This window comes from Vigna umbellata, chromosome 1, assembly GCF_029865625.1.
Source record: "Vigna umbellata cultivar VRB3 chromosome 1, Vumbellata_1.0, whole genome shotgun sequence".
Lineage (NCBI taxonomy): Eukaryota > Viridiplantae > Streptophyta > Magnoliopsida > Fabales > Fabaceae > Vigna > Vigna umbellata.
In genome coordinates, this window is record NC_142165.1 from 95,916,926 (window position 1) to 96,058,166 (window position 141,241).

The window sequence follows — 141,241 nt, forward strand, 5'->3', positions numbered from 1 at the left end:
ATAAACTAAGCATAGATATAAATACAATAAATATAAATGTACACTAAATAGATTACTCTAAACTCAATTATCCAGATACATCACCAGAATTCACGTCAAGTGTGCGCTTGATAGTCTCTATGCTCTACAGAGTCATATCCAAAGTGGCTATTACCACACACAAGATTAACCCCCTTCACATTTAAGGCTAAACAAGTTCATTGATTAGGACTTCATGTGACTTTTACCACATAACACATTTTACTCTACATGAGTCTAAATGATTATTAAAGTTCAGGATACCCCCTTACTGAATCCATACATAGATGCATACACTAAAGCAATACCAAACCCTCTTCAAACTCACATAATGTTTTATCTATACCTATAAACAATACAAACACAATCAGGATACATCATTAGAATCACTCATCAACGGAGAATCATATTGTGTACTTAAACAACACATGAAACCAAAAGAAAGACCGCATGCAAAGACAAAATAGATTGGATAAAGAGAAAAATGGTAGAAAATTAACTTACACAAATGAAGAAACTGATCAGTTTAAATTGAAGAGCTCATAGGGAGAAATTGGTCAATCCAAATTGAAGAGTTCGTCGTGAGAATAAATTATACGGTCTCAGTTATTCAATTAGACAAAAAGAAAGAACCTTAAAAAAGAAGTTAGAGAATTCTAAAAGTGGTTTTTACATCTATGATGTGTTTTAAAATAATGAAACTCCTTTATAAAAAAAATTATTCTAAATTTTTTAATATTAAAATAATTGAATGTTACTATTTTTAAATTACTATGAATTCTAAAATATCATTTTTTTTCAATATTTACATTATTAATATCAATATTTTATTTTTATATGTACGTCGTATTCAAGCTTGTCTTGAGCGATCAATACTTGCTAGCCAATTCTATGAATAAAATATCATTGTAGTACTGTATCAACTCTAAGATCACCATAGGTGGCTGTGAAAAAAAAAACATGTATTAGTATATAATCTAAAAGAATGAAATAAATTCATTAATGATTTCAAGGGAGAAAAATGGTAAAATTTAAAAAAGGAGCGTTGAATGTTAGAAATTAAAAAAAGTTAACAACGTGAGTAGTTAATGAAAGCACTCAATGCAATGTCAATTTGTTGAAAATAATTAGTTTTATTAATAAATTATATGTTTTTCAATAAAACATTATTGTTTTTATTAAACTCTTATCTTTCTTGTGTCCAAGATTATGTAGATTGGTGGTGTCTTAAGTTTCAAATGATTTAACATCTCATGAAACACTTTTGTACTCTTTTTAAAATTATTTACAATAGATTGATAATTTAATTTTTTTTTTTAAATATTTAAATAAATTAAATTTGGCTTGATCTAATTTTAAATTATTTTATTTTTAAAATATTTTACTTAATATGGTAATTCAAATTTACTATTTTTGGATAAATTTCAATCACATTTTCGTATATATCCATCCCTTTATACCCCCATTCCAAAAATTGTATCGAGTATCGTTTTATTTATTTGTTGTATTTTATTTTGGGGAACGGTTTTATTGAAATACCTGAGGCAATAGCCCAACGGAAGAAGGGACAAGAAATAGGGGAAAGCCCAAACCTGTTACTCATTTCGATCCAACAATATGGGCCAACATAATATGGTACCATTATATTGTGCACTCCCATGTTTTATCATTTACTTTAAATTTGTTGTTGTTCTTGTTCCGTACTTGAGATCAGAGTTTTACTTTCATAACTCCAACAGTAAATTTAAAGTTCTCATCGAAGCTTCAATTTTGTTTTGAAAACAATGCCAAAAATTTCTATTGTCTATAGAGAACCATATTTGGATTTATATTATTTTAGATGTTTTTGTATGTCTAAAATCGATGTTGAATACCAAGGTCTCGAAAAACAATTAAAAATTGTGCCGCAGATTCGTCCCACAGTAAAAGACATTATTTAATTGTATTTTTGAATTCTCAAATTAAAAATAGAACATCACCTTAATTACTCAAGATAAAGAACATCACTTAAATAGGCATTGAATACAAAGGGCATTTCATCTTGCACCTCCAAGTCACCAAAAGTACTCTCAAATTCAATATTCTTCTTCCTTTTATATACTCAACACCTCCAAAGCGTTGTAGATTGAGTTTGAGAGGTGTTGGTGTTGTTTGCTCGAGGTTATCCAAGAAAGAGGTGGTGCGGGTGGTGATTCTCTGAAGTTGGCCGCGGGAGCAGATATATAAAAACATTCATCGTTGTAAGACTTTCAAGAGCGCATATATATATATATATATATATATATATATATATATATATATATATATATATATATATATATATATATATATATATATATATATATTCATCGTTATAAGACTTTCAAGTTTTTATCAAATTTCAAAAAATCTGATGAAGATTCAATCGAATTATAAAATCCGTTAGGTGTTATCACAAGAGATAATAGTCATTTTAACAAGAGTTGGAAGTGCAAAATGAAACTCTTTAAGTTCTAATTTTAGCACCAACATGGATTATTTTTTAGTCTATAGTTAAATTGTTGTCAATTGTTAGTATCATTCACTTATGCAAAAAAAAATGTTTATTTTAGAACTTAATAAAACTCTTGAAATAAATTTCAGACGAACATAAACGATCGTTAACTTTTGTTATACTCTCCTTACTTTCTATAGATTACATTATATCTTCAATATTTTTATTACAATTAACTCGGCCAGCGTTCTAATAATCCGTGACTGAATTAGATTAAACTTTTTTCTACCGTAATTTTCAAATTTACTGTAGAATCAATTGTGGCACTAATACGAAATCAAAAAAAGAAGGTGATAGAATATCATTTTCACGCCACTGAATTATCGTGCAAGCTCTAGATCAACCAAACAATGTCGACGATAAGTTAAAGCAAAGGAGACCGGTTTACAGTATGCTAAATCTATACTGAATTAATGTTTACAAACTTAATATTGGTTGCGTCTTACTTTGCAAACTGACTTTTCAAAAATAACCCTCTTTCTTTTTCATTTTAAACTAAATTCCAAGGGTTAGAATATGTTACAACCCCTTTTTTAATAGGATCCGGTTGAAGACCAAACAAGAGATTTTTCAGTTGTATGTCCGTGAACATACGTTGAGGTTTCTCGTAACAGAAAACCAAGCATGGGAACAAGTAGAAAGGAATACCAAATTTCAAGTAAACTATAAACTATGATCAACGTTAGTCCATAGACTAAAAAAGTAGTCCAGTTTTTTTCGTTTACTTCAAGCATGATCAACATTTCATTGTCATCAAATGGTCACTTTTGTTCCATCTGCAGAAAAAAAAATATAATATTCTGCACCAACATGGTTGAGATAGAATGTTCGAGATAGTCTTCCAGACTAAATAACCAGACATTGATCGATATGTACATCAACTCCTGGCTTCTACAAAATTCTTAATTAAACCTTAAAGAACCATACTAAAAACTCGATTCTCTATTCCTCCTGACGCGGCCTACGCTCTAGTATACAATTATATATACTTGTCGACAAGGTTAAGAGCTATTTAAAAATGCTTTAACCTTTCTGAATTCACTTGGATATATGAGCACAGAATCTAAACAGAGCCCTCCTTTTGTATGAGTACAGTCAATTTGAGTCATAGAGAATTTAACTTTTGTTGATGCATTACCATTCTCGACAACAAAATCGCCTGCATGGTAAAAGGCCCATTTACCTGGTCCATTCAGAAAACACTGGGATGTAACATACTGGCCATCTGAAGTCCATAGCTGGAATCGAACAGGCTTTACATCCCACCCATGAACATGCTCTGTGTTGCAAACTCGCCGGCCAAATCTTTTGGAGGCTCGTCCTAGATGTATTCTGTAGAATATGCTGTATCTCCCAGCAGGAAACGGGAACTCAACATCTCCATCCACTTCAAACCACCAGATCTGCTGGAGGTACGCAACACTGTTGAATCTGCAAATCAAGGAGATAACATAGGTTTTACTCCAAGGTTCTATTAAACCAAATCAACAGTTAAACTATATTTATTTTGCAAATAAACTACTTGACAGAGATTGCAACTTGCATCATCAACCAAAATAACAATAGCAAATGAAGCATATCCTTCACAACATCACAAGTCAGAGAACAACTTTCAGCCAACACTAATCAATACCAAAAGCTACAATACATACCAGAACCATAATATATACACACAACCACCAATACAAAGACTCTGAACATGGAAAATATATACACATAACCACCAAATTTTCTAGGTGATAAATTATAAAACATGACCACATTATTGATACAGTGGTCATGAATTTAGATTGTGGTCTCAACTATAACTGCAACCACAGTACCAAGTTCTAAGGTTTTAGTTCTCTGCAACAGAAAAGACTCGTAAGATTTACACATGTCTGCAATATCCCACAACATTACAGTTTTTTAGATTGTGGCAACAACAGTAATTAAAAACCTTATACAATCTTACACAATCCCAGTTAGCCCACTTTATTTTATAGTTCACACAAAAAATTTCTGGAAATGAATCATTTCATTGAACTCATCCCATGGTTGAAGTGATTGAATGATCCCAATGACTACAAAAGTGTAAAAGGAAGAGTTATATGTATATCACAGAATAAGAATGACTTTTAGCAAAAAATAGTGTCACTTTGAATAGTGTGGGTGTGTGTATACATATAAAGTCTCCATAACAGAGGGGGAAACACAAATATGCCATTGAACTGTAATTATAAACTAAAAAGTCAGCAAAGTAAAGAATCACAATAAACAATGGAGAATGGAACACGAATAACAACATAAATACGGATGTTACTCATATCAGAACTTAGGTGTATGGTATAACATACTGGGAATTGAATTGATTGTAATTTTGGATACTTTTATATAACTTCCCGATTCCCAGGGTTTTTAAATTTAACATCAAGATTATTTGGGGTTTCCTTAAGAATTGCTATGTCACGAGTTCTGAGAATCTAGGGTTCGCCTGATTGAGCAAGTGAAACATTGTAAGGTGGAAATAACTCAGGATGGTAGTGATTATGAAGCAAACTAGCAATCCGGAGTGAAAATGAGTTGACATTTGATTTTCCCCCTTTCCACGATCCAGTAGGACCAAACAGACCCCAACCCAATTCTATTTTCCCCCTCCAATTCCCCGTTTTCTTATCTATCATCCCATCACTAATTTTTCTCACCCCTCCTTCAAACAGCAAATCATAATTTGGAAGGCCAGCCTAATTAAAATATAAATCGATAAATAAAAAATAAAAAGGGACAAGTATTCCAATGCGTATAACTAGGAGAAGAAAAGTGACCTAGATTCCTCGGTGGGGATATGGTTCCAGTATCTTCTATCATCAATCCCGGTTATGGACAATCCCTTGGCCGAAACGCACAAACACAGCTTACCCGTGCTCCGATCCAGCCACACTTTCTGCACAAAAACACAACTATCTCAACTCCACTTCCTCTCACATCAAACCACAAACCAATAACAATAAAAAAAAAATCAACACGGCTTATAATTATTAATTAATTAATTAATTAATTAATCAATTGATCCATTACCTTGGTGCCATCATCAAGAGAATTGAGTCTGCAAAGCCTGGCGTAAATCCCCCTCTTCCCCAAATGAGAGGGGAAATCATCGAAGATGCGGCGGAGGAGGACGGAGTAATTGGACGGCAGCTTGGACTCCCAGACGAAATCCGCGGAGGAAGCACCGCGGAAGGCACGATTGAGCGTAGCGAGCTTGCAAATCTCGGGAGGGTTCATGTAGGTCATGATCTCAGCCACGCAGCTCTCGGGCAACTCGCCCAAACCGTACTTGGGCGCCGATTCCGATGGCGGAGACGAGAATCGCAGACCCATCAATCAACGTTAAAGGAAAGGAGAAGGAGAATGGAAGCAGTGGTGGCGAGTGGGTTGGCTTAGGGTGTTGGGTTTTCGACGGAGATGTCTCCGAGTTGGTGTTGTAATTGCAATTGTAATTTGTAATTTGTAGCTGGCTCGGTTCTGTGGGTTTGTTGGTTTGTTTGTTTATGCGAGACAGCGTGATCTGACTAGGACTTGACGAGAAGCATTTCACAGTTATCCACCACCCTCCTTCCTCTTCGCCCCGAAAATCCCTAACAATTACCTTAATCCCACCAAAACTTTTTAATATTCGGATAAGTTTTTTATTCATTTATTTTTCATTCAAATCAACATTAATGTTTACAGGTTTTCTTTGGTCAATTTTGCGGTAATTAATTTCAAATTGTCAACCGCGTCAATACCATTTCTTTTAATAACTTATCTTAATTACTACTTATTTCCCTTCCAATTGAAATTAAAATATTTTAAAGTCTTCAAGTTTTAGGACCTTCTAGAAAAATAAAATGGAAATCCACATACGTTCTATAAATTTTGGCTACATTTTTTTCCATTTATAATATAAAAAATAAATATAAGTAGACTTAAATAATTTGTTTGGTAACGTTCTAATTTGTATTAGTTTTGTTGAGTTTAATTTTTTTTACTAATATGTTTAAATAGTTAATGATACCGTTTATATTGTGATTCATTATTATAAGGTGAATGTTTTTATTTTAGATATATTTCTTTCATTTTTTTTAATCACTTATTATTTTTTTTATTTTCTTCTCCACTTTCGTTAGGGTACTGAAAATCTAAGTGTGAATCTAAGTATTACATTAGACAAAAATGAGAAAGTAGAATAATATATAAAGATAAAAGATCCATTAATCCATTGACGTAAGATTTTGGATAAATAGTGGTGTCAATAACTTATGTAGTTGGACTCAAATCTCATTGTTGTTGTGTTTTTTCGGTGAATCTCTTCTTTGTTAAATCCAACCGTGATATCGGAGTCGATAATTTGTCTTTGCTAGATGGGGAGTATACCTACCTGGAAACACACCTAGAACCTTAAATCAAGGATAAACACATCTTCGAGTAACTTCTAATAAGTGACACATCTTCCACTTTCAATCACTTTTAATTATTATGATTAAATAAAATAGAATGTTGCAACTCTGGATGATTTAAATTTGGTGTTAATGTTGAAGTGGATTTTTCATAAATGATTATGAACTCATATTTTTCTATTATACGTGGAAAATTGTGAGAACCTGAAAATCAATACATTTCTTGAGCTTCGAGACATTCCTTCATTTTTCCCAATTTTGTCTCCTTCATCCTAAATGCACAATCCCAAATCTTTTATAATTAGAGGAGGGTAAACAAAAAATTAAAATAATCTAATTACTACTACGAAGTAAACAAAAATTTAAAAGAATCTAACTATTTATTAGAGAGTAAACCAAAATTTAAAATAATCTAATTATTACTTTTAAATTGATGATGTTGAATAAGTAATAAAATTTGTGGAGGTGAATGAGATTTTGAAATAGTGGTGAGGAAGGTGATAAAGATGTTATCTGTGAAGGTCAATACTACATGAAGAAAAAAATTAGGTGTAGTACGTTATAGTAACGGATCACATTATATATTATACTATTAACTATTTAAACAATATTAATAAAAACACTAAATTAAATAAAATTAATAAAAATTGTGATTTTATTAACAGAAAACTGGAACCACATCCAAAAACTCAATAAAAACTATTTAAGTCATATAATTATTATACATTAGTGATAAGAAAGGTAAGAAAAAAATAAACAGATAAAACATTTCAAAATATTAAATTCTGATGTTAAAGGATAATATAAAAATATTATTAACTGAATTAATTAGCTTATTTAATTCTCAAGGATATGTTTATTGTATTTAATTTAATTTAGATAGTGTTTATTTGGACCAACTCACGGGAGAGGGAGAGGAAGTAATCGATATGTTTGGATAAGCAGATTTGCTCGGATTTCTGAAATGGAATTGCAGGTGAAAGAGCACATTTTCATCCTCTCATAAGAAGGAGATTGGCACTGATTCACTGTGGATGGATAGTAAGATTACAAATCTGCCCTGTTTTTTTTTTTTTTTGTTCCAAAGCTACCATATGCATACAAAGATGTGATGTGGTGCTACTGTCTTGGCTTTTCATTTAAAAATTAAATACAAATAAATTTAATAATGACAAAAATAAATGATTAATAATATTATTACTTTCTTTATAATATATACAATCAATTTTTATTATATATAATATAAATAATATATTAAAATAATAATAGTTATTATTATAATAATAATAATGTTTTTGTAATTTTAAATAACATTTTTATTTTCATTTTAACAGGATTTTTATTATTTACGTTATATTTACTTTTAAAGATAATATTATAATCATTTAATTTTATCTATTAAAATATATTTGTAATCAATTATACTAATCACATCATACATAAACTTTTATCTCAAATATATTCAAATCATATAATTTTTCTCTTAATCCAAACAACACTACAATTCTTTTTTTTATCCCTTCAAATTCATCCACTTTCTCTTTCTCAAATAATCTTTTTAATTCAAACACATCCTTAATAACAAACAAATGAGTAATAATTATAGAAATAAAAAAATAATCGCTAATACTTATTTCAATAAAAAAATATTAAAAAAGTTATGTTAAATATATTTCTTATTGACTGGCAATATACTTTTTCTTACAATTCATATTTATCAAACTAAAATAAGTAGGAAAAACTAAAATACTCTTTTTTATTAAGGTTTAATGTCTGGTCCCTATTTTTGTTAAGAATTTGAAATAAGTCCCTTTATTTTTTTGCGTCTTAATTGGGTCCTTATTTTTGTTAATTTGATGCAAATAAATTATTTTCGTCAATCTCATCAAACGACATTAATGAATGTGTGACGTGGCCTTACACGTGACAATACTGTTCTCAGGCCACATCACACATTCATTAACGCCGTTTGATAAAATTGACGGAAAGGATTTATTTGGATCAAATTAACAAAAATAAGGACCCAATTGAGACGTCAAAAAATAAAGGGATTTATTTCAAATTCTTAACAAAAATAGGGACCTATTGAGACATTAAACCTTTTATTAACATATTAGAGTTGTTAAGTGTTCATCATGTTACTTTTTTTTTCTTGATGCATATGATTTAAATATTTATAAGGGTTAAATATGTTTTTAGTCCCTAAACTATTGACCGTTCTGGTTTTTGTCCCTCTTCCTAAGGTACAATTTAGTCCTCAATCTTTAAAAAACGTTCGTTTTAGTCGAAAAAACGAACGTTTTGAGGACTAAAACGAGGACTAAAAACAAAATTTTGAGGACTAAAACGAACGTTTTTCTAAAGAATGAGGACCAAATTGTACCTTACTTTGGAAGAGGGACAAAAACCAGAAACGACCAATAGTTTAGGGACTAAAAACATATTTAACCCTATTTATAATTAAGTGATCTATAACTTTTTGTTGTGAATTTATGCCTTTAAATCTTTAAATCAAAGTGAAAGGGTTATCGTGAACATAAGAAAAAAAATTGACAGTGCAAATCACGTGTTAAGAAAATTAAAAAAAAGGAGTTATACGAATATAGATAAACGAAAGTAAGGATTAGTCAAATTTTAAATGTTTTATAAATTTAAATATTTTTAATTAAACTTTATATATTTATTAAGTATTTAAAATTTTATATTTTTTAGTTACAAATATAAAGAGTTATATGAATCACTAAATATTCTTAGTAGACTTTTAATGTGCATTCAATATACTGTAAACAATGTAACAACATGCTATTTAACATTAGTTGTAACTGTTTTAATGAGCCGTGTTGTTTGTTTTACTTGAAGTTGTTGCAATTTTTGAATTTTTAAGCCAAGGAAATTATTATGTTTGAACTTGAGTCCTTCGTAAGAGTAGTAGTTTATCTTCTTATTTTATTAGGAGTCATATTAGAGCATGATTGGGTAGAATACTTGAGATTTTAATCGTTATTTTGGAATTTAAGTTTTGAGTTGTTTTTAATTATGATGCAACATAATTATGAGGACATGACATATGATGTGATATTGGTTGAAATTATTGTTTTGCTTTATTTAAACGACGTGTGACATTTATGCAATGATGTAACAATAGTTTAAATATCATGTCTAAGGAAATACGTATGAAATTTGGATCACAAATTTGGAATAATAGGTTAATCATGACTTAGTGCATGTGTTAAACAAATAATTATATTATAATGATAATCGTAGAGTTTAGGAGAGTCTATCTCGTGTAGATTGTAAAGATTTAAATGCAAGAGTAAAATATTTTATAAATTACACTAAAACGTCTTATTATTAAAAAAGTAAAATTATATGTGAAATTTTATTTTATAAAAATCATTATTTAAAAAAAATATTAAATTCTTTTATTTATTTTTATATTTGACTTTATCTTTTATCTGTTTGATAATTGATAATCAGAGTACACATGGTTAAGGATCACATGTAAGTTAATTTTTACTTTTATAGGTTCTTAGTTCATTCCAAAAAATTACTCTAGGATCTTTAAGATTTAAGATTCTCACCATAAAATATAATACTAATTTTAATCAATGAAAGATTCAACGAGTATCCATTCTTCAATATTTTTTATTCTTCAATATTTTTTATTCTTCAATATTTTTATTCTCTAATTCCTTTTTCCAATTTATCTATTTATCATTCTTTCTCCTTTTTTTAGAGTATTACATAAGTATTAATAACATTAACATTCAACATGTAACGATCATCAGTAGAGATAATGTCCATATTTTTTATATGGCCAACAAATAATTTTGGTTGTAACCATTTTGTTAAAGGGTCATCCATCATAAGATTAATGTTAATAGGTTTAATGATTTTTAACATTTTCATTTTAATTTTAAATTAAATTTAATCCCAAATTAAAAATTTTTAATAAAATTTTTATTTTAATAAAAATATCATTATAATATTTATATAAAAATGAAATATAGTTTCAATTTGCTACATTTTTTAAAAATGAAGATTGAATTTAACAAAAATAAAAAGAAACCAAATTAAATATAACACATTAACATCTAATTACGTCACATAACATAATGTTGGATTAACATATAGGAAATTTGTTTTAAATTAAAAAAATAAAACAAATACTACGAATGAATATATAACATACATACACAGTTCATTATGAGTTAATTATTTAAATGATGTTAGTAAAATTGATAAAAATTAAAATCAAATTAAATACAAAATAATATCATTACTAAGGCGAACAAACTAAAAAAATAAAAATTCAAATTAGTATTTTAGCCAATTTTTTACTTAAGTTCGTTTACTATGTTTTCTTATTGACAGTATTTCCCGTTTTCTGTTTCTGTCAAACATACCCTTCATTTCATCGAGTTTTACATTTTTCATTCTGTGAAACACATCCATCATAACATATAGCTTTCTGTATTTTATCATGTTGAACTCCTGCTCTGCACCTACTACAGTTTAACACAGTGACGAGTCATAATGTATATAATGTATGTGTATAAAAAAAATACTTGTTTTTAAACATCTTAAAAGCAAGCACACTGATATTTATAAAAAATTGGTAAAATAAACACATTTTTCTTTCGGCAGAAGGGTGAGTCATGGAATATATTTTATATAGTAATAATATAATATGTAGTGCATTCTTGGAAGATCTCGTCCTCATTCCTTTTTATGTTATTTTAATTATGAATTCCACCACCCCTTTTGTCAATTTCAAATTATTATCATTCGCAAAATCTGATTGTGCACCGTCCTCTGCCACATTTTCATTATACAACAACTCCAACAGCTCACAACTACAGCATACTCATATCATCACGATCATATATTATAATATATCAACAGAAAAAAACAATAAAGAGTAAAAGTTATGGCTCCAGTGATGGCTACAGAACCAAAACAGAACAAAATATACAAGTGATGTTCACAAGACCACAACCTACGTTGGATGGATTTGGTAGCTTACGTGCAGCTGTCGATCGACTCAGAAGCAAGCTTGTCCATTCATGAAAAGAGTGGCTAATACTTAAAACTCTTTAATATATGGTACCACTTTCAACTAACCATTCCAAAAATATTTCTTTAAATACGTAATTCAGTATTGTCATTTACAAAATTTCAGGTTTTTCTATTTTTGTTTAATCACTTATTAAATTTGCTAATTTAAACAGTTTGAATTCTATTTGATAATTTCTTCTTCTATTTTTCAGACGGCCATATAAGGTGAGATTTAAGAATTTGATAAAAGTTCCATAAAAAAACGATGATGTTACTGGATTTTATTATAATTAAAAAATAAATTTTAAATTTAATTCAATTTTATAAAATTAATTCACAAAGTAAAATTTAAATTTTTTTATTATTAATTAATACGAGACTTTCAATATATTTATATATTTATGTTAAAATATATATATTTTGAATATGAAATTAGATATTAATAAATAATTTGATAATAAATAAAATAATAAATTTAATAAATAATAAGTGACCTAATATATTTAAAAAATAATAAATTTTATTAAGATAAACTTTAAAATAAATTTTAAATTTATCTTAATTTTGTAAAGTTTGCGTGTAAAACAAAATTTGTACTGGTTTATATTTTGTATCCTGTGAAGACAAGACTAATAACCGATGTTGTTGTCCATTTGACGTAATAATAAAGTTTGTAAATAAAATATCTGGGAAAACTCTGAATGAAATGATGAATGACGGGTCGCTGATCTTGATTCTTCCCACCATACCAGAAAAAAAATAGTGTGATGGGAAGTTGTGGTGACAAAAAAAGGGAAGATTAAAGCTGACATATGTATGTGTAACATGTCCAGCTCCAAAATCTTGACGCAGACATCAACGATGCATCTTAGAATTGTAAGACTTCATGTTTGCATGGTGATGGGTAGGTCACTTTCGGTCGCTTGTCGTCTATTTCCTATAATACTTGTCCCCCCTTTTTTTTAGGCATATTTTTTAAACCTTGTTACAACTATCAATTATTTATTTCAAATAAAAAATATATCATGTACCAACGATATTACACATAATCAAGTAAGTTTACGTTTTAATATAAAAGAACAATTAAAATAGACATAAATAAAGTTGTTAAGCTTACAATCATTCCAAATTGAGTCATAATTTAACACTTAAATGTAATAGAGTATTTCAAAAGATAAGAAATCACTTAGAGTCCTAATTAGACTAAGTAGCAGCATCATCTTCCTCCAAAGTCTGCTCCAGAGACACCTCATCTGCCTCTACTCACATCCAAATGGATGATCATTGCAAAAGAAAAGCATACCCAAGTAAAACACAAACACATAAGCAAGGGTGAGCTAGATATACAAAAATCATGTCATAGCAGTCACAGGCAACATGCAAGTAAAGACAAATACACTACACTACACAAACGTGACTTGTTGCACTCAAACTTGACTCGTCCGGACTTAGAATGGTTGTTGAGCTATGGCAGGTCATGCACTCGTGGTGGCCTCTACTACTTTGCAAAGCCATTGCCAATGGGTTTCACCCTACCACACTCACGAGGTTAGTCTGTTATCACTCACCTTGGGCCATACTGGAAGCACCCAAGACTAGGACCTCCTGCTACTACTCACGACATGATTCAATCCTCTCTACTTGAGAATGATTGACCATTGTAGTTTCAGGATAACCCCCAAGACTGAGCTACCATGCAAATCATTCTAAACACTGAGGGCACCACCATGTATCCCCCCTTGAGGATCATGGAATTACGTCCAATACTGATACTGTTCACTTTAACACCAACATGATAATGCACATATAAGCCCTTAAAGCAACTGGAACAATTAAGTAAAATAGCATACTGGAATAAATAGGAATATAGGCCGAACGGAAAACATCAACACATAATGAGCAAGATCGAACACCCTGTGAATGGTGGAGACTGAATGGTATCTCACTTCCCAAAGGACAGGACCGAACGATCCATAAAAGATAAGACTGAAGAAGTGGCCTAACACTATTTATGATCTCCCACTAAGAGAGACTGAATGCTACTACGATCGAACGCTACTTAAGAGACCAAACGCTACCTAAGGGACCGAACGCTACCTGAGACCGAGCACTATCAAGATCGAACGCTACCTAAGCGACCAAACGCTACCTAAGAGACCGAACGCTACCTAAGAGACCGAACACTACTTAAGAGACCGAACGCTACCTAAGAGACCGAACGCTACCTAAGAGACCAAACGCTACCTAAGAGACCGAACGCTCAACAACACATGACCAAACAGTTATCAGTTCACTTTCGGCGAAACTGCATAATTCTACATAATTATGAACAGCACCTATCATAATCATTCCTAACCATTTTTACTAACTTCTAACACCCTTAATTATTGCCTTATACTTAATCAAACTTATCCAAATGATTCTAAACATTCATACTACCATTCTTAGGGATCCAAAACCCAATCCTACTCCTTTGCACCTATCTTGATAAATTTAGTGACTCAAACAAGTCACAATACACTAGCTAAGACTGCCCCAACAGCCCAATTGCGTTTTAGGCCCCAAATGCCCAAAATCACTACCTCACTTCCCCTAATTTGCCCTAAAACACCATAATTTCACTGAACTTTCCATTTTATTCAAGCTATAACAGATTTATCACTCCAAGCACTTCCAACACACCCAATTACAACAGCTAGATTCAACCAAGTCAGTTTACAGACCTCACGCTACAATTTCATACATCACACGCATCAACATGTATGACTCACTTACTTTAGAGCTTAACCAAGCAAACCAAACAGCACACCCATTAAGGAATTTAACATACATACAAATACTGCAAGAAAATTGAAAACAATATCTAGCTCCCCTTATGTTAGGGTTTCACAGCTAAGCTCACAACTTGATTCAACAGTGCCTAACTCAGCAAGAACTCAACCAAACCCTACAAACCACCCAATGGGTGATAGAACAACTCTTTAGATATAAGTTTTGACAAGAGATTTAAGGAGGAGGTTTATAGTTACATGAAATTAGTAGAATAGCATGCCCTAGGTTCCAACATAGAGGAGGAAAAGGGGAAAATTACTTACCAGTCCAAACGAAGGAAGTAATCGGTTCAAAATAGAGTCCTCTACGCTGTGGACGCTTAAGCACCACCTAAGCGGACATGCACTGAGTCAGTGGGAGTGAAGGTTAGAGAGAAGGCATAAGAACTTGGAGTTCTGAGTTTTAGAGAGAGGTTGGGTGTTTATGCTAATGAACCAGGATATATTTAAAATCCATTTATATTAAAATAAAATCTGGTCTCATTAGTATAATACACATATTTACTCTTTTAACCCTTTTCCAGGTTCTCACACCATTCAACGTCAATATAGTTTTTTTGTCATATATTTTTGTTAGAATAAGATGTTTTTACTCAAGTAAAAATAAGGAAAAATATATTTTTAATTTTTGTTTAAGCGTTGTTTAAATAAAAATTATATTAATTAATTTTAAAATACTTTTACTCATGTGAATCACTTTTATTGTTTAAGTAAAATTATTGTTTGGTTCCACGAAAGTTTTGATTATTAACCAAAAAAAACTAAGTTTTATCATATAATTGATGTGTTTTGGAGTTAAAATTTATGTGAATTGATAGATATACTTATTTTTTTACTATACTTTATTACTTTGATGAATTGAGATCATAATTTAAATATTTTTTATATATTTTTTAAGGATAAAACAGTATCGAACAAGACTTTGAAATAGATAAATATTTAAGTTGTAAAGAATATATATTACAAATAATTATGAACTGAAAGTAATACTGAAGCTATATTTATATGTCAATACAAATTAAAAAGATATAAATATAAATATATATGATATATTCAAGTTATATAACAATCAATTTAATTGTTTATGTTATAGTGAAGATTTGATAAATATTAAGCAGACTCACTTATACTAAACTAGAAATGTAAAAAATTACCTAAGTTGTTAGAACAAATCTATATCAAAATAGTTAGTTTGTAAAATATACCGTATTAGTGATATGTATTAATCTCTCCAAACGTAATATTAATCTTTTAAAAATAATCCACCAAATTTTCTTGTAAAATGTTTCATGCAATTTATATTATATTCACTAGTAAAATAAAGGGATTAGAAAGCGTCGTATAGGCTTCGGTTTTACAGAAACCGAAGTGTATAGATCTATATGTCTCGGCTGCCCCGACACTGATGCCTAAAGCCCGCTACTACCTCGGTTCTAAGCTAAACCGAGGCATAAAACTCTGCTCCATACCTGCTCCGCCTGCCCAGATGGGACTGCTCTGCCTGCTAGTTGTTCTGATGTACAACTACTGTTTCGGTTGTACTCAGAACCGAAGCATAAAAGGCCTGCAATTCGTATTTCCACACTGACCGAGGTGATGATGCAGCTTTTTTTATTTTTGTCGATTCTTTGCGCCTCGGTTACATTGTTGACCGAGGTAGTAACGTTTGTTTACGCCTCAGGTGTTGGAAGACCGAGGTAGTAACGTTTATTTACGCCTCGGTGTTGGAAGACCGAGGCAGTAAGCTGTTTAAATCGTCCGCGAAACAGAACCACTCTTCTCTCATGTTCATCTTCTTCTCAGCGCGAAACAGAACCACTCTCCTGTTCATCTTCTTCACCACCGCCAAGTGCTTTGGTCGTTTCCTCTACAACGTTTGGAGCGCGCCTTTGCTTCCATCTCCGTCACCGGTTTGCTGTTGCCTCTGGCCCAAGGAGGACCGAGGCATATAAGCCTCTTATTTCTCCAAAATTTTTCCCCAAATTGAACGAAAACCTAGCTCCCTCGCTCTCGCCTCCCCTCGCTCTCGCCTCCCTCCCCTCGGTCTTGCCTCCCCTCGGTCTTGCCTCCCCTCGCTCTCGCCTCCCTCGCTCTCGCCTCCCTCGCTCTCTCCTCCCTCGCTCTCGCCTCCCCTCGCTCTCCCCTCCCTCGCTCTCGCCTCCCCTCGCTCTCCCCTCCCTCGCTCTCGCCTCCCCTTGCTCTCGCCTCCCCTCGCCCTCGCCTCCGTCGCTCTCTCGCTGGCTCGCTCCGTCGCTCTCTCGCTCCGTCGCTCTCTCGGTCTCGCTCTCTCGCTCCGTCGCTCTCCGCCGCTTCGGGTAGCTGCTTCGGGTTTCAGGCAGCTGTGATCGTCGCCGGAGAGCTTTTGACCGTAGCTGCTTCGGGTTTCAGTAGAGTTTTGCATTTGGTTTGTGAGATTTTGTTTTGATTTGTTGAATTGAATCTGAGAACAACATCTTCCCTCTTGTTTTGATTTTGTTTTGATTTGTTGAACACCTATATTGTAAGAGTGATGCATGTAATTTTCCCCAAATTTTACCTTCATTTTACTCTTATATGAGAACAACATATTCCCTCTTGTTTTGACCGAAGCTTTGGAATCAAAAGAAAAAAAGATTGGTTTGTTTATGTGTTTATCTGAGAACAACATCTTCCTGCTTCGGGTTTACTTGCTTTCTTTTTACTAAAAAAATTGTTCGTTTGGGAGCTTGAGCAGAGGCATAATGTAAGACCCTTGTAAACTCAAAATTTTACCAAGTTGTAAAAATTTCAAGTTGTAGTGTAAAATTGAATGCTGTCAAAATTTGACATAGTTTACTATTTTATGTATAACTTTTTATACAATTAATATTTTGGGTTGATTCTTTTTCCATTGGAAAGTAGACTCAAAGAGCTTCGATTCGAGTACTCATACGCCTAATTCCGACTTCGGGAAGGGGTTCAACCGAACTGTCAAAGTTGTGACAGATGTGCTGTCTGGGTGGATGGCGCCCAGGCGCCCCTCCTCTTGCGCCCGGGCGCGAACGTATCAGTTTTCAGATCTGAAATAAGTGGGAATTGCGTGGAAAGTTGGGGAATATTCTCCATAATCATAATGTTCGTCCCTTGGGCCAGAGAGGAGCGTGGGCAAACCTCCTTTCCAATTATTAAGTGTTTCTTAATGGAGTGAAGGGCCATGGTTGTCCCTTGGGGCAGATTTGAATAAGAGAAAGGGGTGGATTCTGCACTGAGACTTAGGTGCTGAATTACAAAGAAGAAAGTGGTCCGTGAGAGAGTTTTCTAGAGGTCTTTGGAGCAAGGTGCTGCCCAGATTCGTAGTGAAGGATTCAAGGTGTTCCAAGGAAGTCTTCAAGAGGTAAGGGGAGCTAACTTTGATTTGGAAAAATGCACATGTGTTGTTTGATGAAAGTTCTGTGAAATGTGATGAGTTTTAATGGATTGAATGATGGGAGTTATGATGAGAATTCGTTTTAATGTGTTTGTATATATAGATATGAAGTTTTAGAGGAATTGGTTCTTGAAATGGGATGAAGAACATGGTGGTTTTCCCTTAGCTTTTTCCAAATCCGAAAATCATACTTCTTGAACAAATGATTAGTTTGAATGGGATGGATGTGAATGTTTGTTGTGAGATCTTGGATTGGAAATGTCCTATTCTTAGATGATGGTTTTTGAGTATGTTTTGATGGTAAAAAGATGAATCAAATTGGTTTTTGCTATAACTTTGATATAAGAAATTTGTATGAACTTTATGATGAAAAATTGATGAATATATTGGATTGATGGTGGATTTTCGTTTTAGGATGTTGATATACATGTATATGAAGTTTTTGGTGGATTGGGTTGTGAAATGGGATGAGAAACATGATGGTCTTACCTTTTTTTGATCAAATACGAAAATTGGGTATTTTAGTTGGTTGATGAATTTTGGATGGGTGAATTGATGGTTTGTGTGGAAATCTTTAATAAGAAGGAGGTATGGTGTGTTAACAATTAAGATCTTGATATAGTAATAGTTTTATGTGATGAAAAACGATGGAGTTTATAAGTGTGGTTTGATGAGTAGAATGAGTGATGAGTTTTTGGGAAACTCACTTAAGCATGATGCAACTTCAAATTTGTTTTGATGATTGAGGACTAAATGATGTGTGTAAACTGTTGAAGGGGTGATTAAATGGAAGGTAAGGAAAGTATACACTGTTTTGAACAAGCTGATAGAGTTTTGGGTCACTTTGAGAGGAAGTGAGGTAGTGATTTTGGGAAGTAAGGATTATGAGTACATGTGGGTTATTGGGATACCTTAGGTAAGTCATTTGTGACTTGTTAGAGTCATCAAATTGATCAAAACAGGTGCAAAATGGTTGCTGTCAACTGGTATGGGGCTGGACGACTTCTGGGTCGCGCCCGGCGCCCTCGATGGCGCCAAGCGCGAGACTCTCGGAAAAGTCGCGCCCAGGCGCCCCTCCTCTTGCGCCCGGGCGCGAGGTGTTCGCAGAAAATGACTTGGTCTATGTTTTTGATGGTTTTTGGGGTTCTGGATGTCCGTTTTGGACGTTCTTTAGTTCGTTTTGGGGGTTTTTGACCCTTCCGGAGCTGTTGGTGGTGGTTTCAAAGCTGTTTGAGTTACCTAAATATGGGTATTAAATGGATATAAAGAAAATGTGTTATGTGTACATTGTTTTGAGTTGTTAGATATATCTATTTGATATGGAAATGTTGTGTGATCGGTTTGGCATTGCATATTGATATGAGAATGATGTTTGGATGGTTAAATACTGTTGAAATCATGGTTGTATATGATTTGATTATGAGTTTCATGTTAAATGAAGAATTGAGGTTATTAATGATATGATAATGTGATAATCTCACTTATGCATTTGAATATATTGAACATATGCTAAGTTCATGGTTGGCGAATATGTGATGATGATATGATATGGGCGTTATGGTATGGTTGGATTGGTATTGTAAGGATTATTGTATATGGGTATATGGTCAGATCATGTTATTAAACGAGTGGTGGATAGTAAGCGTTGTGCGTGTTGTCCCGGGGAATCTCTTTAGGTGAGTGATGGGGGGTATACTTGCACTTGTCCGGGGAAGCTCTTGTTCAGAGTGATGGAGGGTGACATTGTGTACTTGCCCGGGGAATCTCCCTATAGAGTGATGGGAAGCAGCACTACACATTGGGGTAATGTGTAACCGCCCGGGGAATCTCTTACATTTAAGTAAGAGTGATGGGGGTGACGTGGGGTACTAGTCCGGTGAAGCTCGAGATAATTAAATTGGCGTTGTGCTTGCGGGCCCGGGGAATCTCTTTAGGCGAGTGATGAGGGGTATACTTGCACTTGTCCGGGGAAGCTCTTGATTAGAGTGATGGAGGGTGACTTGTGTACTTGCTCGGGGAATCTCCCTATAGAGTGATGGGAAGCAGCACTACACATTAGGGTAATGTGTAACGGCCCGGGGAAGCTCTGAAAAGAGTGATGGGAGTGACGCTAGTACATATTGGTGTATGTATTTTGATTCGTCTGTAATATTGGTGGATGTAGTCTGATTTATTTTGTAATGCATATTGGTGTATGCACTTTAAATTGATATTTTGATACATATTGGTATATGCATACGGTTGGAGCATAATTCGTACTTGGGTATATAGTTTGATCTGGTTAAGGTGTGGATGATAGCATGTTATTATGAGTATGTTTAGGATGTATAAGAATTGTATTTTTGTTAGCTCACCCTTGCTTGTTTGTGCATGTGAATGCGATGATCGTATAATGTGTGATGTTATACGGGAGCAGATGTTATTACAGATGTGATGGCTGATGCTTCTGAACATGCATAAAGGAAGAAAGAGAGATGGGATAGAGGACTTGGGAATGTATTTTAATATTTTATTCGATCCTGACTATTTGAACAATTTTATTTTCGGAATAATCGGTTTGTAATAAATAACGTACTATTTATCCGTTGAGGTTGAATATTAAAAAAATTGAATTTTTACTTACGTGTTTTACAAAAAAAAAAATTTAGTCGGCGTAATACCAAATATCGGGGTGTTACACTTGTGGTATCAGAGCAGTGATTATTTTTCGAAAATAAAATTTTGGGGACTGGGGAGTGAGAAATTCTATCATGCATTCTTGTAATTTTCTTATTTGTTTATGAAATTGATTGTGTCATTACTATGCGTGTAAAGAGCATCATGTCTCAGAGAACTGAGAATTGAAACTCTCACAATGTGACTGAGAGAATCGAAGGAATTGTTGGTGTAGCTTCTTATGAGAAACTAGTGTGAACTAGTGTTTTCTACAACACATATCGGGTTAGATCTCAACCAGTTTAGTCTGTGTTGGAATCACGATCTTTTGGCTGGACACAAGTTCAAGGAGAACTTGATTTTCTACCATCCTAAGGTTTAGATTTCATCCTAGGAATGTATTGGTTGATTGCAAATCACATTCTTCTCGACTGTGGACGACAACAGTTGGTGTTTCCGGACTCTGACGATTTTAAGTTGTTCACAACTAAGGAAGCCTTGAAGGAGGTCAGTAATGGAGCCACATGTTTTGTAGTGATGGCTCAGGAGAAGAAGAAGAGTCCTGGAGAAAAAGCAATGAGAATCCCAGTGGTAGAGGAGTTTACGGATGTCTTTCCGGATGAAATTCCAGGATTACCACCAAGCAGAGAAGTAGAGTTCTCCATTGATCTAGTACCAGGAGCTGGACCAGTGTCTGTGGCCCGTACAGGATGGCTCCGGTAGAATTGGTCGAACTAAAGAAGCAGATTGAAGAGTTGTTAGAAAAGAAATTCATCAGGCCAAGTGCTTCACCTTGGGGGGCACCAGTACTATTAGTGAAGAAGAAGGATGGAAGTTCGAGGTTATGCATTAACTACCGGCAGTTGAACAAGCTAACGATCAAGAACAAGTATCCATTACCGAGGATTGAAGACTTGTTGGATCAATTGCGTGGAGCTAGCGTGTTTTCAAAGATCGACTTAAGGTCTGGGTACCATCAGATCCTAGTGAAGCCTGAAGACATACAGAAGACAGCCTTTCGGTCACGTTACGGTCACTACGAGTTTGTGGTGATGCCGTTCGGAGTGACCAATGCTCCTGCAATATTTATGGATTACATGAATCGAATCTTCCGGCCTTGGTTAGATAAGTTTGTTGTTGTGTTCATAGACGACATTCTCATTTATTCTAAGGATCAGAAAGAGCATGCTAAACATTTGAGGACAGTGTTAGAAACACTCAGGGAGCACCAGTTGTTCGGGAAATTATCCAAGTGCGAGTTTTGGTTGGGTGAGGTACAGTTTCTAGGTCATGTGATTTCTACCCAAGGAATTTCTGTGGATCCAACCAAAGTAGAAGCAGTGTTGAAGTGGAAATGTCCAAAAATAGTATCCGAAGTGAGGAGTTTTGTGGGCCTGGCCGGGTACTACAGGAGATTTGTCAAAGATTTCTCAAGAATAGTAGGTCCATCGACGCAGTTGACTCGGAAGGACCAACCATTCTCTTGGACAGACAAGTGTGAAGCAAGCTTTGAAGAGATGAAGAGAAGGCTGACAAGTGCTCCAGTGCTAATGATCCCAGATACTTCGAAGGTTTTTGAAGTGTTTTGCGACGCTTCACACCAAGGACTCGGATGTGTGTTAATGCAAGAAAAGAGACCAGTGGCCTACGCATCGAGGCAATTGAAGGTACATGAAAGGAATTACCCAACACACGACCTCGAGTTAGCCGCTGTTGTTTTCGCTCTGAAGGCTTGGAGACATTTTCTTTATGGATCACGTTTTCAGGTCTTTAGTGATCATAAGAGCTTGAAGTATCTTTTCGATCAGAAGGAGTTAAATATGAGGCAGAGAAGATGGATGGAATACTTGAAGGACTTTGACTTTGACTTACAGTACCATCCAGGAAAGGCAAATGTTGTTGCAGATGCTTTGAGCAGGAAGCGGATACAGATGTCAGCTATGATGGTTAAGGAACTAGAGCTAATCGAAAAGTTTAGAGATATGAACTTGGGTTTACAGTTGAACCAATATCATATTTGGTGTAGTCATTTGAAGATCACAAGTGACTTCTTGGAGAAGATTAAAACAGAGCAAAAAGAAGACGCAAACTTACAACAGACGGTGGAGTTGTTAGGGACAGAGCAGGCTAAAGATTTTAGTCTAGGAGCTGAAGGAGTTTTGCGGTTCAGAAACAGGGTGTGTGTTCCAGCAAAGTTGGAATTGATAAGAAAGATTCTGGAAGAAGGACATAAGAGTCGTCTTAGCATACATCCTGGTATGACTAAGATGTACAAGGACATGAAGGATTCTTTTTGGTGGACTGGAATGAAAAAGGATGTGGCGGAATTTGTCTCCTCTTGTCTAACTTGTCAGAAGGCTAAGATTGAGCATCAAAGACCAGGAGGAATGCTGCAACAGTTAGAAATTCCCCAATGGAAGTGGGATGACATATCAATGGACTTTGTGACTCATTTACCAAGGTCCCCGAGAGGTCATGATTCTATATGGGTGATTGTGGACAGGTTGACAAAGTGTGCTCATTTCTTACCCATCAACCAGAAGATGTCATTGGATAAGCTAGCAGAACTTTACATTAAGGAGATAATAAGGTTGCATGGAGTACCCAAGAGCATTATTTCAGATCGTGATCCAAGATTTACGTCAAGATTTTGGAAGAAGATGCAAGAATCTTTGGGTACAGAGTTAAGGATGAGTTCAGCTTATCATCCCCAAACGGATGGACAATCTGAAAGGACTATACAATCCTTGGAAGATTTGCTGAGAGCATGTGTACTGGATCACTTAGGAAGTTGGAGTGAGGTGTTACCTTTGGTGGAGTTCACGTACAACAATAGCTTTCACGCGAGCATTGGAATGGCACCGTATGAAGCTCTCTATGGGAGAAGGTGTAGGACACCTTTGTGCTGGTTCCAAGATGGGGAAGTAATATCGGTGGGTCCAGAGTTGTTACAGAAGACAACCGAGAAGGTTAAGCTGATACAAGAAAGGATGCGTGCAACACAGAGTAGGCAGAAGTCTTATGCAGACAAACGACGGAGACCTCTTGAGTTCGAGGTGGGAGATCATGTTTTTCTGCGAGTCTCTCAGATGAAAGGAGTTGGAAGAGCCATCAAGTCAAGGAAGTTATCTCCGAAGTTTCTTGGACCATTTCAGATTATCAAAAGAATAGGACCAGTAGCATATGAAATTTGCACTACCTCCTCAATTGGAAAATTTACACAATGTGTTTCACGTTTCTCAGTTGAGGAAGTATGTGTCAAACCCTGATCATGTGCTCGAATTGGATGATGTCCAAATCAGAGAAGATTTGTCATTTGATACAAAACCTGTGCGAATACTGGATGTTCAGTCAAAGCAGTTGAGAGGGAAGGATATTCGTACAGTGAAAGTGTTGTGGAATGAGAAGACTGAGGAAATGACTTGGGAATTGGAAGAGGAAATGAAAAATCTTTATCCTCATCTTTTTGGTTAACAAGTACAATTTTCGAGGACGAAAATTTTTAAAGGAGGGGAGAATGTAAGACCCTTGTAAACTCAAAATTTTACCAAGTTGTAAAAATTTCAAGTTGTAGTGTAAAATTGAATGCTGTCAAAATTTGACATAGTTTACTATTTTATGTATAACTTTTTATACAATTAATATTTTGGGTTGATTCTTTTTCCATTGGAAAGTAGACTCAAAGAGCTTCGATTCGAGTACTCATACGCCTAATTCCGACTTCGGGAAGGGGTTCAACCGAACTGTCAAAGTTGTGACAGATGTGCTGTCTGGGTGGATGGCGCCCAGGCGCCCCTCCTCTTGCGCCCGGGCGCGAACGTATCAGTTTTCAGATCTGAAATAAGTGGGAATTGCGTGGAAAGTTGGGGAATATTCTCCATAATCATAATGTTCGTCCCTTGGGCCAGAGAGGAGCGTGGGCAAACCTCCTTTCCAATTATTAAGTGTTTCTTAATGGAGTGAAGGGCCATGGTTGTCCCTTGGGGCAGATTTGAATAAGAGAAAGGGGTGGATTCTGCACTGAGACTTAGGTGCTGAATTACAAAGAAGAAAGTGGTCCGTGAGAGAGTTTTCTAGAGGTCTTTGGAGCAAGGTGCTGCCCAGATTCGTAGTGAAGGATTCAAGGTGTTCCAAGGAAGTCTTCAAGAGGTAAGGGGAGCTAACTTTGATTTGGAAAAATGCACATGTGTTGTTTGATGAAAGTTCTGTGAAATGTGATGAGTTTTAATGGATTGAATGATGGGAGTTATGATGAGAATTCGTTTTAATGTGTTTGTATATATAGATATGAAGTTTTAGAGGAATTGGTTCTTGAAATGGGATGAAGAACATGGTGGTTTTCCCTTAGCTTTTTCCAAATCCGAAAATCATACTTCTTGAACAAATGATTAGTTTGAATGGGATGGATGTGAATGTTTGTTGTGAGATCTTGGATTGGAAATGTCCTATTCTTAGATGATGGTTTTTGAGTATGTTTTGATGGTAAAAAGATGAATCAAATTGGTTTTTGCTATAACTTTGATATAAGAAATTTGTATGAACTTTATGATGAAAAATTGATGAATATATTGGATTGATGGTGGATTTTCGTTTTAGGATGTTGATATACATGTATATGAAGTTTTTGGTGGATTGGGTTGTGAAATGGGATGAGAAACATGATGGTCTTACCTTTTTTTGATCAAATACGAAAATTGGGTATTTTAGTTGGTTGATGAATTTTGGATGGGTGAATTGATGGTTTGTGTGGAAATCTTTAATAAGAAGGAGGTATGGTGTGTTAACAATTAAGATCTTGATATAGTAATAGTTTTATGTGATGAAAAACGATGGAGTTTATAAGTGTGGTTTGATGAGTAGAATGAGTGATGAGTTTTTGGGAAACTCACTTAAGCATGATGCAACTTCAAATTTGTTTTGATGATTGAGGACTAAATGATGTGTGTAAACTGTTGAAGGGGTGATTAAATGGAAGGTAAGGAAAGTATACACTGTTTTGAACAAGCTGATAGAGTTTTGGGTCACTTTGAGAGGAAGTGAGGTAGTGATTTTGGGAAGTAAGGATTATGAGTACATGTGGGTTATTGGGATACCTTAGGTAAGTCATTTGTGACTTGTTAGAGTCATCAAATTGATCAAAACAGGTGCAAAATGGTTGCTGTCAACTGGTATGGGGCTGGACGACTTCTGGGTCGCGCCCGGCGCCCTCGATGGCGCCCAAGCGCGAGACTCTCGGAAAAGTCGCGCCCAGGCGCCCCTCCTCTTGCGCCCGGGCGCGAGGTGTTCGCAGAAAATGACTTGGTCTATGTTTTTGATGGTTTTTGGGGTTCTGGATGTCCGTTTTGGACGTTCTTTAGTTCGTTTTGGGGGTTTTTGACCCTTCCGGAGCTGTTGGTGGTGGTTTCAAAGCTGTTTGAGTTACCTAAATATGGGTATTAAATGGATATAAAGAAAATGTGTTATGTGTACATTGTTTTGAGTTGTTAGATATATCTATTTGATATGGAAATGTTGTGTGATCGGTTTGGCATTGCATATTGATATGAGAATGATGTTTGGATGGTTAAATACTGTTGAAATCATGGTTGTATATGATTTGATTATGAGTTTCATGTTAAATGAAGAATTGAGGTTATTAATGATATGATAATGTGATAATCTCACTTATGCATTTGAATATATTGAACATATGCTAAGTTCATGGTTGGCGAATATGTGATGATGATATGATATGGGCGTTATGGTATGGTTGGATTGGTATTGTAAGGATTATTGTATATGGGTATATGGTCAGATCATGTTATTAAACGAGTGGTGGATAGTAAGCGTTGTGCGTGTTGTCCCGGGGAATCTCTTTAGGTGAGTGATGGGGGGTATACTTGCACTTGTCCGGGGAAGCTCTTGTTCAGAGTGATGGAGGGTGACATTGTGTACTTGCCCGGGGAATCTCCCTATAGAGTGATGGGAAGCAGCACTACACATTGGGGTAATGTGTAACCGCCCGGGGAATCTCTTACATTTAAGTAAGAGTGATGGGGGTGACGTGGGGTACTAGTCCGGTGAAGCTCGAGATAATTAAATTGGCGTTGTGCTTGCGGGCCCGGGGAATCTCTTTAGGCGAGTGATGAGGGGTATACTTGCACTTGTCCGGGGAAGCTCTTGATTAGAGTGATGGAGGGTGACTTGTGTACTTGCTCGGGGAATCTCCCTATAGAGTGATGGGAAGCAGCACTACACATTAGGGTAATGTGTAACGGCCCGGGGAAGCTCTGAAAAGAGTGATGGGAGTGACGCTAGTACATATTGGTGTATGTATTTTGATTCGTCTGTAATATTGGTGGATGTAGTCTGATTTATTTTGTAATGCATATTGGTGTATGCACTTTAAATTGATATTTTGATACATATTGGTATATGCATACGGTTGGAGCATAATTCGTACTTGGGTATATAGTTTGATCTGGTTAAGGTGTGGATGATAGCATGTTATTATGAGTATGTTTAGGATGTATAAGAATTGTATTTTTGTTAGCTCACCCTTGCTTGTTTGTGCATGTGAATGCGATGATCGTATAATGTGTGATGTTATACGGGAGCAGATGTTATTACAGATGTGATGGCTGATGCTTCTGAACATGCATAAAGGAAGAAAGAGAGATGGGATAGAGGACTTGGGAATGTATTTTAATATTTTATTCGATCCTGACTATTTGAACAATTTTATTTTCGGAATAATCGGTTTGTAATAAATAACGTACTATTTATCCGTTGAGGTTGAATATTAAAAAAATTGAATTTTTACTTACGTGTTTTACAAAAAAAAAAATTTAGTCGGCGTAACACCAAATATCGGGGTGTTACACATAAGACCGCAAAAAAAAAAAAAAAGGACCCTACTGCCTCGGTTCCTCCTTCAATGGAGGCAGTAGAGGGAGAGAAACAATTTCGATTCTAATAACCGAGGCCTAATCGTACCATTTTATGCCTCGTTTCAAAACCGAGACATAAAGTCTACCACTTTTTACTTCGCCTGAATATGTCTCGATTTAGAAACCGGTGCCTATCAGCGAAAATAACCGCTGTCATTTTTCCGATATGTACTAGTGATTACTACTTTTTTATATTTGATATTATGATTTTACTATGATTATATCTTGATACAAAAGAACAGACTATTCAATAATAATTGGATTAAAAAGAAACTGAAGAAATCTTATTTTTTATCTTCTAATTTTAATATTTAAATATATTTACATATCTATCATATTTTATACATAATTTTGCAGTGTTAAGAAAGTATAATTCGATCTAGGTGACTAAACGTTATTCATTATTTTATTTTAAATTTAAATAAAATAATTCAGAATCATTTAAAAATTAATAGACTTAAGGGAGATTTTAAAGAATCGACTCATATATGGATATTCGATAGATGAAATAATATTAACCACTAATTTTTATAAATAGAATATACCTGCATGTGAAATGGCCTTAAGAATTGTTATAGAAGACCAATTTGAGGTCTTTTTCGAAATAATAAATAAATTTAAACGTAAATAAGTGGTTCTGAACTTCAAAGGAAAATCTTTTTATTTAAAACCCACAATTTAGTACTTAGTACATTGATCATAAATCTGGTAATTACTTTTTAAACAAATTGACATCGGTCCGTCATGATACAATGAATAAACAAGTCAAATTCATTCCACATTTCAATGTAAAACTTATACCTTAATCATTAGTTTTCAATCAAATATCTTGTATAACAAAAAAAAATCTTAATAGAAGAGATTGCGACCCATAAAAGCTATGCGTCATGGACATAATAATTCCCACTCTTGATTCTCTTCACTTTATTAAGAAAGAAAAAACATATTCTTTATTTGGAATAAACGGAGACAACAAAAAGACCTGAAAGGCAACAAATTATTAGCAATATACTAGAGTTGACAGACTTGATGTATGTCCGAATATTGAGAAATTATAAGCAGTTTGTTTTAAAGCATATACAAGAGAATTATTAGTTGTACCATTCTTTTCCATGATTTTCATAATTTGTTAAACCATAGTCATATTAACTCTTCACTGTAGATTCCAAGATTTTTTATTTTGTTTTTTTTTTCTTATAAAAAGGACATGGCTATTTCTCTTAGACACTATTTTTGTTTTCTTCTTTAGTGTTTAGTATTTGAGAAGAAAAAATAAGAAAAAAACATTTTTATTTTTAAGATTTTATTGCTATTCGTTTTTTTTATTATGAGAGAATGATATTGTTTTCTCTTTGAACTTAAAGAGAATATATTATGTTTTTTTTTCTTTAATAAAATTATACCATTGTTTAGTATCAATTTTTCTTACCTTTTATTTTACTTGTCAATTCTTATGTTTAGAACTTGGCTATTGATAATACTGTGCTGCTGCTATTGATGATAGATTATCTTAGTATGTTATGTGAGATATAAATAGTTTTAATATAAATAGTTTTATTATACATAAGTTTTATAATTTTAAAATATATCATTTTTTAAAAATTATTTTTCTAGAATTCTTTGACTTTTTTCTAAGAGTTATTCTCTCGTGTTTATCTGTTTGAAGGTCAGATACGGTCTAATTGATCACAATGGTGAAATCTTCAAGTCTACCTAGTCAGTTTCTAAAAAAAAAATAAGGTAGTTTCTATTCTTTTTCTTTGGTCTGTCTCATTTTCTTTGCATATAAGCCTTAGTGTTTTTGCATGTGAAGAATGGAAAATTAACCTCATGTGTAGTAGGTCAAGTTACTTTTGTCTATAACTCTGCAGAGTATAAATACTACCATGAGTGCATACATTCATTGACGTCTATGTCAAAGCATCGTATTTGAATAATTGAGTTTAAAGTCAAATTATTGCATGTTTTCATGAGTTATAAAATGTTTCAATGTTGAATTAATATGTGATGTAATAAATTATTTATCAATTTTTCTTTTGAACACCTTGTTGTGTCTTTTGTTGTTATTGGTGTTTTGTATGTTTCTTCTAGGATTATCACTTTATTGGTGGGAACATGAGGACTAGGTATTGAAGTATCATTGGTGGAGAATAGAGATAATGCATAAGGTCTTCTTTTTTATCTAATAATTAAGTTTAATTCTTATTGATATACTTATTATTAGAGTTATTTTATTTTAGATAGCTATAATAATAATACATGTAAAAGTGGCGTCTTATTTTATCAATTTTATAACATCTTATTTTATCAATAGTAATTTGCTAAAAATTGAAATATTACATTTAGCATTAAAAAATCTTTATTCTTGTTAGGAAGGTAGAAATGTGAAAATACATGTTTAGAAAATTTTTGGAAAGAAAATTTTTGGAAAATAAATTCGAGAGAATAATTTCTCATAATAAAAACTAAAGAAAATAAACTTTTAAGAAAAGACACAAAATTGAAGAAAAATAATGGACATCAAATATCAAAGATAAAAATAAGATATGACAAATGTTATTACAAATTTGTACTTACTAATGATAAATGGAGTTTTTTCAAAACTTTTGTCAAATTCATTACATAAAAGATTTCTATGAATAAGGTATGAAAAACTCTTGTCAGATTATATGAGATTAAGTACATACATAAACAAATATTTTTTAAGAAAAAATTCTTTATACTTTTCAAACGAATGAGTAAACATCACACCAACAATATAAATATGTTATTTGCCTTTCTTTTATTTGAAAAAAATTAGTTCTACTCATTGTTATTTGTTATTTATATAATTATATATTTTTATATATTTAATAGTAGAATAAAAAATATATATTATTTTTACATTTAATATCTAATAATATGACATTTTCTTTATTTTTATTTTTATTTTTGAAAAAAAACTAAATAATATTTAAAACAATAAAAGACGGATACATACATAGATAAAAGTACACCATCTTCCGAATAAAGATGAGAATGAAATAAACATTTCAAACATATTAGTTGGAGAATGAAATAAAAATGACAATTTTTTACCCAAAAATAGGATGAAAACTTACTCACTAAAACCTGCTGATGATATGGGTCAGGTAAAGTACAAATACATACTACTCAGGAAAGAAAGTTATTTAATTTTTTTATTTTAAAAATATTAACTAAGATATAATCTATTTTATTAAATCTTTAAATATAAATTAAATATTTCTATAAATAACATTTGTATGATTTAATTATGAGAAAATTATATTAATTCATGATTATTTTAAAATGGTATTCATATTTTTCTTTCATAGATTTTGCATAACTTATGTCATAAAGAATAAAAGTTATATTTCTTATTTTATTTATAGTTATGCTTATATTTTTTTAAAATATTTATATTTTTATTGAAATTACATTTAAATATAATGATAACTTAATAAATTTACGCATTCATTTAATAGATATTTAATTATTTTATATTAGTTTTCTAAAATATATATTTTTTTTATATTTTTATGAGACAGTTATTTATTTATTTATATTTATAGTGAAATTATATTTAATTATAATGATAACTTAATAAATTTATTCATTCATTTAAAAAATATTCAATTATTTTACATTAATTTTCTAAAATATAAATTTTAATAAGGAGCAATACATTTTTTAGAAATGGTTAATATATAATAATTAAGTTGTATATTTGATAGAAAATGTTTAATTATTTTAAAAATTCAATTTTTATTTTTCAATATATTTTTTAAAATTTTATTAATTATATTACTTTTAAATAAGATAAGAGAGATAAATATCAATATATTTTAGTAGTAGAAACATACATGCGTCACTTTTATTTATGATAATGAAAAATAAAAGTTATTATTAAAATAAAATATGTTGTTAAATTTATAAAATTATACTTTTAAAAAATAGTTATAAGATTTTTAAAATAAAATAATTATTAAAAAAATATTAATAAGAATAAAATCGATAATGAAATGTATATATTAAACCATTATAAAAAAAACTACAATAAAACAAAGAAGATAAAAGTTTTTAGAAACTAAAAAAAGTATAATTATTATTTAGTTATATTTTTGTGAAACGTAGAAGATAAATGCTTTTAGAAACTAAAAAAGTGTAATTATTATTTACTTGAAAACTTAAGGGTATAAATATCTATTTAAAATTGTTAAAAAAATGTGAATTTCATTAAATAACGTTAACGAAAATAACTTCAGTTTTCTCTTTATTAAAGATGTTCTCTTTATATTTTTCAGAGAAAGAATAAATATCTATTTTAAAATTGTAAGAAAAAAATGTGAATGCCATTTAATATAATGTTATGTAAACTTTACTTTTCAATAAAGACATTCTATTTATTCATTGTTTTTCAACTATTTCACTAGAGAAAATCCAATGAAAAAGGCCTAAATAATTGTAAAAGAGGACCGAGAGACATTGCCAACCCTCTAATTTATTGTTTTTATTGATATATTATTAAATAATTTAATTTATATTTTAATTAAATAATTTAATTTAATATTGCATTATTATTCCAAGTTGTTGTTAAAAGGAAAAAATGAAGTCGGATAATTTTTTTCCAGTAAAAATATTGAAAATATTTTTTCTATAACATTTTAACATTATTCAGTCATTTATTAGTCTAAAATTATTTTAGAATTAATAATAATAATCATAAACACTAGAATAATAACAAAATAATGACTGATACATTAATAATATTAAAATGTTGTTAAAAAGTATTTTCAAAACACTAGAATCAATAATAAAATAATGACTGACACATTAATAATATTAAAATGTTGTTAAAAAGTATTTTTAAAGTATCATTATCCTAATTTATTAGATGGAAAATGTTTTTTAGTGAAAAAATTTTGACAACTTTTTTTTACATTAGTTAATTGTTTCAAGGATCAATAAATTTTTTTAAAAATTGTTAAAATATCATGTTACTTGTTAGAAACCCATTTCATTTCATTTGGTTGCATTCAAATTTAGAAAATGTCCTTAAAATCCTTAAACAGGCCTAAATAATTGGATAACCAGATAGTTTGGCCATGAAAGAATGGGATGAAATCAAAGTTATTTTGTTTCCACAACACATGAATTATAGAACAAACCAGTTCATCACTTGTCAATTTCTGTACCAATTTAAACTCATCAATTGAATCATTCTCAGCATCAAGCAAGGTCTTCAATGGCCATGCCTTCTTGCAGTTAGAAACAGAAGAAAGAAAACATAGCAAATAGGAAACAGAGGGACAAAAATAACTGAATTCATTTAATTTCATTTCAATCTGAATGACTCGTGGAACTAAAGAATTTGGACTTACATAACAAAGAATGAAACAATGATCTCTGAAAATGACCCTATGCTCTAGACAATGATCACGACTAAAAAAACAAATAACAGAAGGCAGTATTGCTCTGTATGTATTGATACAAATTGCACCAACTAAATTTTGGGCTACCAAATCTTATCTGCAACAAAGAATCAAAGAATAATAATGATAATAATGATGGTGATGACAATTTCCCTACCTAGAAAGAATACTTCCCTTTACGTGTGTATAGCTTGACTGTGAAGAAATCAATGAAGAAAGAAAATGAAATCAAGTTGGGTGAGAAAAAGAGGACGATGTACCCGCAACATCAACAGGAACCCAAGCTGAAACAGTGTACAAAGGTTGCTCAAGCCAACTAAGAGTAACCCCTGTTGCTCCTTCAATCTCCACCTTCTTTACACTGTAACTCTCACAAGAATACATCTTCAACAGCAACTGGCTCTGACTCATTTCCCTCTCAGAAACTCCCAAACATCTCAACCCTCCTTGCTCCACCAGCATCCTCCTCCACTTCCCGAAACTCTCGTGTCTCTCCAACCTCTCCCTCCCTTCACATGCCACCATGTTTTTTATCTCCCTGCCGTACATCTCCTCTATCTTAACCCTCACTGCACTCTCTTGCGCCACCCCACTCTCCTCGATGCAATCAAACAACGCTGAGTAATACTTCAACGACTTGCACACCCTTGCTTCCAGCCTTGCCTCGTTGTGTTCTGCTTCCTGTTCGGCCACCACAACCACGTTCGGATTCGTGCTGCGGATCAGTCCCAGGAAGTCCCTCAAAGCTCCTCCGCTTCCGTCGTAAAGCGTCTTGTGCAGCTGCAAAATGCAGTTCACGGCCACCGTTTCCTGCTCCTTCACGTGGAGCATCCACAGCCTCACGTCTTCGAGTCTGTCCACGACGGGGTGGAACTCGAAGGGGAGGTTCAGCGCTTCCGCGAAGCCCGCGAGTCTGTCTCCGGTTTCGTTTAGCTCTTGCTTTGATTCTCCTATCCCCGTGATTCTCACGTGACTCGGAGGGTGTGGTCTCGACGCTAGGCTCTGGAACAAGCTTGGCCATTGAAGACCTTGCTTGATGTCGAAGTCTATTATGTGAACTCTGTCTTTTCCTTCAAACGCCCTCAGCAGCATCTCGTTTGATGTGAAATGGATATACTTTGGAATTGGGGTCACCTGGTTGAGAAGCCTCAGTGCAGTTCCGGTTTCGTCATCCTCCACCATGTCTCGGGAAGTGGTGGTGATGTGAAAAACATGAGGCCAAAGCCTTGTTACTCTGATGGCCAAGGCTTCTGTGAAATAAGCGCATATGCGGCTTATGGGGGTTCCCCTTGGAGATGCAAGATCACCTAATTTTGCGATGAACTGGTTTATAGCAGCTACGTTTCTTGATCCAATGGCATCCACGCAGCCAGTGAGCAAGCTAACGAGTTCCAACCCGTGATGATCATCTTCTTCCCCTGTCTCCACCTCGTGATGACGGTAAGGATTTCCCGAACCGTTTCCCACTTCATGATCTGACGCGTTCTCGTTTAGCCTCAGGCTTTGGCTCTCAGAAGAAGCGTTGGAGACCGACCCTTCAGTTGCATGGTCGTTGTGATGCTGGCGAGGACGGTGGCTACCCTCACCGAAGTTGGTGATCTTTGTTACACACGATTCCAGCCACGGGTTTAAGGGAAAAGGTGCAGAATGAGACACCAGTTCAGAAGGAACAAAACAAACCGTCTCTTCCTCCGGGGAGAAAGCAAGTGAAGTGTTGTTAAGCCCTCCTAAAGTGTTACCCTCAACGCCAGGCTGAAACCAAAAGTTATCACCGGAATTGTCAAACTCCGTGATACCCTTTTTCCTCTTGGGTACGTTGGTGAAGGACTCATCGTGCTCCGCGAGCCTTTTCAAACTCTTGTCCTTGATGGACTCTTCAACCAATGGTGCTGCAGCTGTGATGGCCAAAGGTGGGAGTCGAATGTTGTGCTTGAGAGAACATGTGCTGGTCTTGGCTTCTATGGGTTTCTCCACCGAGAGCCCCACTGGCCTGAGGGGCTGCGAGCGTGAAGAGCCGTCTTTGCGGGTGAAGGTAGAACATGGCAAATCCAACCTCTGCGTGCTCATGGAAGGTCGCGGGAAATGGCAGGCTTGAAACGGTGCTGGTGCTTCGCTCCTCAATCTGTGGCTCGGTGACAACAATGTCGAACTAGAACACCCAGCCAACATCGTCTATGCTTTTTGGAAGGCCTGTTGTTTCACTAACCCCAATGCTGCTGCTTCTCTTTCCCTTCCCTTTCTCTTTATCTAGTAATAACTTTGATCAACTATGCAAAATATATGTACTATTCTTTTCCTCTAAAAGCTTAATCCGCATGCGTATGTGAAGAAGAGAGAAAATGCAGTGTGAAAATCTATGTGAGTGTGTGGAAATTTTTTCTAAAGAATTCTTTTTATGTCAAAAACAAAGGAATCCGATGAATTTAAGAAACTGTTTGGGGTTGATTTAATGTTTACAAATCCCAAGTGTTCCTATATGAATTGAATCTGGAAAAAATGGAAAGTAAATGTAATTTGAAAAGAATAAGAAGTTATTGGTATATGCAGGAAAGAATGAAAGAATGGAAGAGCGTAAGGAAAAAGTGCTAGCTAGACATGAATGCAATCATCGGATTCCCGAAACGTTCAAAGAAGGGACATTATAGGAAGTGTGAAGTGGTTTGCGGTTGAGAAAGAAGGGATGAGAAACAGAAACATACACCTTGGAATTGGCGGCAGAAGAAGTCCTGAGAAACAGTGAAAGGCATATTAGCAGTGGAAACGTTGAACAAGTCCGTCATTGCAGCAGCGGGTGAAGTAAAAGGCAGAAACCCAACCTCTGAATGAATGCACTTTAAACATGCAGCATTTGCTTGAATGAAGTAGAAGGAACAAGAGAAGACTACTACTAGAAACCCCCCACCCCCCTCTCACTTACCCAAAAGATAACACAAACCTTTACCAGTGCTTTTATATATCACAAACTACGTACGATCTTCCTCCACCACCATGTTGCGTTATACACTTCTTCTTCTTCTACTTCTACTATTTCTTCTTCTTCACCACTCCATCATAGTAGGTAGTTGTAGTTATCCCCTCTTCTCTTCTTTCTCTTCTCTTCTCTTCTGGTCCTACGAGTGCTTTCATCTACCAGCATGAGAGCAAAAGTAAGGAATATGATGATGACAACATGCTTCGGAAAGGGACAGAAACACTTTGCTCCTGCACCCTCCGATTCAGATCCAACGGTCCACAGCTGGGGATTTACGTTACCGTTGCGCCATGTCGGTGAAATATGACCGTTGCTGAGAGGGAGTTGGTGTACGCATAACTCATGCCACTCAGACTTTTCACGTGCCACGTTGCACGTATTGTCCCCTGATATCCGTTCACTTGACCGTTACTTTTACACCTTATAATTACACCACTTATTATTCCTTCTTTGAAATACTTTTTTATTTGTTTTCTAATTAAATTTTTTGTATTTTTTTCATTTTTTTTTGATGGAGGATCATACTTCTCCATTAAATAAACACAACTTTTTTTTTCTTTTTTATTTTAAGTACAGTTTGCAGAGCATATTTTATTTTCATGATGGTGTCTAGTGAAACACGTGGCACACGAGTGGAGAAGGTCCCAGAATTGGATGCTCCTCCTCGTCTTGACCATTGATGACGATTTGACTGCTCTAGTTATTTTGGTGTTTAGAAAGTGAGAAGAATAATTTCCTTTATCCTATGCTAATCATGCTAACATTAATTTTATTTTTCTGGTTAATGTATTTTTCACTTAATATTTCACCCTTATTAAATATTTTTTTTTTCTGGGAGATTTTTAGACCACTTATTTTACTCTAGAAGACGTTATACTTTACCAAAATTTACTCATAGTATAAAAATTGTCAAAAATAATTTCATAAGGACGTAACTTGTACATTATCAGTATAATAAAGTTATTTTGCATAACTCAAAAAGTGAATGTAAATAAGTTAATAGCCCAAGAGTCACATTACATTCTTCTTTTCTTTTTCTGTAGATTCTGAAGTATCCAGATTCGTGTAAATTGTATATTTATATATATCTATCTATATATAGAAGATTTTATACATTTTCTTTATTTCACTTTTAGGTAACGGTTACTTTAAATTAAATTAATTATTCTTCTATTTTTATCTTTCGAATAACCGTTCATTTAAATTTTATATTCTTAAATTTAAAATAATTATTTTATTATTTTATCCTTTTAAATTATTATTTATTTAAATTTAATTACTTATAATATAGCATTTGCTTAAAAATATATGAGAGAGAGAAAGAGAGAGATGGATTCTAAAAATCCTTTAACATAATTTATTATTATTTTCTATAAATATATTTCAAAATATCTCATTCAAAAATACAATAAAAAAACATATAAATATCAATTTAATGTTAAACATTATTGTTATTATAGTATTTATATGTTTATATACATCGAATTTGTTTAAAATTTGAATTTGAATAAAAACTAAACTTTAATGTTATATATATTGATACTTGATATTTTTTATTTAATTAATTCACTATTATTAACTTAAGACAATTATAAAAACATATATAATCAGCATTCGTTTGAGTAATTTAATGGTTCGTCAAATACAATTAAGAGTATTAAATTTACTTAAATCCAGATGTTATAATAAATTTGAAATTTTGATTAATGGCCGCTAAAGTTGAATCTACAACATATAAACATACAGATATTTAATTATTAATATATATATATATATATATATATATATAATCACTATTTTTTAAAATACCATTTTCTAAAATATACATTCAAACATCCAATTATAAAATAAAAATTTTTACATCAGTATTGGTATAATATTCGTCGCTATTGCTATAGTATTTAATATTTATATACCCATAAAATAATTAATATTTAAATAAACTAAAATTATAATTAAATATATTTTTGTTTGTAAATAAACTATAATTTTGCTTTCTCTTGCTCAAATTAAGATTTCTCACTTGAAGCTATCATCCAAATTGCTTGAATGTGCATTCTAATATTTGAGCGTGCATAGATAGTACAATCATTATACATCACTTGTGCTTGTACAATATCTAAATCAAGAACTACATTTCTAACTATCAAAGAAAAAAAACCATGAAAATCCCGAACCAATGCATCAAAATTCATCTGACATTATTTCCATTTCTCACTAACAATTACCAACATCTATAATTCATATTATTTCAAAACAAACTCCAATATATGCATTTAACATCTTTCATATTATATATATATATATATATATATATATATTAAAGTATGATAGATAAATTTTATTTAAACTTTTATATGTATTTTGAATGTTAAGACCGAAGAGATTTAGTTTTATTTTAATTTATATATTTTAAATCCTAAAATAATTTCATTGACGTCCGTTGATTGACAGGTAGGATTTTAAAACATATATTGAAAACTAATCAACTTTAGTTTTATATTGATTGTATATATTCGCAGTAAATATTGGTTTGATTAAAAGAAATTATATTTTGAACTAATAAAAGTGAATTTTGTATCTATATTTTGATACATACAAAATGAGATTAACCAAACCAAGCTACCTAATTTTTCGTTAGTTTGGTTTATGATCAGCTAAGAAAATTATGGACGGAATACATCCAATTCGTTTGGATATATTGGTTAAAAGAAATGAATCTATATTTTGAAAATGAGATTAACCAAACCAATCTACCTAATTACTCGTTAGTTTAGTTCATGTTTAACTGAAGAAACTTATGAACGGAGTACATATGTGTAGCTAAAATAAAATTATGAGAAAAATACTAGCCATTTTTATTCGATTGAATACATACATACATATATATATATATATATATATATATATATATATATATATATATATATTAGTTAAAAGAAATTATTTGAATTAAGCACCACGAATCCCTTATCCATTTATTTGTTAATGAAAAAATATTATAACTGTTATTGACAAAACCAAGCTCCCTAATTCTTGATTGAATTAGTTTGTTCTAGATTTAGCCAAGAAAAAGAAGCAAAATGAATGCTGTCTATTTAGGTTTTTTTCCCTTAGTTGAACCAAATCAAATTATGGGGACATTTCTAAGAGCTGACCTTTAAAGAAATGGTTTATAACTAAAAGTCTATTAAGTATTGAATACTTTGTATAATAATTCATTATATTTCTTATCTTATGGTACAAGTAAGCTTGACTCTCTTTTTCTTGTACTAAAAAGAGATTAATAGAGCATAAGTAGCCTTTAAATTGGAATTGGAATTTTCTTTGGAAAGAAGGTGGGCACATAATAGAACATCTGCAATTTCATTAATCATGAATTATTTCAATCTTACCGCAAAATATACAAATAATCGGCATAAGGATTTGGTAATCACAAGTAAAAATGACTGTATTTCATGTAGATCTGTAAATTTATAAATTGCATCACCCAAACAGTACAATCCCAGATTAAACTAAAATGTCATATCCGTCTGTGTATTGTAGTTCAAATTTTAATTTTAATTAATAAACTAAAAACTTCAATAGCTTGTTTCGTAGCAAATTCCAACAATGCATCAGATTAACTCCAAAAACAAAGCTTCTTGCTTGTTGTTTAGGCCAAGTTCAGCCAGAGTTGAAGCACTTTCTTCATCACTAAAAGCACGCCTAGGATATGGTCTCACCTGTCCCAACAATAACATAAAAGACAATCACATTAAAATTAAAATTACAGTACAAATTAACCATTTCCCTGAAAAATTAGTATCAATAATAAAACTGAAAGGTAATGGTATTTCATACCAGTCTGTAACTGCCTGGTTTCACCACCCTACCGATGTCTATGAAGTCGAACAGAGACTGAAATTATCCGGAAGCAAGTTTAGTACAATTGTGCACAACAAAAAAAGGGGGGGGGGGGGGGGGGGGAGAAACAATACTTTCTAATAGACTATCACCTGTAGCCTATTAGATCTTAGGAATCGGCGTCCACGACGGTTGCCATCTGGCATTTTTACCAGCAAATTAACAGCGTTATCATCATCTGACGATGGTTCTGGGGGCAGGGAAACTTCTTTGGCGGCTAATTGTGTTTCCAATTCCTGACACAATTAATGCAAAATCCAAGATTAAGCAACTTGGAAATGTTTGTTTTCTTTGCATAAGACAATCAATTTATAGCTAGGATCTGCCCAAGGCCACACATCCAGGATACAGAACAAGTACATGATATGAAATACAGATTTTTTTTTTTCTGGGACCAAGTATGGACCGATTCTTGACTGACGATATTTATACCAGAATTTTTATTTTCTAATACTAGTTAAAGAGTCTCTAAGTTCTGATAACATTCACACTTGAATTAAGAGGAGATAATGATAGGTGTCAATGACTTAAAGGATATCAATGGTAACTCTAGCAATTTAGCTATAAAGGCCATTTCTAGTGAGTGTGAAGACTAAAAACAGACTCCAATCAGCAAAACAGGGTAGGACGATTGAAGAATGGGGCAAGAGAAAGAAGTGCTATCAGTTATAATTGCACTACCTGCTCTTCCTGTAATTTCCTGCGAGTTTCTTCTGCTCTCCGCCTTTCCTCTTCAAGAGCAGCCTCGGCTTCTTCTCTGGCCTTCAATTCTTTTTCTCTGTCTGCTCGTAATGATGCAAGATATTCATCATCCTGCATGAATAAACAGACAGCAATAACTACAATTAGACCATCAACAACCAACAACTCCAAACTATTTGAGAAACAAGACATACCTGCTGTTCCCTTATCAAACGCTGTGCTGCTAGTGATGGTGAAGGTGGGCGATATGAGGCACGAGGATTAGAACCCCTACCTTGCATAAACTCATGTGGTGCATAAGCATACTGGTATCCAGTACCTTCCGGGATTCCACCAAACATTGCAGCTTCAAGCATTACTGCTTCATCATGCTCCTCTGAAGATATGCCACCCCACTGCAATCTCATTGTAGTCAAAGATTGGGAATTGAGAGGCAGGGACAAGTTGAAATGACGTGGCAAGTAAAAACATAGTAATTCTTCTTGAAAAGGAATAGTAATTCTTTTTGAAAAGGAAAAATTGAAAGGCTATACCTCATCAGAGGGGAAGGAATTTCTATTATGAGGAGGATTACTGGTCTCCTGTGGCGCTGTGCTTGGTAGTGTGCTAGCCTCAGCAAATTCAACATCTTTGACTGACCCTGCGGATCCTGAAGACATATGTCTAGATCTGTTCCTAACGAGTGGTTGCTCCTCTATATCTTCAGCTTCATCATGAAAGGACAAGCTTCCTGCCTGCAACCTAGAATGACCACAATTGCCCATTTCAAATTTTACAATCCAAGAGAATGTACCTTGAAGGAAATGCTTAGTTTAGTGCAGCAGTGAGCAACAGCTACAGGTGCACAGCAAGCACAGTAGAAGAGATAACGTACCTTCCATTAGATGCCACTTCCACTGGTCCAGCCTCTGATGACTTTGATGGCCCGGCTGGTGGAGATTCAGAATCTCCTCCTTGTACACGCCATGCTTTTTCTTGCTCAGCTGTCTGAACTCATTTCATGTTAGAGGAAATCCAGGTTTGAAATTTCCAATGCTAAAAAAAATTCAAAACTCTGTTAAGATGTAGAAAATACAAATTAGAGGGATACCTTTAGGGACAATGAAACTGCATGGGCAAGCTCGGGATCCTCCAAATATGATTGCCTTGACTGTGATCCTGATTCAGTTGAGTCCTGCGCCAAGAGGAAAATAAATACCAACACAGACATCATGCTTAGCAAAGCATAAGAAAATCCATCAAGAAAAACACATACAGTTTGTCTTCCAAGTTTGTGAGTTCTGTAATTTTCCTCAGCCTCCCGTTTAGAAGCCTCAATGGCTGCCCGAAGCATTTCTTCTTCTATGTCATTGTTATAATCTGGTAAATTCTCAGATTCAGGAGCACTAGGTCTAGCACGGGTATTGAGTGAGGCATCAGCCAGGATGTTATGGTTTTGCTCATCTTGATGTGCAATCTGGGCAAGTGGAGTGTCATCATCTTCATCGTTGATTATGACAGTCCCATGGATATCTGGACCACGGGCATCAACAGTTCCAGTGACATCTTCAATGGATGGATGACCAGATTGAGTAGTGGATTGGTTACCCTCCTTAACCTCTATAGGAATCTCCCTCACCTCCCTAGGATGTGTAACAAAGGGTGCCTGGACAGTTGAATCAAGAGGAGTACCAAATATACCTCTCCCAAGTGTAGGATCAAGAAGAGAAAACGGATTGACATTTGCTGCTAAAGCTGGAAGTGAAGGAATTCTCTGAATATCTGCATCCTGTTGATCATCTATATCCATGAAATCATCTTGAGGAAATGCAGTAGAGCTACTGTGAGTGCTGGCCATGAAGGAATAAAAATATTAAACTCCAAAAATAAAGAATTAAAATGCAAACATTAAACAGTAATACCAGTAAAATGGGTTATGTTTCTCAATAATCACTTGCTTACTAATGGAAAAGAGACTATACCCAGTTGTTAAAATTCTGTCTCCTTCACTAAAATGTGCATTGACTGCTTCATTGAGATTACCTCCATGCTCCTGACACAAAATAATATTTACACAATGAAGAGCATATATACAAATAACCACTTGAGTCCACTGAAAATGTATTTAGTCTTTAGTTACATAACTTGTCAAGTATAAATAAATCAGTCACTAAATCCTTTTATAGGATAACAATCAGATCGTCTGTGTAGAGCAATGAAAAGCAAAAGCTCACATAAGAGTAATTGATCACTTAAGAAAAAAAAAATTATTGCAATAAGAAGATTTCAATCTCATGTATAAGCATCTAACAAAAAAAAAATCATCTGAGGTCAGACAAGTAGCTAAAACAGATCAGCTCAGTCATTGGTCATAATATATTCACAAACTTTCAAATATAGTTAGCTGGCCCTCGTTGTTAGTTTACAAGAACTAGCATTTACTATAAAGCAGATTTCTAACATTTTCATTAGTGATGAAACATATGTTTCTCTGCATAATGAACTCCATGTTTAACTTCATATAATGATAAAAAACAAATGAAAATCACAAAAGGAACCATATTTCCTATATTCCTAGAATAATGCTTGCACCCTAACTGCGAGGACTTATGTGTTCATTCACTAAAGTTAAACCTGGAGGACTTATGTGTTCATTCACTAAAGTTAAACCTCTATGAAAGCGGTTATCCATGAATTGGATATAAGGAATCCGAGAAGTATTAGACAATCCATCTATATATTTGAGCTAGAGAGGGAAAAAAAACTGAATAACTGCAAATTTCGCCAAAAGAAAAAACATGGGTATGCAAAGGAGTCCCATTTACATAATTCATGTAATTTGAAAGCAAAAGATAATAAACATTGATAAATAATTGAAAATTAACTGAAGTGATCAAGCAATGCCCAAAAACCCTAACTTGGATCAATTAAACATCTATTACAAATTACATCAAATTTTGTGCTTTGGATCCCAATCAAAACCTATTAAGAAGCACTTTCACAATTGGAAGAAAAAAAAGAGAGAGGGAAGAATACCTCGAGCTTTTGCAGCGCTACTGCCTCAGGCAAACCAGTGATGCTGACGAATGTCTCAACCGCCTCTTGATTAGGCCTTGTCATTGCAATCAATCGAAATTGTATGAAACAGAAGGCAATCCAAAATTCAGAGCTTTTATTCCTTGTCTTATTTTTTAATAAAAAAAAGAAAGAAAAAGAAATTGGGTGCTGTGAGAGATAGAGAGAGAGTGAGAAAGGGTGGGTGGGCCTCTAGAGTGAGAAGTGCGCAATAGGGTGAAAGTGTTTGGAATTGCTTCCTCCTTTCGCTATTTCTATCTCTTTGCAACTCTTCTTGTTCGACAAGTATGCTTTCAAAATACCTCCACGCATCCAACTTACTTTATAAATACGTTTCAATAAATAAATCAATTACGGTTACCACAATTTTCATATTTAATTTCCCTAATTATTATCAATTCAAACATTACTAAAATTGTTATCTTCATACTAATTATTTTTTAAATCATGTATAAAGTATTTTTTATTATTTAATAACATGCAAATATATATATTAATCAATTAATTAAATTCGATTTATAATAGAACTATACCGGTTTTTGTTTGTTATGCTCTGTTTTTTATCTTTTGATTTTACTGTTTGAAAATTATGTTTTTTATTTGTTTTCTGTTCTTTATATTCAATGGAAATAGATCTGGTTTATTGTTGTGTTTTATGTTTGGATATAATATTCTATTATTCTCTTATCTGGATCCTTCCTTGAGGCAAAACATTATTATGTTCTATTCTTTTATTAGTGTTAAAAGTTTAATAAATTATTTTGAAAACTATTCATTTTATTCTGTTTAAATTTATTTTTTAACCATAAATCATTCTTTCAAACCATTATTAAAACTATCTGATTTTTTAAGTTTTTAAAATTTACTAACTACCAATAAACCGGTATTCTAAATACCACTTCTACAATTACTATTTTTTATACTTTTTTTTTTCAATTTAGAAATTAACAACAGAGTCATATTTTACACTTGGACCTGTCTACAATTATGTACTATTACTAAAATTAAAATTAAAATTAAATAATCAAATTTTGAATATGAGCAGTTATATATATATATATATATATATATATATATATATATATATAAAAGGTGTATACATAAATATAATCATTCAAGGAAAATGAAAATTGACACTATATATTAATATAAATTATTAATATTGTTATAATAAGTTATAAATTGAATGTATTTTATTTTATATAGTATTAAAATATGAAAGAAATATTATTAAAATATTAATATATTGGTTCTTTTAAGAAATGCCAATTTATAACCTAATTTTAGTCTCTTTATTAAGTTCTAAATCATATATTCTTTTAACTTTCAACTTCAGTTTTTAATCAACTATTTGATCATTTTTGTATTAATTTCCTTAAAAAATATTTCAAACTATCAAATAAAATGACTTATTTTATTTTCTATCATGGATTCCTGTATGTTTAAAACTATAATTTTTGTAACTAGAATTAATAGTTAAGGTAATCCAAATCTATCTATAAATTTTATTTAATATTTTATTAATTAGGTTAAATTCTATTCATCATGTTATATAAATATATATATATATATATATAAACTTTAACAAACTATAAAATAAAAGTTATAAAATAATTGGTATAAAAAAATAATTATAGAAATAAAAAACTTTATAATTTAATTATAGGCAATAATTTTAATGTATAAATAAGTTTTTTTATTATGAATAATTATTTAAATTTAAATAAATAATTACTAAAAGGGTAAAATTGAAAGATGACTTTTTTACCAGAAAGCAAGTTTGCACATTTATGATCAGAAAAAATAATAAAATTAGAATTATAAAAATAAGTATAAACAATTATTATAATAAAAAGTAATTTTAATTTTATTTTTAAAATGATTTAGCTAAAAAATGGTCGTATAAAAAACTTTTAAATTTTAGAAAACGATCACTTAAGGATAAAATTTAAAAAAAAAATTATCTCAATTTAAAAAAATACTTAATAAAAATAAAAATGGAAAAGAAAATATGTACGCCAAAAAAAAATCTCTTTATATAATAATAATATAATGTAATATAGTACAGAATATACAAGTACAAATCATTATAAAATAAATTTTATAATTTTGCTGTAGGTAATTTTTAGTGTTTTTGGTAGATAATTTTTATTATAAATAATTATTTTAGTTTGAAAGTGTAACATCCCAAAAATACAGTGTAAAATCATACCGAGAATAATCACATGTTAACAATACTACATATCAGTTTAATGCTCGGCTAAATACAATTACGGCGGAACGACCTTACATAACAGCAAGGAATTAAAAATTAAGCTAGTTACCACTACTTTAATTGTCACTAGATCGAACGTTATACAAAAGGAACTCATACCGAGCGGTCTTACAAAAATATAAAGCTAAAAACAGACCGAACGTCCCTAAGGTTCGGCCTTCACTTCCTCCGCGTCTTCCAATACTTCTTCCAGCAGCTCTTCTCCTTTTGCTCACATCCACACGGATGATCATTGCAACAGGACAACGACATGACACACATCACAGACAAAAATGATAAACAGGTTAAGCTTATGTAATTTAATTTATTCAATCACAACATACAACATTCATAACAAAACCAACAACGACCACATCATAATTCATATATCCATGCATGCAAATAACGACCACATGGCTCTGACTGTCCGGACTGTATGAATCCTGTGTAGCTACGACGTTCGTGCACCCAGGTAATGTAGTAACTAGGATGCCCTCAACAGCTTCCACCTGAGGTTGATATGTTCCGTCGAAGTTAACCTTATGGACTACGACCTCCTGCCATTCCCACACGTGACTTAGTCCTCTCTACATGAGAACGAGTAATCATGGAATATCAGGATGAATGTCCGCTAAGCTTTGCCCACATTCATACTTTACCAATCAATAACCACTTTCTGAGATATTCCTCCCTAGAATACTCGTTCATAATCAAACTATTTCATACACATCACATTTCAAATTCTCTCATACTTTATCATCCACATATTCAAATGAAATAAGATCATACGTTCTTATCATAGCCCAAGTACGACTGGTATAACGCTTCTTAGAAACTAACAAGACTGAGCGCTACTCATCTACTTCAATAAACAGACTCCTAAGAGTTCAAACTGGACGCCACGAAGTCTAGGCCGAGTACTAAGACTCTAGGTCGAACACCTTTTAAAGACCAACACTGATTTACACTAAATACTAATACTGATGAGAAACTATGGAGTAACGAACGCTATCTAGTTTGAATGAAGACTCTGATTCTAAGCACAGTAATAATATATTAAAGAAAACAAGACCCAGCGCTTGGTTTAAGACCGAACACTATTGAACGAGCACTGGTCCAAGACCAAATGCTTATCAAGAATGAGCACTACTGAGACTGAACGCTTGATTCAAGACCGATCACTAATAAACTCACATAAAACGAATGAATATAAATCTATACAATTGAGCCACCACTTATTTTGAAGGAAAAAGAACAATAATGTCTACGACCTTAAGTAGTATATAACACATTTAACTAAACTGTTTAGGAAGTCTAAAGAAGAACTACAATTAGACTGAACACTCATATATACACATCTACTATTATAACACGCTCTTCATTAACGAAATTCTTTCTATAAGAAGAACTTAACATGAACGAACTCTCAACGAAAACTGAACGATGAATACAAACTCTCGGCACAGTTTACCTATTCCTATATAACATTACAGAAAAACTCTTAAACATTATCCCTAACGCATGATAATTCAAGTAAGACCATGCACTCCCAAGAAAGACCGAACACTCGCTAATGACGCTCGACCATATTATCACCTTTGCTCAGAATACTATGGTTCGAAGATTAAACTCTATTCCAACTCAGTTCACAGCTTATATCATACGTCCATCCACACATCCAAACCAGTAGTACAATCATATTTCATACTCATCAAATAATCAAACGTATCATGCAAGCATACAAACATTCACCACAATAAGCTAAATTAAATTATATAAGCTTCCCTTACCTTTATACGTAACCGAACGCTCAACGAGGCAGACTGTATCTCCCCACTACCAAAGACCTAATGTTCGACAATCCCGTTTTAGGAGTACTGGACCAAACAGAGAAACCAGAACACTCGGAATTATACTATCCCATCAGGCGACCAGAAATAGAGAGTTACATGTGAGAATGAACGAACGTGCTTAAAGAGAAGGAAACTCACCAGCTCAGAATCACAAACCGATCGGGTTAAATGGAAGCTCTTGACGTCGGGAGTGTTTCAGCGGTGCCTGAGAGGTGATCAGAAGAAGTGGTAAGGTTTTCTTAGAGAGAAGGAGGAGATTTTAGAGAGAAGGAGGAGAAAAGAGTTTCAGCGTTTTGGAGAAGAAGAAAGACATGCAGAGAAGTGACACGTTATTTGAAATTTGGCCTTAAATACTGCCGTCACCCAAAACGAACGACCACTCTCCTGCAGCCACCTGTTTTCCACTAACTAACTGAGACACTCACTCTCCTTTTGGCACATGGATCCCACTATTTGGGGTTTTTGGGTGCGTTTTAATGGGGTCTGACAAAAAGAATAATTAAATTTTAGAAAATAAAAGTAAAATAAAAACACAATTAAATTAAAAATAAAACGGTCACTTAAAAATAAAATTGGTAAAATAATTATGTTTTATGTTTTATTTAAAACATACTTAAAGAATAAAATTAAAAACAAAATGTATAAAGCAGAAGAAATTATCTTACTATATATATATATTAGTCTAGATATGTTTAGCATTTGGAAAAACTTTTTTTCATTTTTATTTATTTATTATAATAAAAGCCATTTCAAAATTTATATTTAGCAATATAATGTCTTTGTTAATTATAATTTTTAATTAATTTATAATAACGTAGTAAAATTGTAACATCTCATTTAAACCATACAAACATTGTCAAGGAACTATATTCCATTTAAATATTATGCACAGTATTAAGTAACTATTCCAAGATTAATAAAATAAAATAGTTAAATTCAAGAAATATATAATTATATCCATGTAGTTAGCCAGAAATAAGTCTGACTTATATATACAACTCCAAAGGAAAATAAAAGAAATATTTACACAATGTTTCTCAAAACTATAATTATACAAGGCTATCCACTCTACTCGAGTTATACATCAGTATTATCGCCTCCAGATCTTGCTCAATAAAGACGTCATCATCCTTTGCTCACACCAACTAGGTGATAATTGTAAAAGAAATCAAGCATATACAAAAAACACAAATAAAAAACACACAAAGGGTAAGCTAATGTTAAAAGAAACAAACATACAATATCAAGATTCATCACACATTTCATACAATAGTTAAACAAATATCCTAAACATACCATGAACCTAGACTTGATCATCCGAATAAAGTATAAATATTGAGCTATGGCGAGTCATGTACTCATGGTGGCCTCCACTGCTCTACAGAGTCATTGTCAATAGGTTTCACGTCAAGATAACCCCAAGATTGGACTTCATACATTCATACATATAAAACTTGAAACAACCAACAGAGAACTTCACTTTAGAAACTCTTTTCAGACCATACTTCAAATACATAAATAACCTCAAGAATAAACCATCATATAATTAATAGATACTTTTACACAATCCTCAAAGCCCTAATACAGTTCAAAGTTACAAGAAAGCAAAAGAAAGAAAGGCTCAAAACATGATCTTAATAAATCGCTCAATGCCTATATTTGTTTAGCTATATATGGTTCTGCTTGTTGAACGCCTACACTTGCTTTGTAAAAAGAAAACTCTCTCGCTTAGCAAGGACTCTCACCCATCCACTGTTACGACAAACTTCTCCCTCAAAATAACTCGCTCAGCCCCAAAGCTCGTTCTACGAATATAGAAATAGTGTGTTCTTCTCGCTCAACGCCTATACTTGCTCAGTTAGATATAGTTTTACTCGCTCAACGATTACACTCGCTCAGTTAGATTGCAAAGTTCTGCATAATAACAATTATGTGGAATTTGAGCCTACCAACTTTAAATTTTCTACCTTGAACCTAACTCCCAAAATTCATGGATCCAATTTTGACATTTTAAACTTAAATGGATTTCACTGACCTGTTTATGACTCAACTTACTTACAACCATACTCATTTTGTCATGAAATTCAACTCCTATACACCAAAACACTACTTCAACTCTCACAATTCAACTTTGTCATTCCTAAGCACATTTTCACCCAAACCAACTGCCTAAGTTCTAAATGACCTAAAAACTAGTCTCAAACCTCTATTTTCCCTATCCAACAACTCCTTAAAAGTATTGCCTACCAAAAACCCCTTTTTAACATATAAAACAAGCCTCATATTTGAGCTAAATTCCTACTTCTCAATTTAACATCACCTTTTTGGTTATCCAAAAACTGTTATAAGTTTTAAAAGACCCCAGACCAATTACCAAATATCAGTTATCACTCTAAAACGACTTCTCTATAGTTTCTCTTACTAAAACCCCAAATTTCAGGCCAAAACAACCCATCAACAGTTATCTTTCACTACCTTCGATCCTACATCGATTTTTATACTTAGTTAGACTATAACACAACAACAAGAAACATTCAAACCAACAAAAAATCTCAAACATGACCATTATTACACTTCGGTCAAACATAATTCTTCACAACATAGCATACATAAATTCGTGTATCATAACACGAAAATAAGGACAACAGTAGCTTCTCTTGCCTTACTGGAAGGCTACAACAGTTATACGAAGCAAACTACCACTACCTTAGTTCAGATAACTCTAAAAATACCTACAAACCACAAAATCATGATTAGGATAGGTCCTTAGGACCATTGATCGACAAATAACTAGATAAAAAGATTGAGTGACACATGCGATGAATTCTACATGCATTTGTCTTAAACTATTAATTAAAGAAAATAAGCAAAAACTAACTTACTATATAGGAAAAACTGATTGATAGAAAAACTAACTCACATTTGTGGTCTCTTAAACACCTCCTGATTGTCAAACAAATATCTTAGGAGTTAGAAATCATAAAAAAAAGGAAAGAAAACTCAGAGAATGAGTTTTAAAGAAATGATGAGTATTTTAAACAATGACATGCCTTTATGAAATTTTATTTATATTGTTGAATTATTTTAACATTAAAAACTCAGTTTCATTATTTAAAAACATCAATCAACACTAATATTTTATTTTATAAGTTTTTACAAAACTATTTTCCTATATAAAATATTTAATAAAATGTTTATCATTTGTCTTAATTAGAATTAGACCCAACTTTTTTTATGTTAATATATTAATATTTTTATTTTATAACAATAAAATGAAAATTTTAATAATTATATTTAAATAGATAATATTTTGATATAATTGTGTTATGTGTTAAGTTATGTATAAATATTTTGAATTATAAAATATATAATTAATAATATCAAATCATTGACTATAACAATTATATTAATAATAGTAATAAAATTAAATGTAATATGATTTATTTGAAAAGCCAGAAAGAAATAATAATGTGTAAGTGTGTAATTTAATAATGAATTTATATAGTTTTATTTTGATATTATATAATTGTTTTTGTTATTGATTTTTATTTTCATTGATTATTTAATTAATAGGACATTTTTTACCTTTGTAAAATTTTGGTGATGGTTAAAATAGATAATATACGCATACATTTAAATTACTTTGGAGACCATACATTCCCATCTAGGTTGTTTTCTTCTTTTCAAGGTTTGAAAATGGCTTATGACCCACATTCCTATCACCATCAATAATTAAAAATAAAAATAAAAATTGACATAAATTAAGAGATGAGTTATTTATATTTATTTATCACACATTATAACATTTTCAATTAAACATAATATAACACCTATATTATTATATAAAAAGTATTATATAAAGAGGATTTTCTTGATGTACACACTTTATTTGAAATTTTATTTTTTAATTATTTATTTTAATTAAAATCATTATTTTATTAATTTTATTCTTTAAGTGAATTTTTTATTTATTTGACATTTTTTTTCTTTGCAAAACTTAACTATTTTTTTAAACTAAAATAATTATTTGTAATAAAAAATTATCTGAAAAAAAAACCTAGAATAAATTTTAAAAAATATTTCATTTTTTAATAATTATATTTAAAAAATTATTATTTTTTGTTATCATAACAAAATCAATACAGATACTCCCTATAGATGTCACTAATTCTTATATACAAGAGTTTCACTCTGTGTAACACTTATAATTTTGCATAATCTTCTAAAACTAGCTAAGAATATCAACAAATAATATATAATAAAAAGGTTTAATCATTTCAGACATTCTTATTTCAACATGATCATCTCAAATAGGTCATCGTATTGTAAATGCTCTCAATTAGGTATCTTATTGTGAAAAATTAAATTAATTTAGACATCGTCATTAGTTTCGTACTAACACCGTTAAAGGAGGTGACACGTGTTAGTTCGTAGTTTTTTGAATTGTTTATTTTTTAAAATAAAAAATGCCACGTGTCAAACTGATATTGTGTCACGTGGCAATGACAGTGTGACATGACACAGACAGTGCCACGTGTCATTGTCAAGCCATGTGTTGCATTAGTCTCAATTTGGTCCCAATATTTTTATTGTGTCTCAATTTGATCATGTATATTTATTTTGTCTCAATTTAGTCTTAATTTTAAAAATTAAACTCCTCAAATTCAAACAAAATTTAAACTATATATAAATCTTAACAAATATTTTTATTAAAATTGATATTTTTATTAAGTATTTTTAACAATATTAAGTTTAATTATATTTATATTTACTTAATCATATAAATGTTAATTTTGTTATTTAAATATATCTATAAGGGTTTAAAAAAATAATGACATGACATGGTGGTGTGAATTTTCATAGTGAAAGTTTCTATGCAAAATCATAAAAGAATAAACTATCTTTAATTACGGTTTTTATAAAAACTTTCTCCAATTTTTTATTTAAAAAAAATTATTAATGTGAAATTTCCAAATTATTAATTACAGTGACATAATATGGTGGTGTGAGTTTTCCAAATGATTTAGCTCATTGGAAAAATTATTAATGTGAAATTTTACTTTTTTTAAAATAAAAAATTAGAGAAAATTTTCGTGAAAACGGTAATTAAAGGTAGTTTATTCTTTCATGATTTTCCGTAGAAACTTTCACTATGAAAATTCATACCAGCATATTATGTCACTCTTTTTTTAACCCTTGTATATTTAAATAACATAATTAACATTTATATGATTAAGTAAATATAAATATAATTAAACTTAATCTTGTTAAAAATATTTAATAAAAATATCAATTTTAATAAAAATATTTGTTAAGATTTATATACAATTTAAATTTTGTTTGAATTTGAAGAGGGACAAAATTGTTTAATTTTTAAAATTAAGACTAAATTGAGACAAAATAAAAATACAGAGATTAAATTGAGATACAATAAAAATACAAGGATCAAATTGAGACTAATGCAATGACATGTGGCCTGACAATGACACGTGACACTGTCAGTGCCATGTCACATTATCATTGCCACGTGACACAATATCAGTTTGACACGTGGGATTTTATTTTATTTTCACCTTCTTTAACGATGTTAGTACATAACTAACGACGAGGTCTAAATTGATTTAATTTTTCACAATAAATGACCATCGAGAGCATTTACAATACGAAAACCTATTTGAGATAATGCTGCAGAAATAAGGATGTCCGAAATGATTAATCCTAACAAAGGTGAGAACCTTGATTTTTAAAACCTATTTTCTCTCAACCATCTTTTTTTCCCCAAATTTCTATCTCTTTCGTACTTTTTTTTTAAGATCAAACATATGGAAGTGATCTACACGAAGAACTCTACTAAATCTTTTGATCAATTTCTCTTTTAGATGAATTCAAAGTATATTCCTTTTCTATATAACAACCTGTTATCTTTCACATGCTTGCTCCATTTTTTTTTTGTTCTTAATGAAACTTTTTGTGGTGGACATGCTAAAGTTGTGTATGGATCACTGTTTGAGTATTTTTATTACATAGATAGAGTGATTTCTATGGGTGAAGCTCTTCAAGTGAAATAAATAGTGGTGGAAATAATGTATAATATTAGAGGAGCTAATTATTTAAGTTATTTTCCATTTGATATTTATAATTGTAGAAATGAAAAACTGAGATAAATTAATATGAATATGAATCTGGATTGAATTGTAGTTGTAATTAATATAATCGAAATTTTGATAACCGAGTCTAAACATATCAATATTTAGTTTAAGATAACAATGAAGTATAATCTTAGGTATATTTTAAAATTCAAAATATTCATTTTTGGAGATCCTTTAATTTATGCAACATTTTAAACAATACTTTAATATTTAACAGGGAAATTAAGGTTTTAAATTAAGAAAATTCTCAATTGAGATCATCTCCACCAGACCATGTTATCTTCTTAAAAAAAGTTTTAAATGTTATATTTTTAAAATTTAACCCTTTGACCGTGTTTTTAAACTCAATTATTATTTTTTAATTATAAAACTATCTAAAAATAAGTAAAAATTATTAAAATAAAATTATAAAAAATATTTATATTTAATTTTATAATAATAATAATAATTAACACAAAATACGCATGTACAGAAATTAAAAATTGTTATTCACCTTTTTTATTTTGGTGGATGTGTACTCACAACAAAACAAGCCGAACGACAGCAATAGAAGTCGTTTTGGTTGAATACCTCCTCCGAAAAAGCCAGAGCAGGGAAAGAAGCAGTTGCGCAAAGTTCCGATCTGAAGACGCAGCACGTAAAGGAAGACGAAGATGACGAAGAAGAAGAAGGTTCCATGGTTCTGGACTTGGGTCATAGGTTCCGTCGTGTTCAGGCTCATTCTCCTCTACTTTCCCAAAAACCTCAACCTCTCTTCTCGCCCTGAAGTCTCCACCCCCCTCACCAGCCTCCGCCGCCGTATACTCTTCTTCTTCTTCTTCTTCCTCAACTACCTTTAATTCCTATATCCATGCTTTCTTATCAACTTCAACTTCTCTTTTCGCAGTGGCCGAGGGTTACTGGTTGAAGCAGTCGTCAGTTTCACCCTATGCTGGTATTTCCCTTTCTAGATTCGTTCATTGGATCAATTTATTCTGTAAGAAATCTCAGGCTCTTGTTCGTGTTTCCAGGATCAATGTACCATGGTTCCCCTTTGTTATTGACACTTCTCGGCCCGCTTACAGTTAAAAGGTACCTGTTCTCAATTGTGTCAGATTTTGTTCCGTTGCTTTATTTAAATGAACTCACTTACTAAGTTTGAAATTCCTATGTTGTAATGACTTCGAATTACCTTGTCGATGCTTCAGAATTGAAGGACAGCCTGATCATCTTTTATGCAGGTAACTTTCTCCGGCTTTTACTGATGAGTATAACTAGTATCTATTCAGTTGTTTATTTCTATTTTCCACAGCTCTTGAATCATACTTGTTGTGATCTTCGTTGCTCAATAATTCTTATCTATACTTGGAATTCTGTTTGCCTTTGAATCTTGTATATGCAGTTCTTTACCCCTGTGTTCACTTATGTTTTCTGCATTCTTTGTTAAACAGTAAATAATCAGCTCATTTCTGGATATAGTTTGGTTTTTGTTATTGCAGATGTGGTTAGTGCAATGCTTATTTGTGCTGCTGGTGAAAAACTCCAGGTGGCATACAGTTCAAGCTTACAATCACTCGGCCTTCGTGATTTGTCAGAGAATTCAGGTTGTTAGCATGTGCTTCCACTATGATCCTTCTGTTCAAGTTTGATATGAGTATGGTTGTATGTGCTTCTCCTATTTTTATTTGTTATTTTTAATTGATTTATAAAACTAGTGTATAAGTTTGAAGATCTTTTTCAGATAAAGATATATTGTACAATCAAAGAGAGAAATTTTGTTCTGTCATGCTGCATTATAAGAAAACTGTAACACGGTACTTGATGAAGATTACTGGTAGTGTTAACAGTAGATATGCAAGGAGTGCCCCTTTGACTCTTGGCTTGCTTTTCTTACCTCTTTTGGGATATGTATTAAATGTGAAAAAGTAAAGGTAGGAAATGAAACACCTTGTCAATCATCACACGTCTGTGTTGTTTCTGTGAACAAACGGATGGTGAAGTCTGTGTCTGTCTAGTGTTTGTATCATAACAAACACTATGCTTCCCTTTCCAGGAAAAAGATAATGTGTTTTACTGAATTGCTGAGAATAAAACAGGGTATTTGCAACTATTGTTGTGAAGGGTAGGTGATGGTCATATTTTAAAATTTAATGTAAAAATTTCCCCTTCTGGTTGTTGATCTTTTTGAAACTTGCAAATTCTTTTTCATCCCATTTGATTGTATCTTTGCTGTTTCCAGAGCGTCTTCCTTCAGGAGATTTTGCTGCTCTTGTATACTTATGGAATCCTTTCACAATAGTTGCATGCGTTGGTCTATCCACATCTGCAATTGAGAATTTGATGGTTGTGTTATCTCTTTATGGAGCATGTTCGCGTAAGCAGCTAATAACCTATGGTTTTAATTTCTGAACTTTTAGATTCTACTGACTCACTCCTGTCATGTTTAATTGGTATTTGTTAGTTGTTTTCTGGTTAAGTTTTATTTGCTTTCTAATATTGAAACATGAATTTTGCTTGGCGTTGATGAAAAGTTCTGTTAGTTCTAGCTTCTTAGGGAAGTTTTGTGGGAATCTCAATTTTTAGCTGAAGGATTACTTTTATGCAAAAGGACTTTGATAAACAGTTTTCCATTTATTTTAATTATATTTCTGTTTTCCTGAAATGTTTCTTGGTCTTATATTGTGTTGAATTGAAATGAATATGTATGTGTGTGTGTGTGTGTATTCTTATTTGAGCAATAAAACCAATAAAACATGGCTACTAAAGGGGGTTGAACTTGTGTACATATAATAGTAATTACTAAGACTGAACGCCCCAAGCTAATTTGAGGAATAATTATTCTTTAGGTATCATTGTTTTTTGTGTTTTCTATCAAATTTTCTGTCTGGTATACCTTTTCTGTAAGTTTGCTGACTATTGAGCCCTGACTATCATTTTTTATGTACAATATTCTTCTTCTTTAACTTTCTTTTTTCATATTTTCTCTCAAATGCATGGGCAATATTTCTTTGTTATTATTGCCATTGAATTTACATGTCTTTGTTCATTTGATATCCACTTGTGTAGAGGTTGCCTATTGCTATATTCAGCTAGCTATTAGATTTTGAAAGTAGTTGTGAGAACTGAGGAAGAAAGATCATTATCACCTTTTACATACGTGGTCTTGTGATCTTCATCTAATATTTTGTGTAATGTTGAAACTGTACTGATGTACAACAGGACTAGCTCCGTTGGCTGCTTTTGGATGGGTCATGGCTACACACTTGTCTCTGTACCCTGCTATCCTTATTATCCCAGTATGATGTTGCTTGAACTTGTTGTATAACATTTTCAGCATAATCTGCAAATCTTTGTTCTCTGTAATTTGCATTTATTAATCTGTAGATACTAATATTATCCTCTTTTCCAGGTGATATTGTTATTGGGATATGGTCCTGATGCTCCTCCTAGGAAATTATTCTGGCAAAGGAATAGGCTTGAAGTTGGCAATTCCTCCTCAAGTGATAGTTATTCAGAAGAGAAAGCAAAGAATCAGCTAAAGGTTGCGAATGTATTCTCATGGAGGCCAGTTGTGTCTTTTCTGTTATGGACTTTGCTTTGGTCATCCTACATCTTAGTCCTTTGTAGTATTTATGTCCAGCAGTATGGCGGTCTACAGGAGTTATTCAAAAGGTTTTGCTTAAATACTTTTACAATTATTCATTTCTGACCACAATTTTGCAAATGACGAAATAAATATGCATATTTGTTCATTATTATAGTAGTTGCAATAATTCGGGTTTAGTGTTAACGGGTCTTCTAAAAAGTAAAAACTGGTGGAGCTTTTCTAAGAGGCAATGAAAAATCCAGAATATCATGTGAAAACACAATTACGATAACTCCAAAATAATTACGGAAGTACTGGGTTTGTAACTGCTGCCATTATCGACTTTTGGAGTCACCGACAACTTTTGAAAAGCATAAGCTACCTTGAGGCCTGATAAGATTTAGAAAATTTTAGGTCCATATTAGTGTTATTTGTTCATGTCATACTCTAGTTAGTTATTGTTGGTGTGAAACTCTGAAGTAAAACCCTTTGGGAAGTCAAATAATTCATTTCCCACTCAAATAATCAAATAATTGATTTTTATTCTTTTATCAAAGAAACTATGCACATTTGTCAACATCATTGTTTAAAAAGTAAATTAACTTAGTGTGCGGAGAATTAATATGTTTACCATGTGTTGAGGGAGGTAGATTTTACTGCATTATTTCTGTTGAAGAACACTGTTTGTGATTATGAAATTTATATTATTTCTTTTTATTCTCTTTTGTTATTATCATTATCAAGAACTGTTGAACTGTCAACTGTCACAATTTCTTGTTTCATGGGAATGACAAGTTTTTCTATATCTTGTAAATAAACTTCTAGGTTCTTTGTGCAGAACCTATGGCTTCATTCTTACAATACAAGATCTGTCTCCAAACATTGGTGTTTTGTGGTATGTGCTATAGGAAGGGAAACTACCACCTTTAGTGTGGACTTGAATATTTTATTCCTGTCATGAACTTTGGCACTTATTTTGTTCTGATGGTATTTGCATTACAGGTACTTCTTTGCAGAAGTTTTCGATTTTTTCAGAAATTTCTTCCTGATAGTATTTCATGGGAATATTCTGTTGATGCTAGCACCATTAGCCTTGCGGCTTAATCACCGGCCATGCTTTCTAGCTTTTGTATACATTGTGATATCTTCTATTTTGAAATCTTATCCTTCAGTAAGTTGTTTATTTTTTTCACAAGTTGCTATTTTTTACCTGGACTCAAATTAGCTCTTGGAATTTAGGCATAACGGTCTCTCTGGGTGTTGCTGAAAATATTTTTATAATTTAGAATGAAAGAGATGCTGTTATCCTGTTAAATGTTAAATGCATGATATTGTATGATTACGTCGTCCAAAATAGAAACTATGCAAATAAGTATGTTACACACTTAGCACATTCACATATGCACGCTTTGATGGGAAAATATTATCAGTGCAGTTGTAAATATTGAGCTACGAACTTGAACATGGAATGTCCAGCACTGATGTGTTTATTTTGTGTGAATTTTCATCATGCTGGTATCTGATTGATCTGTCATTCATCTATGCATCTATTATATCTCCAATCTACTGAGAGAAGTCCATATATATTATGTGTTTTGTGTGAATTTGCATCATGTTTCAATGTGAATGATCTATATACTATATTGTCTTATCTAACTTGTCAGTACTCAGACATTAAATAAATCCATCACTGATGTGTTTATATTTTGTGATTTTGTGTCATGTTTCAAACTGGACTAATCCCTCTAACCATTTTGTTTTCATTATAACTAGGTTGGTGATTCAGCTCTATATTTGGGTTTACTTGGGTTATTTGCTTATGAACTCAAAGGTTATTTCTCTTTCTTTTTTAACCTTTTATACTGCGCATAATCTCTTTTTGGATAATCAACTTCCTTGATTTTCAGATATGCAGTTTTCATTCTTCTTATTATCTGGTTATGTTGGGGTTTCACTTCTTAGCCCTGTGATGCACAATTTATGGATATGGAGGGTATGGAGTTGTGTTTACCTTCAATTTCAAATAGATTTTTCTGTTGTTATCTTCAGTTCCTCATCTCTGTAAAAATTGACAGGGTACTGGTAATGCAAATTTTTACTTTGGAACTGCAATTGCTTATGCGTGCTTTCAGGTGCGTTATATCTACTCATTGTGATATTCGCTTCTCCTCACCTCATGTTAGTCATTATTGCTTTATCTCTTTTCTTCACAACTTTTTCTAGCCATTAAGTTTATATACAAATGGAGATCTTTGTCAATTTACATCTACCACCCATTTTATCATGATCAGAATTGCATTTAATTTATTCACATTCTTTTCCGAAAATGTTTATCAAATAATGTCAGTTGAAGTTATTTGTACTTTCTTGAATATTTATCACATACTGTGAGCCAAAGATTGATGCTAGCTCATCAACACAAGCCCCAGCCTTGTCTAGGACAAGGGTCCCGTAGTAAAATCTTGACCCTTTTCACTTTCCTCGATGTCCACGCTTCAAAACCAACTTAATTCCATTATGGTGGTGTACTTCATTGCAATTGGCAAGTTGTGTCAAAATTATACCTATGAATTTAACCTACGGACAACCTCAGCTCACTTTTAAAATAACCCCTTTTTATACCTAGCTTCCAAAGACCCCATATAAAGGGATTAAGGTAAAGGCCAAAGTGAGTTTGAGCCATTACAACATAACAGTAAATTTTAAGAAAAAGAAATTAACACATAATGAACTAATATTACTCTTTGCTTGACAAAATGTCATTAGTTTGTCTATTTTAACTTAGAGCATATAATGTAAAATTATTTCACTTAAATTTATAATAAATTTTCACTAATTTATTTTTATGTGAAACAAAGTATTTTCTTTTTCTTTATTTATATCTGTATGCTACATAATAACTAGAATAAAAAGAAGTGGTGTAAAATAAATATGGTTTGATAACTATTATTTTTAGAGTAACCTCTTTATTATTATATATTTTTACAATATTTAATTATTGATATTATAATATATCTACTATTTCATGATTTTTATTGGTGATGAACTTACATAAATTAAGGTAAGCAAAATTAAGCTTTCTCAATTTAAATCAAACAGTATTATTATTTATAAGTTCATTGTATAGTGTGCATTTTTAATCTTTTTATTCAGTTATCAATTATTTTTTGCAAAATTTAAAACATCTTATTATTTTTTTAAAAATATCTCAGAAGACAAAATAATAAAAATTTACAAATATAACAGTAAAAGTTGGCGTAGACATCTTTAAAATTTCGAATTATTGATTTTTGTTTCCCTTGAAATGGGTAATTTTGATCTTTATAAAATAAATTCTCACATTTTGAAAATTGATATGATTTGTAATTTCAAATATTCGTTTTAACCATAAATATTATCCATTTTTAAAATTTTAAACAACCTTGAAATTTATATTAATATTATATCACATAGATATAAAATATCCCTAAAAGAAAAGGTTGGGTTCTCAGCTCACATCATTTCTCTTTTCCAATCACCTGATGAAATCATCTTATTTTTTAATTTATAGTTAGTTTTTTATGTTTTTGTTCCTTGAAGAAACATATGTTTTTCTTCATTGAGATTTTGAGTTTTATAATGAACTTACGTTGGATCATGATATTGATATTAATAATTTAAATTAAATTAAGTTGTGAATGACCAAAACTTGAAGCAAATTAATGTTTTTATTCATGTGTATAAGATTCTTTTTAAACAAATAAAAATTGAAACTTTCATTTTTAAAGGAGTGTTTTTTTTTTTGTTTTAAAAAAAAAAAGATTAACCCATGGATGAGTTGTTGTCCATAGGACTTTTGTGAACATTTTAGCTCTGCATACTGGGCTATAATAAGTTTCCTAATAAAAATTCAACGTTTTGTATGTTATCCTGTAAATTTAAGTATGCGTGTTACTTCGCATATGGCAGATCATTCTGGTGGTTGAGAGTGTCAGCGCCATGCTTAATCATGACAGAACGCTGACAAAGCTATGTACTGCAGCGGTTCAAAATGTCAAATCTTGAGAACTTGAACTATGATTCTATGCATCCATGGTATTCATGAGCTTTTCACGTGAATTAGTCTCGGTTCCAGGAACCATTTTGGTGCTGTCCCCTTCAATTACTTATCAAATAGCTGCATTTATTTGGATGTAAGCATTTTTCACCCTGATTAGTATCTGGACGCAAGACTCTGCAATCTTGATGCTGAATGCCGGTTAAAAAGGAAAAACAATCATGGTTTTGTGTTGGGGTTCTTAGAGCTCTTATGTTCTTGGTGTACCATTCAGTAAGTTTCAATGGCTTTGTTCTTCAAAAGCAACTATAATGCGGCACATGATTTTTTTATTTTTATTTTGTTCTAAATTCATGTTACTATAATGAATGCACTTGTTGGTCGGAATATCTGGAGCGTGTCTATCGGAATGAACCATATGTACTGACACCAACATTTCGAGCATTTCTAACATTATCATCTATCTAGTGTGATATTAGTCAAGGTTTTTTGGTTGCTTCATCTGTGATTATTACAATTCTGTAACACCCCTTTATTGTTGCTTTTCCTCCATTTGAGTCCATTGTCATTGCTGACAATTGCTTGATTCATACGTTGGATGGGCTGTTATACGCACTCCACCTACTCTAATCACTTCAGCCATCAACTTGTGCAGTCCATTTCACATGTTACTTTGACTCAGTCCATGCCTTTCTTTGAACATTCTTACATGTGAAACAAATATAGATATGCATAAAGCAATTGGTCTTGTCGTATGCAAGAACAAACACCCGTAAAACGCGCCTTCTCCCTGCTACATGTAAGGCCTTTCACATGCACAATTTAGAGATAGGTGTTAGACAACAGCGGTCAGCGATGTTTCTGTCCTACTTACCTTTTGGACTGCATCGAGTGAAAAACAATGACTTAGATGTGAAGTGAAACCAAAGAATGTGCTTTCGGCCTTGGCATAAATGGAATTTAAATTACACGACATGCTTCCAAATTTGATGTAATGTTTGCCAGGCAAACCAGTGTGATGTGATTACAAAGAAGACAGCTCCATGTTACACGTTGCAGATAGATGAATTTACCTGGCTAGTGATAGATTGAACTCAAAAATACGAACCAAGAACTTTTTCTAATAAAGATATATTTAAAAGAATTTCTATGAAAAGTATAGCATCTACTGTATGTCAGCGTTAATTATTAAATTGAATGAAATAACAACACATGGTTTTGTCACGGAGTGAATTTCATGACCATGACCTTTCATGCATTGTACTCCTTTTTTCATTTTTCTTAAAGTTTTTAGTATCTAAATATTACTCGTTTAAAGAATTAAAACTCCTCGGCAACTTTTTTTGTTATGTTTAAAGTCAAAAGTGTTTCTTTTTTCACTTATTTTGAAAGAAAAAACAAGAATTCTGTCATGGAAAAATGAACACCCATAGTTTGAGTTTTAGTTGGGAATCATTCTATTTAATTAGGCGTGTTGGTGTAACTCGTACAATTATGTATAAGCAGTTCACTTACGCTATGTTTGTTTTCACTGAAATACTAAAGAAAAAGTGAGTGCTTTATGTTTGTTTTTAGTAATATGAGCATATTAGTACGTTTGTTAAGAGAAAACAAATTAGTACGTTTACTGTTCAAAGAACATAACAAGCTCAACTACAGCATTATTCAACGAACGACAACTAGTAACAGTTGTTGTAAGTCCCTCTCTCTTAGATCGTATTATATAGAACTGACCGTTATAAATCTCTCTTATTTTACCTTGTACAATTCTCGTTTAAAATACTATTTTTTTTAATAAGAAAAATTTATAAATGATACTCATTTTAAATAAAAGACGAATTTATTTTCTTAAAACTGTGAGCGATGTTCACTTTAATTTGCTTGTGATTCGGTTGGCTTTGACCAAAGCTGGGAGTGTTGGACATAGATTAACGTACCCTTGTGATGAAAATAAAACTTGTTTTTTTAATAATAGAACACTATAGGAGAAATAGACAAGCAAATCCAAAAATGTTTTAATACTCCGCATTATTTATAAGATGTTTGAATGATGTATATGTCTGATATAAAACTTCATTATATCTTGTATTTAATGCTTTGTTAGTTTTAGAAGACTTTTTAATGTTAGTAGCATATTAATGAAGACAAAAATAAGATCATTCTTGTATTTGTATGTAGTGATTTGAGAAAGATATCGGGGATAAATTTACAAGATTATTACCAATTTTTATCTTATTGATTAAATGAGATCTATGGTTATTTTATGCCTTTTTATCATTTTTTTTATATGTTTTTTGTTAAAATACTATCACGTGGTTTTTGTTCCATCTTTTTCTCTGTAGTAATTAGATGAGTTTTGTAAGGTCGATAATATGAAGGAGGTGAAGTTATTAATTTATTATATATTAATTTAGTATATATAATTAGTTAATTAACTAATATTAATAATGAATATTTTTTCATATTACTCCTAAGTATCATTTTATATTATTATTAGATAATTTTTATTTTTTATTTATTAAAACTGTTTCTAATCTATCATAATCAAATCTTTTATAAACTTTTATAAATTTTGTTTTCAAATTCTTTCTTAATTATCTTCAAATTCTTTAAAAATAATAATAAAATTTACTTTTAAATCTACTCAAATTTATCGATTCTTCTTCTTCAAATTCTTTCTCGCTTGTAAATACTGCCCTAAAGTATAATATTAGTTTATAAAATATGTAAACGCTGTGAATCCATTCCACGGCATTGTTGGTTTTGTAGTACTTAAATGCTTATGGTACTTTTGTTTACCTATTTCAATCAAACAATTTATATATATATAAATTTTTTCGGCAACTTTTATATAGTTAAAGGTAAAAAACTGATTAAGTGGTAGGGGAATGTAGTCCTACCAATAATGATATGACCTAGAGCTGCACTATAATTTTAAATTTTCTTTATATTTTTATTATATTTTTTATTAGAAGGTTAGGTTGATTGGTCATATATGTAAAGATAAAAAGAAAAATTATAAAGTGAATTATTTATATTTCTCATGATGAAACTCAATAAATGTATAATGGAAATTAAAATTATTATTGGTGGGGTTAATTATTTATAGATATTAAAGATTATTTAGTGAGAATTAATGAATTAATATGGAAGTCAGATACTCTTGTCTAATTTATTTTATATAAAATTACGTATCTTATAATATAGTGATATAATTCTCAAATTACGAAGTTTTGAGAACTCAAATTTAATCTTATTATTTAATTTTAATTTATGGCGATCGATATTAATATTTATTATTGAATAATATACCTTTTCTTTTAACTGTGAGGCTAGTAATTCCAAACCGAATATTAAAACAATACTTCTTTCTTTTTCACATAAGAAAAACTCTAACATCATACTAGTTTTAAACTTAAAATTAATTAATATTAAACATAGTTATCCATCACGTTTTTTTTTTATTACTTCATCGTTTTATATAGTAAACCAGGTTTAAAAGAGAAAAAGTTTTATTGGATAAATCATGAAAATATTTTATTATATTTATGAACAAATCTTTATCCCTAAATTAACGAGTTATTTGATTAAAACTTGATTTTCCCCTTTTGATTTCTTTGTAATATCGAAGTAGGTATTTTGAGCACGTTGATTGATTTTAAGACTCACTAAACATGTTTAAAATTGTAACAATACGTTTGGATAGGTGGTGGACGATGTTGAAATCGTGGTGTGTCACCACGATTTCTCTAACAACTGATATATTAACTATATATAAGATTCCATTTGATAAGTCATTTGAGTTCATTTTAAACCCAGTAATATATCGTATTTTTAACAATAATATATAGCACCAATCAAAGAATGCCATTATACATGGATGAACAAGTTTTCATTTCTAATATGTTTTTAAATCTTTAAATACGGAAGAGGTTTATTTTCTATTCGTTGAATTCAAGATGATTTATCAAACTGGTAATCTTGTCATATTAGACTGTTATTTTTGTGTCGATGGACCGTTGTTGACAGAAGAAACGATTAATAAATGAAAGCAAAGGAAGATGTTTGAATAGTGTGATTAAAATATAGTAATGATGTAGGTATTGAAGCAGCATGTAAGAAAGAAATCTGCGTTTCAGACGTTGCAGTTTATTGTTTAGAATGGCGATGCAAGGTAGAAGGTAAAAGTTAATTTATATTATGATAAAATGTTACGAAATGTGCATGAAGGGTAAAGAAAAGTTTTTGTTTGTTTGTTTATTACTGGAAGAGAAAGAGATTGGAGCAGAAGAGAAGAGAAGGAAAGAGAAGGAGGGGCAAAGATTGTTTGGCAGATACGATGAGGGGTTAAAACGATGATTGTTGCGTGCTTCTTTCTCCCTTGGTACCAACACCGACCTTCCTCCTGTCAACTTTACGTCACTCACGTGATCCACCATACCATACCACTCTCTTCCCTTTCTTCCTGCCTACCTACCACCTACTGCTTCCTTCTTAGACTACCAATCAATAACCTTTTTCTCTTCCTACTCATTTTATGTTTAATTTTTATTTTTTTCTCTTTTTTTCCTATTAAATTAAACGATATAAAAATTAATCTCATTTTTTTCTTTTCTTTTCTTTTCCCTCTTAAACATTATTTCTTTTTATATTCTTCGTTTCTGCGGATGAGAAGAAAAAGATTTGGAACTACGGTTGTTGTCCCATTAGATTGTTGTCATGGAACAAAACTAGCTTAGGGTGGGCCTGGGCCTGGGTTCGTTAGAGTAAAAAACATACGTGTCTTCTTTCTTCATCATAGATAAAATTAAAAAACAATAAATTGAAATAAAAAGCGATTTAAAATAATTAGATATAAAATAATTATTTTAATTTAAAAATAAATAGATTTAAATTAATAGTGTTTTATAGAGTATATATATACACTTTTTAAATTTAAAATAATTATTATTTAGAAAATAAAATTAGAAAGAACATATGTATATATTTTTTATCGAACATAAAAAAAGTGAATTTAACAAAAAGAGATTTAAAAATAATAAAATGTAAAATAATTATTTTAGTTTAAAAGTAATTAAATTTAAATGAATGATCGTTTAAATGATAAAAATAGAAATATAATCAGTTTAGTTTGAAATAAAAGTCACTTAAAGGATAAAATAAATAAAAAATGTGAACAGGAAAAAGGAAAATCTCTTTTACATATGTATAGATTTTACAATGAAACAAAAGATTAATAAAAATAAATATTTTTATTTTAAATTGTATAATGTTAGGTGTGCTATGTCGTGATACGTATATGTGTGAGGGGGATGATGATGAAAATATGCACTTTATAAAGGTGATAGTCAAATAATATACATAATGTCGTACATTGTATGTTTATACTTGTGTTAAAATATGGCCTAAAGTAGTTGAGCATGTTAATACCTATTGTGTGTGGTATTGTGACTTTTGTATGAGTGAGTAATGAGGTATATTTGGATTATATTAATTAATTCATTACAAAAATAATATATTAGTGTGATTCAACTGCAATTTATTGTGATATTTTTAGATTAAGAATATTTGATGCGTGGTTGATATGTGTTACATGATATATAACATGTCGTATTTATTGTTTAAATTATTAGCTCAAGGTATTATGTGAAGAATAAATTATAATTGCCTGTAGTATAGGTGGCCTCTACCACTGTTTGGTATGGTAGGAAGAGAACTAAACATCGTGAAAAATAAGCCAAATATGTAATGCCTCAACAATTATATAAATAACAATAATTTTATTAAAATTTGGACTATTTTTTTTTGTACAATAAGATCATAATATATTACATTCTTGCAATTGTTCATAATATATTACAAAAATGTATAAATTATACGCTACATCAGAATATATAGATGACTATTTATATATTCATTATTTTTTAAAAATATTAACATAAATTCTCCATTAGTCAATCTAAAGAATATTATTTGATTATTTTCTAAACAATTCTGATTAAACATATTCTTCTTCTACTTCTACAAATGAAAGAAAAATATGAAAAAAAAATGTTTCTATAAACTTTAAATATAATCTTAATAAACTCAATAAACAATCAAGATAATTAATAACTTAATAAAAAAATAAAGACAATTAATATGATTAAATATGTATTTGACGTTTAGCAATTGTGACTTGTGTTGTTTATTAAATAGAAATTAATGTTAGGATGGCATTAATATTAAAAAGAAACTAAAACAACTAAACTTACAAAAAAGAAATAAAAGATAAAAACTTCCTTCAATTTAAATTATTTATTAATATTAACTTTTTTTCGTTAATAAACAGAAATAACGATTACAAAAAGCTAAACACGTATTTAATTAATTACTTCATCCATAAACAAAGTTATAAAAAAACAAAAAAAAAACAAATAGCCTATTATTTCCTTATAATAAATAAACAAAACCCTTTCTTAATTATTTTTACTTATTTAATGTTTAAAAAAAGAAAGAACAATGAGAAAACTGATAAAAATAATGAAATGATAAATGTGAAGTTTGGGAATTTGTATGTCTGGCGAGTGTGGGAAGTAGTGTTATATACTGGCCTGGGAACACGTTCCATCAATCCTTGGTGGGATCGCGAGCTCCGGTTATCACCACATTTTATTATTATCTTTCTCTTCTTCCAACTCTCATTTCACTCTCTTCCTTCTTTGCTTCTCCTCCATTACCATTTCACATATTAATAATAACCCACCAAATAATACAATCAAACAACCACAAACAAAATTTTCAAAAGTCAAAAAATCTTCATCAAAGGTAGAACCAGAGGAGAAATCAGCGTACGCCATGCAAAAAACAAGTATCCAAGAACTTCATTAAGCTCACACATTTCACGTTTGATTAAATATAACATAATAATAGCTTAAATAGTCGCCAGTATTCACTTAATTAAAAAAAGTAGAAAATGTCTTTTAGTATACAATAATAAAATTTTTGTAACTGTAGATTATCCTGATAATCAAGAGATGAGACAAGACATATAATGAAAGACATGAGATTTCACTTAAGGGTGGAATGATTAAAAAAAGAGGGTAAAAGCTGGTTTGGCTTAAAGTCACGTCACAAAGGCACACAGTTTCTTCCTTTCACTCAAAAAACCCACACCTTCTCTTCCTTTTCTCTCACTCGTAAGCTCTGTTTTTTCCCTCTTCCTCTTCAACTTTAACGCTCTTCTTCCTCTGTCCCTCATAACAGTTGCTATTTTTTTTACGCAAGTTTTCTTTTTTCTCTAAACCCAAAACTTCTGAGAAGCAATGGGCAAGGCGTCAAAGTGGTTTCGCGGGCTTCTCGGTCTCAAAAAAACAGACCATCATGGCTCCCCACCCGCCAAGCCACCCAAAGAGAAACGCCGATGGAGCTTCGTTAAATCAAACACAGAAAAGGACAACAACGCTGCTGCCACGTGTCCACCACAACGAAACGACGGCGGCAACCACGCCATGGCAGTCGCAGCAGCCACTGCTGCGGTGGCGGAAGCGGCCGTGGCTGCCGCCGAAGCTGCCGCCGTTGTTGTCAGACTAACGAGCAACAGTGGCAGATGTGCCGACGTGGGACCCACAAGGATTCGCCAACACTGGGCCGCCGTTAAGATCCAAGCCGCTTTTCGAGGCTGTTTGGTTCGCATCCTTCACTGTTATTATTCTCACCGATTTTTACAACATTCTTTTTTTTTTCTCTGCCATCTATGTACGCACAAAGCTCTTTCTTATTCTTTTTTTTTTCCTTTTTTTAATCTTCTGGTTTTTTTGTTGTTGTTGTTGAGGTGATTCTCTGTAGTTCCGTTCGTTGTGTTACCGAGCTGTTCTGTTTTGTCCTTTTGCTCCAAACTAGCTGCCTGAAATTTTTTATCTCCAAAACGCATCGTTTGTGAACTCTTCTTTTCTTAGTAGTACCGGCATTATTAAAGTGGTTCACTGATTTTGGGAACCATCTTTAGTGCAGAATCTCAATCATTTATTGGTTTGCAAAATCTCAAAAACTGAAATATTACTTGAAAAATGCAAGCCTTTATTTCATATTTAATAATACTAATAACAATAATAACGTCAACCGTATGGAAGGGATTATTTAAAACATGTGAAATTTAAAAATTAAGAATATAGTTGATGGGTGATTTACTGTTTTGGGGTAGAAACTATTTAGAAATCTAGGGGTGATATCTTTGTATTGTACTTAGGTTTGATGTATAAGGACAGGAGTAGTGGCGCATTGCATGAGTTGGTGGTTATTACCCTTTTTCCATGTTTGGTTTCCCACTAGCGGCCAAATTGTGTCCACACGGTTCAGTTCTTCTGCCATGGCCCATAAAAGATACTGTCTTTTTGGTTAAACAATGTCTTTGGGCTTTTGGTCTTTTGGTTCTGTGGGGACAGACTTGTGTCTTCAGAATGAGGAGACGTAATACATTTGACTTTGATACGCTTTTATCATTTTTCCAAGACAAATACCAAAGTGTGAACTCAGGGTTTTTTGGAATGCAACCCTGTTCTTCCTTCCTTCTCCACCATCTTAATTGTAATAAATAATACTTAATACGAGCTTTTTGGTTAGTGTCCATGGTCATATAATAGTGTTAAAAATTATGAAAGAGGAAAATTCTATATTAAAATAAGAAGTCTTTCATTTTATGTTTCGTATGTGATTCAAATATTTATTAATAAATAAAGGGTATTTATTCCTTGTTCACTGAAGTTTATTTACCATTGCCTGCTAGAACTTGGAATGTAACCTTGTTGCACAGAAGAGGCTAATTCTGATGTTGTACTTGTTGCTATGTTTAGGCAAGGAGAGCACTGAGAGCATTAAAAGGGTTGGTGAAACTTCAAGCATTGGTGAGAGGTCACATTGAGAGGAAGCGTACAGCGCAGTGGCTGAAAAGAGTGCAAGCACTCTTGCATACACAGACACAAGTCTCTGCAGGGTTGGCTCTCCATGCCTCACCTTCAAGTGCAAAGTTATCTAGCCACTTCCATGTTAGTATTAGTAAATTGCTTTCTCCGTTGCCTTTCCCATCCTTTCATTGGAGATTCAAAACCATTTTTATCTTTTACTTGAACTATATAAGTTGATATCAGTTGTCAAAAGACAAATGTAGCAAGTTGGTTTGCACCTGTGGAGGTTAACTCATTCTCTTGTTTACTTATATATCAAACGGTTCAGCATCTTAATTACTCCTGATATGATTGTGCACCGAAAATGATATGATCATGTGATTTTCGAATTACCATTTGCAGGGTCCGGAAACACCAGAAAAATTTGAAAGCCCCATCAGCTCTAAGAGCATGAAATACGAGCAATCACCTGTATTCAAGGTACTTTATTTTCTTGCCAGAATTTACCCAAGTGTGAATTTTATGCCTTGTGAAGTTGTCAATTCTTATGGAAGCATCTGTGTCATTGCAGCGAAATGGCTCCAAATCCTGTGTCCAGATCAATGGCTATCAAGAGATATGTGGTAATAGATTGGAGAATCAAGTAACTGAACAACCATGGAGCTCGGCAAGATCATTGATAAGAACATATAGTTCCAATGATGAAAGAAATGACAGGGTTCTTGAAGTTGATTCTGGAAAACCACACTTTACAAAGCGTAGAAACCTCTCTTACTCCACAGTTTCTGATCATTATAGCAAGAGTTTGAACAGCACAAAGGAGTCAACATCTCTTCAATCTGGTCAAAGTCCATGTGGTGAAGTTCAGTCCTACAGTTACAGCTCACAAAAAGTCAACGAGATTGAGGATAGTCCATTCTGCACTGCTGACAACAGTCCACAATTCTTATCAGCCACTTCCAAAGATGATGGCTTCAAAAGAAGCCCTTTTACTCCCACAAGGAGTGATGGCTCTAGAAGCTACATTCGTGGTTATGCTGACTACCCAAGTTACATGGCATGCACTGCGTCTTCAAAAGCAAAGGTCAGATCTTTGAGTGCCCCAAAACAAAGGCCAAATTGTGAGAGGCCTGGTTCATCAAATAGATACTCTCTTAATGGATTTGACATGTCAAGATTGGCCACACAAAGGGCAATGCATGCAAGCTTCACCAACAAGGCATATCCAGGTTCTGGTCGTTTGGACAAACTTGGTATGCCTGTGGGGTACAGATACTAAGTTGTGTTAATGTTTAAGGTTATGTGTCTTCTTTTTTCATAGTCTTAACATCTGATTTTGCTAACTTCTTGTACTTTGGGCTTCCATTGCAGTTTTAAGTGTTAGCATTAGAAATCTATTTCGAAATTTCAGTGCATGATGCTGCTGCTAAGTGTCTTGGATGGACCGTTCAAAGGAATTATTATCTTAGTCTTTCAGTTTTACCTTCCACGCTTCATCCATTCATAATTATTTCTTTTACCGTGAGATGGGGCTAACATTGTTAAATGAATCCTTAAATTTATATAGAATCAAATGCACTCAATTTCGCTAAATTTGAACTGAGATAGGTTAGTATGCAACTCAACAAAAATAGTTTTAAATATAATCAAATTATTTTCTATATCTTTGTTTTATAAATGATGGTAAGATGACATACATTTATATTTATTTTATTTGGCATATCATAAGAATAAACTGATTATAAGAAAATAATTTTTTTATACTTTTAAGAAAAAGAAGGAAAAGTAAAATGAAAAAATATCAAATAAATATAAAAAATTTATTTGTTAAAATATCGTTTTTTCTTTTTTGAAAATATACTAAAAAGTGAGGATGCTAGAATTTAGGAGGAACTTTAAAATAATTTTTAACTTGTTAAGATATTGATTTGATAACAAATAATATTTAAGAAGGCTTTTATTGCAGTCTTAAAAGGATTTATAACTTAATTCAGTTAGTCTTAATATGACATGGTATAATTGAACACTGGAAGTGCTCGTAAACTCAAACAATTTATATATTAATAATTTAAAAGCAAAGGAACATGAAGGTGTCGTGGTGTAGTTGGTTATCACGTCAGTCTAACACACTGAAGGTCTTCGGTTCGAGTCCGGGCGACGCCACTGAGTAATGCTTTTTCATTTCTTTTTGGTAACTTTTTGCGCGTGGAGTAATCAACCTGTAATATCTGGTAAAGAGCCAAATTCATCCCTATAAAATATTAAATATTTTAGTTACATGTTAATCAAGTATCGTATTATTCTTATTCTTTTAAAATTTAAACGTAATTTTATTCATATAAAAATTTGATCTATCGTGGTTATTAACGGTGATATAAAAAATGTGTTTAGGTTTTAGAGAATCTAAAAATAGATTTAAAGTTTAGAAGAACAAAATAATGCATAACAATTTTGGGGATGTGTTTAATATTTTAGGAAGAAGATTTAACTCTTTAATAAAAATATACTGAGGACATGTAAATACGTATAGCACACACTCTACAGATGTAAAAATTGCAGCTAAAACCACATTATATTTTTAGTTAATTTACTTTTAGCGTGTTCTCATTTCCAATTCGCTAATAACAGAAAAACTCTGATCTGGCCTTTAAAAGATTGATGCAACTTTTTTAAGATTGCCTATTATTTTGGAATTAGAAATATATAAAGATGAGTTAAGTGTAGTTATATTAAATTATTTTTATTAGCTTTCCATCGTTTGTTTTCAAGCTTGAGATTTGATCCTTTCATGTTACTACAATAATGTTATGGTCAAACAACAATGGATATACGTTGTTCTTGTTTTCTATGTGACTTATTTCCGCATTGATGTCTTGTTTTTCAAGTTTAATCTGCCTCGATTTGTCCTTACGATGTTGTACAAGACAATGATGGTAATTAGAGAGTATAAATTAGAGAATTAAATCAGCATTTTGTATCCAAGGTGCTTTCCCTGAACTACCAACTGATGAGATAAATATGCTTTACGAAAAGAAAGGGAATGTTGGGTTGGATTGCCATATATGTGGGTTTAGAAAAATCTTATCATTTACTAAAATGGGATTTTGTCGTGGACACCCCTCGTGATATTGGTCTTCCAGTTTTTTTATATATTTGATGGAGAATTGAATTTCATCATCTAACTTTGAGGTCCTTTAGAATATGGAGACTCCCTTATCTCTCTCAAATGCGATAAGCAAGACATTCTATCAAATGCGATAAACAAGACATATTGACGACTTGATTTATAATCTACGAGTCGGTTTTAGCCTATTCTTGAATAAATTCATTTTAAGATATTTCCAATTGAAGAGTAAAAAAAAGTTTTAATTCTTAAAAACTTTTTCAAGTGAGTTAAGGTCAAGATTAAAATAAGTTTTATTTTACTATAAAACTTTAATTAACTCTTAAAAATAATATCTTCAGCATGGATCATATATCAAGTTAAATTGTCTCAAACCTAAGGTTAAGACGGGCCAACCTCGAAAGTCAAATAAACACTTTTAAACAAAAATTTCAAACAAATTCTCTTGGACTAAGGGTTAATATAAACTAACCTAAGCTAAAGATCGAGACGAAAAAAAATTGATATTGGTCGAACCAGCTGAAAGTCAATAAAGTGTCACATCAAAGGTCAAAATGGACTAGTCAGGATGAAGGTCAAGATAGACCAACCCAAATCGAAAATCAAATTGATTGACTTAGGTCGATGGTTGAGACATGCTATCTAAATTAAAAATCAAGATTATTACAACTTAAAAAAAATCAAAATAAGTCAACTGAAACTAAAAGTTAACTAGACTGACCCAAGTTAAAAGTCAACCATAGTTAAAGATCGAAACAAACTTATTCAGATTGAAATTAACCTAAAACAAAAGTCTAATTATATATTCTAAAAAATTGATATTCTTTTCATGTTTGAAAAAAAGTCCATAAATTGACTTGGACCTACAAAACTTTTGTTAATATTTTGACCCTGTTGACTTTTGCAATGTTTGATTTTTTGGATTTTATAGACTTTTTTTTACCTCAACCAACGTGAACAAGTGTACAAGGGTCAAGTACTATGGAGGCGTACCAAATTAACAATTCTAACCATGTTGATGAAAGTGGGAGGGAAATTTATGGGTAAAACCTAAAGATCTGTGGGTACAATTTATTATATCTAAGTATAGATGTGGTGATGATGATGTGGCATAGCATAAGGCCTTGAATATTAATCTAACAGTAAAGATTTGTTGACTGCAACAAATGCTGTTCGTTCTTTTTCCTTCCCATAACCCCATTGTTAAAAGTAACTAACCCCTACATTCTTTTACAATTGATGTCATAAATAAGTACTATACACAGATAAAACATGTTCAAAAGTGACCCAGTTCATCCAAGCTAAAAACAACGTAGTTAAAGAAGGCGAAGCATTGATGTATCAATGGGCATCTGAACATAAGAAAATATAGCTACATCATTAGAACATTTTACACTATCGAAAATGTGAAAACAGTGACAACTCAGTTGCACTCAAGACCAGCTCATACAGCTTTAGCCGTCTCTCGAACTAGGGAAAGCTTAGCTAATAAACCACACAATTGAAGATAAGATCCAACACCATCACAAATTCTCATATGAGCAAACCCAGTTTCCTGCAATTTGAAGACTGTCAGTCAGATACTTTATGCACGTGTGTGTAAAAGCGAATAGATTATTAGCTACCTTCATGAATTCCAATTTCAGATACTCAGCCATATCATAGTTTTTTATGATACGAAAAAGGGTCGTGATGATATCAGTGGGAGAATATCCTAAATCATATAGTTGCTTGAGGCCCGAACAAGCATCATCAAAGTTCCCTTCAATCACATTACGTACCATATTTTTCACATGCAGAGGATGTGGCTGGTCACAAACCTGAAACCAACCATAGATTTCAACAAAACCAATGACAAACTGTGGAAAATACAAATCATGGTTGATTCTAACCTTAAAAACGTTTGCTTGGTTAACAAATTGGAATCCACTGTATGTTGCTTGCAAGTTATTCAATGCCTGCCTCATATCACCATCGGCAGTGAAAATGATGGCTTCAAGTCCTTCAGGAACGTAGGGAACCTTCAACAAGAGCACGACTCAGTTATACATTTCACCAATATTATAGAAGTCAAAATAGATGGCAACCAGTATTGTCAAATAGCAGCCATGGAGATGCCACAATGTTATGGCATGGTACTGTTCTCATGGTGGCTCATGGCAGTTATAATGACACACTCTAACAGGTCTCATTAGTGAGACTTATAATAAATTTAGAAATAAAAGAAAACAATGAAAAATAACTACAGTAGTTACTAAAAAGCAGATGTATTATTCTTGTCATTGCAACCCTGCTTCACCTATATAGTATGCAATGCCATGAACCATAAAAAATTGTGGCAAATAAAAACAGTTTTATAACCATAATGGTTGAAGCCTTGTATATTAGGCCGCCTTATAGAAATCTAAGAATGCATGCACAAAATCTCCCTATAAGATTTAGTTGCCATAAATTTTTTGCAACCCTTTCACTACTATATCACATAAAGACAGCAAAACTAAGGAAGCAAATGATCAAATCTTTAAGGGCATGGTTCTTAGTTAACAGTGAGCAGCAAATACATACAATAATCCTAATCAGCAAAGCCTCCAAACTCTTTTCTTTTCACTTTCTTCCCAACTATGCAACAATAATCATTATACAATACAGGATGAAAAATTCCCAGAAAGGAAGGAATGCAAAACAATAGTTGAGAAAGACTAAACAGGTCAAAGAATCAAAGTTAAAACCATGGATACATATACAAACAATCAAAAGAGAACATAGCGTTAGAATTACACGTCATAAGACTAGTGCAAGAAAAAACTTAACATAGAAAAGAAAACATGCAAAGGGGAACAAAACAGAAAAGAACTTTCTTCTAAATCAAGAACTCCGCTTTTGACACCGAAAAATAATTACAAAGAAACAGATGATGACAGTGGTGATTGTATTATTATACATAAAATGTGACATTTGCAATAATGACAGATAGTCAATCCTATGCTCCTCTGACATGTAGAAATACTACAAGCATGTCCTATGATAGTTGAAGGCAGAATGAACTTTGAGGTACCTTCTCGGCTTGAACCACAATCATGAGTCGACCAAGTATCTCTTGATCAGACAACCGTGAAAACCTCACTATGGCACATCTACTCTGAATGGGCTCAATAATCTTAGCCGAAGTATTGCAAGCAAGGGCAAAACGAGTAGAGTTAGAATATATCTCGATAGTCCTCCTCAATGCTTGTTGTGCTCCTGTGGTCATGCTGAATTGAAAAAATGAATTAGAGGGCAAACATAATAAGAGCAGACAAATTTCTTCCTTACCATATTACAAATGCAAAAATGTCCACCACCAAGACAAGACACTGTACGGATAATCTGTAACTTAATTAATCACATAATTCGGTGACCCTTACTTGTATTATTGCTTACCAAAATGGGATATGTTTGTCCATACGAAGAATCCATAATTCAAGATCCTTCACCTAGTCAATGGCTCTGACACCATTTATTAGATTGTTACATAGATAAACAATGGAGAGATTTGGCACTAATGAGACACGAATAAAAAACTAAGACACCAAAGCTTTTCTTATCCCTTTATAATCAATGCAGGAGTCCAACTCACATTTGCCTCCAACAAACTAAAACCTCCACTGGAGTAATCACAGTACATAGTGTTGATGTAGAAACATGCAAAAATTGGAACTAAAAATTAGATTATCATCAAAACTCACCTATCAGCTTCATCCAGTATTACTATCTTGTGCCTCCCAGGGGGAAGGGTGACTTTCTTCTGAGCAAACATCTTGATCTTGTTCCTCACAACATCAATTCCTCTACAACAAGAAGAAAAAGGATAAATTAAAAGAAAAGTGTTGCAATCAGAAGAGTGAAATGTGAAATCACGGAACAAACCTATCATCCGATGCATTAAGTTCAAGAACACCTTCCTTGCAATTTGGTCCGAGAAGCTCGTGAGCGAGGGCTAGTATGCTAGTGGTTTTTCCTGTCCCAGGAGGACCCTAAAATGAGACAATGAGAAATAGAATGAAAGAGTGACAAAGGAAAAACTTCAATTTAAGAAACCTAATGAAAGAAAAAAACTTACTGATAAGATGAGATTTGGCATGTTGCCATCACGAGCAATGACTTGCAGCCTGGAAACTGCGTCCTCGTTGCCGACTATGTCAGCGACCTTGTTGGGACGATACTTTTCTACCCATGGCACATCATAGGTGTGGCTTGAGGAAGACGATGACATGCTTTGCCACCAACAAACAAGGGTTTCAGTATACTGTTGCAAATGAAAAGAGAAAACCCTCAAAACCCTATGTCCCAAACCACTTTAAACTTTGAAGAATTGTGTCCCCATTTTAGAGGGAAAATCCCATGCCAGGGATTGGATTTGTTTGAGGAAAAATTCCAAAGGAATATTTTGTTAGAAACCAAAAATTACATGTTTTTTAATTCTTTTACTTTTAAAATATTTGTTTTATTATTTATATATTCAATTTTGTTTTTTTTTCATATACTAATAAAAAATAATAAAAATAATGAATAAATGTAGTGTATGATGAGTAACTTTTATTATGAGTTTTTAAATTTTGATAATAATATTCATATTCAATTCACGATGAACTTAAAAAAGTAATTTAAGTGTTTTAACGACAAATCTTAAAAGAATAGTTTTAAAATTTTATAAATTTATAATTTTGTGATTTTATATTTTATAATTTTATAATTTTAATTTATAGTTATATAATTTTGTAGTATTATAATATTATAATTTTATGAAAAAAAATCTATAAAATAAAAAGACAATTAAAATCTGAGAGTTTTATATACTGAGTTTTGTCAAATAAATTGTACTTGCTTAGAGCACCTCTGCTGCTAGGAGTCAAGATCACCTTAAGGTAAGTAGTCTGCACCTGCAGAAGGTATTGGACCCTTTCAATACCCAAAACTCTTATAAATTATTTGAAAATATAGAACTAAAAATATAGAAATAAATAGTTTTATAATATTAGTTAACTAAACAAATGATTAAATATATTTTTAATTCAAAATTTTAATGTAAAATTAAAAATTGTTATTTTTTTCAAAATTTTGATAAATCAAAAAATTTAAAGTTGTTTAATGGTAATAATTATATTCATTTATTTTTAAAATATGAGATCAAACTGCATCAAATTTTAAAACAAGAGCAAATTTCGTGATAAATTTAAGAATGAAAATATATTTTAAATAAAAATCTAAAATATGGTTTTTAAGCTAATTGTTGAAATAGATAATAGAATTATTATAGATAATTTAATGATTATCTGTGCTTTTGGACTGCTATTTTATTTGGTAGTAGAGTAATAGGTGTAATTTTTCGATATAAAGATTTACATAAATTAATGAAAATGAAATGAACAAAGATATTAATATATAAATGTATAATGACCAGATAAAAAGCAGTTGTTGACCAAGAGTGTGCAACTTAGCGTGATGAACTCAAGAACAAAATATAATAAACAACAATGGAATATTAATGTAGAAGGATGGGGAGAAAGTATATTTTGCATCCTTTGTTTAAGAGTATATTATGTATTGTGTCCATTCTACTTGCAAACTGCATTTTTATTATTTTTATTGTTCATAGATAACAGGGAGTTTTCAACATCTTATCTTTATTTTCCAGTAAAAAAATACCTTTTATTTTTATTTTTATTTTTATATTCGATGAATTTTTTTTTTATATTTTATTTTCATTCCATAAAAATTAAGTATATTCCTATCATATGTATTGTTTCATTTACTATTATAAATATTAACAAAATATTTTTTTACAGACAACTATAATAAAAAAATGTTATACTATCAAGTATTTAATGTAAAAAAAATATATTTTTTCTTCAATATCAAATATGAAGATAAATTATAATTATAAAAGTATTAAATAATAATCTAATAAAGGTCGAGTAATGATAAAAAGATAAAAATAATATATATATATATATATATATATATATATATTCAAGTTACTAAATTCAAATAAAATAAAAGTTAATACAATGATAAATGTGATAATGAGATATGTACGAAATATATTGAAATGAAACAACTATTTATATATTGTCTTATTCTTATATCTAATTTTAAAAGTAGAATATTATCTAAGTCAAAAAAGTTTCATTAACATTATTTTGGATTCAAATAATATCAACAGGTATGAAATCATTAATCATCCATTCTCAGTGATGAGTGTATGATAATTTGTTATTATCTATGTTAAAATAGTAGTGTTGTGTTAGGTTAGTCTAATTGAATTTCATAAAATGACTTAATTGTGAATTAATCCATGGTTAAATGGGATAGTCAGAAAATCAATGTTCATAATGCACAATTTAATTGTTTAGTTGAGAATTAATTTGCTGCTTAATTATTTTGATTTTGTAAACAAATTAGCTAATTGAAAACTAATCTCTACATTAAAAATTATAATCCAAAATATATAGTTTGTCACATTTAAATTAATATATATAAATTTGTTGCTATGAAAAATCATATCCAAAATAATCATCATAAAAAAACAAAGTTGAAGTTAACATATATATTAGTTTCTATTAATAAATATCAAAGTAGAGTTTAACTTTCCTTTTATCCAAGTTACACCTCATTCAAACATATTTTAATGTAATACTTTATCATCCTCTCCAATATGAGTTTTATTAAAAGCTTACTTAAATTATTTATAAGAAGACCTAACTTACAGTTATGTGAGAAAAAATTGCTCACTAATCATTAGTTTCAAGAATCGATTACGGCTTCTTCATTAATCTTTGTGAAGTAATAATCTTTTTTTTCTAAAATTCTTGGTGGGGTCTTTAAGCTAAAGTACCTTTACTTTTCTTGAATTAACACACCGAGTTAGCTTAAGAGACAAATGTATAAGTTTGATCATATAATTAATTGTTTTTTTTTAAAAAGGTAGTGATTGATATTTGGATTAATGATAAAAAAAAAACAAATAGTTGGACTTTGAATGGTGAAAGAAGTTTCATGTAAAATTTGTATGGGGGACAAATTAATTGTTCATACTTATGATATCATATTAATCACATTATGAGATATCATTTGATTGAGATGTTAATGTTGATTATGAACATAATATATAAAGACTCAGAGTAAGGATTAACTTTTCATAACTTCTATCAGAGGATATTGAAGTCAGATTTCCAAAATCATTCTTCTATCAAAGACCACTCTGACGAATAAAATAAATAATATAATAAAAGACAAATAAATGAATAAAAATGATTGAGAGAACATTCTATTTCTTTCTTCCACATTCCATTTCTTATTTTAATTTAACAACACTAATAATGTTATTAAAATTGAAAAACATGTAATCTTTATCTCAAATAGTCTATGTTGTTCATTTAATAAAGAGTCATGACCTTAGTCCAGTACTCAACTACACAAACATTTAATTGACCTCTATGAACATTTCAAATAATAATATTCTTTTTCACATTTTGTTTATAATTTTAATCAAATATTTTCATCAATTATAAACAATTAATATTGATTTAATACATTATTTGGTCACTACATTTAAGGATTTGTTTCAAAGTGATCATACATTTTAAAAAAGTTCAGTAAGATCACATATTTGGTTAAAACATGTTCAAGTCCTTTTTGCTCACGCAGTTAAAAACATAACGGTGCAAATGCCAACATGGTCAAACCTGAGTGAGTTGTGCATGATTGAAAGAACTAAATGCAGAGATAGAAACGTAAATGGCTGTCTGAAGAATTAAATGCAGAGTGAGAAAAACATAAATAGCTTTTAATAGTTGAAGAGAGAGAGATTGATGTATTGATTAGAGAGAGAATATTTCTCTGGACACTACCCAACAATGCACCAGTTTTATACACTCATCTCCAGATTCCACCCTATATCACCCTATATACTATTCCACTCAATAATAACTCAATAATGATATAATTTTGGAAACCCATAAAACTAGATATTTCACTGTTAGGACGACATAAATATAACTAAAACAAAGAATCATTGCTTATTAAAACAAAACCATGACCATTAGATGACCTCTTCACCTCTCTCATCAATCTTTATATCTTCAAAGAAAACTCCTTTAGCTTCCCTAAACCTATTTGAAAGACTTTTAAAATTTGCACAACGAAAACCTTAGCCTGTAACCCTTCACCATTCTTATAATCTACCCATGCAACCCTAAAATATCATTTGCATACTTTATCTATCAACAAGGGACATAACAACACATGCACAACAACAATTTCATGCCCTTGGTATTAACCATATTATGATTTCCCTCCCAAGGTAGGTACCATGAAAACCATTAAATGCCAATATCAAGAACTCCTTCTAACTCTCTGGATTCCAATGTCTACACTATACAGAAAGGAAATATAATATTTCTCTTCATCTTACATTGGCCCCACATGCATTGAAACTCTTCACTTGCAAAAAGAAAACATGCACTCATACCATTATGTGATAACAATATATTACTCAACATTTATATCACTTCCATACATTTAATACCCATCAAACATTCCATGCAATTACAAAATAATAATTTATTATACCCTTAAACCTATGTTGGTATCTCTATTCACAACCCATCACCAATGCACTCTATTGTCATATTTCACTCATACAACACGTTAACACTTCCTACTCTTATTTACATTCTTAACCTAGCCAACCCACGGCTACCCTCCAAAGATTTTCGATATGCACTTATCTCTTACTACAAAACCATATGCATTGTAATCCTTTAACCCGTGCATTCATATTCTGGGAATAACATCCCAAACCATCTTTTTTCCTTAGCAACCCACAACCTTCCAATTGGGTATACTATCTATCCACACCGTTTCTCAAGATTAACAAGTTTTAAAGGAAACACATCATGCTCAATCAATACATCAAAAAGTTAACTCCCCTTACTTGGGTTTTCCAGTGAATTCTTTAAAGGCCCCTTGTTCCTAGAAAATCCCATGACTGCAACAAGGGCCCCTGCACAACTCCTTGGTACTCACATTCTTCTCTCTATTACTCACTACGCTCATGGTGGAGGAAAAAAAGTGGTGGTTTCTATCTTGTGCACTATCTCGAGTTGTTCTGGAATGTAGCTTAGGGTTGCTTCTTATTTTGCACACAAGCCGCTGGAGGTCGCGCGTTCTTCCTCCCCTGATGCCGCCGTCGTTGAGGATACCCAGCTAGTGGCTCCCCCGGGTCTCGCCGGATTCCCTCCAGTGCCCACCAGGATACATCGGTGTGGTTCCCCACCGGTCTCGGTCTGACATTGGTGGCTGTTGGGATTTGCACCTAACTTACGTCATTTTAATTTTTTTTTAAAATATTTACACAGTGCAATCTCTTCAAACGTGTCACATATTCATCAAACTGCACAACTCACTCAGGTTTGGCCACGATGGCATTTGCACCGTTGTGTTTTTAACCGCGTGAGTGAAAATGATCAGATTGAACTTTTTTAACGAAATATGGAGTCTTATTGAACTTTTTTAAAAGATAGAATCAATTTGAAGCAAACCCTTAAAAGTAAGGACCAAATGTTGTATTAAACATTAATATTAATTAGGTTTTCTACTATCATAAGAATTGTTAAAATTTTCAAAATACTAGAGTAATATATTTAACGTTTAAGTGTGTGTGGTATTTTCATGATAATTACATGAAAACAGAGAAGTTTATAAAACAATTGTCAATCTTACTCATATAGAAAATAAAAAACTAAAAAAATTAATTTCATAAAATAGAATTTTCTAATTATTAAATATCTTTATTTATTTAATTTTCTATTTTAACTCTTCTCTTCTACCAAATAACTGCCTTATTCATCCATTAATTAAATAAAAGGACGCCGACATTTGAGACTTGAGAAGTTTCAAGAAATTCCCTCGTAAAAAAGAAATAAAACCCGAACTTGATCTGTTTAAGCGGGTAAAAGACGAATGCGCGTGACGAAGATAAAAACGGCACCGTTGTGATATCTCATAGACATTGAACTCTGAGAAAAATAATAGTCATTTAATTTCGATTTCAGATAATAGGTATTTCCATATTCACCCCCGCTGAATCGTCGATTTCTGGAATCCCTTGTTCTTCTGCACTGTCTCAGGTAGATTCAGATTCAGATGTCCTAAAGCGCCTCACATGGCCACGACAAGGTCACCTAACCATTTTTCCGAGGAAGGCGCCGATCCCACGCCGTTCCTCGGCGCCTCTTCCGATGACTCTAACTCCGGCCGCCGTCTCCTCCGCCGCCCCAGCCTACGCGAGGCGGCGCGCTTCCTTCGGCAGGCGAGCGGACGCCGACTGATGCGCGAGCCGTCGATGGTGGTGCGGGAGGCGGCGGCGGAGCAATTGGAAGAAAGACAGAGCGATTGGGCCTATTCGAAGCCCGTCGTAGTCTTGGATATTCTTTGGAACTTCGCGTTCGTCGCCGCGGCCGCCACCGTCTTGATTCTTAGTCGCAACGAGAATCCGAATATGCCCCTGCGGTGTTGGATTGTAGGCTACGCTATGCAGTGCGTTCTTCACGTCGGGTGCGTGTGCGTTGAGTACCGGAGGCGCCAGCGTCGCCGTGAACAGTCCAGCGCCGCCGTTGCTGTTGGCGGCAGCGGGGATTTGAGTTCGGCTTCGATGGAAGGCTCTGGACACTACGTGTCGTTGCCGCAGCTCGAGGACGATACTATAAGGTAAATTTCTAATGCATTTATTACTATATGAGTACTTTTCTCTTCTTTTTTCATTTCATATGCATTTATTACTATAGCGCTGGACTTATAATGAATTGTGTTTGCCAAATGAATTTAAGGAACCAGTATGCTTTTAATTGTTTACTAATGATGTAACTGAAAGTCGTTTAACTAATTTAAGTTTCATGATATACGTGGTTTAATTGAAAACTCTGCCAAACCTTCAGTTCACGCTTCAGGAAACCGCGGGGAGATTTTGGGTTTCTCAGTTGCTTAGTTAAAAAAGAATTTTGTCAGTTCAAAATATATCAAATGCTCTGATTTTCCGACTTTTTGTAATACTCTTGGATCTAAAATCTCACTCAAATTGGTTTGAGTGAGTGTGAAACGAATGATGTAACTTTGTAGGAATAGGTGATAAAAAAGGCTCTCTCATCTAATAATTGTCTGAATTGTTAGATACTAAAGTTTTTTTCTATCCACTCTCTTTAAACGGGTGGAAATGTGTATGTTTTATGTACAGACAAATTAGTAACACATTATGTTTGAGCACAGCAGTATGGTGGCTAAGTCTGGAAATCTAAATGATGGATGATTAGGGAAAAATTCTCTATTCGCCTGATATAATTTCCAGCAAGGTTATATGTGGGTCAGTTTGTTGCAGTTTGTTTTCCCATTTTCCCATTTCTTTTTGCCATCTCTTCAAAATAATCAGAAGGTAAGCTTGGAAAAATAATACAACATGTCCAATATTTATTTAGATCGGGAAATAGTACCATCAATTATTAATTCATTCATCATTTTTATTATTTAATGTTATGAGTTTTTATGTTGTTTCCTCAAACAGTATGGCCAAGCATTTGGAGTCAGCCAACACAATGTTTTCATTCATTTGGTGGGTTGTTGGATTCTATTGGATATCAGCTGACAGTGAAGCTCTGGTCCAACATTCTCCTCTGCTTTACTGGTTTGTTTCTCTCTCCCTCTCTCTCTTGTCTTGTATCTGACTCGTGTGCTTGTGCAACTTGTTCATACTTCTGTTATTGTATTTATGTGTAATTTATTTTCCTTTTTGGAAAACCTACAGTTATTTTGGTTGATTACCTTTGACAAATTCTACTTGCTTTGCAGGTTATGTATAGCCTTCCTGGGTTTTGATGTTTTCTTTGTCGTTTTCTGCATTGCACTAGCATGCATCATTGGTATAGCTGTTTGCTGTTGTCTTCCATGTATCATTGCACTCCTGTATGCAGTTGCAGACCAGGTACATCATGGTGTCATTACTGGTTCTTGTTTGAGTTGGTATGGATGTACGAATCTATCACCTCAAGTGTTCATGTCCTTAAATTTCCCTCTACTTATCAACATTTATCTACCGAGTCTTTAAAGAAAATTAGTGATATTTATGGCTCCAAATGTTTGAGTTTTTGAATTTATTGAAGCTAAATGAAATTGAAGGATGCACATAGAATACATATAGATTTTCTATTTGGTAGAAAGAGACACATATGCTAGCTTCTAGGATCTATTTTTTGTAGATCAAACGGTGTTGGATGTGAAGGAAAAACTGTCTTGTGCGGACAAAATATGTGAAATTTTTAATTTTCATTACTGTTGCTAGTTTTGGTGGGACTTTAATAGGACTTGTAGTGTATAAGATTCTTAGCAGAAATTTGGAATGGAATATGATTGCGACACATGAAGATTGATTTATTATGCCTTCTATTTACTGAGTTCCATGAATTGTTACAAAGGAAGAACTGTGTTTGTTCTACTGTTTAAGGTGAATAACCTAGGCTAGCCCATTGTATTTTGAGCTGGATAATGCTATTTGACTTTCTGAGGGAGTTCTCACCCGTAGCAAACCAGAAGCACTGTTTGACTCAGTTGTGTCTCTTACCTGATCTTCTAGACACTAATTTTTGTCTCTTTTACTAAGTTTGGCACGTCCTGTATATTTTTGTTTTTTAGATAACATTTTATCCTGTGATTTGTATGCTTCATCCAGGTTGACATTGTTGGCCTTTTAGGATTTGTGAGGAGTAAAACTTGTCATATGATTACTTTCCTACAGCTTGGTTCATTGTGAATATTTTATTGATTCTTGAGTATTTAATTGTGATAATTGTTGTAATCTAGTTATCTAGTAATTGTACTGTTTCATGTCTAATCTCTTTTTTCTCATTTGTCCGGGATTAAAAAAAGCAGGAAGGGGCATCAAAAGAGGATATTGAGCAATTGTCAAAGTTCAAGTTCCAGAGAACCGAAATTAATGAGAAACTTGCTGGGAATACACAAGGAACTGCTGGAGGAATAATGACTGAATGCGATACTGATTCTCCCATTGAACATGTTCTTTCTGACGAGGATGCGGTATGCTGCTCATTTTTGTTGTGTTGGCTTGGCCTTTTTCTCCCTTTCCGTCGTATTCTTTTTGCTCTGTCTGTCTTTTTCAATATATTTCAAAGGGAAATCCATGTTTGTTCCAAAACAATGGCCTTATTATAAGCCATAGCACAGAGTCGTTTTTTGAACACATTCCCAGAATGGAGAATCCGTTATGTATTTATTCCGCCTTCCATCTCTTCCTTTTTGGCCTTGCTTTTCAATCTAATTTTATGTTGGAAGGAATTCGACAAAATGGTTCCAGAAAATGGTAGATAATTTTGATGAGATTGATAATTTGCTTTAGAAAAACTGATTGCACCCTCTGTTGTGCGGCTAATCTGAAAAATTTTGGTTTGCAAACTGTAGGAATGTTGCATCTGTCTTTCTGCTTATGATGATGGCGTTGAACTTAGGCAACTTCCTTGTGGCCACCATTTTCACTGTTCCTGTGTGGACAAATGGCTGCATATCAATGCTACTTGCCCCCTGTGCAAGTACAATATCTTGAAAAGTACCGGTCACGGTCAAGACGAAGTTTAGTCAGAAAAGTTCTAGCAGCCTGCTGGGGAAATTGCATATCTTTTGGTTTACAGTATATTAGGCACAACTTGTTCATATAATCCAATACAGGCCTTTATTGTAGTTGCTGCTGCTGCATACTCTCGTAGTGATAGTTGTTTCGATTATTCTTCGTTTTGAGTGGCTTCTTTCTGGTTATGTACATCTGCTCATTGTATACAGTAAATAATCATCTCGAGGCAGTTTGGTTGTCATTTTTTGAATATTTTTTATCATCACCGTTCTTTGAGAGTATACTGTCTTTTATAAACATAAGTATGTCTAGGTGTACCATTTGATAACGGTAGGTTCAACCTACCACCTTCTTAGTCACTGATTTTCTGAATTCAAATTGAGACTGTTGCAAGTGTTAGATTATTTACCACTATCTCGATTGGTTGCTGGTTCTATTGCTGAAGAGCAAGACCAAATAATGTGTGACTACAAAGCTGAATCTGAGGAAGAACTTTTGGTCTTTGAAAATTTGCAGCTCCTGTTTTTGCTGAATCACTACAGTTCAGAAGTTCGAATTATGGTTTTGCGTTCATCTGATATTGGTGGCTTGGTTGTAGTTTTACACATTCCAAATATGGTTCATAATGTTTCTTACACAAACATTCTGGGAGAAATTCGAAGGGTTTAGGTTTTGACATCAGTTTTTATTATTGATAATGATGGGTGGTTATATGTCTATTACGAGTTTCGAATATGTACATGTGTGGTACATTTTATGTTCGTGAAGAAAATATTAAATCTAGTGTTCTACAAGAAAATGAAATTTTAGTCAACCATACGTCGTGTAAATTTATTATGTTATGATTTAAATAAAAAAGCTTTTTGAATGAAGAGATTTCATAATTTTGTATGTGAAAATTATAACCAGACACTTTTTATATAATGATTTTTTTACTGTGATAAATGCTAGTTATAAATATAAAATATTAAAATTTTCAATTAAAAAATGTCTTGTGAATTTTTTAAGTAATAATGTTGACTATATTGACTTAAACTTTGATTGTTCTTCATTTTAACAGAAGTTCAATAAATATACCAGCCATGTAACGGCACAAAAATACCTAAATATCGATACATGAGTGTCAATGTAATTAAACATTATATATATATATATATATATATAACCATAACTGTATATTTAAAAATAATATTTTTAATTATTATTGCTTGTAAAATGTTTAAAATAACAAAATGTAAAATGTAATATATTCTTCATTCAAGTATGAATTTAATATTGTATAGATATTTAAATAAATGTATTTTTATTATGATTTATTTCATACGTTCATATAACTCAAAATTTTAGTTGAAAGGATTTTCTTTTGTCTATGAAACTGTATTAAATTATGTGTACTGTGCTGGTGGTATATTTATTGAACTTATTAAATGAGAAGTGTGTGTGTGTGGTTATATGATGGGAAGTAGTTGAAAACTAGTGATAACGTGTGGGTGGCTGCAAATTTATTTTAATAGGAAGTACTTCTCACCTAATTTAGAAAACACTTATGTTTTCATATTATACCGTTAAATTTGAATACATATTAAAAATTTATTGGATTGTTACTTCTTAAAACTTAATTTGTAAAATACATTTTAAAATAAAAACCCACATATATGTTTTTGGAATGTCCTTGTATGTATTTTGTGCAATACACAAGATGGATGCTTCTTTATATTGGTAAAAAATTAAAAACAAATTATCATTAATTTACAAAAATAAATATTTTTAAAACAAATTATAAATTAGATATATGATAGATATTTATATCGTAATGCAAGTTTATCTTAATTATTAGTATTTTTAATATTAAAATTTAAGTTTTAAAATAAAATAAACAAATTATGTGAGATTGAGCACCAACTATTTTGAAAACTATAGTGTTAAATTATTTCTAATATATAGAGTACATAAATAAGTTATAATTTTAATTAATTAATTGTTTATTAATTTATAAAACTCATACATTAATTAATCTCTATATATATATTCTTTATATTTTTTAATCATTTGTCATATTTTTATATTATTTTTAAGACATAAAGGACACGATCATTTGACGTCATCTTTACTTTTCTTTGACTTATCACCGTGAGTTTGTTTAGGTTGAAAACACAAATAAGAGAAAAAATTGCAAACCTTTATACAATTTTTTTAAGCAAAATTACATATTATTATGATAAAGTTTTTTTAACAAAAATTGAAAATTTTCCAATGACATATAACTACCAAGTCTCTCATACATCCAAGAGACTTATTAGGTTGTGATGATAACTTTAAATACAATTCTTTATTTTTATAGTACTTTAGTACTTTTTTTTGCTACTCTCTTCTTCATATAACTCAATGTGAGGCTTTGGTGAACACACTAAAAAACCAATTTATCCCCATTAAAAGTATTACATGCTCTACTACAAATATCTAACATGTTACTAACATATTTGCTTGAATTTCTCTTGGCACTAGTGATCTACAAGGAGTCAATGATGGCAACAATAGTTTCTTGTCATCAACCCTTACTGCCTTGTATATTAGATTCATTATTGACAACTTCCACGTCATTGTTGTTGACAACTCATTGATACTCGAGGAGAATTCATCATCTACACCACCTTAGACAAGCCAGATTCAACCACACATACATTAACAAAGTTATAACACAAAAAGAATGATAAAGATAATCTTTATCTAAAGATGCAACATGTAAAGTTGGTTATGGTCAACATGCCTAACTGCTCCTCTTCCATACCACATTGAGAATCATACAATAGTAAAATAATCTCTTCAAGTGGAAGCACACACAAATAAGAGCAAAAATTTAAAAGCACTTATACTCTTCTCATGCTGTTTTTTACGGACAAAACTGCAAATCCTTCTTGCACAATTTTTTAACAAAAATTACAAGCCTTGCAATGACACACAACTACCCAAATCCCTCATGCATCCAAGAGATTTATTGGGTTGTGGTTACAACTCAAAAAAACAACCTCTTTATTTTTATAGTACTTATTTTTTGTTGTTTTCTTCTTCATATTACTCATTGTGGGACTTTGGTGAATCAATAAATTAGACATTCTTCATTATATTTCTTCTTTTACCATCGTTATCTTCTTTGTCTATTGTGGATTCCATGATAATGACATTAGACCTTTGATGAAAGTTAGAATGTCAGTCTCCATATACTTTTTCGACTTGGACATGAAACTTCGTTAAGAGATATTTATCTTTTCATTTTGATCATTATTTCATATCCTTTTCATTTGTAGTCAATTCCTCCTTCATCAAATTCAAAGTAAAACATTTATCTTTAATGTGAACTTTGAATACTTCTATGTTGTTAGCATATTTGATTACACAAAGTTTGTTTTCAAAAGAAATCTTATAACCTTTTTATGATATTTGAAGAACATTTAACAAATTTTAAGTAATATTAGGAATATATCAGACATAAAAAAACTAATTTGATGCCTAAATGAATTTTAACAACAATTCTTCTTGTATCTTTTACAACAAATTATTCTTTATTTCAAATTTTTACTTTGGAAATATTTGATCGGTTGAGCTATTTGAAAAGTGCTTCATTTTGAGTCATATGGTTTGTACAACCACTATTTGTAATCCAACCTTTTGTAGATTTGTTGGTTGTAACACATAATGTCGTAAGAAGTACTTCATCCTTTAATTCATCCTCTATAATCTTGACATTTTTTTTAGGATCTTGGGATTTGTATATCTTTTCCAACAAAACAGTAAATAATTTACATTTTTCTCACGTTACTAGAATTTTCTCAATGAGTTTTGAATTTGAAAACTTTTTTCCCAACAATTTTATTTTTATAGCAATACCTAACCATTTGTTTCAATATATAAAATATATAAGAAATATGTTTATAAAAATATTATTATTTTATTTTATTAATGTATTTTATATATAGAGAGCAAAATGTAATAAAAAGTCAAATATTTGCAATATATCAAATTTCTTTGTTCTCATGTTTTATTGTTTGAGATTGCACAACGACACATTCTTGCATATTTCGTAAAAAACTTGGATGTAATGTCATTGCATCTCCATTTTTTTAAGTTAGTAGATCTTCGTGCTGGTATTTAAATCAGTTTTTTCTCAGTTTCATAAGATTTTATTTGAGCACCTAAATACTTTTCCACAAGCTAAAATAGTAGCGACTAAAATTCTTTAATTCTTCAAGAGGGATTAACTATTGTAGAAAAATGGTTTGGCCATAAAAACCAAGCATATGCAAGGAGTCATTGATGATGACAATATTTTTTTGTCATCAACCCTTACCACCTTGTACATTAGATTCATTATAAACAACTTCTACATCATTGTTGCTCACAACTCATTGATACTCAACGAGAATTTATCACCAACATCACCTTAGACAAGTCAGACTCAACCACATATACACTAACTCCTCTTCCATACCACTACTGGGAATCATACAATAGTAAAAGAATCTCTTCAAGTGGAAGCACACACAAATAAGAGCAAAAATTTAAAGACACACATACTCTTCTCATGCAATTTTTTATGGACAAAACTGTAAATTCTTCTTGCACAATTTTTCTAACAAAAATTACAAACCTTGCAATACAACTACCCAAATCCCTCATGCACCCAAGAGATCTACTGGGTTGTGGTTACAACTCAAAAAACAACTATTTATTTTCATAGTACTTTTTTGTTGTTGTTTTCTTCTTCATATTTCTCATTGTGGGACTTTAGTGAATTAATAAATTTGACATTCTTCATTATATTTCTTCATTTATCATCGTTATCTTCTTTGCCTATTGTGGATTCCAAGATCATAACATTTGATCTTTAAAAGTTAGAATGTGGATCTTCATATACTTTTTCAACTTGGACATCAAACTTTCTTAAGAGATATTTATCTTTTCATTTTGATAATTTTTTTTATATCCTTTTCATTTGTACTCAATTCCTCCTTCATTGAATCCAAAGTAAAACATTTGTTTTTAATGTGAACTTTGAATACTTCTAAATTGTTAGTATCTTTGATCGCACAAAGTTTGTTTTCAAAAGAAACCTTATAACCTTTCTCTAATATTTGAGCATGTAACAAATTTTAAGTAATATTATAAACAAATAAGACATATTAAAGTAATTGGATGCCTAAATGAGTTTTTAACAACAATTGTTCTTGTACCTTTTACAACAAAATTGTTTTTTATTTCCAATTCTTCCTTTAGAAATATTTGATATTGAGCTATTTGAAAAGTGTTTCATCATGAGTCATATGGTTTATACAATCACTATCTATAGTCCAACTTTTTGTAGATTTATTGGTTGTAACATATGATGTTGTAAGAAGTACTTCATCCTTTATTTCATCATCTACAATCTTGACATCTTTATTAAGATCTTGGGATTTACATATCTTTTCTAACAAAACATTTATATTTTTCCTACACTGTCACTAGAATTTTCTCAATTTTGAATTTGAAAACTTTTTTTCCAACAATTTTATCTTGACAGTAATACCTAAAAATTGTTTTGAATATATGAAATATATAAGAGATGTGTTGTATAAAAATCTTATTATTTTATTGTATAAAAAGTCAAATATTTGAATATATCAATTTTCTTTGTTCTCATGTTTTATTGTTTGAGACTGCAGTATGACACATTCATGCATCAGCATTTTCTATAAAAAAAACTTGGATGTAATGTTATTGCATCTCCATTTTTTTAAGTTAGTAGATCTTCGTGCTGGTAATTAAATCAGTATTTTCTCAGTTTCATAAGATTTGATTTGAGCACCTGAATACTTTCCCATAAGCTAAAATAGTAGCGAATAAAACTCTTTAATTCTTTAAAAGAGATTAACTATTATGGTTCGGCCACAAAAACCAAGCACGGATCAGAATTTCTCCTTGTAGTAAAATACAAACCGCCCAAATGATCAGTAATGAATGACGAATACAGATACCGAATTACATATGAACCAGTCATAAGGGGTTTTCTCTGTATGTGTCAAAAGTTTTATTCAATCTACAGAATACTCAAGGAAAATTTACTGTTAAACCGAGTTCTTGATACAAGTTAAGACAATGCAGTTCAAAGGAGTACTCATTCTCACCCATCAATTGGCCTGAGAAGAAGCAGTGGAGGTGTCAAAAGATTTCTTTCTGACTAAGAGGCAAGTGATTTTTGAAGGATTGGAATGAGTGTTATCAAGACAACAGACTAAGAAATCAGGCCTGTGAAGGCCAAGGCAAAACCTGTCCTTTCCCAGCACCAATGCAGAGGCATCAAGCAGAACATGCCAGTAGTTCCTATGAGCCTCTGAGACCCAGTGATTAGTCCCATTCACATCTGCTTCATATGCAAATAAGCCTTTCAGGCTAACCTTACACTTCCTCCTAAAATTTTTACTAAGCTGTGACCCTCTTATCCTCAAATCCAGCCAAGTTTTGGGTGCCAGAATCACCTTGGATTCCTTAAAAGAAGCAAATTCCCTGATATAGTCTTCCTCTTCCCTGAGAATTGTCATGTAATAGTTTCCCCTCACAAAAGGGTAGCTCTCCCCCACCAACATCATTGCATCCTTGTAACTTGGAGTGAAGAGAACCAGGTACTCTTCATCAGGCAACCCACAATGCTTCAAAACCTTGTTTTGGGCTTGGATTTCTGGGATTGAAATGAAACTTCCTGGAAAGGAGGATTTTTTTGTGAGAATATCCAGTAATCTTGATGGCTCCAACTGGGTCCTATCCATTTCAGGGAGATTACTACCAAATAAAGGTTCTCTGAAGGTCCCTCTTGGTGACTTTTTCCTGTCATCTGACATAGATTCTGAAGGTTCCTCATTGATAATAAAGCTAGACATGTCTATGCCATTCCCATCCCCTTCAATCAGGCCAGCATATTCAGGGTACTTTGCCAACACATACTGTTCAACATATTCCATTTCTTTCAGTGTTATTGGACCCGACCATCTAATGTCAATATCACGGATCGTTGATATGGCTTCTGCTATGATATGAGGAGGAATCACCACATGTGGTTTCTGTTTTTGTACAAATTATGCCCACTGCTTAATTTTCCATGGAATATATAGCATCATATGTCTGTACCAGAAACAACTAAAGTGAGAGTTTGCTACTTACCTTTATAACCAAACTGTTTGACTTGGGATTCTCTGCTATTAATTTGTGTATAGGTCCTACAAAAACATTCTGAATGTCCTTGGCTTCATCTTCTGCCATTTCCTGATAAGTTACCTGACATAAGGTATAGGATTATTCAAGCTTTTGCAATTGAAATAAAATCAACAAGAAACATAAACTGCATAAGCCATGAATGTTGATCACTTTACCCCAGATCCTCCATGATCCTCCCTGTTTGTTCCCATGGCAATATTTTTCACTCCTTAAAGAAGCAAAAGGTAGTAGTTATTTTTCAGTGTGCAAATACCACTTTAGTTTCTTCCCCTAGCAAAATTGGACAACATAAAGTTATAAAGTTAAACTAATTGAAAACCTGTTTAAGGGTAGTGACTAACGAGTCCTAATTAGAATTGGGATACCATGGACAAAAAAGAAGGCAGCTTCAAAATGAAGAATAAGGGAAAAAAATATGAAGAAAAAAGCGTATTTGAAAGGAGGACCTGGTCCAGCGAAACTCACTAATATGACATTTCTTGTTGAAGATGTGAATCTAATGATAAAATATTAAACAAAGTAAAAGAAAATGATTAAGCCGACAAGGACAATAGCAACCCTCTAGGATAGTAGGTGATGATGAACTTGTGGTGGCATCTCCTATTGCTGTAAGCATGGATTGCAAAGGATTCTCCGTTATAATACTTTTTTATTATGGGTTTGATTAAAATTTCAACCTCGCTTTGATTCTTAGCTCCATCAATTGAGGTAAAGAACACGTTATGAGTGAGAGTTTTTAGGTGAGGCTTTCCAATGGCAACAGCATCACCATCTGTGTTTATTGGTAGAGCAACGTCACAATGGGAATTTTATATTTTCGATGGAAAATGACCATTTCACAATAATGGGAGAATTTCAACAAAACCATGGCCTCATGTCATGTGTGATTCCAAGGAAACTGTGTCAATGAATCTTTTTGCTAAGCATTATATCAGAGTTACTGTTATAATTTTCCTTAATTACTGGGAAAATTGGTTAACTGTTAGGTACTTGAAAGAGACTCTGTAGTAACTTTCTGCTAGACATTAAGATGAAATCCCGGCAAAAAAACCTGAACGGAATTGAGTGGGAAAGAAATTTGGTCTGCAACTACAAGCACAATGAGATCAAATTCAACATAAAAGTAAGATTCTAGAGATTATTGTTAACAGTAAAACCATTATCACTTTTTCAACAGTTGTTCACAGTTGATTCTTGTGATGAAACTAACACCTTTGAAAATTGTGCTACTCTGTCTTCATGCTTTGCTAGGAATGAAAGAGCCATTTGACGAGTTGCAAGAAAAAAACGAAAGAAAATCATATGAAAATGTGTAGTTTGGGCAATAAGACAATTTTTGAAAGAGAAATCTCAAATTTCTATTTGCATTTAATACCTCTCCTGTGTCCATCTAAACATTAAAATATTGCTTTCACATTAAATTAATTTTTTTTATGTGAGTATATTATAATGTATTTGGAAACATGTAAGAAACTACTCAACGGTATTTAACTAATATATGTTTTTGTGAACATGCCTTCAATAAACTTTAATCATTAACATAGTCGAACTCAATAAAAAAAGAGGGCTATAACAATGTAGTTTTGATTTTTTTTTTTAAACTTTTTGTGTGCTAAACTAGGATTGAGCTACACTTTTTTTTTTAATTTCATTAAGACTACCATTATTTCATTTGATGAGTTTGGCTAAATCATTTAATTTTTCGTCCTCCAAATAAAAATACCATTTTGCTAATTATTATAAATGTTGTTCTCATCCTACCAAAGAGATACTCAAGTAAAAGCAAGCATTTTTTGCTTCTCACGAAACAATGTTTTAATATTAAAGTCATATATCTTCAAAGAATAATGATATTTTTAAAATTTCATTTTATATATAATTTACTTTGTAGAAAGTTATAATAATATGACAATATAAATGTTTAAATTAACAAGATAATTTTAAATATTATATTATTATACTATTATAATAAGGTTATCAAATTATATCCAAAAACAAAGAGTGTCAAAAATATCATTTTTCATCTTCAAACATGCTATTATTTAATATGTAGATTCAAATAATTTTGTTGAATAGACTAGGTTGAGTTTTACATTTCAACCAACTTATATAATTTGACCTATTAACTAAACGTGGGTTGAATTGAATTAGTATTGTTTCTAAACTCTTTAATCTATCAATTTTTTATTTTATTTTTCTTATACGACATTTAAATTTATGTCATTCATGATATCTCATAAATATTTACTAGTTTTATAATTTTTTCTCTTTTCTTAATTGCATATTATTATAATTTAGACAAACGTTAAGACAAGTAAAATTATTAAATACCCTTTTATAAAAAATTAAGTTAGTAGGCAAACCTAACTCAACTAAAAGAACGAGCTGGGTTAGGATTTTCGTTCCTACGCAAAAAAAGGGCTTCAACCTTATTTCATAGAATCGAGTAGGGTTAACATATTTAACATTTTTAAGACCATATTTGTGAACATATTATACTAAAAAACAACACACTTCCCAACTTACATTAGAAAAAAAAATATTAGTTTTACTTAAACCATCATATTTAGTAATATTTTTATAAATTTAAATTATACACCTTTCTTTTATAATCACAAATCTGCATTCTAAAATTCTACCTAACTTAATAATAGAACTAGGGTGGGAAACTAATAAGACTATAATCTAATAGTTATTTAGAATCTTCACCAAAGGAAAGCCAATATTGTTATGATTTTGTGATATGAAAAAAAAACACTTGTATAATGTTGAATTGAAAATTGAAAGGGAAAATTATTAAAGTATTCCTGGTCTCGCGCTAAATGTTGCGCGCACAATCCAGAAAGAACGCTATTTTTGTTTTCCGGCAAAGTAATATGTTATTGTTAGGGGCAATTTCGTCTTCATCGGAAGAGTTTCTCACTTCAGAATATACCAGCAATAATCTTTCTAAATTATTAAGAAAACATAAAAATTTCAACCCCAATATATAAATATTTATGATCTTTATTAAGTCAGACAGAGGTGATTTGGCCGTTTATAGATGCCAACTCCTATGTTTAATATAAGACAAACAAAAAACAAGTGACTGAATTATTGTGTGTAAGTGCATAATTCAATGAATCCGAAGGAAATGTTGAGGCTCCAGACGGGGCTCTTCTATTATTAACTTTTCATTTTTTAATATTTTATTAGTATTATGTTTTTTTAATAATATTTTAAAAAAAATCATCTATGTTATAAGAATCGATAGTTTATCTTAATGACTCACTTAAATCAATATAATACGAATGAGCTCACTTAAATACAATATAAATGAAAAAATCTAATAACAGGAAGAATCTTGAATATAAAGTTCATTGTATCGAAAATCTTAATAAGAAACTCCACAAGTTGAGCATTAAGTTTGTAAGTGAAAAATCCAAAATCAGAAAGAGAAGTGTAAATAGGAATCAATCATTGCTCCCCATCACAAACCTCAAATCATTTCATATGAAATGAGAAAAGCTCCTTAGTCATAAGTGCTGAAATTCTCAACAGAGACCCCTCACCAACCAGGCTAGCCATCTTAAAGCTTACTCAAGATCACCAAACAAGCATCCAAAAAGAAAACATTACCACAAACCAAACTTAAAGGACGCATGTCAGCACCCTAACAAATGATTGAAATGAACTTTCTTTCTAAATGAGACATGTAGCTAAATTTCTAAGCTTAACGCTTAACCTGCAACCCCAACAATTAGGTAGCTAACAGCAGCTGGATGAAAAGAAAGAGGACACTTATAACAGAAGCAAAGCCATCTCTTCCTCCCTACTCAACAATATGAAAAGGACCACCATGAACAGTTATTATCACCAAAATCTCACAACACTATGAGAAGGATGTAATGTAACAGCAGTTTTTTCAAAGGAGAGAGTAAAGGAGCATTCAAAAAAATTAAGATGCCCCCTGATGTACTTCATTTTCGTCCTCTCCTATCACCTCTGGTTCAATTTTCTCCTTCACTCACATCTCGAGCACAAGAAAATCATATTTTCTGTGTTCACAAATACTGGCAAGGAAGGAAAGGGATGAATCTTACCAAAAAGAAAGTCATCCCCATCCTTGTTTTGATCCTTTCAATCATATCAGTCCTCAGACTTCTGAGCCTCAATGTCAAGACTTCACCTTTTTCAACTGGGATATCTGCTTTGTTTCCAGCTCCTCAACACAATTGTTCTTCTTAACCTTTGTCCACCTGCAACAAAATTGCATCACATACTCCCAACACCACAACCACCCTGACCGAGAAAGAATTCAGAGTTCTTTCAGATCTCGTTGCTCTTAAATCCCCATGCAACCTTCTTATATTTGGATTTCAACCCCAGTACCTCACCCTCTCAAACATGAATGCTGCTGGTAGCACCATCTTTCTTGATGATGACCCTGATAAAATAAGCAAGGTAAGAATAAACTCCAACAACACTGAAATATACAGATTTGAGTCTAACATGCCAACAAAAGCAGGTTACAAACTGCTCAAGCACGCAAGGCAGAACCCGGCTGCATGTGTACCAAATCCTAGACTCCTTCAAAAATCAAAATGCAAGCTTGCATTGAAAAACTTACCATTACAGGTGTATGAAAAGAACTGGGATGTCATGGTGGTAGATGGACCCATTGGGGATTCACCAGAATCACCAGGCAGAATGGGGTCCATTTACACCACTAGTGTACTGGCAAGAGCAGGGAATACATCAGATGTAATAGTACATGATGTAGATCGTATCATAGAGAAATGGTTTTCATGGGAGTTCTTGTGTGATGAGAATTTGTTGTATTCTAAAGGGAAGTTATGGCATTTCAGAATCAGAGGTCTCTCAAATTCCACAAGATTCTGCCCTGTTGAGGCAGGGATATAGTACTCAATTTTTATTTTTAATTTTTTGTTTTCTGTTACATGTATGATATACAAAACTCACTAATCTATTAACATTTTTCACCCTAAACGTGCCACTGGATAAACAATGTTTCAATTTCAACTCCCTGACTATCTATCATAAACATATACAATCAGTGGCTCAAATGATAATAAATGTGAGGCAGATACAGGTTATCTTAATAATCTTTCAAGTAACTGAAGGTAATTTTCAGTATTTTGCTTACTACGATGGACCATGTTGCCCCGGGGAAAGCAGAAGCATGTTGCAAATCAATCCCATCTAAGATTGTAAACAGAATCCCACGTTGAAAAATCATGCTGGTTGACATAAACTCGAAACGATGAGTCACTGAAAAAAAATGTGCTGATCAACCATATGAAAGTTTCAACAGCCAAAAAAATTGGAAGGATTCTGCAACTAACGGGCAACACAACGATCATAAGATAGAAAATCCATGATGCATACAGAGTCATCACCATCACACTCAACCTTCTCTAAGCATAAATGCCATGTTGCCGCTGAATGCATAATTTTGAACCGTCAGTACCTTTCTGAAAGCTTTATATTGCTATAGGAATGGAAGCAAAAGCAAAAACAAAAAGAGACAAGGGAAGAGGGATAATTGATGACGAAAAACTGAGGGAGTAATTTCATAGAATTAGTTTTAAAACCTTAGGGTCAAAATCAAACCCACAACTGGATCTGTCGTTTGAACTCGTTGATAGGGGTTTCCTAGACCTTGCTGATCTTGATTTTCTTGAAGAATTAGGTTTTCACTTCTATTCTCAAAGTAGCCGTGTGATTTCCAGTAACTAAAACTCATGTGTTTAGCAATGAAGGAGACATAATAATATATATCTCCAACTCTAATTACTCCTCTGATCACAAGCTAATCTACACTAATAGTCACAGATACTTTAACCAAATAATAATGTAGAAGGCAAATTGGATCGCCCTAATCCTATTCTGCCTGTTTGTAATTAAATCTAAATATTATTAATCACTTGCTATGAAATATATTTACAATTAAAGATAAAGCTGAATAACTGGCAACTGTGTTAGCATTCTACCATCTCAGATTTGATAGACATAATAGAAGAAAACAGAAAACATCAAAGGAAGTAAAAACAGATAGAAAAGTACAAACATACATTTCAAGAAGAAAACTACAATCCTTGATCATGAAAGACGTGCAATTAGATACCTAAAATTTAGGCAAAACTTAAAATCCATTGATCTTTCAGCCAGACCAATCATACAGGTGACATAACATAAAAAATTAACAAAAAGACACAGAGGAAAAGGACCATATGAAGTAACCCACCAAGAAGTGCAGAAACTCGTGCATTCATATTTTGATGATTAACAGATATACACCTTCCCACTATCACAAACACAAACAAAAAAAGACAAAGGAACTCACCGCTTTATTAGTGGGATAAGTGGTAAACTTCCTTTATCGCCTTTGCCACCAAGGAGAGAATGACTTCCATTGTCGATTGAAAACACACTGAACATAAGTGCCAGTTCAAGAATCTTCCATTGTTACCGGATATCTATATTCATGCAAAATTTAACCTTACAAGATCTCTTACCATCTCTTATGGAACTCTTAACAACCCTATTCAAGAATAATAAAACTTAAGAGAGAAAAAAAAAATATGCAACAAGATTAGCCAGATAAATTTCAGCTGAAACCATGAAGAAAGGAAATATTGATAGTTTTTTCGGTCTTAGGGGCTGAGTTATCCAATGGCTCCATGTCTTTCTCTTCTCTTTTTCTCGATAGAACAGTAATAAATGTACAGTAAATGTCCTCCTCTACCACTCATCCTGGATCTGTATTTATAGTTTTTGCTATGGGCTTGGGATTAGTGAAAAGTTAATCACCGCCCAAAATCAGCCAAATAGCTTTTAACCACTACTTACCTTAAACCTGATTAATTAACGATGTGGTCGGCCAGTCTCCCGAAGTTTGGCCTTCCGACCCGTCGGCTGTCTGGTTAGTTGGCGGTATAACCCGCCGGCCTCGTATGAGTTGTTGTGTATCCGGATGACAAACGACAAGGTTGCGTAATTATGGACATGAGGTCGTCCGGCCTGTTCGATGCCCGGTCCCTCCAAATGGCGAGTAGAAGGGTAGCGTGATTGGCCCGTCGGGGTTATGCGGACGTCCGGTCCCCTCTGGTACAATAGTCTTCAATGTAAGTTGATTAATCTATGATCGTGATTCCATGATTATTATACCGAAACTCCAATAAAATGTTTCTTAAAATGCAAGTCTCAAAATATTTTGAAAGATTTCATATATGTTGAACTTTTAGTTAATTTATATTTAAAAGAATATGAAACATAACGTTGTACGTATTATATTTTTAACCTATTAAGATTACATTTTAACCTGTTAAAATAGCAGAATTTCATTCTTTAAAATTTAAGTGATTTTAATAAACTACAGTAAAGATTTAAACGATTGAATGTTTTAGCCCTTAAACTCAGCAAAATAAAAAACATTTTAGTTGATTAAAATTTTTAATCAACTAAAATTAACTTAACATTTAAAAGAAAGTTCTGAAAACTTCTTAAAAGACAATTTAGCAAAAAAACTAATCATGATCAAGAAATGAAGCTTACAAAATATAAAACATCAAAACTTCAACACAAACACTAGATTAACTATAATATCAACTTTCCAATACATTCATCATCAAATTCAATTAGGATAACTAAACAATGTAAAAAAATACCTAATAAAATTTAAAGTAGCTCAAGATATAAAATATAATCCAACTAAAAAAAACTGTCAAATATTAACCCTCCAAAGAAAGTAAATCTTATTTCAAATACCTTCAAATTAAAAATGGTATGAAGAAGTCTAGAACAAAATTCTATTGGAAATCCAAGTCCGAATCTAAGTCTCACGTTGGTGGAAATGAAAAAGTATAGCATTATATGAAGATAAAAGACTCGTTAATCCATTGCCTTGAGGTTTTTGAATAGAGAGTGGTGTCAATCATTTATGTAGTTGGATTCAAATCTCATTGGTGTTTGTATATCTCGGCAAACCTCCTTCGATAGACCCAGTGAGTTTTTCAAGTTAAATGTTTTCAATTAAGAAAAAGACAAATGAAAAATAACCATTTTCCAAGTTATTTTCCACTATTGAGATTTTTGTTAATTAAAATATAGGTTTAGTCAATTAAATGCATTAGAAAAATTAAAAGAGAAGTTAATATGTCTTTTTTAGTAAATTAAAATCAAGGAAGTTGATTAAAACAATGTGAAAATATTTTAGTTGGCTTGGGATCAAGTTCATGTTAGCTAATTCAAATAGCTTTTAGTCAACTAAAATCACTAAATTTGAAATTTGATCAAACAAGGCAAGAGAATGAACTTAAAACATATCCACTAAAATCAGGTTAAATATATTTTTAATCTATAAATTTTGATACAAAATTAGAATTCGTTTTTATTTCAAACTTTGATACATTTTAGTCTAAATTTTAAAAATGAATAAATGTATTCCTCGTAACCTAGTTGTACTAAATTTTTTTTACATGTCAAACATGTTTCAAGATTACATTTGAATTATTTATACTATTTTGATAAGTGTGAAAAAGAGTTGTTTTTATACTTATAAATGAGCTCAATCCTGTAATTATTCATGTTGTTGCTCATTGAAAAGTTGTAATAGGTAGTAGATTGTTATGTAAAATATTGTACAGGAAATGGTATATTATTTAGACTCTGTCAGCCAATTTTCGCAAAGCGAAAGCCAAAATTCGCCAGAAGAAGGAAATTCACATAGCGCACTAGTACCTGTGCGCTGAGCGAATAACATCAGTTAAAGTGCAGCAGTTAAGAAAATTCGCATAGCGTACCAGTACATCTGCGCTGAGCGAATTAATGAAGTTAAGTGGCTTTAAAAGACGTGACAGAAAGACAAAAACATTCTTAAGTTCTGGACAAAATAAAGAAACGAAAACATCTCAGGAACTTCCGGAGACTACTTCAAGACATCAAAACACCATTGTTGCAAGGGATTGCTTCAAATGTGTACGTTTTAGATGACTAGGAGTAGTTAAATTTCTCTTTCGTTGGGATTGGATGTAATGAGCTCACTGTGATTTAATTTTCGTGCTCAATATATTGTTGTTCGTTCATATGCTCTTTCTTGAATTTATTATCATTGTATGAAAATATAATGTTATTTGAATGTATTTGATTACTAGAAAGTAACTTTGAACATGAACGTAGATATAACACTTAAGTGATTGGGATCTAGGGATAGACTCAATATCATTCTTAACATCGGACTTAATGCAAATTGTATGTTAAATTGACTAAGGGATTATCATTTTAATATATTAATTTAAAACTAGTTGCTAAGGGATTATGACTAGTATGCCTTGATGTGAATGTTTGAATGAAGTAATGAAATATTGAACAGAGTTTTATATTCATATGATTCATGAAACCCAATTCCAACGAAGTTTCTTTTAAATATAAATTCCTTGCACACCAATTGTTTGATAAAATACCAAAAATAGTTTCTTGTGTTGTTTTGTGCATTTTGATGTCTAATTGAGTTATAAAAGGAAGAATTGTCATGTGTTGCACAAGTCCCTTGGAGACGATACTTTTACTTATTCATTGTATTACTTGGAACGATTTGGTATACTTGTTAAAAAGTTAACAAGTTTTTGGCGCCATTGCGGAGACTTGTGTTCCCACACAAGGCAATTTGAGCATTTATGACTATATTCTCTAGACTTCAATCAGCCTTGAATAACCAAGAAAGAATGATGACCCTTGAATAACCATTGTCAAAATATCACATTATCTTCTTGAGTTGCAGAAACACTTGTAAAACAAATTTTAAAAGCTGAAGTTCAGTCCCCAGATCATATTGGTTCTTAAATGGTTAATCACTTTCTTGAAAACTTTTTGGAATCCATACACATATATCTACCCTTTGACACACCAACTTTTCGCATGTAACAAGCAAGACTAGAAGCAAATTCCTTCTTCAAACAATTTAAATATGTTATAAATGGAGTGTTGAAAGATTTTCTAAAGAAACTTTTATAAAGTTTTTCTTGTTTTTTTTTAAATGTGCCAAATTTCAACTTTACTTATAATATATTATGTAGAGCTAAGAACTATATCAAGATTTTTTTTCCATAATAAACTTTGCAAGTGTTTTTTAATCAAATACTGAATTTTTCTTTTCAAAACCTTGTAATTAGGAATAACATCTTGAGAATAGGAAGTAGAATTGCATGAGCCATTATTGTATCATTTCCAAATTTAGTCAAAACTAATAAGTTTATATGAGACCAGTCCACAATGTCCCATTGAAAAATAATAAGTAACATGGGGACAAAAAAAATTATACCATGACGATTTAATTAATAATGATGTTATATTGGTGAACATATTTAGAATCTTTATGAATGAGTAATGTTTGTAAGAAAACAGTAATTAGTATTATATATTTCTTGTAATAAACTTTTTCATTCATCTAATGAATATAATGAAAGATTGGGCAGATGAAGGAATTGTGAAATCGAGATGATATGGATAGAAAGTAGCTGATATCTGATAATGAATGGGGAAAAGTATAGTATATAATTTGAGGTAAGATTAATAGGGCAAAGTGAAGGAGATGCTTTAAGTTGTTTCTCATGTTCTTCTGCCCCATGCTCCTATTATGTAAGATGAATAATATAAGAAAACGAAGAAATAATAGAATTGGTCATAATGTACGTGGCCGTAACAAGAAGTTGAGTTGATCTCTTTCGTGATGAAATTGGTAATTAAGCATCCGAAGAGCAGATAGTGGCAAAGTCCAATAATGGAATTAAAGGGTGCTCCACAATAACCTCACATGGTGTGACTCTACAAGCGTTTTAGTTTAGCAGGATCAGAACTTTCCTATACTTTCCAAAACTAGCTTCCTTTTTTACCTGATTGGTTAAATGATTGATTCAACAATCTTCCTCATTCCATTCCATATTTTCCTTTTCTTCTTCCTGCCTAGATAGACATGGAAAACGGTTCCCTCATTTTTGGAAATATTTCTCCTTTATGTCAGGAACAACTTTATATCAACCTTGCTCAACCTCAATCTTCACATGACAACATCAACATTCACTATTTTTATTTTTATTTTTTTTATTATCATTATTATTATGGCTTCCTCTCCTCTTCAAAGTAATTGACAAGCTTGGATTGTAGCAGATTTAATTGCTATATAACCTAACAAGTACCTAGGTAGCTAGATTTTTTCAACTTCCTAGATAGTAGTTAAAGTAGTTCTCAATAATTAAAGCAAATTATTAGTTGCTTGAACTAAAATGTCATATTGCTATAGAAATGCATAGTTATAATGATTATTTACTGGTTTCCTTTATCTCCTTTACTATATATTTGGAGCTGAATCAACCCCAAAACGGAGGTGGATGAATCTCAGTAGTGTATGGAAATTCACTAATAATAAGTACGGGTGTTGTGTACTGTGCACTGCATATCCCTGCAATGCCGATGTAGATTTGGTTGTCCCAGATATTAACAATGAAATAATAAAAGGAGATATCTTCTGTGTATGATGGTTCATGCATGTGTAACCATCGTGTATATGCACACATAATTTTCCCCAATCCAAGCAAAACAGTATCGCTTGACAATTATATGCGGACAACCTGAAAAGACAAATGTTAAGGTTTTGTCATGATGACTAGTTTGATGGATCGGAAAACATGTCCTACATCTTTACCGTGCTATCGACTTTCTGAACGAAATTGATTGATTGTTCTAGCATTTCTATGATTGTAACCAAATAAAATATATAAGACAATGCAACTGTGATTCAGCTGGACATATGTCGGAGTACGGTTTGATCTTCATTCATGACCGAGCTCATCAATGTTTTATCTAAGTTTGGATTCAAAAATAAGCATTATTGTTTTTCTGTGGTTCATATTGTAGTTTTTGCCCCCGTTCCAAATTTCAAAAAGAACCTAGAATGACCCAAGTTTTCCTCGTGGACAAGGAGACTATGATTATTTTGTTTGAGAAATACCGTTTTGATTATATATCCCATCATTTTCCGATGATTTTCAATTTTCAAAGGAAAAATATACTCATAATTGAGGCTGTTGCGCAATTTGCTGCAAACAAACATCTGATTTTGATGATAATAACTTACGGGTGATACTATCCTAAAATATGGAATCAAATAATGCTGATTTCAGTACCCTAAAGCAGAAAAGAAGCCATTTGTTAAATCAAACATCCAGAAAGATGCAGAACAATTAAGGTTGTGACATAATCACCATTTACATAATTTTTTGCACTCTCTTATTTGAAAAATAAGTAATAGCAAAATTAGGAAGTATGTTTAATCTTTTTATTATTTTGAAGAAAAAAATGACATAAAATAATATGAGATGAAAATAGCGTATAAAAGGGACACGGAGGCAGTAACTTACTTTTGAAGCTTGTCGTGCAATAGTGGGTAACAAAGACCCCTAGTAGTTAGTAAGGCAATTCATGAACCCATAATATCTAGATTATTACTGAATAAAATAAAATCATATTCGGAATAAATGGAAGACTAGATACAAATTTGACTTATGAGGATTGCGACTTCATGCCTTCCCTAACGTTTCTCAAACGTACTTTTCGCAAAGTCTATGATTTGCGCCCACTGGATACTTTTTCAGTTCATAATAGAATCAAAGTGGCTACTGTATTATTGTGTCACACCCTTGACCCTTTTCACTGTACGTATCTGAGTGTTATATTATTTAGATCAGAGGTTGCTTGACAATTGCAGACTACGATAATTGACTCTCTTGCTTTATTACTTGCTGCAAAAGTTGAACTCGAGAATTGGATTTCAGGATTATACAAAATTTCATAAGATAAAAAATTCTAGTGTTTCTTTCCTTACTTTCCCTAATCTAAGACCCTTTTTTTCGTACAGAAAAAAAAGGGGTTGCCGACATATCAAGCTAATTCCAGTCTTGCAACATCTTCGAAAAGGAGGACTACTGTTCACTGTTCTGATTGATGCTTTTAGTCAGTAATCCGATCCAAAATAGACAGGGATAGTGGGTGATATGCAAAAGTTAAGAAGTTGAATACAAGTGGATACAGCTATCTAGTCTTTGTGATTGGTGGTATACTATGCTTTTTGTTCCGATTCATTTGTTCTATCGTCATCCAAGTTCCCAACTTGGGTCTTGTCTCACCAAGTTTATCACCACTCCGTTATTCGCGATCAGTTTCAGCACTGTATGTTTTATATAATAATTAATTAAGCATATCGAAACACAGATATTAACATATATAGAATGTAGTTAATTTTGCTTGAAAGGGCAATAGCAATACAATAGTAACGCACTGGTGAATAAGATAGAATGGACAGCAATGTAATGATTTAGATGGAAGATCGCCCTTCTTAGACAATAATATTAGTTTTTGTGCATTCAAGAGCAGAAACACACAAGTTGTGGTAATATATCTGGGTTGCAATCCTCGAGATGTGTAATAAGAGCAATAATTATATAACAGACGTTTATGAAAAGTTGAAAACTAAAGGTTCGGCACTGGTTACCACCACGCTGGTTCATTTCTGGACTGTGATTTATCCTTTTAACTGAAAAGGGTAAAAGAAACAGATTCGCAGAAATAATTTAAGGAAACAGGATTGGGTGCTCAGTCTTGAATCTCCGTCCTCTCACGGGACCTCACTCGCGTACGTAAGTATTAATTGTGCTGTCTGTTCACCGCCAAACACATGTATGTATCTTGGAAATAAAAACATGGAATGAAATTAACGATATACAGAGGAAACACACGCATGTAGTTAAGTGTTATTGTGAGGAAGGGGAAAACGGTTAATTCATTAAGGGGAGTGTTATTGTGGTTGGTTTGTTAGAGAAACAGAAAACAGAAACAGAGGCAAAAGAAAGCGATCATGGAAGGTAGTGGTGTTTGTGGGATCAAGCGGGCCTGAACCTTTGCCTACAGGAATGGCAAGTGATCTCCATGCACGTCGAATCCACCTGTCTGGTCGCGCGTTCCTTGATCCTCTCAGCTCGCTCTACCTCCTCCCTCGCACGCTCCCACATTTGCCGCGCACGTGCGAACTCCGTCTGCGCCATCTCCATCTCGCGCCGCGTCAGTTCCCGCATACGCTCCGCGTACGCTTTCTCCAACGCCGCCAGCCGGATTTGCTCCGCGGCCTGCCACTTCAGCGCATCCACGCCGTCGCACATCAGCATCGCCGCCGGCGGACGCACGCTGATCGACAGCTGCAGGTCCAGCGACGGGGCGCCACCGCAGTCTGTGGTGGAGGAGGAGGACACCGCCGAGCGCAGGCGGAGGAGAGAGGAATCGGAGCGCGACGGTGGGAGAAGGTCGAGTTCTCTGTTAACTTCGTCTTCCATTAGAGAAGGAGGAAGGAAACTGTTTTTGATCGTGTAGTGATGAAAGAACGAGTTAAGACTGAATTCCCGTAGCGGGAGCTATATATAAACAACTTCACCACTTTAAATTACCACTTCACCCTTCCCAATACTCAAAATTCTCAATCTTTCTATTTCTATTTTAGTATAACCAAAACTGTTATCATACAATAATTACATATTCATTTTAGAAGAATACTTCGTAACTTTTTTGGTCGTTTTATTAGAGACTTTTTTTTTATATAGGATATAATTATCACTGAACATATATTAAGACTATTTCAATCATAAATCTACCTATATATTTAATATTAAAATTTAATATATTAATTAAGTTAAAACTGTTAACACTAATTAATTATCACGATAACAAAATATCATGTAGTATAAGTACTATTCGGTATATTATTGATCAAATTAACATGACTGATCATTCAGATAATGAGAAGATCGGTCAGCCAAGGTTAGAGTCAATTAATCTTCTAAATAATTTAAACAAATCAATAATCATATATAAAAGGATTTAGACTTTATTAAACCGACTTTATTCAAAAGTTTATTAAAAAAAACTATAAATATAAAATATAATGGTTTAGATTTTTATTGTATACTTATTATAATATTAACTACTTAATCAATTAGACTTACTTTAATATTATAACACTTTTAACTGATATTTTCAATAGATTAGAAAACAGTTTACTCAAACCCAAAAAATTAACATTGAAATGAGTGACCAGAATATTGAATATTGCTTGAACGCAAACTCAATTCAACATCCGAATCATATATCAATTTATGAAAAATGTGTGTAACAACATAAATAATCCGTCAGCAAAACTATATCTATATTTTCTATCTTCTATACAAATTACTTATTTGTGTTTATTATAGAATTACATTAATTTAAAACTAAACTTCAGAAAACATTTGATTGGTAGGTTATTCTGCCGTTAATTAATCATATAATATTTATGAGCTTGATAATTGAGTTATATACGAAATTTCAGTTGAAGCATACACAAGTAGCACTGTTTTAATTTTGAAGGTCGTAATTATTTGTTTTATGACTGTATTTGTCAAATCTTTTTATTTAATTTAAAGGAAAAAAGGTATCTGATTGAGGTAATTTAAAAAGAATAAATAATTGATTTTATAAAAAGGAAGAAAGGAGAAAACGAGGCAGTAATTAAGATGATTTATTTGAGTCTGTTTTTGTACATTGATGGTAAAAATAAGAAACGAGGAGGAGAAAAGAGTAATTGAGGAAGAAGGTGGGGACGGGGTTTTGAAGGGTGGGAAAATCCGTTATGAGACTGAGGAAAGGGAGGGAAAATAACGGATGACGTTATTGGGATGAGAGGGACCCTGGGTTTGAGAATTGAGATGGTGAAAAGTTTGTTTGGTATCTTTTTTATTTTATTAATATTCTAATTTTTATTAATATTGACTTTTTTCTTTTGCAGGAGAGGAGATGAGCATGGCGTATACGAATGTGGGTGTGTAATAATTACAGTCGCACGTGCGCGCCCATGGACAAAATAGAGAAAATTCATGCCCTAATATAATACTATCGATTTAATGTTGCATTTTAAAGGTGGAGAGATAAATACGAAAATATAATAAATAAATAAAATTTGAATTGAAGAAAAAGCGATGAAATTTTTCTCAAGTTATTTTTCTTTCTTTTTTCTTCCGGTACATATTCTATTTTGGTTAACATTTCATTAGTATAAGCTTTTTATAAAGCACGTTTATATTATTTAATAACTTATTAATTTAATGAATGTTAAAAATAATAAATAATGTATATTAAATTAACATAATTTTTATTTTAAACATATATGAAAAATAAATTTAGGAGAAAATATTATTTTTTACTATTTCATACTTATTATTAAGGTTAATAAAATAAGCAGGGTAGTGCCTGGGATATCCTCTCATTGTTTAAATCACAGGATTAAATATTTTTTAATTTGTTAATTTTTCTTAAATCTAGTTTTAATCCTTTTATATTTAAAAGGTGTTATTTAAAACAATTAACTTGCAAGCATATATATATATATATATATATATATATATATATATATATATATATATATATATATATATATATATATATATATATAAATTGATTCTTTTTTCTGCAACAATTACTTAATAAGTGTCAAAAAGTATGGAGTGAAAGTGAGTTATTATAAATATCAGTCATTTTCATTGAAATAAGATTCTAACCAATCAAATTTCATAGTAAATAAAAAATAAAACATGGTTAAACATTAAATATTTCTCTAACACAACGGGAAAATTTATTTATCTCATTCTAATTTTTTAAATTTCATTATCTTATTATCATCTTTCAAGTAAAAATTTATACATCTATATTTTCATATTCAATAGGTATGAAACTTTTGTTTCATTCTTATTTTCGTCAAGTAACGAATTTATTTGTGTCACTGTTTTAATATTAATTAATTATTATTTATAAAAAAATTCACCAAAAACATAAACACGATGTTATTAAATATTTAATATTAAAATAACATATTTAATGTCAAATATTTGTAAGTACTAGATAATTGCATAAAACTTAAATCATAATATCAAACAATAGAATAAAAGTGAAAAAATAAAATGAAAAGTTAAGTAATTAAACAATAAATAATGTTAATAAAATAAAGTTAATAAAGTTAAAAATTATAAAAAATAAATAAACATTCAATTTTAAAATATTTTCAAAGTTTATTTGCTTTATTTTTTTAAATTATAATAAAATATTTTTTATACATTAAGAAAAAAAATATAAAATCATAAATCATAGTTTGAATTTAAACAAAAGTACTTCATCTGAATTTCATGACATTAAATTATTATATTATAGTGAATTAAAAACTTAATACAATTATAGTGATAGAATAAGTTAGAAAATAAAAAAAAATGAAATAATATACTACACGATAAACAAAATAAAAATATTAAAAAGAACAAAAAATTATATAAAATATTTGACACATCATCCAATAAAATTGTAAATAAAAACATGTATAATTAATAAAAATCATTTTGAACATTTGAAAAAAAATTCAAATAGAACTAATTGAACCCATTATTTAAGCAAAACAAAATATACTTTAAATAAAGCAAAGATTAAAAATAAAATAATAGAGATAATTTTTTTAAAATTACATAGTAAATGAAAAGTTTGCGAACTATTCTTAGTAAACCAAATATACTCTTTAAATATTTTAAACACTTCAAGAATATTGGCCCTTTCCAAAGATACTTGTTCTCTTTAAGTCAAACATGTGTGTTTGCATAAAAAAAATTTATAATAATAATATTAAATTATTATATTATAGTAAATAAAACATTTTTATACAATTGTGGTGGTAAAATTATATTTATAAAAATAAATTAGAAACGAAAATAATTATATAAAAATCATTAAAACAATATTTTACATGATAAAAATGAATAACAAATAAAAATATTAATTTAATGCACATTTTAATAAAATCGCACAATTAAGAGTATTATAAGGTGAAAAATACGTTGAAAAGTGAGAAAGTTTTTCAAATATCAATAGTTAAGCCAATAAAATTAAAATTGTTTTAGCATAACAAATATTTTTTAAATCAAAGAAAAATTAAGTATCAAAGACAACAAAGAAGATAAATTTTAATATCATCTAATCAATAAAAAGTTTACACAATTAAATACAACTTATATGTGAGATATAAAATTTATTTTATTAAATGAAATTGATAATACGTCATTTGTGAGATATAAAATTTATTTTATTAAATGAAATTGATAATGAGTGATTTGAACATAATTATATATTATGGATTCCAAATTTTAAGGTTAAGGGTATTTTAATAATTTTTATTCTCAAAACTTATTACTCACCTCTCTCATTCCTCTCAATCCTTTTTCTTTCATCTCTCACTCCAATATTTTCTCTCTCATCCCTACTCTAGCCCTAATTGAAAAAAATCAGAAACACATGCCTTTAAAAAAATTTCCTTGTTAAAGAGTTGAGTCATTGACATATTCACCTTCATGGCAAAGGTTGATTCAAGATCTCTTCAATTTCACCATCTTCACTAACCTCTCTAATTTCATCATCTGTATTTGTTGAATCATCATCTTTAAAAAACCCTCCAGGCCAATTACCAATTCTTTCGAATGTCATTATGCTTGTGAAAATTAGATAAAATTATATACGACAAAAATTATAAAATGAAAACTCATTATAAAGTCATTTTTTGTAAGAAATTGTTTAACAATTGAGTGTTTCTGATTTTTTTTTAGGCCAATTACCAATTCCTTTGATATCATTATGCTTGTGAAAATTAGATAAAATTAGATAAGACAAAAATTATAAAATAAAAACTCATTATAAAATCACTTTTTGTAAGAAATTGTTTAACCGCGAGTATTTCTGATTCAATTACCAATTCCTTTATGCTTGTGAAAATTGGATAAAATTAGATAAGACAAAAATTATAAGATGAAAACTCATTATATTTAGTGTTTCTGATTTTTTCAATTGGGCTAGGGATTACAGAGAAAATATTGGAGTGAGAAAAGGAAAGAGAAAGGGTTGAGAGGAATGAGAGAGGTGAGTAAGGATTTGAGGGATTTCTTTTTTTTGTGTACTAAAATCCGGTACACATTGCTAAAATATACCAACTGAAAAACAGGCGTACTAGCAAATTCATATATATATATATATATATATATATATATATATATATATATATATATATATATATATATATTAGTAATTTGGAAAAAAAAACGAGATAAAAAGAGATATTGATATTGGAACGAATATTAAATCAGAAACAAAGCAGATATAAACATCCTCGTCCCCATCCCTAGTTCAATTGAAAAATTAAAATATTACTTATGTCTATAGTCAAACATGATCCATTCAAGAATTTTCATAAAAAAAAAAAACAGATTGGTTAATACTACACAAATAAATTCATTTGTATTCCTAATTTATAATTGTACCTATAAATATATTTTTAAATATGAGTATTACAAACTAACGTCTTAAATATACTCAGTAAGAAATTGAAAGAAAAAAAATTACTATAAATACTGGAAGATCATCATTAGATAAAATTATATGGAGTAGGTAGTGTTATGCCTTTCAATAAAAAATATATTTATCAATTTCTTAAATAATGTTCAAGTTTAACTTTAAATATATATTTGCAAGTAAAATTGATTAAAACACTTACTTGAAAGCAATACTTTAACTTCTACATTTTTTTACTATAAACAATTTATTTTTCAAGTTTACGATAAACTTTATGATTATTTATTGTATCTTATGATTCATTCTCAGTAACTCGGTCAAAGAATTATAATTTATGATGATTTATTATATTGATTATAATTCATCCGATATAATAAGTAATTCAATCAAAAGATTACAATTATAATAAAAAAAATTTACGTCAATTGTTATTAAAATTGATATAAACAATAACATTCTTGCAAAAGTAAAATATTCTCTATACCAATAATATTTAGGTTTAATCCTTTTCGACATCCCTATTTGTGTATGAATGTCTGAGATAGGTCCTCGTTTTCTAAAGTGTATCAAAATGGTCCTTAATTTTGAAAATTGATATCAATTGAGTCCTTTCCGTTAAGTTGGCTGGACGGCGTTAAAAAATTGATGAGTGGGATGCTGAGATGACGAACGAACGCTCGTCCACCAGCGAACGAACGCTCGTCCAGTGTGGAACGAACGGTCGTCCAGCGGTAAGAGGTCGACGAGCATTCGTTCGGTGGTGGACGAGCGTTCGTTCGTCATCTCAGCATCCCACTCATCAATTTTTTTAACGCCGTCGAGCCAACTTAACGGGAAGGACTCAATTGATATCAATTTTCAAAATTAAGAACCATTTCAGACATTCGTACACAAATAGGGATGTCGAAAAGGATTAAACCTAATATTTAAAACCAATATAAAATATAGAGTTTCTATGCCAATTCTAAAAATGACATAAAAAAACCTTTTTTTAACCAATATAAAAAAAGTTATACACTAATCTAACGTGTATTACAACAGTTTTATGTGTTTTCTTAAATTTTTTAAAAATTATCTTTTTTATTTATCAATAAAATAGACTGGGCAATATTTAGTTTGTATATAAATAATGTTTTTTTATTGATTTTCAATTTAACTAAAACTCAAATTAATTATGTCAACAAAAATTACGAATTACATGTCTAGTACTAGTAATAACAACACAACTTGATAATTAGAAAAAACTTGATGTGATGATTATAGAAAATTATATTTAAATTAACGATAAAATTAATAAATTAAAACAATTTTTTTGACAATTTCATATTCAAATGAATGAGATATGATTGATATTGCAGATTTATATTAAACTAAAAGTGATAAATGTTTTATCAACGTAATAAATGATTGATCAAAGTGATAAATAATTATTTTTAAATTATATAATTTATTTATTATTTATTATTTATTATTTCAAGTGCATTTATTACTTCATTTGTATAAATTTATACTTTCAACTTTACTTTAATTGTAAAATAATTTATTTCAAGTCTTAATTTTTTGTAATAGGAAAAGTGTGATATGATTTTTAAATTTGATCCTAATTTATTATTAAATTATAATTATAAAAGATAAAATATAAAAAAGTCTAAAAAAACTTGGGAAATGTTTATGTACTAAAACATATATATCTTTTTTTAAATGATGAAATATTACATAGAAATAAATTATCTAATAAATTGTAAAAATGAAATAGAATAAAATTGATAAATATGTAAGAACTTAAATAAAATTGATAACGAGTAACAATTTAAAATTACTAAAATAAAAGTAAATAATTAACCCACTGTTATGGTTAAGTCTGTCTTAAGATTTATTCTTTTTCTTTTCTTTTTTTCTTCCTTATATACTAAATAAGTTAATAGTAAGTATTATTGTGAACTATGTTTATATATCAAAGTTTATCAATAATTTTTTATCACATAAAAATTTATTAAAATAAAATAATGTAAAATATGAAGAGATCATACTAAATTCATAATAAAAATTTATATTTCATAAAATATACACAAACTATATTATAAATAACATATAAATAATTATATATATAAAGATAATTTCTTCATTTTTTTATTGTTTCTTTTTCTAAAAAGGTTACATCTACAGTTTTTTTTCTTTTAGCTCTCATCTCTTTCAAATTCAAATCCTATAATTGTTGGCCAATCCTTACAAAGGTAAGCTTGATTGCATTTTATTTTAAACTACATATTTTTTATTTTAATATCCTTTAATTTTTTGTTTCGAGAGTGTTTTTGCTCGTTATTGAGTTGGTCAGTTGAGAAAAATTATTATCTCAACAATTTTATTTTATTTAAACTATGACTAAAGTTTGGTATTTCTTGATTAGATTGCACAATGTTTTTAATATTTTTAAAATTTCCAACTCTTTATAGATATTACAAGGAATGTAAGTAACTTGTAGAGTAAGGTAAATTATTTTAAGTCGTAATTGATCTATTGATTTGAGTATAAATGTTTTTATTGGTTGAATTAATGATTTAAGTGTAAAAAGTTAAAGTTAGATTATTTGAAAAAATATATTGAATTTGAATTATATAATGATTTGGAATTATCAAATTATTATTGGTTGTGTTGAGTAATTCCAAATCATTATATAATTCATTTTTTCACATAGGATGTTGAGTGTTAATATAGTTTTTCGAATTTGGAATTATGGTTTTTTTTTCTTTAGTGTAAATTTATTCTTTTTTTCACATTTTATACTATTCACCGCCTTGTATAAAGATAGTTTATCACTACTAATAGTTATCTTATTCATATTATCATAAATATTTGTTAAATTTTGGCAATGTCTTTGAAGAGTGTTGTTGTGACACACAGTCTCATTCATACATTAATATAACATTTTATTTAAAGTTTGTGGATGATAGTGTTAAAACAACTATTCCCCTTTGCTTTGATAATGCTTACCTTAATAAGTGCTACAAGTTTTAATGGTGCTCACATTAAGAAGAAATGAGTTCATGAGCATTATGATCTAAGGATTGGAGAGTCATAAGAGATAACAATATGTCAACCCCATTGAACATTGCTTCCACCTCCGTCGCCATTGGTGATGAGTGTTTGAAGGTTTATTGAGTTTGTGAAACAAAAATATTTCGAAAATAGCTTGTTAGACACATAAAATAATTTTCAAATATTCTAATGTGTGTTGATGCAATTAAAGTCAAAGTTAAACTCATTTGAGGTGTGAAGATAAAAGTTACAAAACTTCTCCAAAATAAAGCCAAAATCAACTAATTTTGGAAAAATCTATCCTAAACCCTTTCATCTACTTATACACTCCCTTTTTAGTGATAGGTCATTCACAAAATCAACCCAATAATGTTAATTCTTACTATTATTTGAGTCTTATTTTATTGAAAAAATAAGCTCTTTTATAACTTATAACTTGTTAAATTCCCAAATTTATCTTGCTTTTGTAAATATCAACATTTTGGGCTACACGTTTAGAGTCTAAGAGATATGTTTTTAGTTCAATTATTCAATGTAATAATGTAATCTTATGATTGATTTGTGATATTTTATTGATTTGGACTATTATTGTATTAGAGATTCCATATCAACTAGAAATAAAATCAAATTATAATATATAAGTGGAGACAAATTTCTCCTTATTGAGTTGATTTATTAAGAGTTGGGTTTAAGTTCTACTCTTAATTTGTTTTCAGAGTCACTAAGAGTTTATCTTAGTCAAGATTTTATAATATCGTTTCACCTTTTACTAGGACTTCCTTAGATAAGATTTGAGTCTAATAACTATTTTTTATATGAGATATTCAGAATTAATAGGTGAAACTTGTGTATTCACTCCTTTTTATACAAATTTGATGATAATTTCTTTGTTTAATATTTATCAAGAGAAGTAAAATAAAAATTCTCATATATCTTTATTTTTTTAAGCATTGGTCATGCATCCAACTAGTTCATTTAGAACTTGTTAGGGTTGATATCTCGAAACACGTAAGTGTGAATTTAACTCTCAACTCATTTATTTAGAGTGGTTGGTTAGGAAATTTCCTTCCAAAGCAAAGTGATGATTCCAAAATTTTGATTCTTCACATTGGAGATAAATTTCACATTGATAACATATTTTTTAGATAAAATAACTTGTCATAAAAGAAAATTTTGATTAAGTTTATTATCTTGTCCTAACTCTTTAATTTGAAACAAAAAAAGATACTTGGTGACATTTTGATTTATGTTTTTTTTTGTTATTGTAGCATAAAATTATAGGATTTTTCACCTTGAGTACATCACTAAAAGGAATAATCTTATATAAAATCAATGATATATCTTTTGAAAGATGATGTATTAGAATGATACAACATTAATAAAATATGAGCTGTATTTATATGAGATATTAATATAATTTTGAATCTAAAACTTTCTTTTAAGTTATGAGTTTTCTCTCTCTCATTTAAAATCTTAATTAATAATTGAGTAAAGTGAACTCTAAACTTTTATACCATATTTGATAGTAGTTGTGTGATGCTTAAATTAATATATATATTTTGGCCTTGAGGTTTTGTTGTATTGGGATGATGTAAAAGTGTAGCTTTATGGTAGGGTTGGGGTGTCTGGGAAGGGGAGCAAAAAGGGAAATGTATATAAGCATTGAGCAAGCCACGCCCACGCTTTGGGCAGATTGGCACGTGGGAGAGTGGGAAATGAGGTATTGTAGGGAGGGGCTAACACATCATTCATCATTGTGCTTTCTCACCCTCACATACTACCCTTCATCTTAGAGGTAGGGGCCCTTCTATTTTGTTTATTAATTTTTCATCTTCTAACCATCATGTGGGTGCCAAATCCACCATATCTTTTTTTTTTCTTTCTAATGCCAACATGTAAGCAAGGTGCATCAAGAGTGTGGTCAAATCTGTGTGGTCTATCTACCATTGGATGATGAGGGAGAGAAAAAAAGTCATAACTTAATTCACAAAACTAGCCCATCAAACATCTTCAACAATTTAATGCACAACAACAGTGTGAGGTAGAACAATTATGTGTACAGCCCCGCGGCACACTGTGTACTGCTTTATGTTGCTCATAATTTCTAACTTTTTTCTTTCTTTCTATCAATGGTTCGTCAATGTTTTTTCAAGCTCTCTTTCTCTTTCATGTTCGTTTGAAGAAACAAAGTCTAGCCAATTATTATTTATAATCTAATAAAATTGGATTATCTTAAGAACAAATGGGGTGTAAATTTTATTATTGTAAGACCTGAATTTTTATAGAATTTTAAATGAATAAAAGGTAAAAAGGTTATGAATAGATGTAAATTTTATGTTGCTTTAAAACTCTACTCTCTATAAACTATCTCTATAATTTTGAATTATGAAGTGATTTGTTTTTATAAATAAATTATAAGGTTGCTGAGGTAGTAGATGATAAGATAGTTGAAAATATTCTTAATTAAGACCAAGTGATTAAAGCAAATCAATTAAGCTATGACTTGAGACTTAGAACAAATAGAAATTGGAACAATTTTTTCTACTCCAAGGCATGTAACACTCAAGTTAAGTGAGAGAGAGAGACAAAATCATCTTTTTGTTGAAGTTGATGTCGCTTAAGCAATATTGCTTAAGCAATATTGCTCAAGCAATAATGCTTTCCTTTGTGTAAGGTAGTAAGGTTATTCAAGCAAAAGAGTTAGTTCAAGTAATGTGTGACTCATGATGATATTCACATGTGATAAAAAAAATATTATATTCACGAAAAAATATTAATGATGTTAGATATACCTTATATATTGTACGTGATTTATATATGATTGCTCTTTTATGGATATATAACCCTTTATAAGTGTGTCATGACCTTTTTATTTGTGTGTGGTAAATGGTATCTGGCCTGAAATGTCACTAGATTAAACATGAGATATATTATATGTTTTAGTGATAATCTCATCTCATAGACACAACCAGTATGTACTTGAAATAACCAAAGTACATAGAAAACATTATGTGAAAATTCAATGTAGAAAATGCTTCATTGTGTCCAACACCTATGATAACCAACAAACAATTTAGATTTGAAAGGGAGATATTTTACAATACTCAACCATGTTTAAGCAAGCTATCATAGCACTGCTATACTTAACAAACACAAGACTTGACATAGGATTAGGATTCTCAATAAGTAAGCGTAGTAAATTCATGGGATCTCCCACTATATATCACTAATAAAATATCAAAAGAATATTTAGGTATCTTCAAGGTATCATTCACCATAGTTTACACATCAAACCATATATTGACTTGGACAAATGTAAATTGGGCCATAAGTGTGAATTATAGAAATTCTATGCTGGTCAATGTGTCTTTCTTGGTGAAACACTTATCTTTTGGTCCTCAAAGAAGAAAAAGGTAATTTCAATATCTAGTACAAAGTCAGAATATACATCCTGACTTACTTAGTTGTTGAAATATCATGGATTTGCTTGCTCCTTAATTAGTTAAAATTCTTTTGTTAACATAACCAACATTATGTTGTGATAACTTAAGTGACAAGGTTTTAGCTTCAAATCTAGTTATGCATGCTTGATCAAAACACATTGAGATTGATGTGCATTATATCAGAGATAGTGTTGCAAAACAAAATTATTGAAGCCTATGTTTCACCACTTGATCAAGTTGCTGACTATCTCACAAAAACATTAACTTACACATGATTCAACCAATTGAAAGACAAACTTGGAGTGACTCTCTCACTCATAGGTCTGAAAAGATAATTATAAACAATATTCCTTAAATTGTGAATATATGTGTATTCAATATTATTACAATCAAATCAATACATCATTTCCTTACCTTCAGTACATTCTTTTCTCATCATTTAATAAGATGACTTAGATTATTAGTGAAGTAAAAAGATTTATATTACAATTTAATGACAATAATTAATACAAAGAAATAATTTATATTTTATTTCAAATTTATGATGTCACATTCATACTAGTTTTATTATTTTCAATAATCACTCTCAAACAACATAATTCATTTAAACTGAATTACAAATCAATTAATATACAAAGTAACATTCATTTTATATCTATAATAAATATTAAAAGAAAAAATCTCTTTAACGTAAGTAAAAAGTCGTTCGCTTGATCATAAATTTTCAAGCTTTTTATAAAAGAAAGGGAGGGGAGGGTTGCAATGTTATTTTGTCAAAATCAAAATAAAAAAAAATAACAAAATTAAATATTTTGTTGAGAGTGGGATTTGAACCCACGCCCTTTCGGACCAGAACCTTAATCTGGCGCCTTAGACCAACTCGGCCATCTCAACGTGATGATATAATTATTTGGATATATGTTACATATATTATCATTATTTATCCTGAAAATAACTTAAAACATGGCTTAATGATTAATTTGCCGTGTCTAAATAATTAAATTTTATTGGATACTAAATTTAAAAGACAGTATATTAACAATTCACATTCTACATATAAAAACTCAAATCACATCGTTAATGTTACACAGAACTTGATTTTTATAGATTAAAATCATAAACTTTGGAGTATATACAACCTTACTTTGATGTAAAATAATATTTTGAGATGAAATTAATTTTTGAAGAACATAAGAATGTGTGAAGTTGAAAGAGTGATATATTTACATGGACAGTAAATGATGAAGAAGTGTTATGAGTTAGGAAGCAGAGAAAGGAATAGGAAAGATTGATAGAAAGAAACAAAAAGAAGAATATGTTAGAGAAGTTGTGAAAAGGTGAAAGCATAAATAAGAGTTATGGTACAACTGGCAAAGGGGTCCCAAATAAGAATATGTTAGAGAAGGCTTAGTTGGAGACCATGATAAATGAATGATTGTGCTAAAGTGACCTCCATCACTCCCTCAAATGCTGCTTATAATGGACTTAGACCAATCCAATAACAACCTCTCTAACTTTCACATGCTTCATCATTCTTCTATATTACTTTCCCAAATTAATATTTTCCCATCATTCTCCATACTCTATACTCTATATCCTCACATGTTCCTTTGCTTTTCCATCTCTCTTGATCAATGCATTTTCACTACAAAAACTTTCCCTTTTTTCTATTTAACTTTTCATTCTCCTTTGATAGATTCATCAACAATTATATGAAATAACATTGAATTCTCCTTGATCATCAAACACATCAATCTTTAATTTTACATTTAGATTAAAAAATCTTAACAAATAGTGAATTTGATGATAATATTAGAAGATTGAGACTACTCCGTTCTTCACGAAATTGGTATTGTAAATAATAGATCTGACTGTGTTATGTTAAAACACAACTAGTAAAGGTTGTAAATGTTTAAAAGTAGATAAGCAGGTACGATAAATCATCCATTTCTCTGGTTATAGTTTTAAAAGATTAGTGTGATGTTATGTGTTTTCTTTTTCAAATTTGTGATTTTATTTTTATAGATTTATAAAAGGACATTGGCACACGTTGTGGGATACCTCTCATCATTGTTTTTGTTGATAGGTGAATGAATTCTATTTATTGTAACTATACATGAATCTTTCAGAAGGATGGAGTAGTGAGACGCAATAAAATAAGTGGCCATGTTTCTATTCTAGCCTCTTGGTCGGTGAAATTAAATTTCATGTTGTTATTTTTTTTTATGTTTTTAATTTTTCCCATCTTTTTAGTCTTTCGTATGTGAATTTTTAACTAATTTAATCTTTTAATAAAATTTTATTAAGTTTATTAAAAATTTTAAATACGTTTATAAATTAATATCAAAGAAAAAATATATCAAATAATATAAACAACTTAAATAATATTTGTCAAATAAATTTAACAAAATATCATTAAAAGATTAAATCCATACATTTTTAAAATTAAATGACTAAATTAAATCAAAATTATTCTTACTTAAAATTAAAAGATAAAAAAAATATTTAACTATAAATATTAAGTTTTATTTTTAACACTCAAAGTCGTAAATAAGTTTTTAAGAATAACTTCATATATTAATTTACTTGAATGAAAATGTCTTATGATGATATATTGTGATTAAATTTAAAAAAACTTCTTAAAATTGATATGTTGGAAATGCTCTAATAGAAGGAGTTATTGAATTATTCGTAAAAATAAAATCCTAAATAACAAGGGTGAACGATTAATCATGTAGAAAAATCTCTATATGTACTTTTATTGATTGATGATGCAGTTGATAAGAAAAAGTTATAATACTGATTATAAAAGAATCCAGATTTTATTGAAAAACCTATTCCTAATTATATCTACACTGACAAGGAAAGTTCATGAAAAATGGAAGGTCACTTCAAAAGTGTGGTCAAAAGAAGTGCAATAATAAAAGAATCACCAATTTTGGTGGAACAAGTCATAATTCTAAAAAGGATAATTTATTTTTTACTAAATATATTTAAAAAGTAGGCTGTTTTTTAAAAAAAAAATAATAAAACATGTTAAAAAAAAGATAATTATGAACAAGCACCAAGAAGAAAAAAGAATGGTCCAGTTGAATAACGACGTTTAAAAATATAATTTTCAGTAATCTCCACTGTTTAAACAATTTGATTTTGGCTCAGATGTTCAAAAATTGATAATTTTAGTCTTACTATTAACTATCCAAATTTTAACCTATAACATGGTCTGATAAGTTCAAAGAAACATTAGTGTGACATTAGTCATTTATATTTCACAAGTTAACTATTTTAATATAAAATAAATAAAAGTAAAACAAAATTATAAAAAGTCACTGTCCAACCAAAAAAATAAATAACTAATGATATATTTCTTATGATTAAAATTATTACAGATTAATGGCAAGATAACCACAAAATTAAAATATATATTTTCAAATAAATATATAAAACTGAACAATCACGATTTAAAAAAATCATTTTTAAATTACAAATCAAAATTGTAAAAATAAAGAAGTTCAATACTTAAGCTAATTCATATATCCTTCAAGACTTTCAAAAGTTACATTGATCTATCAGATCATCCCTTTCAAACTTTGATGCATGATAAAGATATATTTTTAAAAATTTATTAAAAAGAATTTGTAATAAGGATTAAATTTATCTTAATTTTCACCTTAACCTACTTGAAAAATATTTTTAAAAATTAAGACTTTTTTCTCCCTTGTTTAGGAAGAAGCATATTTAAAAATGGGTTAGAAGTCAACCTATCCATAAGTCATATTGAAAACTCTACAAGCATATTTATAAAAAAACTCAAATTGCATGTTTTTTAAAACACAAAGAAAAAAGTTCAATTAATTTTGTATATGTTTCAAACTAAAAAAACACAATTTTCGTTTTTAAAATATGAAGTTAATAAAGTATTATAAATAATATTTGATTATTTAGTTGTTTATGTGAAAAAGAAAATACATATATAGTAAGCGAATTAATCAATTATTTTAAATAATAATTAACTATATTTTAATTTAATTGGTTATATACATGTATCAATGTATTATAACTTATAGATAATTAATCATTTATAAGTTAGTTCTCTTAATAAATCATAACAAGATATTCCATTACATTTTAACATGATTCATATTTCATTGTTTAATTTTAGAAAAAAAAATCGAAACAATTTGAAAGAGGCATTACTAAACTTATACAAATAACTAAAATGGTCCACCTTAATACATGTGTCATCCAAACAATTTTATAGTAAACATTACTGATAATGAAAGATTTCGTCTTTAAATTATTAACTAAAATTATTTTATTTTAAAGTATATATTAATTTTGTCTCTGTATTTTATAAAGAAATATAAAATGTTTTTTTAGAAAAAATAATACTTAAGGATATTCGAGTATCTTATTCCTGCTTCTAATTTTTTTTTCTTACTGTAACTCTCTCTTTTCTCATCATCATGAAAACCATGTAATTTTATTTTATTTTGTGAGTACCATCAACTCAGTGTATTACTTTTACTTGGAAAAAATATCATATTGATTGTGTTATATATTAATCAAGCATAATTTATACTTTTTAATGATTGTTAACACTTCCATAATATTATATAATAATAAATAAACAATTAAAATAAAAAATTGAAATAATAAATGTTATAAAATATAATTTTTTATTAAAATTTTATAATGATTTGCCTTCATTTTAATTTGAAATGTATTTTAAGTATAATTTATATGTCTAAAAAGTGTATTAGTATATCAAATTATTTTACAAAAATTACAATTTAAGTATATATATTTTTTTTCCTTTTTGTTGTTCTTATACTCCCTGTTCCCACTCCAAAAAACAAAGATACAATAATACTAAGTGAATTTAAATATTTTTTTCTATCCTATAAACTTTAACTAAATTAGTGTAAAACACATGGAAAGTTTCCCGCTCTCTTTCCCGCTTCCAATTTCTAAGTCTTGTGTTCATTTATTTATTTATTTTGTAGTTCATACAATTTATTTTTCACATTTTGAACTCCAAAACGGCATCTTCTCCTAAAGCCAATTCGCTTTGGTTTTCATATTTCTGAATCTATGAACTATCGCGAAGCTACTTTGGTTGCCACGGCAACTGTGATTGGCGCCATGGCCTCTGCAGTTGCTCTCCGCTTCTTCTGCCGCTCTCAAGCCCGTGTCAAATCATCCCAAAACGGCACGGTTTCCTTTCCTCCGGACCCTTTCGACCCTTCGAAGAGAAAAGGGTAAGTTTGAGTTATCCTGTGGCGAAAAATAGATGGATTGAACTTTTTTTTTACTTAATTTTTATAATTATACAGATATTTATCGTGGGATGACTATTTTATGGCAATTGCATTTTTGTCAGCCGAGAGGTCCAAAGATCCTAACAGGCAGGTCATGTTTATTTCAATTTTTGTGAATACAATTAAATTTGGATTTTGGGTTTGCTTGGGTTGGTTTAAATTATAAATTTGTGCATTTGGGGTTGTTGATGTTGCAGGTTGGCGCTTGTTTGGTGAGTCAAGATGGTATAATTCTTGGTAAGTTCATTAGGTTCTTATATCCATTTTTCTTTCATATGTGAAACATGGATCTTTACTTTGATTGTTCTTCTGTCAGGAATTGGTTATAATGGGTTTCCAAGGGGTTGTTCTGATGACAAGCTACCCTGGGCAAAGGTTGACATTTTAAGAGAACTATTTTTGTGCTTTTATTTTAGTATTGTTTAAACATTCTCATTCAGAAATCTCGGTGTTTCAGAAATCCAGGACTGGGAATCCTTTGGAGACAAAGTACCCGTAAGTGTGTTTCGAGGAGATGAATTCTGTTATGCACTGAATCTTCTTTGTGGCTTGACAATGTTCTTGCTCAAGTCATTGTTTTTTTTTTAATTATTATTAAACGTGATCGTGCTAATTATGCCTTTTCTGTCTACTTTAGTTATGTTTGTCATGCAGAAGTAAATGCTATTCTTAACACAAATCACGCCTCTGCTGCTGGACAAGTGAGTTTCGCTACACTATCTGGTTAACATATCATTTAAATGTCTTAATCGGAATATTTAGTTATGCTTTATTTATAATGTTTTCTTGGAAACTTGATTATGTATCTGGCTCAGTCACTGAGTAGAAAATAATTTTCTTAGAGATTCCTTGTTATGACAAATGCTAACAAAGTAGCAAGTTTTCATTAATGTATTTCATTAATTGTGGTTTCCAATTCATTAAGAATGTAAATTTCAGTGAAAACTTTCTATGTTAAATTTCTTAACTAATATATATACTCAGGATTGCTTACAGAACACATGCTTTGTAAACAAACTGTTTATTTAATCACCTGATACAAAAAGGTTCCAATTATCTCTTCTTCTCTTGTCTAATCGTTGCAGCGGCTATACGTGACCATGTTTCCCTGCAATGAATGTGCAAAGATCATAATCCAGGTTGGTAACGTTGTCCTGCTTGACGAATAATATGTTTCGATGAACTGTCTTCATTTTTGTTGTCAAAGCATTAAGTATTTACGAGAGTAGTGCACTACCCTTTCTTGCTCTGATAAGAAAATATGTTGGAGATCTTATATTATATTGATTAAAAATATAATTAAATTAAAATATAGAAGTGAGAGACATTTTCATGGTTTTGCGGAGTTGAGTTTAATGCAAACTAAAATTCTAGGATAGGATATCTATAAGATGTTTGAGCTAACTTCTAAATTTGCTTGCTAGCTGATTTTTTTTTTTTAAACTTTATTAACAGTGTTGGATAAACACAATATTTTTACTAGTTTGTAGTGTTATTTTAAAACCCTAGCTTCTAGTTTTTTATAATTATTACCTTTTTAAAATTATCATTCAATCTTCCTTTCATTTTCTTTTCATGAGGTAAGATTTTTTACATTTAACTTTTTCTCTTCCACTCATAAAGCAGGGTTTATTTATTATTTTTACTTAAGATTTTTCCCCCTCTTTATTACATAAGATATTGATAATAATTAATTTTGTAATTTTTTTATTTTATACTATTTATTTTGACTATTATACTATTTACACTATTTATTTTATTATATTGATACTAGACTTCAAAATATTAATATTATTGATAAATGATGATTCTTATATATTCCTCTATTTTTAACTATTACATTAATTGAAATAATGAAAACATGATATCTACTAAAAGGTATGATATTCTTTTATTTTGAATTTGATTATAAATAAAATTACAAAATTTTTAAAGTTAATTAAAGACTAAAATTATAAAAACTCCGAAATATATTTTTATCAATGAAGTTAAAAGTTATATACAACATTGTACTGGGATGCTTATTTTTGTCATTTTATAAGCATATCATTATATCAAACACTTACGTTTTAAAACATTACCAACTCAACTAGTCAGTTTTTCTTTTACCTTCAAAGCTTTAAATTAGTTTTGCCAAATAATTATAATATTAAAGTTTATCCTAATGATTATAAAAGCTTGTTCGATCACTTACTATCATTTCATTATTAGCCTTGGTGTGAGAATGTGAATTGAAGATGATCTAATAAGTGAGAGATAACTCTGATGTTACAAGTCAGTTTGTGATATAAGTTAATGACAAGTCAAAATTCTAAAATAAATCGCATCATTTATGTTCTTTTGGCTGAGAGGTCCCTTATGTGTGTTGAATCAGGTGTCATTTACAACTGCTACATTCTGTCATTATGTTACAGTAGGCTTCCCTGAGGGGTAAAACTTAGTTTGTATAATATGAGTAACAACTACTTTTTGGCGTTAAGTTGATGAAAATTACAATAATTTATGATCTCTGTATTAGCTGATAATCATATTCAATGTACACTTGTTGGACATATCTTTATCTTACTACCCAATCTTTAAAAGAGGGGCATCATCGATTAAATTCTTTCTTGCAGTCAGGAGTTTCGGAAGTAATTTATTTTGTGGAGAAGAAATTAGAAAATTCAGCTATGGCATATATAGCCTCTCACAAACTACTTTCATTAGCTGGTGTAAAGGTAACATTTTCGTAAACTTTTGTTTGTAAATAAATTATCGTTGCAGTTCAATAGGCTTGAGGGTACCCACTGATACTGATTCAATATAATTAGCTTCTGTAGCTGTTAGTTCCATATATTTGTTTTTAATATCTCTAGCCATTCTGAAGAAGATATGGATTATAATATTGGTGTGAAGAATTTTCTTATCATGCAGGTGAGGAAACATCAACCACTGATGAATGGAATTCATCTGAAGTTTGAGGAGAACTAGATTTTGAAGTTTGACTTAAATTTTTACTTTGTAATATGATACAACACCTCTCTTACACATTTCAAGAGAAAGGAACGGAAAGAAGAGATAGTTGGAAGGTTCTGACCAAATCAGCAGAAACCACTCCTCTAATTTACTGTGGACTGTAGAACTGGAACGTGAGCATGTTTAACATCCATAAAAGTTTCTTAGTTGTAGAAACAGTTGTTATTTAGGTCTTGTCTGTAAAATATACTCGAAGGATGTGAAGGTTGTTTTTTAGTATGTTTATGTATCTTGTGCGGGGAAGTCGTTGGAAATAATAATCGTTGATATTAGTGCCTTTGAAATTCTATTCCTGAGAAAGGTGCTTATCAGTCGTATAATCCAAAATAAGCAACGAGGACAATTAGAAAACCTAGTAGAATTAATTAAGCCATATGCAAGTGGTCTATAGTAGTCACATCGGACTTGTGCAAGTAAAGTACAAATTAACCAACCCATATGCCCAAGGGTCTTGCCATAATAGGGAATAAGGCCATTGAGGACCCACCCAATATTTATAATTCCCCCATGATGATATTCAAATTTGGCTCTGTTAAATATAATTCCAATGCAGATATTGCGGCAATCCAGGACAATACAAGATGAAAGGTGCAAAGAGCTATTCACGCTTGGGATAAAATTGAATTCCGAATAGCACATTCGCCGTAGTGTTATACCGGTGAAGTTCGTAAGGAAGTCAGTATTTATAAAGAATAATATCTTTGAATGTTAACAAAGCTTCAGCAAGTCCTTATTTTTATTCACGGTTAGAAAATCAAATGATTTTTCACTCAGTAAGCTGACTAGGTATGGAAAGCGTAATGAACTAAGCAACTCATACGCTTCGATATGTTTAAGAATCACTTTCTGAAACAAAATCAATTTTTTATGCCGTTAGTTTTTATTAAAAAACATTTTCACGTTTTCAATAAACATGTTTAATTAAAAGTGCAGGATGGATTGTCAAAATAGTCAATAATTTAACATTAGTTTTCTCAATTTTCAAAGTTAATCTGGCTCAATTGAACAATTAAGTTCAGAAATTTTTTCCTTTAAAAAAGGCAAAAATATTTTGACACTATACTATGCAGAATTAATGGCTTCAAGTTGCCTACGAAGATCTTCAAGGTCGTCATTGTCAGCTACTGGAGCGTCAGGAGTTGCCTCATGAAACTCGTCTGCACTAGGAAGTTCATGTGTGAGACCTTCCGGCAGAACATCTGAAATACATATTGAGAAAAGGTTAATATAAATATTAATTGAAAATGAACACCGAAAACAAAAACAGATCTTGAACCCTTCAGATCGAAATGTAAACGCATTCCCTACTAATATTTTCAATAGCAATTTAACCTTTGGACGGACCAAAATGTCATAAGGGATAAAACTTTGCGCTTTTGCAGTAATGGTGCACCAGAGAAAGCAACATTTTATGTGAAAACATTTACAGTAAGGAGCTGAATTTCACCCGTGTTCCGACAAACTAGGAACCAATCAATGCATCTTTGGGCCAGTTTCAGTGAGCTCTTAAAAATAAAAATGAGTTGCACAAGTTAAGTGAATCATCCTTTCACAAGATAAAATCAATCTATGTACTTCAACATTGTTTTAAAAGTTTCTTCTTCTGAAAAAGTTAAGATCTATGTAGCATGGATACTGACAGGGACAGGGGACACGAACACTTCAATACTTGTAGTCTCCAAAACGTAGGACACGAGGACACATATCTAATATTAGATCATTATGAATTATTTCATTTAACAATCAATATTTATATATTTAAAATCATTTATAAACAACAATAGTCAAATATAATAATATAAATATTGTAATTTAATATAAAACTGAATCTAATCCATCTATCTAGTATCAAAAAGTTAAAAGTAGTGATCATATAATATTTGTTCTTTATTTCTATAATGATAATAGAAACTTAAACAATAAGTTTACAAGTTTGAGTTTTTAGAAAATAATAGCATTTTTCCTTATTAACATGCTGTTGAAACCATGTCAAGGTTATGTCAAAGACAAAAATATGTCTTTTCAATTGGACATTTATCTGATACGTGTCGTACGAGTGTCGTATGCGGGGTCTGATACTTGTCAAACTCGGGGACACGCCATTTGTGAGGCATGTCCGAGCTTCATAGGTTAAGATGCATAATATAAAATTTAGAGAATTTTTATTCATTCTAACTTTTTATTTTATTTCATTGTTACTATAAAAGCACTTATAAAATTATATAAGCTGACCACATCCACAAGAAGTGGGGCCATGCAAATTTTAGTACCAACATTTTTTACTTCCTGAATTATCTAGCAGTGATAACAACCACAGAAAAGCATGCAGCACTTTAACTCACTTGTAAGGAAGGATAAATTCTGAGCTTATGATTATGAATTTACACTTTCAAAAAATGTAAATAATATAATACCTGAACTTCTGGTATCCGGACCATCCAGCTCAACGTCATCAACAACACTGGAAATTAATGCAAAAGAACATCATTACATATAAAGGCTATAAAATTTCAACAAAGAAGGAATAACGTTTGATACTATTGGGTACTTTGCATAAATGCTAGCGATTAGTAGTAAATCAAGGATAAATCTATGCTAACTGATAAGGGTGTTTCGTATCTTCTCTTACACACATACAAATGAACAATAACAGAGTCATTAAACACCTTATATTCCATTCGTTATCGTCGTGAAGTGGCACTTCCTCAGTTGATAGTACTTCAGCTTCCATTTTTGCTTTGGCTGCAGCATCTCTTGCTGGTTTTGCAAGCATGTATTCTTCCTGCATGACATGTATAGCAGTTTCGTATTTGGAAGGAGCGATGAATTTATTGACGAGATCGATAGGACACGATTGTAAACACTTTCATTACTTTCAAAATTTCAAAACATAAACAACTGACCTGTCTTTTCAAGCAAGCAACATTTGAACATTGAGGGTTTGGCTTCATTTGCATAGTTGGAAAAAAATCCTTTAGAGAATTATATCCCTAAAGATAAACAAACCAGTGTGAGCATATTAGCATACAGTTAATGTATTTAACAAAAACAGAGACTGTCTTTCATTGAAGTAGTCTCATCAGATTCCTCTGAAGAATGAACTCAGTTTGTTACTTTGTTAATTTGTTTTTTAGAATAAAGGAACCATTTGTAACAACTCAGGAAGAAGAATAAAGAAAACACCAATCCATCCCTTACCAAATATGGAGAGACTTGTCCAAAGCCTAACAATAATTTTAGTGTGTTTTGGACTAGAAGGCCAGCAACAACCCCCTAGGAAATCAAATAAGATTTTGTAATGTTAGATAACAATAAACTAAAAGTGTGCTGCACACTCTAAACAACTAACATAAATATATAAGCCCCTAAAATTAGTTGAAAATGTCATATCTATTGAAAATTTAAAAAGATATAACATCACAAAGTATTTGAATTTAAAACTATGAAGAGAAGCAGCCAATGTAAGATATAGAGAATCATAGTTTACCATAGTGGTGGGTAAAGAGGCAGCACAGACCCCTTCACGCTTGAGTGTGCGTTCATCTACCCCAGATGCAACAACCTAAAAGGAAAACGTAAATGCATGCTTCACATGTTGTACATACTGCATAAAAGACTCACATTTACTGTAAGGTGGATGAAATTACACACATCAATAGACTAGCTATAAAGTAATTCATCCAAAGTTTTTTTATATCTAGTTATTAAATAGCTCAAGCATCTATCTCCTATGGATGAGCTTCAGAAATCATGTATAGTACCAGATATAAGTAAGTTTAATCCCTTAAGGCCACTCATCATCAATTATGATTCACACACAAACTCATATAAGAATGAGCCATACCAGAGGAGGGGCACAAGCAAAACAGGCAGTTTCACCAGGAATAAGTAATTGAATATGGCCAGAAACAGCATCCTCAGAAACACCTGTTCAAATTTGTATATTTCATGAGTTTCCACACGAAAGAAGATCCATACTTCATACATACAGACTGCAAAAATAAAAAATAAAAATATTGCATATAGAATGCATTAGATGCTGGCCTGTATAACATATGCCAGTAAATAGTCAGTAGCCACGTATAGATACGAAGGAATCCATACTTTTTTAGCACCATGAAATAATGGCAAAGGAAAATCATGTTTTGCAATATTTATCAAAACCATGTTTATTTCTATCTTTGAGTATCAACGATTCTTTTCACATTACTACTCCATAATATCGACAAAGGTGGAGTCAATCTAGAGAAATTTAGTTTCCTTCCATAAACAAGTCCAAGAATTTTATCCCTAACAAGAGAAGAGATCTGCAGATCCTTATGCTTACCTGACTCCATCCATGTTTGACTCAATTCATTACAGGCCTGCAGTGCTTCCAGAAATCAGTCAGACATGAGAATCCCTAGGGAAAACCAAACAGAAGAAAAGTAATTGTTTTTAATTGAAATGGTTTTTTATATACCTGGTTAACAGCCATTCTTGCTTCGTAATTATCCACACAACTTAAAACCAGATCCACGCCACTCCCTTCTTTATTTGGGCAAAATGACTTTTTTTTCAAACTTGACATAAAGGTTTCAAAACCTGTGACGGTTGTGATATTCAGTGTATAGCTCTAAATCAAAAAGGAAAAGGGAAATATGTCAGCAGATAAAGTGTATTAACATATTACCAATCATTAAAATGTTTATAAAGATTCATTTTAACAGTTACATCGATACGTGAAAAGATCCCATGCCTATAAACACTGCATAATGTTTACCTCTAGTACAACATCAGGGTTTATGTCTGAAAGAGTCTGTACAGCTGCATCAGTCTTAGTCAAACCAACCTGGAAAGCTAAAAATATTATATCACAATTTATGGTAAGGACACAGGGCACTTCTAGAAACTTCATGATGGCAAATATATTTTAATATATAGCTTTGTTGTACAAAATTCTTCAGTTAGCTATTAGCATCAAACTTCACATTTTCACTTTGTCAGCCAAGAGAATTAATGTTAAAAATCACTCATGTTATTAGCCCTTTCAATTTCACGACATAATGTGTAAAAATAATAAACATACAAAAATAAATAATTGCAAAACAAGAAAATGAAGAATTGGGTACTCACCTGATCTGGACGAAAGAACAACCTATTCATGTTTGCAAGCTCCACTTTGTCATAATCATACAACAAAAGTCGACCTATGCCGCATCTAGTCAGCATCTCAGCTGCAACACTTCCTACACCACCTATCCCCTGTGTTTGTGCAAGAATAACCCAAAATTAATTTTTTCAATGAAAACAGAAGAAAGCAATTGAGAGGATCTTTTCGATAGAGTTAAAAATAGTCAGGATCACATATTGGTTTATCCTCTACAAAATTATTCATCCATTGTTTATGTTCATGACCAAAAGGCTTATCCTCTAATATAAAAATTCAGCAAGGCCGTAGAAACACTTTGCATAAATCAAGTATTTTCTCAGTGAGTATGATCTGAATTAAAGGAGTTTATGTCCAATTATAGCTAGATAGTTAGTCTAATTAAATGTCACGCATAACAATCCTTTATGTACAAATAGAACATGGAATAACTTCTAAACATACTAAAACAAGATTGCCAAAGGTAGATAACTCTAATCACATATTTCAATAAAAAAATGCAGATTAAGTTATGCTCCATATGAACAGTATATTCACCATAAATTATGTCATATTGGAAAATATTTTAGCAATGGATAAAAAAATACTCCAACAAGCTTATTATCTATGCTCAGAACTTAGACGGTATATATTCCTAATTTCTTATCAAAAGAAATGACCATAAATAAACAATAAGAATGTCATTCTAAGCAGTTCCCAAAATAAAGGTGATTCTAAGAGGAATTAACGACAAGAACTCCTTAATTAAATCCCAAGGGGGAAGAATAATGTTTCATGCTCTTGTTATTCAACGCACTTCGGTCTTTGGAACTTATTAATTTATGCCATTAAATATTCAAATAACTAAAAAAATAAAAAACACGCTAGTCACAAATTTATGCTACAGCAAATAAGAGTGATAAAGGAGATTAATACAGACAACTATGGCAACGGAGAAATCGCGTATTCTTTCATAGTTCTCCACAATACCCATTCTCTGAAGTGCCATAAGCCGACTATAAGGATTGCTATCTACAACCTCAGCACTCATATCCTGGCAACAATGTAATAAGAAGAAAAACCATTCAATTAAACTTAACACTGTAAATTCATCAAATAAAAAAAAAATACAGTGATGTACCAGACTAATAGGCAATTCAATTACCTCGACTTTGGAGCGTCGAACAGGTGCAGCCGCTGCAAGCTTGCCAAGTTCCTCAACACGCAATTGAATCTTCAAAAAAATAAAAGCAAAAATACACACATTTTCGTTATTTTATAATCGGATATAATAACGTACATTGACACTCGTGAGGAGTCTTCAGCTTAATTGATGGAATCGGGATATAAATTCGGAATTGAAAAGAAGAAAAACCTTGTCGAGCAAAGCATGGTGAGATGGATCGGGAAGCGATTGACTCAGAAATTGAAGATCGGCGTTCAACTGTTTGAGTTCGACCTCCATCTCGCTCTGGAATCAACAGCGTTTTTCAAACGCCTGTATTCTGTTTTGTGCGGATCGCGGGTTTCTGTGGATAGTTGGAAATTTGGAATATGCAGAAACCCTGAATTTGAAGTTTTAGAGCAATGTATTGATGGTTGGCGCTGTAGTCAGAGAGAGGTGGCTTGGCTCCCTGTTATTGTATCTAAGCCTATGAGTCCACTAGGATCACCAGCATAGGCTCTAACTTCAACTCTCCCTGGTGCTGCCGCTACTTGCTTTGGTTAGTGTATTAACAATTTTTTTGTCCTGATTAAGAATGTCAATTCAAACATAGTTTTTTTTTTCCAACACAGAATCCAAATCAAACAGTGTAAAAACAATTATCTAAAAAGTAATAATTTATTTATTTATTTTATGTCTCACTCGTTAATGTTTAAATGCAATTTTCGGTGTTTGCAAATGTGCCAATTTTATAGTTTAAAAATTTAGCCACATATGTAGGTTTTTAATTGATGCAATTAAGCAATTTTAATCCACTATTAATTTCTATTATAATTAATTTTCAAATTTTTTTATTAATATTTTATATAAATAAGTACTTAACATTATTATTATTATTATTAAATATGTAGTATTCTTTTAAGCAATAAGATGAAATATTAGAGAACCAAATTTGTGATTAAAATTTAAGGGTTAAATATGTTTTTAGTCCCTAAACTATTGGCCGTTTCTGGTTTTCGTCCCTCTTTCAAAGTAAGGTATAATTTGGTTCTCATTCTTTTCGAAACGTTCGTTTTAGTCCTCGGAATTTTGGTTTTAGTCCTCATTTGTTGCTAAATGAGGACCAAATTTTTAAACAGTGTTTAGTTTTCGAGGACTAAAACGAACGTTTCGAAAAGAATGAGGACCAAATTGTACCTTACTTTGAAAGAAGGACGAAAACCAGAAACGAATATAAATTATCTAAAAGAATTAATGCAAATTTAAATAAAATTATTCTTAATTTTTCATATATTTTATAAAGGATAAAAATATTTTAAAAAAGTAGAGTGTTTTTTATATATCATTTAAATATGAATATTACATATTAATTGCTCTTAATTATCTGCATTAATATTGTAAGATTTTTTTTTAATTATGAAAGCTATCATTTCAAAATAGAAAAAAATAATAAACATCCTATTGGAGTATGAATATTTCATTAGTATTTCAAATACATGAAGTTTTGGATTTGGGGAGAGTGATTGAATGGATTTGAGAAGATTTGAAAATAAATTATGGTGTTGTTTATTTGAGAGAATTTGGAGCGATGTAAGAGTGAATTTGAAAGTAAATTTTTCAATCAAATCCTATATTAATTTTTAGAAACGTTGTTTCCAAATTCACTAAACCCTAAAAGAATTAATGCAAATTTAAATAATATTATTCTTAATTTTTCATATATTTTATAAAGGATAAAAATATTTTAAAAAAGTAGAGTGTTTTTTATATATCATTTAAATATGAATATTACATATTAATTGCTCTTAATTATCTGCATTAATATTGTAAGATTTTTTTTTTAATTATGAAAGCTATCATTTTAAAATAGAAAAAAATAATAAACATCCTATTGGAGTATGAATATTTCATTAGTATTTCAAATACATGAAGTTTTGGATTTGGGGAGAGTGATTGAATGGATTTGAGAAGATTTGAAAATAAATTTTGTTGTTGTTTATTTGAGTGAATTTGGAGGTAGGTAAGAGTGAATTTGAAAGTAAAGTTTTCAATCAAATCCTATATTAATTTTTAGAAACGTTGTTTCCAAATTCACTAAACCCTAAACCCTAAAAGAATTAATGCAAATTTAAATAATATTATTCTTAATTTTTCATATATTTTATAAAGGATAAAAATATTTTAAAAAAGTAGAGTGTTTTTTATATATCATTTAAATATGAATATTACATATTAATTGCTCTTAATTATCTGCATTAATATTGTAAGATATTTTTTTTTTAATTAGGAAATCTATCATTTTAAAATAGAAAAAAATAATAAACATCCTATTGGAGTATGAATATTTCATTAGTATTTCAAATACATGAAGTTTTGGATTTGGGGAGAGTGATTGAATGGATTTGAGAAGATTTGAAAATAAATTATGTTGTTGTTTATTTGAGTGAATTTGGAGGGATGTAAGAGTGAATTTGAAAGTAAATTTTTCAATCAAATCCTATATTAATTTTTAGAAACGTTGTTTCAAAATTCACTAAACCCTAAACCCTAAAAGAATTAATGCAAATTTAAATAATATTATTCTTAATTTTTCATATATTTTATATAGGATAAAAATATTTTAAAAAAGTAGAGTGTTTTTTATATATCATTTAAATATGAATATTACATATTAATTGCTCTTAATTATCTGCATTAATATTGTAAGACTTTTTTTTTTAATTATGAAAGCTATCATTTTAAAATAGAAAAAAATAATAAACATCCTATTCGAGTATGAATATTTCATTAGTATTTCAAATACATGAAGTTTTGGATTTGGGGAGAGTGATTGAATGGATTTGAGAAGATTTGAAAATAAATTATGTTGTTGTTTATTTGAGTGAATTTGGAGGGATGTAAGAGTGAATTTGAAAGTAAATTTTTCAATCAAATCCTATATTAATTTTTAGAAACGTTGTTTCCAAATTCACTAAACCCTAAAAGAATTAATGCAAATTTAAATAATATTATTCTTAATTTTTCATATATTTTATAAAGGATAAAAATATTTTAAAAAAGTAGAGTGTTTTTTATATATCATTTAAATATGAATATTACATATTAATTGCTCTTAATTATCTGCATTAATATTGTAAGATTTTTTTTTTTTAATTATGAAAGCTATCATTTTAAAATAGAAAAAAATAATAAACATCCTATTGGAGTATGAATATTTCATTAGTATTTCAAATACATGAAGTTTTGGATTTGGGGAGAGTGATGGAATGGATTTGAGAAGATTTGAAAATAGATTTTGTTGTTGTTTATTTGAGTGAATTTGGAGGGATTTAAGAGTGAATTTGAAAGTAAATTTTTCAGTCAAATCCTATATTAATTTTTAGAAACGTTGTTTCCAAATTCACTAAACCCTAAACCCTAAAAGAATTAATGCAAATTTAAATAATATTATTCTTAATTTTTCATATATTTTATAAAGGATAAAAATATTTTAAAAAAGTAGAGTGTTTTTTATATATCATTTAAATATGAATATTACATATTAATTGCTCTTAATTATCTGCATTAATATTGTAAGATTTTTTTTTTTAATTATGAAAGCTATCATTTTAAAATAGAAAAAAATAATAAACATCCTATTGGAGTATGAATATTTCATTAGTATTTCAAATAAATCAAGTTTTGGATTTGGGGAGAGTGATTGAATGGATTTGAGAAGATTTGAAAATAGATTTTGTTGTTGTTTATTTGAGTGAATTTTGAGGGATTTAAGAGTGAATTTGAAAGTAAATTTTTCAGTCAAATCCTATATTAATTTTTAGAAACGTTGTTTCCAAATTCACTAAACCCTAAAAGAATTAATGCAAATTTAAATAATATTATTCTTAATTTTTCATATATTTTATAAAGGATAAAAATATTTTAAAAAAGTAGAGTGTTTTTTATATATCATTTAAATATGAATATTACATATTAATTGCTCTTAATTATCTGCATTAATATTGTAAGATTGTTTTTTTAATTATGAAAGCTATCATTTTAAAATAGAAAAAAATAATAAACATCCTATTGGAGTATGAATATTTCATTAGTATTTCAAATACATGAAGTTTTGGATTTGGGAAGAGTGATTGAATGGATTTGAGAAGATTTGAAAATAAATTTTGTTGTTGTTTATTTGAGTGAATTTGGAGGTAGGTAAGAGTGAATTTGAAAGTAAATTTTTCAATCAAATCCTATATTAATTTTTAGAAACGTTGTTTCCAAATTCACTAAACCCTAAACCCTAAAAGAATTAATGCAAATTTAAATAATATTATTCTTAATTTTTCATATATTTTATAAAGGATAAAAATATTTTAAAAAAGTAGAGTGTTTTTTATATATCATTTAAATATGAATATTACATATTAATTGCTCTTAATTATCTGCATTAATATTGTAAGATTTTTTTTTAATTATGAAAGCTATCATTTTAAAATAGAAAAAAATAATAAACATCCTATTGGAGTATGAATATTTCATTAGTATTTCAAATACATGAAGTTTTGGATTTGGGGAGAGTGATTGAATGGATTTGAGAAGATTTGAAAATAAATTATGTTGTTGTTTATTTGAGTGAATTTGGAGGGATGTAAGAGTGAATTTGAAAGTAAATTTTTCAATCAAATCCTATATTAATTTTTAGAAACGTTGTTTCCAAATTCACTAAACCCTAAAAGAATTAATGCAAATTTAAATAATATTATTCTTAATTTTTCATATATTTTATAAAGGATAAAAATATTTTAAAAAAGTAGAGTGTTTTTTATATATCATTTAAATATGAATATTACATATTAATTGCTCTTAATTATCTGCATTAATATTGTAAGATTTTTTTTTTTAATTATGAAAGCTATCATTTTAAAATAGAAAAAAATAATAAACATCCTATTGGAGTATGAATATTTCATTAGTATTTCAAATACATCAAGTTTTGGATTTGGGGAGAGTGATTGAATGGATTTGAGAAGATTTGAAAATAGATTTTGTTGTTGTTTATTTGAGTGAATTTGGAGGGATTTAAGAGTGAATTTGAAAGTAAATTTTTCAGTCAAATCCTATATTAATTTTTAGAAACGTTGTTTCCAAATTCACTAAACCCTAAACCCTAAAACAATTAATGCAAATTTAAATAATATTATTCTTAATTTTTCATATATTTTATAAAGGATAGAAATATTTTAAAAAAGTAGAGTGTTTTTTATATATCGTTTAAATATGAATATTACATATTAATTGCTCTTAATTATCTGCATTAATATTGTAAGATTTTTTTTTAATTATGAAAGCTATCATTTTAAAATAGAAAAAAATAATAAACATGTGGGGAGAGTGATTGAATGGATTTGAGAAGATTTGAAAATAGATTTTGTTGTTGTTTATTTGAGTGAATTTGGAGGGATTTAAGATGTGAATTTGAAAGTAAATTTTTCAGTGAAATCCTATATTAATTTTTAGAAACGTTGTTTCCAAATTCACTAAACCCTAAACCCTAAAAGATTTAATGCAAATTTAAATAATATTATTCTTAATTTTTCATATATTTTATAAAGGATAAAAATATTTTATAAAAGTAGAGTGTTTTTTATATATCATTTAAATATGAATATTACATATTAATTGCTCTTAATTATCTGCATTAATATTGTAAGATTTTTTTTTTAATTATGAAAGCTATCATTTTAAAATAGAAAAAAATAATAAACATCCTATTGGAGTATGAATATTTCATTAGTATTTCAAATACATGAAGTTTTGGATTTGGGGAGATTGATTGAATGGATTTGAGAAGATTTGAAAATAAATTTTGTTGTTATTTATTTGAGTGAATTTGGAGGTAGGTAAGAGTGAATTTTAAAGTAAAGTTTTCAATCAAATCCTATATTAATTTTTAGAAACGTTGTTTCCAAATTCACTAAACCCTAAACCCTAAAAGAATTAATGCAAATTTAAATAATATTATTCTTA

The 141,241-nt window shown here is 30.9% G+C and overlaps 11 protein-coding genes, 1 long non-coding RNA gene and 3 other non-coding genes across 27 annotated transcripts; 6 read left to right on the forward strand and 9 right to left on the reverse strand.

Moving 5' to 3' along the window:
• Positions 1-3,241: 3,241 nt before the first annotated feature.
• On the reverse strand, positions 3,242-6,100 carry LOC148206914 (F-box protein PP2-A12-like). The gene is made up of 3 exons (XM_088104914.1): positions 5,609-6,100; positions 5,356-5,474; positions 3,242-3,982 (listed from the first exon to the last, which is right to left on the reverse strand). Exons 1-3 carry the CDS (start codon positions 5,909-5,911, stop codon positions 3,553-3,555), a joined length of 852 nt encoding a protein of 283 aa, XP_087961040.1. The 5' UTR covers positions 5,912-6,100; the 3' UTR covers positions 3,242-3,552.
• A 27,035-nt stretch (positions 6,101-33,135) lies between these two features.
• On the reverse strand, positions 33,136-36,391 carry LOC124835116 (scarecrow-like protein 28). Of its 4 annotated transcripts, none has more exons than XM_047309999.2 (2): positions 36,201-36,391; positions 33,136-35,985 (listed from the first exon to the last, which is right to left on the reverse strand). In XM_047309999.2, the coding sequence occupies exon 2, from the start codon at positions 35,426-35,428 to the stop codon at positions 33,488-33,490; it is 1,941 nt and encodes a 646-aa protein (XP_047165955.2). In that variant the 5' UTR covers positions 35,429-35,985; positions 36,201-36,391; the 3' UTR covers positions 33,136-33,487. The 4 variants fall into 4 exon arrangements, with proteins under 4 accessions (XP_047165955.2, XP_047165953.2, XP_047165952.2 ...); XM_047309997.2 differs by having other exon boundaries at positions 36,195-36,391; XM_047309996.2 differs by having other exon boundaries at positions 36,177-36,391.
• Positions 36,392-39,655: 3,264 nt separating this feature from the next.
• Positions 39,656-44,124, reverse strand: LOC148206915 (plant UBX domain-containing protein 8-like). Of its 2 annotated transcripts, XM_088104916.1 has the most exons (11): positions 43,854-44,123; positions 42,800-42,870; positions 42,094-42,667; positions 41,929-42,012; positions 41,713-41,825; positions 41,372-41,579; positions 41,033-41,233; positions 40,818-40,949; positions 40,229-40,372; positions 40,074-40,130; positions 39,656-39,955 (listed from the first exon to the last, which is right to left on the reverse strand). In XM_088104916.1, the coding sequence occupies exons 1-11, from the start codon at positions 43,935-43,937 to the stop codon at positions 39,848-39,850; spliced, it is 1,776 nt and encodes a 591-aa protein (XP_087961042.1). In that variant the 5' UTR covers positions 43,938-44,123; the 3' UTR covers positions 39,656-39,847. The 2 variants fall into 2 exon arrangements, with proteins under 2 accessions (XP_087961042.1, XP_087961041.1); XM_088104915.1 differs by having other exon boundaries at positions 41,929-42,667; positions 43,854-44,124.
• Positions 44,125-54,685: 10,561 nt separating this feature from the next.
• Positions 54,686-62,250, forward strand: LOC148206916 (uncharacterized). Its single transcript, XM_088104917.1, has 14 exons — positions 54,686-54,946; positions 55,035-55,082; positions 55,159-55,219; positions 55,336-55,368; positions 55,607-55,731; positions 56,367-56,501; positions 57,347-57,423; positions 57,537-57,799; positions 58,552-58,608; positions 58,716-58,884; positions 59,487-59,544; positions 59,621-59,706; positions 59,789-59,845; positions 61,662-62,250. The coding sequence occupies exons 1-14, from the start codon at positions 54,802-54,804 to the stop codon at positions 61,755-61,757; spliced, it is 1,410 nt and encodes a 469-aa protein (XP_087961043.1). The 5' UTR covers positions 54,686-54,801; the 3' UTR covers positions 61,758-62,250.
• Positions 62,251-68,807: 6,557 nt separating this feature from the next.
• Positions 68,808-72,118, forward strand: LOC124835118 (protein IQ-DOMAIN 22-like). 2 transcript variants are annotated; one of them, XM_088104918.1, is made up of 5 exons: positions 68,810-68,927; positions 69,016-69,416; positions 70,581-70,772; positions 71,034-71,111; positions 71,203-72,118. In XM_088104918.1, exons 2-5 carry the CDS (start codon positions 69,054-69,056, stop codon positions 71,908-71,910), a joined length of 1,341 nt encoding a protein of 446 aa, XP_087961044.1. In that variant the 5' UTR covers positions 68,810-68,927; positions 69,016-69,053; the 3' UTR covers positions 71,911-72,118. The 2 variants fall into 2 exon arrangements, with proteins under 2 accessions (XP_047165956.1, XP_087961044.1); XM_047310000.2 differs by having other exon boundaries at positions 68,808-69,416.
• Positions 72,119-72,720: 602 nt separating this feature from the next.
• TRNAV-AAC (transfer RNA valine (anticodon AAC)) lies at positions 72,721-72,794 on the forward strand. Its single transcript has one exon. It is a non-coding gene; the product is annotated as a tRNA-Val (tRNA).
• A 2,256-nt stretch (positions 72,795-75,050) lies between these two features.
• LOC124835113 (replication factor C subunit 2) lies at positions 75,051-78,148 on the reverse strand. The gene is made up of 7 exons (XM_088104919.1): positions 77,855-78,148; positions 77,662-77,768; positions 77,481-77,582; positions 76,811-77,006; positions 75,648-75,776; positions 75,381-75,575; positions 75,051-75,310 (listed from the first exon to the last, which is right to left on the reverse strand). The coding sequence occupies exons 1-7, from the start codon at positions 78,005-78,007 to the stop codon at positions 75,200-75,202; spliced, it is 993 nt and encodes a 330-aa protein (XP_087961045.1). The 5' UTR covers positions 78,008-78,148; the 3' UTR covers positions 75,051-75,199.
• Positions 78,149-83,767: 5,619 nt separating this feature from the next.
• LOC124821060 (E3 ubiquitin-protein ligase At1g12760-like) lies at positions 83,768-87,665 on the forward strand. The gene is made up of 5 exons (XM_047292870.2): positions 83,768-84,504; positions 85,352-85,471; positions 85,636-85,768; positions 86,713-86,877; positions 87,259-87,665. Exons 1-5 carry the CDS (start codon positions 83,960-83,962, stop codon positions 87,430-87,432), a joined length of 1,137 nt encoding a protein of 378 aa, XP_047148826.1. The 5' UTR covers positions 83,768-83,959; the 3' UTR covers positions 87,433-87,665.
• A 5,699-nt stretch (positions 87,666-93,364) lies between these two features.
• Positions 93,365-95,452, reverse strand: LOC124848985 (uncharacterized). Of its 5 annotated transcripts, none has more exons than XM_088104923.1 (4): positions 95,228-95,452; positions 94,825-94,939; positions 94,616-94,729; positions 93,365-94,515 (listed from the first exon to the last, which is right to left on the reverse strand). In XM_088104923.1, exons 2-4 carry the CDS (start codon positions 94,858-94,860, stop codon positions 93,589-93,591), a joined length of 1,077 nt encoding a protein of 358 aa, XP_087961049.1. In that variant the 5' UTR covers positions 94,861-94,939; positions 95,228-95,452; the 3' UTR covers positions 93,365-93,588. The 5 variants fall into 5 exon arrangements, with proteins under 5 accessions (XP_087961049.1, XP_087961047.1, XP_047182773.2 ...); XM_088104921.1 differs by having other exon boundaries at positions 95,135-95,452; XM_047326817.2 differs by lacking the exon at positions 95,228-95,452 and adding an exon at positions 95,035-95,150.
• A 2,560-nt stretch (positions 95,453-98,012) lies between these two features.
• On the reverse strand, positions 98,013-101,355 carry LOC148206918 (uncharacterized). 3 transcript variants are annotated; one of them, XR_015783787.1, is made up of 2 exons: positions 101,016-101,355; positions 98,013-99,095 (listed from the first exon to the last, which is right to left on the reverse strand). It is a non-coding gene; the product is annotated as an uncharacterized LOC148206918 (long non-coding RNA). The 3 variants fall into 3 exon arrangements; XR_015783789.1 differs by lacking the exon at positions 101,016-101,355 and adding an exon at positions 100,744-100,968; XR_015783788.1 differs by lacking the exon at positions 101,016-101,355 and adding an exon at positions 99,279-99,807.
• Positions 98,974-99,591, forward strand: LOC124848986 (uncharacterized). The gene is made up of 2 exons (XR_015783790.1): positions 98,974-99,112; positions 99,177-99,591. It is a non-coding gene; the product is annotated as an uncharacterized LOC124848986 (transcript).
• A 5,794-nt stretch (positions 101,356-107,149) lies between the features above and the next one.
• LOC124835466 (SHOOT GRAVITROPISM-like protein) lies at positions 107,150-109,088 on the reverse strand. 2 transcript variants are annotated; one of them, XM_088115161.1, is made up of 2 exons: positions 108,620-109,088; positions 107,150-107,891 (listed from the first exon to the last, which is right to left on the reverse strand). In XM_088115161.1, exons 1-2 carry the CDS (start codon positions 109,048-109,050, stop codon positions 107,870-107,872), a joined length of 453 nt encoding a protein of 150 aa, XP_087971287.1. In that variant the 5' UTR covers positions 109,051-109,088; the 3' UTR covers positions 107,150-107,869. The 2 variants fall into 2 exon arrangements, with proteins under 2 accessions (XP_087971287.1, XP_047166345.1); XM_047310389.2 differs by lacking the exon at positions 107,150-107,891 and having other exon boundaries at positions 108,010-109,088.
• A 12,325-nt stretch (positions 109,089-121,413) lies between these two features.
• TRNAL-AAG (transfer RNA leucine (anticodon AAG)) lies at positions 121,414-121,494 on the reverse strand. The gene has a single exon. It is a non-coding gene; the product is annotated as a tRNA-Leu (tRNA).
• Positions 121,495-125,606: 4,112 nt separating this feature from the next.
• On the forward strand, positions 125,607-129,213 carry LOC124835062 (Cytidine/deoxycytidylate deaminase family protein). The gene is made up of 9 exons (XM_047309929.2): positions 125,607-125,861; positions 125,937-126,012; positions 126,119-126,158; positions 126,238-126,296; positions 126,379-126,416; positions 126,559-126,622; positions 127,007-127,060; positions 128,537-128,638; positions 128,835-129,213. Exons 1-9 carry the CDS (start codon positions 125,695-125,697, stop codon positions 128,889-128,891), a joined length of 657 nt encoding a protein of 218 aa, XP_047165885.1. The 5' UTR covers positions 125,607-125,694; the 3' UTR covers positions 128,892-129,213.
• A 662-nt stretch (positions 129,214-129,875) lies between these two features.
• LOC124835065 (NAD(P)-binding Rossmann-fold superfamily protein) lies at positions 129,876-135,790 on the reverse strand. Its single transcript, XM_047309931.2, has 14 exons — positions 135,440-135,790; positions 135,230-135,298; positions 135,005-135,118; positions 134,052-134,180; positions 133,699-133,767; positions 133,399-133,551; positions 133,264-133,300; positions 132,781-132,863; positions 132,424-132,498; positions 132,135-132,209; positions 131,840-131,926; positions 131,603-131,718; positions 131,351-131,397; positions 129,876-130,135 (listed from the first exon to the last, which is right to left on the reverse strand). The coding sequence occupies exons 1-14, from the start codon at positions 135,527-135,529 to the stop codon at positions 129,999-130,001; spliced, it is 1,281 nt and encodes a 426-aa protein (XP_047165887.1). The 5' UTR covers positions 135,530-135,790; the 3' UTR covers positions 129,876-129,998.
• Between the last annotated feature and the right edge of the window lie 5,451 nt (positions 135,791-141,241).

Bases quoted from the DNA above. Each gene is read 5' to 3' on its own strand.
- LOC148206916 (XM_088104917.1), top strand. From the start codon at position 54,802: ATGACGAAGAAGAAGAAGGTTCCATGGTTCTGGACTTGGGTCATAGGT. The intron at 59,545-59,620 runs GTTATTTCTCTT...CTTGATTTTCAG, and splicing joins ATTTGCTTATGAACTCAAAG to ATATGCAGTTTTCATTCTTC. The intron at 59,707-59,788 runs GTATGGAGTTGT...AAAAATTGACAG, and splicing joins ACAATTTATGGATATGGAGG to GGTACTGGTAATGCAAATTT.
- LOC124835118 (XM_047310000.2), top strand. From the start codon at position 69,054: ATGGGCAAGGCGTCAAAGTGGTTTCGCGGGCTTCTCGGTCTCAAAAAA. The intron at 69,417-70,580 runs GTTCGCATCCTT...TGCTATGTTTAG, and splicing joins CCGCTTTTCGAGGCTGTTTG to GCAAGGAGAGCACTGAGAGC. The intron at 70,773-71,033 runs GTTAGTATTAGT...TACCATTTGCAG, and splicing joins AGTTATCTAGCCACTTCCAT to GGTCCGGAAACACCAGAAAA.
- LOC124835466 (XM_088115161.1), bottom strand. From the start codon at position 109,050: ATGGAAGACGAAGTTAACAGAGAACTCGACCTTCTCCCACCGTCGCGC. The intron at 107,892-108,619 runs GTTCAGGCCCGC...TAAAACATACAG, and splicing joins TGCCATTCCTGTAGGCAAAG to TGCTGAAACTGATCGCGAAT.
- LOC124821060 (XM_047292870.2), top strand. From the start codon at position 83,960: ATGGCCACGACAAGGTCACCTAACCATTTTTCCGAGGAAGGCGCCGAT. The intron at 84,505-85,351 runs GTAAATTTCTAA...TTCCTCAAACAG, and splicing joins CTCGAGGACGATACTATAAG to TATGGCCAAGCATTTGGAGT. The intron at 85,472-85,635 runs GTTTGTTTCTCT...CTTGCTTTGCAG, and splicing joins CATTCTCCTCTGCTTTACTG to GTTATGTATAGCCTTCCTGG.
- LOC148206915 (XM_088104915.1), bottom strand. From the start codon at position 43,937: ATGACAAGGCCTAATCAAGAGGCGGTTGAGACATTCGTCAGCATCACT. The intron at 42,871-43,853 runs GTATTCTTCCCT...ATTTTGTGTCAG, and splicing joins TAGCGCTGCAAAAGCTCGAG to GAGCATGGAGGTAATCTCAA. The intron at 41,826-41,928 runs GTATCCCTCTAA...AAATGAGTTCAG, and splicing joins CAGTTTCATTGTCCCTAAAG to ACAGCTGAGCAAGAAAAAGC.
- LOC124835065 (XM_047309931.2), bottom strand. From the start codon at position 135,529: ATGGAGGTCGAACTCAAACAGTTGAACGCCGATCTTCAATTTCTGAGT. The intron at 135,299-135,439 runs GTTTTTCTTCTT...ATTTTTTTGAAG, and splicing joins ACCATGCTTTGCTCGACAAG to ATTCAATTGCGTGTTGAGGA. The intron at 133,768-134,051 runs GTGAGTACCCAA...TTAGCTTTCCAG, and splicing joins TGTTCTTTCGTCCAGATCAG to GTTGGTTTGACTAAGACTGA.
- LOC124848985 (XM_088104923.1), bottom strand. From the start codon at position 94,860: ATGGGAACAAACAGGGAGGATCATGGAGGATCTGGG. The intron at 94,730-94,824 runs GTAAAGTGATCA...ACCTTATGTCAG, and splicing joins AGGATCATGGAGGATCTGGG to GTAACTTATCAGGAAATGGC. The intron at 94,516-94,615 runs GTAAGTAGCAAA...GTACAAAAACAG, and splicing joins CAAACAGTTTGGTTATAAAG to AAACCACATGTGGTGATTCC.
- LOC124835062 (XM_047309929.2), top strand. From the start codon at position 125,695: ATGAACTATCGCGAAGCTACTTTGGTTGCCACGGCAACTGTGATTGGC. The intron at 126,623-127,006 runs GTGAGTTTCGCT...TAATCGTTGCAG, and splicing joins ACGCCTCTGCTGCTGGACAA to CGGCTATACGTGACCATGTT. The intron at 127,061-128,536 runs GTTGGTAACGTT...TCTTTCTTGCAG, and splicing joins GTGCAAAGATCATAATCCAG to TCAGGAGTTTCGGAAGTAAT.
- LOC148206914 (XM_088104914.1), bottom strand. From the start codon at position 5,911: ATGGGTCTGCGATTCTCGTCTCCGCCATCGGAATCGGCGCCCAAGTAC. The intron at 5,475-5,608 runs GTAATGGATCAA...GTTTTTGTGCAG, and splicing joins CTCTTGATGATGGCACCAAG to AAAGTGTGGCTGGATCGGAG. The intron at 3,983-5,355 runs GTCACTTTTCTT...CTTGATTTGCAG, and splicing joins ATCCCCACCGAGGAATCTAG to ATTCAACAGTGTTGCGTACC.
- LOC124835116 (XM_047309999.2), bottom strand. From the start codon at position 35,428: ATGTTGGCTGGGTGTTCTAGTTCGACATTGTTGTCACCGAGCCACAGA.
- LOC124835113 (XM_088104919.1), bottom strand. From the start codon at position 78,007: ATGTCATCGTCTTCCTCAAGCCACACCTATGATGTGCCATGGGTAGAA. The intron at 77,769-77,854 runs GTAAGTTTTTTT...GTCTCATTTTAG, and splicing joins TGCCAAATCTCATCTTATCA to GGTCCTCCTGGGACAGGAAA. The intron at 77,007-77,480 runs GTGAGTTTTGAT...TTTTCAATTCAG, and splicing joins ATACTGGATGAAGCTGATAG to CATGACCACAGGAGCACAAC.